Here is a 141,983-nt window from a genome sequence, read left to right on the forward strand (position 1 = left end):
AGAGCATATGGAAGGAAAGGAAAATTTTAATTAGGGAGATAATTTGAGTGAAGTTGGGAGAATATAAATTATGTATTTTAATGAGACCAGGGAGATGCGCCTGCCTGGAGCAAGATATTCAAATATAAATAAAATATGAGAGAGTAGGATACAAGAACATCTTAAATACTAGTCCTCTTGGAGCAGATCACTGTAAAATATGTTTGTACAGCTAAATAATGCAACAAATATTCTAGTTATGAAGATCTGTTGGCTTAACCTGTATTCTGCAGAAAAAGTCTGCCCTGACGGCGCAAAGGAAATCGTGTTTCCAGATGGGACGGTGCAGCGTCTGAATGATGGGCGCGAGGAGACTGTATTCCCAGATGGGACCATTGTGAGTGTGGAAAGGTTGGTACCAGGAGAGGTGGTGTCAGTCTGAAGTCTCCAGAATTTGTGGTTTGTGCACTTGTCAATTCTCTGGATTAATTTAATTTTTGTAAAAGTTTCAGTATTTGTATAATAGAAAACTCGTTGACCCTAGAGGTTTGATCTTATGACCTTGATCTGATTGATTTCATAGCGAACATGAATCTAAATGCTCATTTTTTAAAATATGATTGTTTAATTGGAGGATGGTCTCTTTATAGCATTGTGTCAGCTTCTGCCATGTTTTAGCATGAATCAGCCATGGGTATACTATTCCCCTGCCCCTTGAAGCTCCCTCCCACCTCCCACTCCACAGACACTCATTTTCAAGTGTTTCCTTCACTGACATTGGTCATGACTGAATTGCAGCCATGAAAATAACCTCTGGTGTTTGGCGTGTGCCCACTGAGACGTGCTGTGTAGCAGCCCGAGCCTGCAGCAGCACTCACATGGACAACTGTCTAAGATGCACCTGGAAGTGCCGTCCTGACGGGGGACGAGCAGGGAGACCCTGCACCCTGCCCCGTGCCTACCCTCAGACCCTCGAGCTCCCCCCTCCCCACAGCCCAGGGGCCCCGGCTTCAGTGGGCTGCTGTCTCCGTGTGTCCCCTCTCCTGTCACAGAAGCCACAAGAGTAGCCATCACCGCTAGAGTCACTGTGATCAAGTGACTCTATCCCAGGTTCCTGCTCCTCCCCGGGTGATTCTACCTCAGATCCCTGCTGCTCCCCGAGTGATTCTACCTCAGGTCCCTGCTCCTCCCCGGGTGATTCTACCTCAGGCTCCTGCTCCCCGGGTGATTCTACCTCAGATCCCTGCTCCTCCCCGGGTGATTCTACCTCAGATCCCTGCTCCTCCCCGGGTGATTCTACCTCAGATCCCTGCTCCTCCCCGGGTGATTCTACCTCAGATCCCTGCTCCTCCCCGGGTGATTCTACCTCAGATCCCTGCTCCTCCCCGGGTGATTCTACCTCAGATCCCTGCTCCTCCCCGGGTGATTCTACCTCAGATCCCTGCTCCTCCCCGGGTGATTCTACCTCAGATCCCTGCTCCTCCCCGGGTGATTCTACCTCAGGCTCCTGCTCCCCGAGTGATTCTACCTCAGGCTCCTGCCACTTCCCGGGTGATTCTCCACCAGGTCCCTGCTTCCCGGGTAGAGCCCTGCGGCCTCTCCTTCCTCCCTCGAGCTGCCTTCTGGCCCCCTGAGAGCGACTGTGCCCGAGCAGGCCTGTGGCCCTGGCCTCCCTCCTGGGCGCTCCCCAGGCCGCCCTCAGCCCCGCTCGGCTCCTGTCTATTCCCTGACTCCGCAGGTGCCTGAGCTGCTCTTGGCCTGGTGGGATCTGTACCGCCCTCTACGAAGATCTGGGGGTGAGGTGTGCAGACCAGGGTGGTCACATCCCTTGGCCCCATAGGTTCCCCACAGGAAGCCTTGGCCACTGACAAAGCTGTTCTCTCCACCAGGAACGGTGACAAGACCATCATGCTCAGTAACGGTCAGCGGGAGATCCACACGGCCCAGTTCAAGAGGAGGGAGTACCCCGACGGCACCACCAGGACCGTGTACCATGATGGCCACCAGGAGACCAAGGACGCCTCCGGGAGGGTCAAGGTCAGGGATGAGGCTGGAAACATCATCCTGGACAGGAAGTAGCTTCTCCTTCAAAACTAGCCTTGCCTGTGACCTTCCAACTTTTGTTTAACCTTCCAACTACATTATTTGCTAAAAAAAAAAAAGAAATAACTAATACTTGTGGCCCTAAATGATGAAAAATCATGGAAAACTTGAGGACTACCCAAGTCATCCAGAAATTATAAAGGAAGAGACAGCCTGGTCCCCAGGGCTCCTGGTCAGGAGAGGTGGCTGCATCAACAGGAAGCTCCCAGACAACGACGCCAGGGCCCCCGGCCAGACCGCTTCCTCTCTGCCCCTCACAAGAACCAGCTCTCCACGTGATGGGCAGCCTCCCTGGGCCCCGGGGGCCTCTACCTCTGCCTGCAGCTGGCCCCTGGTCCTCTCCTCCTGAATTACACCAGTTTAGCCTGACCATCCCATCCATTTTCCTCAGGGCACCAGTGCCCGTGACCTTGCTGGGTCAGAGAAGAAGCCAGTTCATGCCATGACAGGAGCACCCACAGGGAGCCCGACCCAGGGTCTGAGTGACCTGACCTCATGCCCACCGCTGAGTGGGTGGTAAGCCACCTCCTGAAACTCGACGTTTTTAAATCTCACAGTCAAGGCAATGACAGCTGCCTCTTTTATTGTTTTGTAGGCAGCTTAGAAAATAAGACACAAACTGGCATTTAACTGATTTTTATACTAAAATAGAGTCCCAAAATATAAGAAAGGAATAATTTCCTGAGAAATCCTATGACGAGATGTCTGTATGTGCCCATGTCTTCACGCGACAGAAGTGAAGTGTCATCTGTTAGTGATCATTTCAGTCCTAAAGTCTGTGGTGCACACACCACAGTGGTCTCAGGGGTTGGGCGAGGATTTTTGAAGTAACTCAAGAGTAATGTATGGTCTTGGCTTTGCCTTGAAAATTGAAGCATTCTATTGCAATCACACTGGATGGGGCCTTTTCTGCCCAGGAGGCAGCTACCATGGGGTGAGGTCATTTGTCAGATGTAACAGACCAAACCAACCCACTGCTGAAAAGCCAGAAATAGAAAACGTGAAAGGTGAAAGGGTTAGTTGTTCAACCGTGTCCTACTCTTTGTGGCCCCATGGACTGGCCCACCAGGTTCCTCTGTCCATGGGATTCTCCAGGCAAGAGTACTGAAGTAAGTTGCTATTCCCAGGAGATCTTCCCAGCCCAGGGATTGAACCCAGGTCTGGTGCACTGCAGGCAGAGTTTACCTTCTGACCACCAGGGAAAAGCCAGAAATGGACTCGCTCATTGCTTTGACTATTTTGAGTTGGCTTATCCTGGAAATTTTCATTAAAACAAACAAAACAAAGCACCACTCTACCAAGTTAAAGGACTTCTAGCTGTTTGTGGAGATCAGGGGAAGAAAGTAACATAAAATTTTGTGGGTAAACTGTGTTCAAACACCAGATAATCTTCCTGACGGGCAGAATGCTCCCCAACAGCCACGCACGTGAGATCGTGGGTCAGAATAAGACAGGTCACCTGGAAGACCTGTGTGTGCTGTGTGTTCTGGTATGCTACATATCAGAACAAGCTTATAAAAACGTTTCCTTCTGATTCCCAAAATCTAGAACATACTTTTAAATCTGGGCTTCCCTAGTGGCTCAGTGTCTGCCCGTCGAGGCAGGAAAATCGGGTTCCGTTCCTGGGTCAGGAAGATCCCCTGGAGAAGGAAATGACTACTCACTCCAGTATTCTTGCCAGAGAATTCCATGCATAGAGGAATCCGGTGGGTCATAGCGTCGCGAAGAGTCGGACAAGACTGAAGCGACTTAGCATGCATGCATGCATAGATCCATATGCCTGCAGCAGTCTGGAGCACGCTGAGTTGGTTGGAAGGGCATCAACAGCCTCACAGGGCAGGGATGACGGGCATGTGGGGAAAACAGGAGGAGCCAGCCATGGGCTCCCGAGTGGGGCCTTGAAGGAGGAGCCAGGCTTCCCTGCCCAGGGTGGTCCTCTGTGGTCCTGGGAAAGGCAACCCACTAGTCTCCAGCTCGTCCTGCCTGAACGTGTGGCCTGCACCTCGCAGGAGTGTGGTGAGGGTGGGTACAAGGGTCAGCAGCAGACCCGTCCCCTCCATGGCTAGCCTGGGAGGGGGCTGCCTCAGGAATGCACGCTTCCCTAAGGCCCCTCTTCCATGTGGGGCCCTCAGAGGCTCCACGTGTCCCTCAAGGAAAAGGTGTGTGTTCAGAGCAAGGCTCTGGGCTTCCCGAGACCCTGGACCAGCTGCTTCTCCTGGCTCCTCCCTCCTTGTTCACCACAGTCTACCCTGAGCACCACCCCTAGGGACAGTCCCCTCCCTTGGAACCTGCCGCATCTTCACCCCGGTCACCACTGCTGTCCTTCCAAGCCCAGTGTGGCCGCCCTCGGTCTGGAAGGACTCCTGGGTCCAGCCTCCAAGTCCGAGGAGGGCGGAGCCCTGCAGGGAGCACAGGAGCCCCGCCCCTCTGCCCGAGGCCCACTCCCCGCACTAATACACTGTCCTGCTGCGGTCCCCTGATGGATTCCAGGGAAGGGTGGAGGGCTGACGGTGGGCACTTCAACTGCTTCTTGTTCCTGCAGGACATCAGCTTCTCCGCATCTCAGGAGCAGGGGGACAGGGCCGGGTGGCTCAGCTAACACCTCCCGGGCTGGTTCTCCTGGCGGGGAGCTGAGAAGCCCAGCCCAGCATCCCTCCCCGCCTCCACGGCCACTGTGTCAGCAGCCAGCCTGCAGGTGGACGGTGGCTGGGAACAGCAAGAGGGCGAGGTGTGAAGAGATGGGCAGACAGAGGACCCTGCGCAGCCACAAGGGCAGCAGTAGTCAACTGTCCGTGCCCCGGGCCTGGGGCTCTGACCCCTGGGCCCCCGCGGCCTCCCCACCTGTGGTCCAGAGGCGGTGGGAGCTTGCCCGCAGAGGTGGTGCCCATCTGCCACTCTGCTCAGGGGAGTCTGGCAGGTGGGCATCCCACGCGGCCCAGAGTGACCTTGGTGTCACGGGAACAAACCCCTTCGTTCCTCATTCCTTCTAGAAGATTCTGATCCTGATTTCCTGTTCCCTCTCTGCTGGTTCCCACTAAGCCCAAGTCAATCCAGTTTTGAAACGAAAGAAGAACCTTGCCTTTCAATTGTAAGACTCCAGGCCCCGGAGGGCTCTCAGAACCAAAGATCGCAGTCTGTGTCTCGGACTCTGTGGCTGACACTTTGAGCAGTTGCTCGGTTACTGCTCCCCGGGTTGGAGAGCAGGCCCGGGCCTCCTCGGTCTGCGTCCACTTCCCTCTCTGGGTGCCCACTCCTTTGGTGAGTTGTTCTGGGCTGTGAGGCCAAAAAGGACCCCCGACACCCCCCCTCTCCGGGTTTCCTGGGTGCTCGGTGGGCTGCGTGCTTCCCATTCAGGGGCTCCCCTGCCCGACACACACGCTTTGCTCAAGGTTTGCAGGTGTCCGTCGTGGAGGAACAGGGAAACGCACGCCTCCTCCCTCCTCGGGGAGTGGAGGCCCATGTATTTCTAGAGAATGCCTCAGTTTCCCGACTTGGGGCTCTGCTGTTCGACTTCAGCAAGAAGCTGTCTCTGTTCTTTCCTCCACAGACTCCACCCCGTGTCGGCGCTCCTGATGCTAATTCTAGGAAATGAGCCAAAACATTTCCTATCTCTTTTGAAATTATTAGTCCGTTATTATTTCAGTTTAATTGGCCTACCCTAAGACACGTCGGACACGACTGAGCGACTGAACTGAACTGAACTGAAGACACGTACAGCCCAGGTTTTGGATTTTTGAATGTCCCAAGGCGATTCTAGCCTGAAAAACTCCGAGTGCACAAACAAGAGCATCTTTCCTCAATAACATATGCTCTGCTCACCTGTGTAAGATTCGTGTTCACGCCTAAAGAGTCATTAAAGCCTGGCTTGTAATAAAGAAGCCAGCATTTCAAATACTCAGGGAGACTGAGCGCTCACCTCTGGTGTTTGAGTGATGGATGTTGCATGCTTTGGTCTCATCAGATGACCTGGACATTTGCGGAAAGGCTCCTGTCCTTACTTGCCAGGTGTAATATAGGAGCCTGGCCGAGGACTGCTAAGTCACTTCAGTTCTGTCTGACTCTGTGACCCTATGGACTGTAGCCCGCCAGGCTCCTCTGTCCATGGGCTTCTCTAGGCAAGAACCCTGGAGTGGGTAGCCATTCCCTTCTCCAGGGCATCTTCTTGACTCAGGGACTGAACCCGTGTCTCTCGTATCTCCTGCATTGGCAGGGGAGGTTCGTTACCACTAGTGCCACCTGGGAAGCCTGGCTGACAGGTAAGCTCAAAACCACCTTGATGCTCTTATCTTCTTGACTCCTTCCAATCTTTCCTGGAATAAGATGGGGTGCAATAAAGGTACAGATGCCTGAAAACAGGCAACGAACAGAGATGCATTGCAGTGTCAGGACTACACCTGCTGTAACTTTTCCCTTCCTTTAGCTTTTCCCTCTGAACCATCTGGGTCAAGTAATAAAATGTTATTGGTCGTTTCAAAACCCCTCTGTGTGCACCCAAGACAGGAAGTCGTCATTATCTTGAAATGGATGCTACTCACTTCCTTTTTATTTAAACCCAGCTGCGAGGCATGTGGAATCTTAGTTCCCTGACCAGATAGCAAATCTGTGTCCCCTGCGCCGGAAGTGTGGAGTCTTACTGCTGGACCTCCAGGAAAGTCCCAAGTCCTTATGTCCTTGCATTTGGCTTTTTATACTTCCCTCACATGCTGTGCATCCCAACTCCCAATAATTTAATCTTGTCTCTCTTTTTTCTGCTTTAACTTTTTTATTGGGGTAAAACAAGCATAAGATGAAATTTGCCATGACTGACACGTAGTGCATTCATCTGCTCCGAAACATTTAACCGTGTTGTGCAACCCTCACCGCTCGATTTCCAGAAACTTTCGTCCCAGAAGGAAACCCTGTCATTTAGCTGTCATCCCCCACCCCCACCAACTTCTGGAAACCACCAACCTACTTTCTGTTTCTGTGGATTTACCAACTCTGGGCATTTCATGTAAATGGAATCATACAGCACAGGATCTTTGTGTCTGGCTTCTCAGCAAGGCATTTACAATAAATACTGGAGCTTTATGTCTCTCCTATCTGGCAGGAATGGTAACTTGCCTAATCTGGAAATTTCGGACTTTGCAGGGCTGCTGCTAAGTCACTTCAGTCGTGTCCGACTCTGCGTGACCCCATAGAAGGAAGCCCACCAGGCTCCCCCTTCCCTGGGATTCTCCAGGCAAGAACACTGGAGTGGGTTGCCATTTGGGGGGTAATCTAACAGTGACAAAGCCAGCAGAGAGGTGACACTTTTCAAATGTGGCTGATGGACGTCCCTGGTGGGAAGACATTTGGTGCAATGTCTGATTTAGAGCCCAGGATCCATAAAGAAGAGACTCATTTGACTGTTTGCAGGGAAGCTTCCAGTAACTCACTCTAGATGAATGTCTGATCATTAACAAGATTAATTGTGAACAAAATATGGTCTATTAAAAAAGAAAGAGCTAACCCTTGGCCTTTCTTGTACTGTTTTCACCTAAGAATCTTTTAAATATAATCTTTTTTCATGTTAAAAATGCACAGTATACTGTAATAAAGCATTTCTAAGTACAGGTAAGGGTCGTGTGGTTCTTCTGAGAGACTTGAGCAGAGAGACTTGTGGTGTGAAGGAGTGGAACCACACCTGAGCATGCTCTACTGTGAGTTTTTGTACTTACGTACAAATCGACGGCTCTAGGCCCAGGGAAGCAACTGAGGTGGGGACAGAACCACTTGCCTTCCCCAGCAGAGGAATTCCTGGTTTTCAAGAAGTCATGTTATTTTATTTTTATTTTCTGCCACTTGAGAACATTGCTTATGCGTTAGTTTCTGGAGCTCTTGAATTATCCTCCTGACATTGAGTCCATTCCTAGATGCTCCAAAAGTAGCTTCGTTGAAAGGAAAAATCAGAACAAAGTTGCCTGCCTGGGGCCCAGGCACCCAGCTGCTGTCCGGCTGGACGTGCAGGGAGAGGCCCTTCTCCCGGCCACAGGACTGGATGAGCGACATGCGGGGGATGAGCGTCTTGAGGACCGGGTGCCTGGCCCTGGCCTTCGGCGTGGCTTTGGGAGGCTCCCTCGTCGACGGGTGTACCTCCCTCTGCCTGCTCAGCGCTTCTCGGGGCTGGCAGGTGTGCCAGTTTTCAGGGCACGTTGTGACCGCTTTCTTCGCAGGAGTTCCATCCTGACTGAACGCTCTTCTGCTCCCGAGTTGTGAGAAGGACTCGTAAGGAAGGTTGCTGCCCCAACCTCTGTCTTTCCAAGCAAGGGAGACGCTGGGACTTCCATTTGCAGCCCTGCAGCCCTCCTTCGTCTCGTTTCTGAGACCGTGTAAGTGAAGCAACTCGATGGTGTCGTGAATGAGCCTCCTCTTCACAGACACGTCTGCCGAACAGTCGAGGGACAGGCCCGGGCTGTAGTTGACCTCCAACAGCCACGGCTTCAAGTTGTCATCGATGAGGACGTCGAATCCGAAGAGCTCAAAGCAGTTGGCCGCAAAGGGGACAGAGGGCGCGATGGCCAGCACAGTGAGGATCACCACGCGGTTGATTTTCTGCCAGAGGAGCAGGTCGTCCACGTCCCAGCTCCTCAGGTACGAGAAGAAGCGGCTGAGGGTCCACTTGCAGCCGCTGCCCACTACCTCTTTGATCTTCTCATATGAGGCCCCGGACCTGTTGATGCTGCTGTTGGTCAGGTGGGCGTAGCTGTTCTGCAGATTGCCGAGGTCAAACTTTTCTGTGGCAAAGCGCACCAGCCCTTCCTGATAAATGTAGATGGTTAAAGGCTTGAAGCCGGTGACACACACGTAGACGCGGAGGTCACATTTGTATCTCCCAACAAGCAGAGGGTTGCAGATGTATTTCTGTATGATGCATGTGTCGGCAATGATCAGGTTTTTAATGTCACTGAAAATGATGATTCCTCGTCCTCGAGAGAGCTCTGCAGGCTTGCAAATCCAGTAGCTGAGCTTGGTGTCCAGTGCCTGCTTCTCCTTGAAGTACTCGGCCACAAACTTGCTGTAGTCGCTGGGCATGACGAATGTGGCGGGGAGGAACTCATACAGTGGGGTGCCGTACAGCCGCTCCATGTGCCTCAGGTGTTTGGCCAGGAGGTCCTTCCTGGTGAGCCTGGTGGTGCCCGGGTGGTGGTTCAGGCACTGCCAGGGCTTGACGTTGATGTGCTCGGCCATCCGGAAGGAGGAGGTCCTCCAGTAGAGGTTCCAGTCCTCCATGTTCTGCTCTTGCTGGTCAAACTTGCTCCAGCCGCGCTCCAGGAGGACACTCTGCACCACGTCAGGGGTGGTCTCATCCACCCGGAACACCAGGGGCTTCAGACTGGCCCCTGGAGGCTCATCTTCAGCCATCAGATAAGGTTTTCTTTTCTAGAAATGGATGATCAGGAAAGTGTTAGAGGAAGGGAACAATGGAAGGGATGGAGAGGGAGTCTGGGATTAACAAACATGCATAAATGGCAGCCCACTCCAGTACTCTTGCCTGGAGAATCCCATGGACAGAGGAGCCTGGCGGGCTATAGTCCATGGACTTGCAAAGAGCTGGACGTGACTGAACTGACTCGCATACACACACATATAACTGAGTCACTTTGCTGTGCAGCAGAAACTAACTCAACATTGTAAAGCAATTATGAAGTGAAGTGAAAGTCACTCAGTCGTGTCCGACTCTTTGTGACCCCTTGGACTATACCGTTCATGGAATTTTCCAGGCCAGAATACTGGAGTGGGTATAGCCTTTCCCTTCTCCAGGGGATCTTCCCAACCCAGGGATCAAACCCAGGTCTCCCACATTGCAGGCGGATTCTTTACCAGCTGAGCCACCAGGGAAGCCCAAGAATCCTGGAGTGGGTAGCCTATCCCTTCTCCAATGGATCTTCCCAACCCAGAAATTGAACTGGGGTCTCCTGCATGGCAGGTGGGTTCTTTACCAACTGAGCTACGAGGGAAGCCCCAAATTCAGGGAAGGAAGTAAAGCAACTATACAATAAAAAAATATTAAAAATATTGTTAGAAAAGAGGTAGGGCGGACTGATGGCAACCTGGTGGAGATTCTACCTAGGAGTCCAGGTCCTGAGGTCACCTGTAGTCTGCACCCTCCCAGACGTTATCCCGTCTTGCTGATGCTCACCTCTGCACAAACAGGTCCATCTCTGCTGCCTACAGACCCAGCCCCACCTATCCCCGTGCTCTTCTCCTCAGAGCTCACCGGCACACCTCCTCCTGTGAGAATGAGTTAAATGTGCTTTCAGGGACACTGCCACACTTCCACAGCCACAGTGGACCCTGCTGGTTACAAAGTGAGCACTCTTCAGAGCAAAAACGGCCAAGTTTCTACAGCTAAAAGAATCCGAGCATGTGTAAAAAGCTGGGAACAGTGGTGTTACGAGATTAGCCAGGGTCTTGTTGGCCTGAGAAATTTCAGGAACTCGGGCCAGGCCCCTGTGGCTGTCCCCTAGGGCCCACCTCATAGTCCCAGGGCCTGGCAGTGTTTCAGAGGCCCCCAGTTTGTTCAAATATCAACTCATTTGCAAGAAAGAGTTGAGAAAGAAAATTGGAGTTTTTAAAAACTCATTCTGTGATAGCAATGATTGTCTGAGGATTGCACCTCACATTTCACAAGAGAGACAGAAAGTGCAGATTCAACATTTTTCTAAACTTTCAAAGAAAGAAAACAGGATCATTTGTGAGAACACCAAAAGTGACAATGCAGCGTGAGGCTCTGGTGTGGCCTAGAAAGAAGGTGAAATCGTCACAGCCTCTGGGGGAAAGCGTCAGCGTTCCGAAGTCCTATGTACTCGTCAAAAATCTCAGGTTCAGGCCACTGTGGCTGCTTCTTTGACCCCTTGTGTCACTCATGCACAACTGACTGTGTAAAGAGACATAAATAGTTTATTTGCCGGAAATTCTGTGGTGTTTGGGAGATTCCAATTGATGGAGCAGGAGTACGTGTGACATGCACTGTATTTTCAGGGCAGCCAGTCTGGACAAGAAAGGGAGGAAGGGAAGAAGGGAAGAAGAAAGGAAGTGATAAGGTAAGATTTATTATTTTAAGGCAGGACAAGAAAAAAATTAAACATAAAATTCCGTGTGTGTGTGTGTTTGGGCCATGTACTACTCATTACATGTTAACCAGAGCTCCTCAAAGACGGGAGGGCCTGGGCAACCATAAAGGTCGTTTCTTCTTTCTTCTGACATTAGCAATGAAACTTCATAAAAGCAGAGTGCTTTTTCCCAGCTCTGGCGAGGGTCATGGAGACTCGCTGTTTGCTCTGTATGTGTTTACTTGGACATGGATCCTTGGTGAACTTCATGTAAAGTAGCAGTGTGTTATCTTGATGCACATTTCTTGTCTCAAATATGCATGAATGTGCCTTTGATTCTAACAGATGGGACGGTTCTCCGAGCTTTCTCAGCCTCTACTTCCTGGGTTATAATCCTCAGTTTGGCTCCAATAAGATTCCCTTTTGTCTTCTTCCTAAGTTGATGGTTAATTGAATTTTCATCAACAAAAGAAGGAAAAAGAGAAGGATGGGAGAAAGGGAGAGAGGGAAGGAAGGAAGGATGAAGGGGAGGGGCGGGGAGACTCGACGTGCTCACCCACCTTCTCCTCTGCATTTGAAGCTGCGAGAAGCTGTCGAGGAGGAAACGAGATACTTATTGCCAAGTGACCTTGTTTCTGAACTGAAGCCACCACAGGCTAGGAAGGGGCTTCCAAACGAGGGCCCACAAGAGTTGTGAACAGAGCAGAATCAGTAAAACGAGTGTTCATGCCTTTAGCATCGTTGCTGCTTTGACCTGGAACGTGTAGAATTTATAGATCTGTGGTGGCTGGTACAGAATTCAGTCTTTGCAACTGATTGTGATGTTCTCAAACTGTGTTCAATGGTATTAATATGTATTTCAAGCTGTGTGTGTGTGAGTGTGTGTACATTTGTCAGTGTGTATGTTTGTGTGTGCAGGGCAGGGGTGTGGGTGGGGATAGAGGTGGGGGAGGCTGGCTCAAATAAAGATGGAAGCTGGACTAAGCAAAGTTAAAAATGCTTCTTTTCTATCTCCAAGAAAGTTGCCATGATTGAACGGGATACCCTCCTCAGCTGTGTGTGACATACTAATGGTAGCATTTCACAAAAGCGGGGTAAGAAATGCCGAGTCAGACAAACCAGCTGGTCTGCCTCCTCCCACCTTCGGAGTAAACCTCTCAGAGGCTCGAGAGAAGAAGGTATGTTCTGACCAGAGCCCGTTTCATCTGGAATCAGGGCTCAGAGGCTGGAGCCGGCCTTCCCCAGACTGTGCAGGGGGTGGTCAGAGAAGCCGGAGGAGAACAGAAATGGGAAACGCTTCTCCCAGCTCTGCCGGCCTGGGTCTGCTCCCACCGCGGAGCCCAGGAGGCCATGGCTCATTATGGGGTGGGGTGGTTGAGGGAACATCGTCTAAGGAGGCCGAGTCCTGGCAGGCTGACCGGGGGTGCACACGCTGTCCTCGGGCCCCATTTCAATTAACCATCCACTTTCCTATTAAAATTTCACTGAGAAACCAAATGCATTATTTGAACTTTTTCTCCTGAAAAGTCCTTCTGGAGCTACTTGAAATGTGTTTATCCTGCCTTGTTCTGACTCACAGGTGCTGACAGCAGCAAATAGTTCAATAAAAAAAAAAATATGTGTAGGGTATATGCGTAGGGATTAAAAATAGGTTGGACCATCATCAAAGAATCTACAAACAATAAATGCCGGAGAGAGTGTGTTTGGAGAAAAGGACACTGTTGGTGGGAATGCAAATTGGTATAAGCATTGTGGAGAACAGTATCGAGGTTCCTTAAAAACTAAATACAGAGTGACCATATGATCTCGCAATCCCACTCGGGCAGAGTTCCAGAGAAAACCTTAACTTGAAAAGGTACATGCACCCCCAGTGTTCATCGCAGCACTGTTGATAATAGCCAAGACATGGAAGCAACCTAGATGCCCGTCAAAAGACAAAGGTGTGACACATACGTACACTGGAGCATTAATCATCTGCGCAAAGGAACCGAACAATGCTGTTTTCAGTAACACAGGTAGACCTAGAGGCTGTCACACCCAGGAAATATGCCAGAAAAAGAAGACAAATACCATACAGTGTCATTTATATGTGGACTCTAAAGAAGACAGTGCAAAGGAACTTATTTACAAAACAGAAGTTGTCACAGATGGAGTCAGACTCACGGTCACAGCGGGCGGTAAACTGGAGGCCGAGACTGACACACACGCTGCTACACATAAAACAGGCAACTGATAAGAACAGACTGTTCAGCTCAGGGAACTCTACTCAATATTCTGCAATGACCTATATGGGAAGAGAATCTGAAAATGAACGGATATATATGTGTGTGTATATAACTGAATCACTTCGCTCTTCACCTGAAACTAACACAGCACTGTAAATCAACTAGACTCAATTTACAAAAGAAAAACAGGTTGGAGACAAACGCTGAAGCCCTTCCGTGGGAGGAGGGACATGGGTCATAGAGAGTCCCTTGGAAACTAGTACATCCTGGAAAGCTCCCAAGCCAGCAACCCCAAGGAGAGGGGTCCCAGCCCCAAGGATGGAAGCCAGGGACAGGTCTCTGTCCCTGGAGGAGGAGGCAGGCAGGAGCCCCCTCAGCTCTGGGGAGCTGTGAGCTCTGCAGACCCTGAAGCAGCCAAGGCCAGCGTCCTCTCTGTGTCTGCCCCACGTCACTGCCATGAACGAACCCAGAGCCCAGTTCCTGAGATGAAAGCCGTCATCGGGATGGATGATCCAGCACCCAGGGCCAGAACCAGCCGTGAACTCAGCTGTGTAAACTAGAGTGGGTCAAAGCCTAGGGAACCTCGGAATGGGCTACCCGAGACTGACGTTCCAGACACGCCGAGTCCCGTGTCTTCCACGGGAGGTAACACGCTGTCTTCGTCAGAGCATGAGCTGGTCCAGAAGCAAGACAATTCCAGACACAGAGGCGGTCGTGAGCATAATTACAGTCTCATGATGTCACAGCTCAGCTGATAAAGAGTCTGCCTGCAATGCAGGAGACCCTGGTCTGACTCCTGGGTCGGGGAGATCTGCTGGAGAAGCAATAGGCTTCCCACTCCAGTATTCTTGGGCTTCCTTTGTGGCTCAGCTGGTAAAGAATCTGCCTGCAATGTGGGAGATCTGGGTTCAGTCCCTGGGTTGGGAAGATCCCCTGGAGAAGGGAAAGGCTGCCCACTCCAGTACTGTGGCCTGGAGAATTCCATGGACTGTATAGTCCATGCGGTCGCAAAGAGTCTGACACGACTGAGCAACTTTCACTTTCAGCCCTGGTCACACACAGTCCTGGCCATAAAGGAAGCTTCTCTTTCCCAGACCTTGATGATACACCAGAGCACACGGGTTCTGGGGATGGGAATCAGCCAGACAGCACTTCTGTCATCACGGGGATCACGGCTCCTGGGATGCCCCTGTGGGCCCACTGCTTGGAGGGGCTGGCCCCCAGGGCCCGTCAGACTGCCAGTTCTCATGCTTCCTTATTCCCAAAGCAGACCCTCAGAGAAGAACTGGGAGTTAGTTTTGTTCCCCCCCTCCACACACAGTTTTTTAGCACTTTCACTGCTTAAAGGACAAACTGCCCTGGGGCAGCTTCCATGGGAATAGTATCCCACTAAAGTGTTAAACCATCTAATTAACACCATGCTCTTCATTCACCAATGAACTGAGGGGGAAGGTGTGGGGGCAGGGAGAGGGACCTTCTTGGTGACCCTGATTCGGACACAGCACACAGATTCCACCCAAGTGGAGAGTCCGGTTCCATCAGAAGCATCGGTCAGGGGATGTGACCAACAAGCCTGTTTACAGCGTGTCTGTGCACAAGATTCAAGCCTTAAGACTGCGTATTTCCACAGAAAGGCCTTGATATTTCCATTCGAAAGTTAAATCCAAAAGTATTTTCCCCGCCTTTTTTGGGAATCACTGGAGATTTCCTTTACAAAGCCTTTATTTTCATTTGTCCCTTATGAGAATGTGATTCCTTTTCTTTCTTATTATTAATAGCACTGCCTTCAGTCACACTGTGTGTATTTAAAATGCCATCTTGGTGTGAATGTCGAATTTATACCCACAGATGATATTCCACATGGCTAGCACAGCAATTTTCAAATTGAGAAGTTAGTTGTTTAAACTTTAAAAAAATATTTCCATTTTTAAGTAGCTGGAGGTTCCAGCATAATCTTTCTAGATGGTGAAGCCCGTTTATGGGGACAAATCAACCTCAACCGTTTGTCTTAGAGATGTCACCATCCTGATGCTCGGTCTATAGATTTCAGTCATGGTTTATAGTTATAGAAACACAGAGTGCCTCTCACATTAAAAAATTTACCTATATGTTACTTGCCCTGCTTTTTTAAGTCTATTGAATTTGTTACAATATCGCTTCTCTTTCATGTTTTGGTTTTCTGGCCATGAGGCATGCAGGATTTTAACTCCCCAACCAGGGATTGAACCCCAACCTCTGTGTTGGAAGGTGAAGGCTTAACCATTGCACCACCAGGAAAGTCCCTGATTTGTCCTAATTTTTAAGTCAGCCAACTTAAGAGTTCCTTGTTACACTTGAAACTGATATTGTAAATCAACTACACCTCAATAATAACTTTTTAAAGAGTTCCTATGTACTACATTGGAGAAGGAAATGGCAACCCACTCCAGTGTTCTTGCCTGGAGAATCCCAGGGACAGCGGAGCCTGGTGGACTGCCGTCTATGGGGTCGCACAGAGTCGGACGACTGAAGCGACTCAGCAGCAGCATGTACTACATACACACATGTTCTTTTCAGGAAAAGCTGGCATTGTTTAAACCCAGAATAATTTTTCATTATTCTCAACAGAACCCAGGTGCCATTTTTGGTGTTAATTGTAAGGAAGTCTATTTTATCATTAAATCCTTCAGTTTCCTGAAGGCCAGTTCTAAACACCTCTTGGACCCAGCCTCCCTAGAACGTGTTCATGGTTCATAAACACCAGTGGAAGGGGACAGACTGGAAATGAAAATTCTATCATGTCCCAGGCTTCCCTGGTGGCTCAGACAGTAAAGAATCCTCCTTCTATGCCAATAGGACAGGACGTCTGCTCACCGATCCTAGTGGCCCTGGACCCAGCGCCTGGTGGAGAATGGGTGCTGGGTGCCGGCGCGCTCAGGGGCCACCCTCCAGGCGTGGCTTCGATGTCTAGGTGTGGGTGTAATGTCCTCCAGGCGTGGCTGTGATGTCCTCTAGGTGTGGCTGCAATTTCCTCCAGGCGTGGCTGCGATGGTCCCTGAGCCAGCTGGGTGTAAACCCAGGGCTCCAAGTGGGAATGGAACGCTGTGTCGTTAGGCCCTGATCCAGGGGTGGGCTTGGGGGTCTTCCCTTGGCAGCTGCAGAGCCCAGCTGAGAGGGGCAGGACCAGACGCTGGTGTGTGGGTCAGCCGGTGATGCGGCCTGCTCTCCTCACAAACCCTGGGGGCCTGGTCAGGGTGTGGGCCCCAGGCTTCTCTCCCCCCAGGAGACCACGTAGGCCGAGGGCTCAGCGCCTGGTCAGCATGTGGGCCCCAGGCCTCCTTCACCCGCACTCTGGGGGGCTTCCCTCCCTCTAGGAGACCACGCAGGCGGAGGCTGAGTGGTCCCGTCAATGACACTTCTGAGGACTCGGAGACGAGGGGGTAGGCTCCTCTGGTGGGCCCCTGGGGATCTCCTGGACATTACTCTAGTGGGACCACAACAAATATTATTTCTACATAAAACATCTGCATTTCTGAAGGGAACCTTTTTTATCCACTGAAGCCGCAGCAGACGCCGGGTGGACGCACCCTCCAGGAAGACTGAAGGCTGCCTCAGAGTCTCACCCCATCTTCTGGGGCCTGTGCGCCAGGCCTGTGGACTCTAGCCCTCAACCCAAGAGAGCCGCCTTGAAGCCGGGGCCTTGCACAGAAACTTTGTTCTCGGCCCCTTCAGGCTCCAGCCTGTCATCACCTCGCTGATTAAAGTGTAATGTTTCCCCACCACCTGCTGCAACACATGCCCGGCTATAACCACTCGGGACCAGTAAGCTGCTTCGCACACCTGTATAAAAGCTGCACAGCCCAGCAGCTGAAGATATCGGCTGAGTGGTGTCAAGCAAAAGGGAATCTCTGCAGATTTTCTGGTTAGCAAATCAAGAATAAAATCATCATCATATGGAGCCTAGACGGCATCTTTGTTTTTCGGTTTGTCCTCCTCACTTGTTAATTATGCGTTGCTATCCTCCAGCCACCCACCTGGTAGACTTTCTAAAAACCAAGAGTAATTAAGTCCTTCGCTGACTGTCTTGAGGCACGGCAGACGGAGGGCAGGTCTGGGAGGATGTCAGGGGCTGCACGCCGGGGGAGGCCTCCAGGCCGCCGGGGAGGCCCCTGGACCCGAACTGTCTGAGTTGGATCAGCAGTTGTAGATGTTCCGTTCAGTTTGAGATGGTCGCTTGAGCTTCCAGAGTTCCAGGCTCGGTGCCCCGCTGAGTGTCAGGGCTGGGAAAGGAGGTGACGGTTCAGATGAGAGGTGGTTGCTAAGGGCCCGTGAACAGCAAGGAAAATTCAGGGGGCACTTATCTGATGACAGTGATTGGCCTTTTCCAAGTGAGAAAACACGTTTCTCCAAACTCTTTTCCATGTTCAGCCTCCTTTCGAACATTTCTCACTGGGCTCAGTTTTCTCCGTGGCTTGAATTCTCCAGGGGACCCTGGGCCTCCTCAGACTTGGGAAGGTGTCAGGGTGCTCAGTGAGTGCCTCCTGGTCACTGCCCACATGCAAAACCGACTCAAAGGGGCGTCCATGCTCCAGGGCTGGGCCGATCCAGGACTGCCTTCTGCCCAGCTCCATCTCTTATCAGTTATGTGGACCTCACCAGCGTCCACCATTTACAGCATCTGCTAACCTCACCCTCAAGCTCGCAAGTCTGTTCTCTGCGACTGGACAGTCTTATTGTACATATTCCCCTCTGAGAGGATCAGGAGGAAGCTGAATGCATTATGATGTTTAAAATCTAGAATTTTCACGGAGTCCAGGGAAACTCTCAATCCGTAATAGAATTGTCACTATTTTGTTGCCCCCCAGTTCCACCCCCAGGACCCTTGCCCCAGGTGGTCGATAGAAACGCCACCCTGTCTACCAAGCCTGAGGGAGGCAGGCAGGGGAGCACCATGATCATGGGAATGTGGAGGTCTTTCCTGGACCCCAGAGAACACCCCAACTAGTAACCACGCCACTGGCCCCTTGCCAGTTAAAATGCATGGAAAATCGAAGCTTGCATACTGCCTGGTTCTTTGGAAGGATGGTAAGCTTTTATTGAGAATGCACTGTTATTAATTACCACCATCACTTAAGTACTGTTGAAGAACTTACATGAACAAGATACTTTTGCAAGAAGAACTTCAGAGAATCACCTGTAAGTAGGCACATACACTCAACCTATGGGTTTGGGAGCTGCCGCCCTAGGAGGAAGTGACTGCAGTGGCAGCCATGTGTTCCCTGGGGGTCCTGGTGGTCTGTTTCTTGGCCTGGGTATTGTGAAAATTCACCAAACTGTACACATATAATTGTACCTTTTCTGTCTTTACGTTGCAGTTCAATAAAAAGTTCTAAAAACTTAGCATCTATCTCAGTTGAAGAGCATTGGGAATTATTTATCACTCTCTTTCCTTTTAGTAGAAAAATATCCTCAACCATAAGTTATGAAACCAGGTTCTAGTACCATTTCTTCAATTAACCAGCTGTGTGATCCAGGACTAATCACTAACCTTGATGTCTAGTCTTGCTTTTCTCATCAATTTCACAGGAGGAATTTGATCTAGAATCATCTAAAGTCCTGTCCTTCCCAACCCCCAAATATTTCAACCTTACGGTCCTCCCCACCCCCAAGCCCTCCACTGCCTTTTGTCAGTGGAAAAACTTTAGCCAAGAATAAGATTAATCAGAGAAGTGAGAAAATGCAGAAACAAAGAAAAGCAGTCTAACGAGACTAAATTGTAGTAGTTTAATCATTGTTGTTTAGTCAATAACTTGTGTCTAACTCTGTCTGCCAGGCTCCTCTGTCCATGGAATTCCCCAGGCAAGAATACTGGAGTAGGCTGTTATTTCCTTCTCCAGGGGATCTTCCCAACCCAGGGATTGAATCCACGTCTTATGCTTGGCAGGGAGATTCTTTACCACTGAGCAGTTAGGGAAGCCCTGAACTGAAGATTAATTGTTCTTAAAAGAGTCAAGATGCTGCTGCTCAGGCCAACAGCGACTGCCAGAGCCGACTGTGCTGCTCTGCATGTAGCCCCATCCTTCCATCTAGACACCCCTGAAACTCCGCCTTAGACGCTCTTGCCCACTGATCGTCAGTGGCAAGACGGTCGGGGGTAGGGGGGGTTAGGGGTGGGAGCTGGCCTTTGGTCGGGAGTCACACTCCCCCCAGGTTTCCAGCATCCAGGATAAAGCAAGCTTTCCTTTTCGCCAACCTTGCCTGTTTTTTGACTTTTGACCTACGAGCAGCTGGACCCCAATTTTGGTGACATAATGGCCCTTGTGCCCAAGGCCATGCTGGAGCCGTGGCCTCTTCTCTGGAGAAAGCTTCTGGGCGAGGCTGGAGACCCCACCATCTACACTTCTTTTTGAGCCACTGGGCTCCCATCTTCATCTCCAAAGGCGCCCCAGTCTCTGCGATCACCGACACCAGCAGCCACATCACCGCCAAGTCAGCGCCCGCCCGCCCTCACCCCACCCCGCCCGGTGTCCATCTGGACCCTGCAGCCCCGCTCGGCTCGGCCAGCCTCCCCGGTCACTCCCCCCGTTCCTCATCCTCACCCTGACGTTTAAACCTTGGAAAATGCCAGTGTCGAGGCCTCAGATCTTTGCTTTCCTCCAGCCGCTCACTCGAGAGCCAGATAGAATCTGGGTCTCCAGCACTGCAGGCAGATTCTTTACTGTCTGAGTCACCGGGGAAGCCTGCCTGCGGCTGTTTTGTTTTATTTTTTGTAAGGAAATGAGGGAGCAGAGGTGAAGGAACGCTGCATGAGAGTTGGACGGATGTTCTGACAGAAATAACAAGTGGATCCTGGAGCCAGAGGGAGGTGCGGGTCACCCGCGGCCTGAGCATCCCTCGGGGAGCTCAGGTGCGGGTCGGCGCCAGCCCCGCCCGCCAGGGGGCGCCGCGCAGCCGCTCGGCCTCCGCGGTCCAGGTGATGCTGGCGCGCTGGTCCCCGGGCCTGGACGGATGGACAGACCGGACAGACAGGCGCCTCCCTCCTCCCCGCCTCCCCGGGCCCCGCGGGGGAGAGGGGAAGAGGCAAACTGCCGACTGCAGCTGCAGACCCAGGCTTCCCCCGCTGTGGAATCTGCCCCTGTCCGCACCGTCCCCGCTGGAGAGGGGACAGACAGACTGGTGTCACCAGAGGCGTGTCAAGTGCCTGTGTGGGAGGAGGCACTGAGCCCTCTGGGGAAGGGTCTCTGCCTGGGGGGAGCAGGGCAGCTTTAAAGCGTGCCCCTGAGAAAAGGCATCTGAGATGAATTTTGATAAAGCCAGCAATCACCCCTGAGACGAGGACATTATGACACTTATATGCAGTATGTTTATAAATTTCGGTTGCACTGGGGGAACTTTATATGGTATTTTGGGGAGAGGAGTGAGGGCAAGGATGAGTCTGCACTGACTCACCGAGGGTCCAGCGTGCCCGGCTAAGCTGTTGAAAAAAAAAGGCCAGTGCTGGCTGGTGGCGAGCAGAGTCAAGCAGCATGGGAGTCTGACTCTTGGAAGGACGGTCGTCAGGTCAGGAGCCACCAGAGGCCACAGAGAGCGCGGGGCTGGAAGACTTCCCAGAAGCGAGGACAACAGGGCCGGTGCCTGGCGGAGGCTGTGGCCGGGTGTGGGTTAGGCCGGGGCAGCCGGCGGGTGTGTGGAGGCAGGGGTTGCTCCCCATGGGAGGTGATGCTGGAGACAGAGGACTCTCCAGGGGCGGGTGAGTGACAGCTGAGAGCTGGGCCCAGAGTCCTGGGCGGCCACAGGCGCTGTCTGCAGGTGTTGGGGGGCAGAAGCCCGCAGGGGTGGCCGGGACCCTGGAGGGGGTGCTGGAGGCTGAGGTGTGGGGGGCGGGTATGGGACAGGGAAAGGGTCAGTGGACCCGCAGAGGGCTTGGCTGAGCCGCCACCAGGAAATGTGAGGACAGTGAAGTCCAAGGCATTTTCCCCTGGGAGCTCTGGGCCGACAGTGGTTGGCCGGCTGTTCGGCTAAGCGTCAGTGGAGCTGCTACTATTTTCATGCTGTTTCATGGCATCCGGGGGGCAGTGGGATTCCATGATGTCCCTTGTCATGAGCTGCAATCACAACAACAATCAGTGATGCTTACTCCCCACAATTCTTTTTAAAAATGTACTTTATATGCTGCTAACCAGCTAAGTCAGCGAGCTGCTGCAAGAGCAGAGACATGACATGACTTTAAAACCAGTGTTCGACTCCCGCCAGCTACTCAAACACTGGGGAGCTTCCCAAAATGCGGGTGCCCAGGCTCCGCTCCAGGCAGAGCCCCTGGGTCAGAGGTCAGGAAAGAAACCCAGTGCCCCCCAGCCATGAAGACGGGATAAGGAAGCCTTGTAACTAGTCATGGACCCAGCGCAGTAGTGGTGATGGCCCTGTGGAGGGCCCACTGTGTCCCCGGGACTAGGGGCTGCCCTGCGGCCCACAAGGCTCTCCCCCAACAGCTGGGTCCCCCCGATGCTTGGCCAGGCGTCTGGAGGTGGTGGATGCAGCACCACCCGAGAACGTGTGCTGCCTGTTCTGTCTGCAAACCTCGCCTCCCTGCAGACGGACGGACGGATGGAGACCTGCCCATGAGCTGAGAGGAAGCCATGGAGACAGACTTTGCAGGCAGATGAATGTGTTGGACTTTTAGTCCTGTATTTGAAAGAGAAAACCTGGAAGCCTGGGCCCCAGGAGCTGGAAGGGAGGCGATTAAAGGAGCAGGGAGATGGGAGATGAACACAGACTATGGGGAGCGGGAGGCCTGGAAAGGGTGGTGCGGCTGGGGATGGGGGTTCCGAGAGCCTGTTTGGAGGAGGCTGAGGGGAGCTCAGAGATGTGCAGAAGCATGCCCTGGGCCTGGAAGGGGGTTCAGGAAGAAGAAATAGTCTCCGTTTCTGATTTGGATGTGAGACTAGAGAAGCCTGCCACACTGCCGCGTGCTTTTTAACCCTTGTGACTTATTTTGTCGCCCTCTCTGATTAGTAAACTAGTTAGCGTGCCCAACTCACTCACTGCATAAACCTGGTTGGAGCCAGGGCGAGGGCGAGGGTCTCCCAAGGCCCAACGCTTCGACTCGAGTAGGAGTTTCCAGGCTCCTGGAGGGTGTGGTGTGACGTGACGGGCCTTTCTCACTGAAGGCCGCCCTCCCGGCTTCCTGGGGCCCCCGGCCCGTCCACCGAACGACCGTCCGGCGGGATCCCTGAGCCATCGCTGTCACCACAACCCGCCCGCAGAGAACACCTGCCGTCTGTCGGGGCAGTGTCTGGGCTTGTCTGTGCGTCTCACCTGTAACCCGGCGGGTGCTCGTTTACATCTCAGGACCTGGAGAGTTATCCTCCTTTAAAGTGCCGGCAAACCCCCTTCTACCAAATAGTGACCGTTAGGCTGTCTGTGTCCTTCTTAGCTGGGCCGCGGTAAACTCAGGGCTTGTTTTACTCAATGACGGTGACTCCTGCAGCCGTGAGCCTGGATGAGTGCCACACACACTTTCTCTTTATTATTACGTGCTTTTAACTTCATTTCTACACTTAACATTTTGTTTTAGATACACATTTAATTCTTAGGAAATGTTTAACAATACATTGTGACAAGCATCATACATTTTATTTTTGGAAATCTTTTCCTAGTGAGTAACTCTGAGCAAGTAGTAAAATTGCGCCTTTGTTCCTGAGCCCAGGGAGGTGGACAGGAGACTTACAATTGTTGGATCCAGTCTAATCAAGGCTCATAATAGCCCTGCTGGGGGTGAGAGGCGGACAAAACCACTGCATCTAACCCTAGTCTGAGGTGTTCCTTCTTATTTCACTGTGTCCAGTACCTTGTGTGTGTGCTCAGGTCACTCAGATTGTGTCCATTCTTTGTGATCCCATGGACTGCAGCCCGCCAGGCTGTCCATGGGACTCTCCAGGCAAGAACACTGGAGTGGGTTACCATTCCCTTCTCTAGGGGATCTTCCTGACCCAGGGACTGAAGCAGTGTCTCCTGCATCTTCTACATTGGCAGGCAGGTTCTTTACCGCTGAGCCACTTGGGAAGTCCGTACAGTGCTTGATAGTGTTTTATAACCCACAGTGTTTTTTAAAAAAAATTCTAAGCATTATATATATAATTTTTTCTTTTTCAGATTCTTTTCCTTATAGGTTATTGTGAAATACTGAGTATATTTCCCTGTGCTATATAAAAGGGCCTTGCTGTTCATCTACTTTATATGTAACCATGTGTATGTGCTGTTCTCAACCTCTTAATTTGTCTCTCCTCTGCTTTTCCCCTTTGAATAATGTCTTGTCTCAATGATTCTTTATGGAGGAGGAACTTTCCCATTTAGCAAATGAAGTACTACGCTCAATATTAAGTCCCTCACTTTCTGCTACAATGCAGCCTTCCCAGAGCAGTACTGACGTGACCCAGGGACTCACCGCTCACCCCCCGCCCCAGCCCGGGGCCCAGGAGGAAGCCAGAGCCCTGATAGTTCTATCCCCGTGCCCCCATCAAGGTGCCCAAGCATACACCCAGGTTAAAGGGCGCTGGCCAAGTTCAGAGGACGAGCAGGAAAGAAAAGGCCTGAGTGCCACGGGCCACCTTCCAGGAGCAGCCAGCTGGCAGGCAGGAGTGTGCTGTCCAGTGGGAGCCTTTGGCAGCCCGTGGCCGCTCTCCAGACGGCTGCCTGGCCCGGGCCCTCATCCCCTGGACCCAAAGCCCTCCTGTTGCCCGAGGGGCTGGGACTCCTGCACATTTCCCATCGAGCAGCAATAGCTGCAAACAGCAAGGAGCTCAGCCTTCTGCCAGAGCCTGTGATGCCTTGGCCTCTGACCCCGGACCTCGCAGAGATGCAGGGCCCTCCTGTGCCTTCTCAGCCTGGAGTCGGGAGAAGGGGCGGCTGTGGGCCTGATGTTCCCGGCCGGGCCCCTCTGCCCACGTTTGTGCGTTTCTGCCAGTCCACTGGGTCTCTGCGGGCAGAGTGTCCCCAGCTCCAGCACCCAAGCTCAGGAGGACCGAGCACTGCCAGCCGCAGTACTGAGCAGGGGGCACACACAAAAACCAGCATTGGGAAGTGCGCATCCCGTGGCAGGAGCACGGCCTGGACAAGCCCAAGGGGTCTGTGTTGAGGGCAGGAGGGTGCTCAAGGTCGAGGAGGCCCGTGAGCAAAGCTCTAGAGGCCACAGTGCCCTTGAGAGGGGCTGGGCGGCCCCCTGGAAGGTGGAAGGCCCGGGGCTGGGCTGCAGGACACACCTCGGAAACTCGGCTTTGGAAGGGTCACAGGGTCTGGCAGACAGGTTGGCTTCAGGGCTGGAGGAGGGCAGGAGGGTGCGCTGCCACAGGACGCGTGGCAAGAAGCCTGGAGAAGAGCAGGGACCGAGGCGGGTAGGAGGAGGCGAGCTGGCTGAACGGAGGAAAGCTGAGACACGGGGAGCCCTGTCCGAGAGGTTCCAGGGTGGGGTGTCTCGGAAAGACAGCTGTGCTCAGAGAAAGGCTGTGCCTGCATGACCAGGCATCAGACGAGGAGGAAGGAGCAGGATGATGGACGTACCTGCCGGGGAGGTGGGCAGAGGGCGGGAGACAGGTGGCCCGCGTCCGGGTTCATGTGTCGTCAGCCCCACGTGTCAAATCCCGCTGGAAGTAACTTGCATCTCGTCGTCAACGGCCTCCAAGAAGCTAACGTGATGGCGTTTGTGTGCGTGATCCAGGTGAGTGGCGTAAAGTATCTGGACCAGAGTCAGGTCCGTAATGTAACTGCATTTATTAAGAAACTCATACCCCACAAGCTGCAAGACCCAGAGAGCCTAGCCTGACTTTGTCCCTCAGTGACTCTGGGAGGCAGCCACTGACTTGCCGGGACGTCAGTTTGCGCATCTGCAAAGTGCTGGCGTTGGGCCGCGTCTTTTCAGCAACTTTCTAGTTCTTAACAACAACCCCCGAAACAAGCCTAGGCTATTGACCCATGACTCTAGGCAAGCCCCCAGTGGCTGGTGGTGCCCTGAGTTCATTTCTTTTGTTTCTGAAACGAACTGACTCCTCCACCTACACTCTGCGTCTCCGCTGATGAAATGGCGGACTGAAGAATCTGACAAAATAGAGAAAACGTCACACAGAAGTGAAGCCTCACTGAAGTGGCCGTGAAGAACCAACTGTCGGCTCCGAGGCGTCCTCGGGTAGCGCTCCCCTGCTCCGGGTCCGCTCTCGGCCACCCACCGCGGGGCTCGTCGCGTCACAGTTTTGTCTGTGTCACCCCCTCCTCGGCGGGTTTTGTCTGCTCTGTGGCCAGCGGCCCGTCCGCCCTCCTGGACTCCATGCACTCAACGGCCCCGTAGGCGGCCATGGCGGCACTCAGGACGCCCAGTAGGACGTACAGCTTGACGCGGACGCACAGGACCGTGCTGTACCCGAAGGCGATGACGAAGCCCAGGGCCTCCCAGAGGCGGTAGTTGGCGAAGGCGGCCTCCTTGTTCTTCTCAAACAGAACCCCGAACAGAGCTGCAGGGAGAGGCAGAAACGCGGCTGTGAGACAGCAGACAGCCCTCCTGTTCCTGCAGAAAACGCTGCCGCTTCCCTGAGGCCCAGGTAACCGCCCCAGGACCTTCCTGTCTGGAATCAGAAGGGTTTCATGCAGTGGATGATAACCAGCCTGGTGAGCAGGCCTCTCGCAGCGAAGCGCCATCGCGTAGACGAGAAGCAGAGCGGATGAGAGTGACCGACCGCCGGAGGGGCCGTGACCCAGCCCCATACCCCGCGGGTCAGGGAAGCAAGGCTGGGAGACGGGACCTGAGTGGATGAGGGCGAGGGGCCCTCTGCAGGGTCCACAGGTGGGCCTGCCGTGTGCCGTCCCCCTGGTCAACGTGACGACAAAGGCCCTGCTCTCTGGGGTCTTCCTCCCCGAAACCATAGCTCCAGCCCAGTTATGAGAAGACATCAGATGAACCTGAATTAAGGGACGGTCTACACAACCCCTGACCAGTATTCTCCAAAAGGGCCATGGTCATCAAAGCAGAGCAGACAGAGGGATTGGCACAGACCAACAAAGCAGACGCGGTGGCTGCATGTAACGTGGCTGTCTGCCTGGGGTCTCGGCACACGCAGAGAAAGGGGACAAAGCTGGAAAAACGGAATAAACTCTGAAGTTCCGTTATTTGCCAATGCTAATTCCTTGATTTTGACAAATGTACCACAGTTTTGTAAGATGTTCGAATTAAGGAAACAGAGTGGACGGGATGTGGGAATTCTGCACTCTATTGGCAACTTTTCCATCAATCTAAGATTGTTATAAAACAAAAAGAAGAAAAGCCTGCTCGCAGTCCGACCTGGCCACAGCCCCAGGTGAAAGTGACCAGATGCGGACTCTGTGCTCAGATGAGGACAAGTCTTGTTTGGTTGGAAACGACAGGATACATGAACCGGGCATGTAAGAGAGGACAGATTCTCTGAATTTATCAGCCTGGAAACAGCCCCTTTGGTGGCTGATGAGGCAAAAGGGTATTTCAAGGCCAGACATTCCAACACATCTCAGATTCAGGCACTGGCGTGCAAGTGTTGCCACGGCAACAGTACCGTCAGGGCGGATAAGCAGAGAGCAGCCAAGATGAATGGCTCCAGAGGCGCCGGAGCCCAGCGGGAACCTGCAGCAGGGGGAGGCAGCATTCTGCCCCAGGAGGGAGGGGCTGGGATGGTCCCGCCCAGGTGTAGCAATCAGCTTTCCCATTGAGAAGTGGTGCCTGCAAAGGAGGGTAACGCTGTACTCAATTCTATTCCGTCTCATTAACTAGGAATGTACGCGACTCACGTCTTTTCTTAACAGAGAGACACGTTCAGGGAGAACAGCATTAGAAATCCAACTTGCTATTGAAACAGCAGAAGTGAGGGGGCTGGTCTTGGTAGGTGGCAAAAGCTACACAAAATGTGCAGTTTTAGAAAACACAGAGACAGTATGGCTGGACCGCACTGCAGGGAGGGGAGCCGCAGGGAGCTCTGTTATTGAAACAGCCTTCCTGGTCAAGGTGGCTGAGAAAGTCACAGATCATAGATGGGAAGAACAGTTTCCCCACAAGAACTGACTTTTACTCAAAAAACTTAATTTGAACAAAAAGACAGAAATAATTCGTTTTAAATTGGTATTCTTATTCAAGAAGAACTTAACCCAAGTCATTCACTGGACTTCGTGTAGCTGCTCAACTTGACAAAGGCTCAGCCTGACGGTCTCTCATGTCCATGGAAAGGAAGGAAGAGTTGGAGCAATTATTCCCGATCTCAGGAAGAGAGAAAAGCCAAACAGGCTTCCTGCAAGCCTTCTGAACACCTGGGAACTGTTGTATGCACATGGCTGTGCATCCCAGGCCCTGACCTGACTTCTAAGTATTCAGTTCAGTCACCCAGTTGTGTCCGACTCTTTGCAACCCCATGAACCGCAGCACGCCAGGCCTCCCTGTCCATCACCAACTCCCGGAGCTCACTCAAACTCATGTCCATCGAGTCGGTGATGCCATCCAATCATCTCATCCTCTGTTGTCCCCTTCTCCTCCCACCCTCAATCTTTGCCAGCATCAGGGTCTTTTCCAATGAGTCAGCTCTTTGCATCAGGTGGCCAAAGTATTGGAGCTTCAGCTTCAACATCAGTCCTTCCAATGAATATTCGGGATTGATTTTCTTTAGGATGGACTGGTTGGATCACCTTGCAGTCCAAGGGACTCTCAAGAGTCTTCTCCAACACCACAGTTCAAAAGCATCAATTCTTCGTGTAAACACTTCAAAAAGTTCAACTGAGCTCAGGGAAGTCAGTTAACTAGAGAGCAAGTCAGCGTCAGCACTGGGGTGTAAACATTGGGGGTCCCTCTCCCCTCCACAGGGACGTGGAGGCACTCTCTCCTGACGATCACTAAGAGTCCTTGGGGGCTGTTGGGACCTCTCATTGGCTTGCAGTCTGGACGGCCAAGAAAAGCGAGCGTCGTTTCTGTTTGTCTCTTCTACCGAGTCAGGCATTTCCTCTGTTGAGCAACAGACCCACCTGCGGCTAATCTGTCACCACTTCCACAAGCTGCCCTTTGTCCAAACACAGCGGTCTGTGGCGCTGAGCCGATCACACCTCTGTCCCCTGGCTCAGAACCCTAGGAGCGCCTCCTGCATCGCGGAGGCGGGAGAAAGGCTGTGAAAGCCAAACCCCCTGATTCCAACGGTGTCAGGTGTGCCCGGGCTATTTCCTCAGCTGTTTCACAGGCTGGCACCAACTCATATGCTAAGGAGGGGCCGTCCTGGAACGCCGAGGCCCCGTGTGTGACGTCCCTGGGTGCAGGGACAGCAGCCAGGCCCCTGTCCCTGGAAACGGCGGCTGCTGGCTTGTTTGTGGCTGCGCCTGACCCAGTTTCCAGTCCCAGGTGCTTCCCTGATGAGGGCTGGACAGTGGGTGGCGTTTCCAAGGGAAGAAGCTCCCTTCTGAGCTGGATCTACTCCTGGGGCCCCGGCTCATCCATCGGCGGCTTGTTGGCTGCAGAGATGGCTCACCTCCTGGGGCCTCAACACCTCCGCCGCCGAGCCAGGGCCATCAATGGGTCCTGGGAGACCCTGCCCTCCCGAGTCCCTCGCTGCTCCAGCCCAGACCTCTGCAGGTGCCACACTTGTGCTGGGTGAGGTGCCACGGGGGTGACGCCACCCGCTGGGCTACACCATGAGCGAATCCTCGCGGGATTTACCGGCCGGCCCACAGTCAATGCCCTCTGTCACGTTAGGGCGTCCTGGCTGTGGCTCCTCCAGGAAGCCAGGACTCTCAGGCCTGAACTCAACGCCTTTCCCCAGAGTGACAGTCTTCATGTCCTTCAGGCCAACTGCCTTCCCACACTTTCCAAAGAAAGGGGACCCCTCCCCTCCCGGCCTAGAGGCCCCTCAGCTCCCCTGTCCCCACACGCCCCCGCTGGCACCCTCCCCGCCTCTCAGCTGTCCTCTGCCCCCCACACCCCTTCTTTCCTCACAGCCCTTCACTCTGCATCGAAAAGTAATAATCAGATTTTCTTTTGCTGCAAAATCTCTGTGAATGGTGACTGTAGCCATGAAATTAGAAGATGCTTGCTTCTTGGGAGAAAAGCTGTGACAAACCCAGACAGCATATTAAAAAGCAGAGACATCACTTTGCCCACAAAGGTCCGTCTAGTCAAGGCTATGGTTTTTCCAGGGGTCATGTATGGATGTGAGAGTTGGACCATAAAGAAAGCTGAGTGCTGAAGAATTGATGCTTTTGAACTGTGGTGTTGGAGAAGACTCCTGAGAGTCCCTTGGACTGCAAGGAGATCCAACCAGTCCATCCTAAAGGAGATCAGTCCTGAATATGCATTGGAAGGACTGATGCTGAAGCTGAAACTCCAATAGTTTGGCCACCTGATGGGAAGAGCTGACTCACTGGAAAAGACCCTGATGCTGGGAAAGATTGAGGGCAGGAGGAGAAGGGGCCGACAGGATGAGATGGTTGGATGGCATCACTGATTCAGTGGACATGAACTTGGGCAAACTTTGGGAGCTGGTGATGGACGGGGAGGCTTGGTGTGCTGTGGTTCACGGTGTCCCAAAGAGTCGAACATTACTGAGCAGCTGAACAGGAACAGCAACAACAACATTACCACTACACTCGCCCAAGACAACCCCTTTCAGGGCTGGGTCCCCCTGATCGGGGCCCTCTGTCCTGTTCAAGCCCAAGCCAAGCCCTTCAGTGGACGCCTCCAACCCTGCCACCTGTGGGCTTGCCGGCCGCCTGCAGCCCGGGAGTCCCGATGTCCAGCCCAGCCTTGGGACCACCAGGTCCTGGTCTGTCCTGGCCTCCTTTCCTCCCTGCATCCAGCAGCTCCACCGCTCAGCCCCTTCTCACCATGTCCGTCTGTGCGGCAAACCCCTGCACATCCCCACGTTACCCCATGTTGCGGCAGCAGCTTCCCAGCTGTAAACCCCTGCTGCTGCTTCCGCGGGTGCTGAGTGAACCCGGCCCCTTCACCAGGCAGGTCGGCCTGGATCAGGCCAGCCCCCACCCTCGCCTTCAGCACTGCAGCCAGCCTGTCCTCACAGTTCCCCCTAAACACAGAGGCTGAAACCCCCAGGGGACGGTGTTGGGAGGTGGTCTCTGGGAGCAATGAGGTGGTGGGGGGAGCCCTCGGGGTTAGAGTGCCCTTGCGAAGGGGACTCCCGATTGCCCCCTCACCCCTGCGTCCACCAAGGACTCAGTGAGGTGTTTATGAGCCAGGAGGCAGGTCCTCCAGGCCCCGAATCTGCGGTGCCTTCATCCTGGACACCCAGCCCCAGGACACTGGGCAGTTCACATCTCCTGTTTACAAGCCCCAGCCCCGTCTGCAGGGTGCTGTTATGGAGACAGCTCCCTTCCGGCCTCCCCCAGGCTCCCTGCTGCCCAGAAGACAATCAGACGGGACACGACTCGGGTGTGACCCCAGGATGAAGATGCAAATGACCCTTCCCACCCCCTAACTCAGTTCTTCCCATCCACCAAAGGACGTTGTCATGGTAACCTGTAAGCTTTAGCTCCTCCCCCTGCCTCCACTGAGAGCAGACAGAAACCCTTCTGCCCAGACACACGGGCAGGACATTGCTCTGCCCAGAGGAGCTCGTCTGGGGGGAGCCACGATGGGACGGACATGTTAGCAAGGACAGCTGCGCCCTCCGTTGCCTTTTCTCCCAGGCATCGTGGATCCAAGCCCACGGGAGGAACTGGGGCCTGCCGTCCGGCCCCTGCTCCTTGACGCGCATCTCCCCGTCTCCCTCGGGGGCCCTGCGCCCTCCGCGGTCGGCCAAGTTAGGGCCCCCTGAGTGGGCTGGCCATGCGCCAGGCACTCACCGTTGTTCTGTGTCTGCCAGACCGCGTCGGCCATGCCCCAGAGGCCAGGGAACACGAAGAACACGGGCAGCTGGCTGGGGTGTGGCTTCCACAGCAGGAGGGCGATGATGCAGGCCAGCTGAGTCACGGCCCCTGGGGGCAGGGGCGGGGGGCTACTCTCAGACCCTCGGAGCTGTGGGCCGAGCCTCCGACCCCTGCTCCCTGGACTACTGCCGCCTGCTTCCTCTGGGGCCTTTGACCCGACCCGTGCAGGCTGCAGGCTGCCGGGGGGCACCCCTGGCAGGTGCACGAGTCTGCTCACCTCTGGCCTCCACAGGGGCAAGGGCGGGGGTGCCTTGGGGTGACACACCTCTGCGTCTTAGAGCAAAGTGTCATCTTGCTGGGCAGAGGCGGCCCCAGATGGTGGGGGCTCAGGGTGGGAGACACTGGGCTTCATTAGGGGGGAACCCCTGCTTCTCACGGAGTGGGGGGCGTGGGGAGGGGAGGGGAAGAGGGCCCCCCAGCCTGGGAGCGGGGCATTCCAAGCAGGACGGGGAGGCAGGGGCTGGGCGCAGGGCCTCCTCACGGCCTGAGCTCTCAGCTTCGTGAGTCTGCAGGCCCTGTGATGCCCCCGATGGGGGGACAGAGCAGCCTGGGACCCTCCAGGGCGGCCGAGGAGCACATAAGCAGGTGCCTCTGGGGTCTCCCGGGGCTGCGTGACCTTGGGGAGTTACTAGGCGTCTCTGTTCCTCGGTAGGAAGAGAAGGACTCGGGCCCCGGCCGGCACTGTGAGCGGCTCCCCCCTCTCTCTGCGTCACCACAGACCCTCGGGACTGTCGCTGCTGGCGAGCCCTCTCCTGGAAAACCCTCATTTCTCACCTTGTCTCTGCTGCTTCTTGGTCCCCCAGGGGAAGCAGAAGGGGATGCGTGTTTAGACAACCAGCTTCATCCAGCGCGTGAACCAAGATCTCCTCCTGCTGGGAGGCCCCTCCCTCCCGCCTGACCTCCGTCCCCCCACTTTGTGTGCCTCCAGCGACTCCCGTCCTTCACACAGGCTCCAGCCGCCCACAGTGCAGCGGGACCCGCCCCGGGCAGCGCCCAGCACCCGCCTACCGAGCTCGAAGAGCGCGGTCCTGCCAGTGTGCCGGGCCAGCCTCCCGAAGAGCACGGAGCACAGCGCATCGACGCCCCCGAAGCAGATCATCACGTAGCCCACGAACTGGATCCCCAGGGCGCAGGTGGTATAGGACTGCGGGAGAGGGCAGACAGTCACCCGCCGGCCTCGCCCCACTCGGGAGCCCGGCGCAGAAGCCGCAGCACTCTGGAGGCTCATCCGAGTCAGGGAATCCAGGCTGTGCTAAAACGCCGTCTGCAGTGTGATTGCTGGCCTGCTGAGCTGGCCTGAAATCTTGTCCGGGCCTTCCATTCCCAGGGGGAGGACAGTGCTGGTGCCCCTTTTGAGTGAGAGCTAACGGGACCGTCTGGACAGACCTTCTCCCCGCGTCCCTACACCGCAGGCGTGGTGCGCTGCCATTCAGAGTCTGAAGTCTTCTCGCTGGGGCGGGCTGCGCCCCTCCTGCCTGTAGGACGCTGGCTGAGGACAGAGCTGGGGACGAGCAGGCGGGGCTCGGGGGCTTTAGGGCCTTGAAGCTGCTCTGAACAACACCGTCATGATGCATTCATGTCATCACGGCTCCGTCTAAACCCCGAGAACACCCACCCGAGAGCGAGCCCCCAGGGAGATGCGGGACGCGGGGTGATGAGAACGTGTTGTGACAAACGGACAAATGGACTGCAGACAGTGGGGGAGGCCGTGGCCACGTGGGGTCGGGGGTGGGTACAGGAAATCTCTGTAATTTCTGCTCAGTTTTGCCGTGAAACTAAAGCTGCTCTAAAATATAAGGCCTTGATGAAAAAGAAGAAGGAAGGAGCAGGGAGGGAATCTCCTTAGAGATGAGAAGAACAGAAAGGCCTCCTGCCCCAGGCCCCAGAGGTGGGGGGTGGAGGGACCCCGGGGCACCAGGGTTTGAGGGCTGCGACTCAGTCCCCGCAGAATCAGGACAGACACATCAGGAGGCCCCTGGCTCCTGGATGGTGCGGGCCGTGCCTGAGCTCACAGGCGGTGGTCCATGACAAGTCCAAGGGGAGTGGCCGTGTCGAGACCCAGGGACTCTGCGTCATCCCCCTTGTTCTTGGGAACTCCAGGTCTCCAAAGGGACAGTCCTCAGAGCAGGGGCCACAGGCAGCCCCGGGTTCCCTAACATGCAGGGCCATACACCAAGGGGAGTTTGCGGTTTGTCTGGAACTCAAATCCGTACCTTGCCTTTTCTCCTGCCAGTCTGGCAGCCCGTCCTGGGAAGGAGCTGTGGGGGGGCTGGAGTGGAAGTTCCCTGGAGGAAGAGTGGTGGTCCTGGGGGGTGGGCCTCTCAACGCAGGCCAGAGGGCCAGCCTTGGCCCTGGCTGTCTCCAGCCCTCCAGTGCCCAGCTCCTCTACCACACTTTCTGGGCAAAAACCTTCTGTGTACTGTCCCTGTCTGTGACATCCCTTCCACAGCATCCCACTGGGGTCTCCAGGACAGAACCCTACCTGGGCAGGGGCTCTGGAGACAGGGGCTCGGGGAGACACCCTCGATAAAGGTGGCCAGCCAGACACGGGGCTCCGCTCCAGCCACACCTAAAGAAGGACCCCTCTAGGCACAAAGTGGGCAGGTCAGGTGGGCATCCAGGGAAAGGGCATCTGAGTAGCCAGGGCAACCAGGCTGAACCACCTCCGTTTCTAGATTGTAACTTGTTATTCAAAAACTAGGTAAGGGCCCAAATAGACATTTCTCCAAAAAGGACATACAGAGGAGCAAGAGGCACGTGAAAAGATGCTCCACATGGCTAATTACTAGCGAAACACAAATCAAAACTGCCGTGAGGGACCTCCTCACACCAGTCAGAATGGCCGTCATCAGAAAGTCCACAAACAATAAATGCTGGAGTGAGTGTGGAGAGAAGGGAATCCTACACTCTAAGAGGGAGTAGAAATCAGTACAGCTCCTAGGAGGAACAGTCCGGAGATTTCTTAAGAAACTAAAATAGAGCTACCTTATGATCCTGCAATCCCACTCCTGGGCAAACATTCAGAGAAAAACATGGCCGCAAAGTATACCTGCACCCCAGTGTTCACTGCAGCACTGTTTACAGAGGCCAAGACTTGGAGGCAACCTAGATGTCCATCCCAGATGGACGGATACAGAAGCGGTGGTGCGTGTGTACAAGGGAGTATTACTGAGCCATAAAAAGAATGAGACGACGTCACTGGTGGCAACATGGATGTGAACAGAGATTATCACACTGTGTGAAGCTGGCCAGGGAAAGACGCGGATCACGAGACAAAGGACACAAACGAACTCATTTACAGAACAGAAACGGACCCAGAGCTTGGCACACTGACTTACGGTGATCAGCAGGGGCAGAATGGAGGGAAGGGACAGTTAGGGAGCTTGGGGTGGACATGCACTCTCTGCTGTATCTAAAGTGGACGGCCAGCAAGGACCCACTGCCCAGCACAGGGACCCCTGCTCGATATTCTGCAGTAACCTAAGTGGGAAAAGCGTCTGAGAGAGAATGTACACATGTAGATGTGTGACTGAACCACTCTGCTCCACACCTCAGAGTAACACAACACTGCAAATCAACTAGACTTCAGTGTAGAATAAAAATTGTTTAAAAGCTAGGTAATGAGGAATTTCAGTGCTTTCTCTATTTTCCACTAAGACAAGGGCGCAGGGTGAGATGCCGGCAAATAAGGGTCACTGTGAAGACTCCCGAGCGGCTTGGGTCCTTCACCTGGAGACACGTCTCAAGCGAGAGGTCCCAGGCCAGGTGAGCTCACGTCCAGCCCCATGGGCAGCTCCCCCGAGGCAGGAAGGGCAGAGTGCAGCCCAGGGAGCCCCGAGCCGCCCGCCAGCCAGCCCCTCTCTTACCCGCGTGTAGTCACCCGACAGGAAGGCTTGCTCGAACCCGCTGAGCATCGGCAGCAGGATCAGGAGACGCATACGCTTGTCTCTGAGCAGCTTAAACGTTGACAGCAAAGTGGACCAGAAAGGGGGCGCCTGCTTCTCGCCCTCACCTTCCAGCTGAGCATCTTTTACGGGTTCCAGAAACACGGCCATGAGCAGGACCGCCAGGAAGCCGCACCCTGAAAAGACAGGGAGGGGACAGGCTGCCGTGTGGGGCTCCAGGGGCCCCACACATGCACACGGGCTCCCCGCCTTGCCGTCTGGCCTCCAGCCCCGCTGGCTCCCCTGGGGCTTCTCTGCCTTCAGTGTCCGCTCATCTCTCCTTCTCTGCCTGGTTAACTCCTACTCATCCTTCAATAGCCGGCTTGGGTACCACCTCCCCATCAGAGCTACCCTAGCACCCAATTTCCCAAGGAGATGTAACTGCTCGTCAACTGAGAGCTTTGTTCAAAACACTCATCCTGTTCAACTAATTTGGATTAGTTGAATGCACATCTGGCCTCTAAGGTCACCAACGTCAGGATCTCGTCTGCCTGGTTTCTGGTCCCCGCCTCTAGTCCTCACTCTGGTTTGCCAGCGTAAAGGGCCCCCTTGGCGCCTCTGATGTGGAAGTGACTTTGAAGGAGACCAGAGTGTTGGTGGCAGCTGATCTCACCATGGAGACAAGCCAGCTGTGCACATGACCTCCCGACCTTTGATTCCCAGTGGCGTCTGCACTCAGTCCCATCAAATCTGACTCTTATCAGACTCATGGTCATTAAGAAGGATACAATCCAAGACCTTCACAGATTCCAGAATTCAAGAATAATAAAGAATATCCTTAAATTTTCTTCAAATGGACACCAAAAAAAAAACAAACCCAAACCACCTAATCTAAAGGTATGCCCAAAGTAGTGGAGTCAGTTAGAAATTTTTCATTCAAATACGCATCTAAGGATAAGAAATCAAACCAGTCAATCCTAAAGGAAATCAACCCTGAAAATTCATTGGAAGGACTGATGCTGAAGCTGAAGCTACAATACTTTGGCCCCTGATGCGAAGAGCTGACTCATTTGAAAAGACCCTGATGCTGGGAAAGATTGAAGGCAAGAGGAGAAGGGGACGACAGAGGGTGAGATGGTTGGAGGGCATCACTGACTCGATGGACATGAGTGTGAGCGAGCTCTGGAAATGAAGGAGGACAGGGAAGCCTGGCGTGCTGCGGTCTGTGGGGTTGCAGAGTCGGACACGACTGAGCGACTGAACAAGGATAAGAGCCATCATAGGAACTCGCTCCCCTTGGGCAGCCGTCTCTTCACAAATTTCCAGTGTCCAACACCTTCTGCTGCCCTGTGACCAGCAGTGGGAGCCACAAGGCTTCACAGATACTCAAGGGTGGGCAGTGGGAGACGCCCGCCCAGCCCCAGCCTCTCAGAAGTTATTTAAGTATATGCTTCAGAAAAAGATGATAAGCCCAAGATTTGGGACTTCCAAATCCAACCAGATGTAGTCGAAGTGTGAAGTGTGACATTAACTCAGTCGTGTCCGACTCTTTGCGACCCCATGGACTATAGCCCACCATGCTCCTCTGTCCATGAGATTCTCCAGGCAAGAACACTGGAGTGGGTTGCCATGCCTTCCTTCAGGGGATCTTCCTGGCCCAGAGATTGAACCTGGGTCTCCCACATTACAGGCAGATTCATTGCCGTCTGAGCCACCAGGGAAGCCGTCAGTTCAGTTCAGTTCAGTTCAGTCGCTCAGTTGTGTCCGACTCTCCGCAACCCCATGAATCACAGCATGCCAGGCCTCCCTGTCCATCACCAACTCCCGGAGTTCACTCAAACTCATGTCCACAGAGTCGGTGATTCACCAAGGCCATGGGCCACCTCGGTGCCACCCAACAGGGTGGTCACAGCCCCGAGTGGCCATGGAGCACTTGGAACGTGGCTTCTGTGTGACCTTGGAAGAGTCATCTTACTTTCGTTAATTGGAATTTCAGTAAGCACACGTGATGACCGAGGGCCTGGATGGTCCAGACATGGGGCTGGTTCCCTCATCATGAGAGACCTCCGACAGCAGAGGCTGTGCACTGTGTTTCATGTGGGAAAGCCCCGGGCACCACCCGGCTGAACGCATTCTGAGGGGCGGTGTGCAGATAAGCTCAGATCATCCATGCTCTGGGAAGGCGATCCTTTTGACCTGGAAAGGTGTTTGTCTTGCTTTGCCCGGGTTCCCGGGGCCGGCATGTACCTGTGTAGATGCCCATGAGCGTGTAGATGAGGTCCTGGGAGGGCCGCTTTGTGCTGTTGGTGGACGCCACGGCCATCAGGCAGTCGCTGGCCCCGCAGGCCTGCAGCTGCTGCTCCGGGATGGTCCCTGTGGAAGCAGAGAGGCAGACTGAGGACACGGGGGCCTCGCGACAGGAAACGGGACACGCAGGAGGCACCGGGGAGAGCGTGGCCACAGGGAGCGTGACGCCCACCACGCAGGCGGCGGCGCCGGGGAGAGTGTGGCCACGGGGAGCGTGATGCCCACCACGGGTCAGAGCCAACCACGGGGCTGTTCCATCCAGTGTCTCAGACACGTCTCTCCTCGGAAATGTCTATATGCTTGGTTTTAAGACACTCCAGACCCGTGTGGAATAAATGCCGGCAACTGGCTATATTGTGCTGCAAACTTCATTGTAAGTTTCCACTTTTCAGAATTATAAATAGGGTACATTACACTGGGTGTCAGGCCCACTGGGTTCTGAGACGCCTCTGTAAAGAGACCCATCACAGTGGGCAAGTTCGTTCATACTTTCTCTGAATGTTGCTTTCTTAGCCGTAAAAAGAGTGACATGTGAGTGATCAGTGACTCTCAGCAGACCCACATCGAATCTCTGAAGAAAGGGGACACTTGTCACAGACAAGCGTCCTCAGAGTCTCATCGTTCCCATAATGTTGAGCTCAGCGCACAGGATGCCACAGCACCCCTGTGGCTGGGGAGGTGTGCAGCCGGGGACAAGGTGGCAGCGTGGAGGCTGGAGAAGCCTCGAAAGGCTCCCAGCATGCCCACCAGCCCCCAAGTTCTGTGTCCGGTGACCAGGGAGAGATTAAGCTTACTTGTCTCCATGTCTTTAAAGGTGAACCTGTTCATGCCTCCACACCAGTCCTGTCAGAGCCTGAACTTTCACCCCAGCTTCTGTTGGTCGATGGCCGACGGTTCTGACAATACTGAGTAATGATTGGTGTCTATCAACCCTGCGATTTCCCTCTGTGGATGTACTCAGCAAGGATGACATCATACGAGCAAAAAGGGAGGAAAGATTCTTATTTCCGAAAGCTGGGACTTGAGTGGGTGAGCAGTACAGAGGACCAAGGCAGAGAGAGAGAGATTCCCTGTAACAGGAGAGTTAGCACTTCTTCCCCATTAACAAAGCTTCCTGGGAGAACTGAAGACATGCATTTCCTCTGCCCTTGGTTGAAGTCTTCAGACAGCAAAGTGTGCAGGCGTAAAACAGACGCACATTCTGTAACCCTGTCTGAGCAAGGCCGGGCAGAGAGATAAGTTAAGACACTGGTCATCAAGTGTTAAAATCTGTTGGGGATAGTGGCCTTTTGTGTAATATTGAAAATGCTGGGGAATGGATCGATTCAGTGGGAAAATAAATTTGCAGAACCCATTCTTATTCTAGAAGGATAGTAAGGACTCCACGGATATGTACGGGTATGAGAGCTGGACTCTAAAGAAAGCTGAGCGCCGAAGAATTGATGCTTTTGAACTGTGATATTGGAGGAGACTCTTGAGAGTCCCTTGGACTGCAAGGAGATCCAACCAGTCCATTCTAAAGGAAATCAGTCCTGAATATTCATTGGAAGGACTGATGCTGGAGCTGAAACTCCAATACTTTGGCCACCTGATGTGAAGAACTGATTCACTTGAAAAGATCCTGATGCTGGGAAAGATTGAGGGCAGGAGGAGAAGGGGACAACAGAGAATGAGATGGGTGGATGGCGTCACCGACTCGATGGAGATGACTTTGAGTGAACTCTGGGAGTTGGTGATGGACAGGGAGGCCTGGCGTGCTGCAGTCCATGGGGTTGCAAAGGGTCAGACACAGCTGAGCCACTGAACTGAACTGAACTGAAGGACCCCATGAACCCGCATTCCACAGGTAGTTACCCTCAGTTTCCCCAGGGCACCCCTCCCTAAGGAGCATCGGCCAAGGCACCTGGGGACCAGATGGGCCCTCAGACCCGCCCAGACTGTCCAGGGAGGAGCCGGGGTCCAGGTGGTCTGAGAACCAGGTCTTGGGGCCCCACGTGACCACCGCTCATGTCCTGAATGCAGACGTGAGGGGAGGGGCCGGGGGCCCTGGGTGGTCCCCACTTCCTGTTACCTTGAGTGGGCATCTGGCCGAACACGAGAGACGAGATCAGGTTGCCCCACACGCCGGACGACTGGAATATGAGAAAGAAGATGCCGAAGTACTGGCTGACAACGTCTTTGCCGACTTGTCCCGTCTTCCGCGCCTGCGCGTTCCCCACGATGGTGAGGTAGGTGCCCTGCGCAGACCACAGCGCGGCGGCTCCGAGCCCCACCAGGATGGAGGTGGGGATCAAAGTGTACCTGAGAGACGAGAGTGGACGTGGGCTGCCTTGGCCCCTTCCTCCCTCCCTCTGTCTGAGGAGCAGGAAGCTCCTGGCCTGGCCCAGTGAAGTGCCACTGTGTTGTTGGATTGGTCAGCTTGACCGAGTCACCCGCAGGCTCAGATGAATGAGAAAATCAGACACTTTGCTGGCTCAGGATCATTTGCAAGAGTGAAATTTGGTGCCAGTGCTATTTCTGTGCTTGGATGCAGCTGCAGTGAGCTGGGACAACAGATAAGAGTGGGCGGGTTCTAGATATTTCTAACGGCAGAAGATTAAAGGTGACTTATTATTTATCTATCCACCCATCTCCCTGTCTGTTGCTCTCTGCCGCAAGGATCCCATCTGAGAACTCTGGTGACAAGAGAAGGAATAGTGTGAAGCTATCATATCAGTGTGCTTCCCGATGGCTCAGCGGTAAAGACTCTGCCTGCAGTGCAGGAAAAGTGGGTTTGATCCCTGGGTCGGGAAGACCCCCTGGAGTAGGCAATGACAGCCCACTCCAGTATTCTTGCCTGGAGAATCCCATGGACAAGGGAGCCTGGTGGGGTACAGTCCACAGGGTCTCAAAGAGTCAAATATGACTTAGCAGCACATCAGTACATCCTGGATGACAAAGGGTGTCCCTCTAGGAGATGCTTGAGCAGCGTGTCCCTGGGAACAAGGGTCCCTTGAGGGCCCCTGTCCATCCTGGAGCAGGCAGAGCTGAGGTGCAGTCCGGAACACCAGCTCCAGCCCTGCTGCATGCACTCTCTGCGATGCGGTGAGCGTGTGAGGTCTGGCCCAGGTCACATTCTGCTCAGTCTCCCTGAAATTCACCCTCCACAGCTTAGGCAGCTTCTCCCCACGTTGCTGGGGCTGTGAAAGTGCCCTCCCTGGCCCGAGAGGGAAGCTGGGGGCCCGAGGAGAGGTCAGGCTGGGGGTCAGGGGAGCAGGGCCCAGCAGAGGGGACAGGGCAGGCCATGACCCAGGAGTGGGGTGGGGTGAGGGCGTACCAGCTGGCGTAGAAGTTGCCCAGGGAGAAGGCCACGTAGCAGCACATGGCGAGCACGAGCGTCCACTTGCAGCCGAGCTTCCTGATGAGGATGGGCGGCAGGAACATGGAGGACAGCAGCATGCCGCCATAGAGTGTGCTGAGCGCCGCCACGCCCAGGCCCTCCTCGCTGTACAGGCTGCTCTGCGGGGACACGACTGGCCGTCAGAGGCCGGGGCCAGGCGCTCGGGTCTGCCTCCCGCCCCGAGGCCCAGCAGCAGGCTTCCTCTCCCCCAGCCAAGGGATGGGAGCAGAGGAGAGGGCAGTGGATCCAGGGATGCGCAGCCCGGGGCCCCCGGCAGCTCAGAGACCGCGGGGCAGCCGGGGTGTGGGGGCGCAAGCTTCCGCAGCACCTGCCCCAGCCCCCCGGTGAGAGGGGAGAGGGCGTCCAGGCGGCCGGGAGCCCTGGCGGCCCCAGACTCCTCGGGAGATGAGCACTGCGGCTGAGCAAGGCGCTCCAGTCTGAAGCTGTGTAAACACGCTTCTCCCAGTGCTGTCATTTTTCACTCGAGTGCTTAGCGAGCTCAGTGTGAAGGGGTCAGATAGGGACCAGGCCTGCTTGGCAAGGGCCATGGCAGGGGTGACATTTGGTTTTTGCTGTGAAAGAAGAACCAGCCTGATTGCTGCTTCTATTTATTTCACTTCTAAAAGGAAAGGCGGGGGAGGAGGGAGAGGGGTGAGGAGGAGGGAGAGGAGAGGGAAGGATGAGGAGGCGGGAAGAGAGTGGGGAGGAGGGGGAAGAAGACAAGTGGAAGGATGAGGAGGCGGGAAGAGAGTGGGGAGGAGGGGGAAGAAGACAAGTGCTCCCCGACAGCCAGACCCTCCCTCTCGAGGGTCCTCCTGGCCCTGTTTCCACCTCCCCATCCTGCTCAGCCCGACCCTGTGGTCATTCGTGGAGGGACGCCTGCTGGGCTCCAGGCCACTGACCAGACAGCAGAGGAGAAACGTGACCCCGACAGGTTCGCTCCCTTCAGAAGCCAGAGCCCCAGACTCAGGAAACCACCACGGCTTGAGTGTCGGCGGCGGGCAGACACTGAACTGAGAGCTCCCGCGTTCCTTCTCCTTCCGGCTGAGACGGGGACCCTGCCGCCTCAGGAAAGATGCGCACCGAGGGGGTCGCACACCCGACTAACTAGTCCAGACGACCCCAAACCCGGATGTCAACAGTGGCACCGTTCACCTTCCTTCCTACCAGGTCCCCCCACGAGACAGACAGCAGAGGACCCCACCCACCCGCCGGGCGCTCTGAAGCCCCCTGCAGACTGCAGGCCCGCAGGCCGCGCTCTCACTCCAGGACTGGCTCTTTTCCTCGGGGTAGCTGCCCTGCCCTCTGACCATCCGCCTCTGTCCAGATGGTGCCCTTTCTTCAAGCGCAGGTCAAGGGTCTCCGAGGGTCTTGAGTTCAGGGGGGTAAGCTTTTTCTGAATCTCCCCGAGTGCCTTGACCCCACTAGGTACTTAATCGTGTTGGCCAATTAATTGACACTGAAAATAAGAACTGGACCCGTGAAAATTCTAAAATCTGGTTGGAAGTCAGAAGTCGAATAGTCTGCTGTGAAGTGAGGGTTACCTGGAAATTTCTGCTCGTAACTAGTCTCCTGGAGCATGGAGCGAGAGAACAGGCTTGGCCGGGGCCCCTTACTTGCTTAATACTCGAGCCTGACGCCTCCTGAGTGGTGAGCTTTCCCCTTCGTGTGCTAATGAGAAGCTGGCATCGCGGCTCTGCATTAGAATGTCCTTCCCCCCAACAGCCCCACGGCCAATCAGCAAATATGTCTGTTACTGACCATAGCGCTCCACTGCCCACCTCTGGGAAGGAAGCTGGATCTCAACCTTCAACATGAGAAACGACTTTCAAAAGCAAGTGTCTCTTTCTTACACGAGCAACTGAGCGACCGTATTCAAAGGCCTGTCTTTGCAAAAGCGAGGAGAACCAACTTGCAAAACACAAGCCCAAGAAAAAGCCCGTGGGAGGGGTCTGTACTCAACAACGAGGACGGGCACTCAACTCGACCTGCAAGTCGGTCAGTTGATTGATCGGTCACAAGCGTGGACCAGCAGCTGATGTGAGGCTCCAGGGATGCTCAAGGAAAAGACAACGCCTGCAGGGATATCAGGTGTCAGAGATGCCCCCAACAGGCCCCGCAGGGGACAGTGAGCCCTGCGGGGGAGACTCGGGGGCCAAGCTCCTAGGAGGACGCGAAGGCCAGGCCTTCTTGTGTCAGAAGACTTTCTGGAAGGCGTGAGGCCTGCAGGACGTGGCGGTGACCAGGTGAGGTGGGGGATGTTTAGGGGGTGGGTTACAGAGGCCCCGTCCTGAGAGGAGAGACCCCAGAAGAGTCAGATGCTTCAATCAGGGCTGCTAAGCTCTCTTCCAGGGAGATGTGGCTAGATGACTAGACCCGCGGGAGACCCAGACCCCGTCCTGGGGACCTGGAGTGGATCTGTAAGCCCGTGGAGTGTCCCAGCGGGGGCTTAAGCAGGAGATGAGCACATCAACGACTTCACTCACCACACGGCCATCAAGCGTGCTGAGCGCTGTCTGAGGCAGGGACACAGTGGTGCGGTGGTGGGGGTGGGCCCGGCCTTGCGGAATTCACACACAGGGCCCCGAGTGCACACACAAGGCCCCGAGTGCACACACAGGGCCCCGAGTGCACACACAGGGCCGCCTCTCCCGGATGTGGGGCCCCGGGCACGGGGAAGGAGGAGGAGAAATGTGACACACACACTGCGATCTGAACGATAGACAGGAGACTGACTTTCACGTGGGAGGCAGTGTAGACGTGTGTCGGGGTCCCTGGCAAGTACATGACCACATCCAGACCAGGGCTGGGATGCTGGGCATGCTTGTGGCCGCCTCTGCTACCTCTCTGGGGCCCGAGAATGATGCCAAACAGATGAAAGCAGAAGGAAGTGACGGAGGCAGGCAGGTCCCTCCAATGTGGGATTCAGCCACCCTGAAGGCCATATCCGTGCTGTCCTTCCATGCTGCTCCTTAAGACAGTCCCGGCTGCAAGCGTTCAGACACGACATGCTCTGGATCAGTGGGCGAGGAGACATGGCCCGATTAGCAGGGACAGAGCTAGGTGAGGGGGTAGGTGCGCTCCTCCCATGACAGGTCGGAGGTCTGGTTCTCCAACATCTCTGGTCTTCTGAGGAGGAGGAGGCCACGCCAATGACAGCGGGCCCCAGCAGGCACCCTGGGGAAGACAAGGAGGCCAGCGTGGCCTTCCCTCAACTGCACGCTCTCCCCACACAGAGGCCACTCCGACAGGCTCCTGGGGAGGCCCTCAGAGTCCTGCGGTCCCAGCCCGGAGCTGTGAGTCCTGGCACATCCTAAGGCATGCCCCCCTCTCTGCCCCGGCTGCTAGGTCCAGGGGCCAATCGGCTGTCATTGAGATCACAACTGCTCCCTGAGAATTCTGACCCCATCAGCCCATGCCAGGGCCCAAGGAGAGTGGCCTGGCTGACTTCCTCCTGTGCGAACGGTGCACCGACGGGCCCACGCTTTCGCCAAGCTCTCCTTCCAGACAGCACGCACCACATCCAACGTGGGCTCAGCGCAGCACAGAAACGCAGGGGCTTCACCCATGCCAGCACTGGACAACGTGCCAGAGCTCAGAGCAATGTCTACAAAGTCACGGATGATCCTGGCAAGAAAGGGACTGTGCTTCCCCTTCAACTTGACTCGGGGCATCACCCTGGGCTGAAATCTCACTCTCTGTAAGCTTAATCAGAATAGAGACCAGATAAGGAAGCATGAACTTGGGGCGGGGGGCTGAATTTGAGCTTCCTCATCAACCACAAGTCCAGAGTTTGCCCCGTGACAATGAGGACAGAGGTATGAATCTCTGCTCCTGTCTTGACCCTCCGATATTCTGAGCTCCTTCCGTGTGCTATTCTGGTTCAATACCGTGCACGCAGTAGGTGCCTACTCCTTGTCCCTGACCGACAGACCTTGCAGTGCCACACTACATGTCATCAGAAACCTTACAAATGCTCCACTGAGGGGCAGCACCCAAGGCACAGAGCTGGTGAAGGCGGCACCCGGGGCACGATGACCGGCTCCTTCCTGCCCAGCCCTGGGGATTCCTCGAGGCTTCATTCACAGTGAAAAGTCGGACTTAAAGTGGAACTACCCGGGGCAGATCAAGCAGGAATCCATGTGGACCTCTGATGAATCCGCATTACTGCCCTGACCACAGGTTCACAGTGATCAGTCTCGTCTCCTTTCACCCACAAAAGGCAAGGCGGACCTTATCAAGCTCCTAACCCAAGTCTGGCTCTCCTCGTCCAAGGGTCAGACACCAGCAATTGTGAAATCCTGCTGAACTGGGAGCAGGGGCCACGTGTAGAGCCACCATCTGCGTACAAGACTGGGGACGGTGGCCTGGACAGACACCCGCGTTCCTCGTTGTCTGCGGCACGGGTCATCTTGGTGTCCCAGAGGCGTCCCGAAGGGGAGGTCAGATGGCCGTCGCACACCTACCTGCAGGCTCTGCAGCCCTCCGTAGGCAGTGAAGAGCAGGAGAAACCCAAAGGAGAGCACGAGGACATTCTTCAGGTTCCCTTCCATGGCGCTGGCCGAGAGTTTCACGCCCAAGCAGCTCTGCAGTTCCCTGAGAGACACCAGCCCGGCTCAGGGAGGGCAGCCGGTACCCAGAAGTCACGTTCTGTCCTAGAGTCCGAGTGAGACGTGCGTTAGTCACCGAGGCTGCTGAGAGTTAATGAACTTGATAACCACTGACACGCTGAGGCACCCCAGCCCTGTTATCCATTCCCCTTTTCTGCAGCCCACAGTCCTCACTTTCTAGCCACACAGCACTCAGGACTCTCATTGGCTTGTAAGGACTGGAACTTTTTTCTGTTAATTTCCAGTAGATATGGTCCATGTGGGAAAGTGGTGATTTCCACATCACATGGTATAATTGCCTACATTACATAATTAGATATACGTGTGTATCTTAAAGAACAAAGTATACATGTCACCTTCAAGATCCATAATTCAACTTCTGAAAAAGAGCTGACATGACTGTAAGCCCCAAGGGCCAAAGTATTAGTATGTCGAAGACTAAATGATTTTATAACACTGCAATAAGGGGGCAGAATTTACAGAGCACTTTATAGTTTGCGGAGCCTTTTACACACTGTCTTTTTACACCACTGTCTTGTGGTGATAATTATCATTAGGTCTTAGACCCATTACCAGACAGGAAAGAGCATCAGAAGACTTTGAGGGGTTTGCATTTCAGATTTAGAGCAGTGCTGTCTAAGAGGACTTTCTGCACCATCCAATATAGCAGCTGTTTAAATTTCTATTTTAATCAGTTAACATTAAATGCAACTGTGAATGCCCTTCCTCAGTGGACCGGCTGTGTTTTACATGCTTGAAAACCACACAGTTATTGCAACTGAGGAGGTGAACCCATTGTTGCATTTCATTTTAATTGATTAAAATAGAAATTTAAATGGCGACATGTCGCCAGTGTGATCATACGGGACAGGGCCAGTCTAGAGTTTAAAGAGCTTATCTCATATCTCACAGCCAACAAGCAAGCAAAATCGCTTGCCTCTCCGATTGTGGGTCGTTCTATTCAATTATTAGTAAAACTTGGGAGTTTGAAGACTGTTTCAAAAGCTCTGTGCAGCCAGTTATTTTTATCTAGTTTGGATTAATAAGGCAAACGTTACACTGTAGGTAACTGTTACCCAGGGTGGTGACACAGGCCATACTGTATGAATAGCGTGATGAAGTTCTCCTTGCAGCTTAACTTTTTCCTACAGAAATAACATTTTGTGGAAAATGACAGTTCTGGGGATGGACTGAACACAAATTATCACAGTTACAAAGACATGAGAGCAGCATGGAGTAGGAAAAGGGATGGCAACCACGGAAGTGGACGAGACCTGAGGACCTAACCTTAATCCTGTAACTCCTTAGCCGGACCATCTCAGATGGATCACTGACTCTTCAACCCTCAGTTTCCTCTTGAAAAAGGAGGGTTGCAAAAGTTCAAGAGGCTAATTGCTGGGAAAGCCCTTGGAGCAGCCTTGACACAGATCACCAGTGAACGTTAACTGGCTAAGATGACATGTCAACTTTCAGTGAAGATATCAGCGGGGACAATATTCCAAGAAATGTCGCCTGTATGTGACTCCATGTATGAAATGGGTAACTGATGAGAGCCTGCCGTACGGCTCAGGGACCCCACACAGCGCTCCGCGGGGACCTAAATCAGAAGGAAATTCCCAAAAGAGGGGCTACATGCAATAGCTGATTTTCCAATAGTCATGTACAGATGTGAGATTTGGACCATAAAAAGCCGGAGCACCAAAGAATTGATGCTTTTGAATTGTGGCGCTGGCAAGGACTCTTGAGGGTCCCTCGGTCTGCAAGGAGATCAAACCATAAATCCTAAAGGAGATCAGTCCTGGATATTCATTGGAAGGACTGATGCTGAAGCTGAAGCGCCAATACTTGGCCACCTGAGGCGAAGAGCTGACTCACTTGAAAAGACCCTGATGCTGGGAGAGACTGAAGACAGGAGGAGAAGCAGGCGGGAGAGGCTGAGATGGTTGGACGGCATCAGCGGCTCAGTGAGCGCGATTTACCCGAACGTCGGCGCATAGTGAAGGACAGGGAAGCCTGGCGTGCTGCAGTCCATGAGGTTGCAGAGTCAGACACGACTTGGCAACTGAACAACAGCATAGCTGCTTCACTTCACTGTATGGTAGAAACTAACGTAGCACCATAAGCAACTATACTCCAATAAAAACCTTTTAAAATGTCATACCTAGCACAACACGGACTTTTCACGCCAATCTTACTGTCAGTTATCTGACATCCTCTTTATTCTTCAGCAACACTCTAGCTTGCTTCAATTCCCATCTGTCTTTACTGAAAAAATATAAGTCTGAAAGACATATTTTGTTACTGGACCTTCCTAGGGTTTTCTTCTGCTACTCGCTGTTCAAAGTCACCAGAATGACCTCCTGGACTTTCTAACTGGCTCCGTGCGCACCTCCCGGTAGCTGCCGATCCAGCCGTTTCGCTGTCAGCCAGGGTCTCCCAAGGAGCTGTGAGTCTGTGCAGAGGCGGGTCTGGGGTCTGCTTCTGGTCACTTCCACCCTGCCCCTCTAACTATCCTCTTGTAATCAGGGGTCAGCCACTGAGATCACCGCTTCACCAGGCTTGCTTTTCCAGCCTCCCTCTTGGTGTTTCCCCTTTGTCTGAAGAGGGATTTTTAAGATGAAACAGATGGTTTGCAATCAACTTGTTCTCTAGCAAGACAAAATTATTTCTTCTTCCCCTCCAGTTTTATCGATAAATAATTGACATACATCACTGTGTAAGCTTATGGCGTACAGTTTGATTTACATCTATTGCGACATTATGGTCACAATAGGTTCATCTAACACCCAACTTTTCATATGGATACAATAAGAAGAAAAGAGAAAGGAAAAAATAAAAGGTTTCCTCATGACGAGATCTCAAAGATTCATTCTCTTAATAACACTCCTTTGTAGCAAAGAGCAAGGCAAACTAGATTCATCGTGTGTGCTACATCACCAGTACTTACTTATCTTGTAAACGGAAGCTTGAACTTTGAGACCACCTTTCTCCACTCCTCCCCCCTCCACCTTCTGCCTCTGGTAATCATATGTCTGATCTCTGTTTCATGAGTTTGTTTCTAAAATGTTTAAAAAAGATTCCCAATATAAGCGAGTTCATACAGCATTTCCTCTCTCTGTGTAACTTCAGTGAGTATAATTGAGGGCAAGGTCCATCCACGTTGTCGCAAATCATAGGGTCTCCTTGGTTTTCATGTTGTGTATGATATTATATCATATCAACTGTATATATAACTATATATAGTATTAATAATTGTATATAATTAATTATATATAATATAAAGTTATATTCATATATATAGCGTGTGTGTGTGTTTATGTTAGTCACTCAGTCGTGTCCGACTCTTGTGACCCCATGGACTCTAGCCCGCCAGGCTCCTCTGTCCACGGAATTGTCCAGGCAAGCATACTGGCGTGGGGTGCCATTTCCTTCTCCATATATATATATGGAGATATATATATATGGAGATATATATATATATATGTATACATGGAATATACATATATTAAAAACATGTATATATACCACAACTTCATTCATTTATCTGTTGATAAAAACTTATGCTGTTTCCACATCTTGGCTATTGTAAATAATGCTGCTATGAACCTGAGGGTGCAGATATCTTTCTAAGTTCGTGTTTTCATTTTCTTTGTATAAATGCCCAGAAGTGGACCCTCTGGACCAAATGGTGGCTCTGTTCATGATTTTCTGAGGAGCCTGCTCTGCTGTCCATGGTGGCTGCACCGGTTTACCAGTGACTGTGTGTGAAGGTTCCCTTTTTCTCGTGTTCTTGCCACTGTTTGACATCTCTTTTCTTCATGGCGATGGTGGTTCTAACAGGTGTGAGCTGAGATTGCTTTGTGGTGAGATAGTCAATTCCTAGGCAGGTTGATAAGAAGTCCAGGGGTCCCCAAGGAGAGAGGGGTCTGGAATTATCAAAGGACAAACTTTTTCTCCCCCTCTACATTCCTTAGGATTATATAACAATAATGTATCCTGCTTGAGGACAGTTCCTGGAAAAAACCTTCTGGCTAATCCCGTTATCTTAAAATGTAAATTATGGGGTGGGTCCAGTAAGATCTTCACAGTCTCCAGACAAGGATGCAATCTTAAAAACAACAGAATGATTTCTGTTCGTTTCCAAGGCAAACCATTCAATATTACAGTAATCCAAGTCTATGCCCCAACCAGTAATGCTGAAGAAGCCGAAGTTGAACAATTCTATGAAGACCTACAAGACCTTTTAGAACTAACACCCAAAAAAGATGTCCTTTCATTATAGGGGACTGGAATGCAAAAGTAGGAAGTCAAGAAACACCTGTAGTAACAGGCAAAATTTCGTGCCTTGGAGCACGAAATGAAGCAGGGCAAAGGCTAGTAGAGTTTTGCCAAGAGAACGCCCTGGTCATAGCAAACACCCTCTTCCAACAACACAAGAGAAGACTCTACACATGGACATCACCAGATGGCCAACACCGAAATCAGATTGATTATATTCTTTGCAGCCAAAGATGGAGAAGCTGTATACAGTTAGCAAAAACAAGACCAGGAGCTGACTGTGGCTCAGATCATGAACTCCTTATTGCCAAATTCAGACTTAAATTGAAGAAAGTAGGGAAAACCACTAGACCATTCAGATATGACCTCAATCAAATCCCTTATGATTATACAGTGGAAGTGAGAAATAGATTTAAGGGACTAGATCTGATAGAGTGCCTGATGAACTCTGGACGGAGGTTCGTGACATTGTACAGGAGACAGGGACCAAGACCATCCCCATGAAAAAGAAATGCAAAAAAGCAAAATGGCTGTCTGAGGAGGCCTTACAAATAGCTGTGAAAAGAAGAGAAGCGAAAAGCAAAGGAGAAAGGGAAAGATATAAGCATCTGAATGCAGAGTTCCAAAGAATAGCAAGGAGAGATAAGAAAGCCTTCCTCAGCGATCAATGCAAAGAAATAGAGGAAAACAACAGAATAGGAAAAACAAGAGATCTTTTCAAGAAAATTAGAGATATCAAGGGAACATTTCATGCAAAGATGGGCTCAATAAAGGACAGAAATGGTATGGACCTAACAGAAGCAGAAGATATTAAGAAGAGGTGGCAAGAATACACAGAAGAACTGTACAAAAAAGATCTTCACGACGAAGATAATCACGATGGTGTGATCACTCACCTAGAGCCAGACATCTTGGAATGTGAAGTCAATTGGGCCTTAGAGAGCATCACGACGAACAAAGCTAGTGGAGGTGATGGAATTCCAGTTGAGCTATTTCAAATCCTGAAAGATGATGCTGTGAAAGTGCTGCCCTCAATATGCCAGCAAATTTGGAAAACTCAGCAATGGCCACAGGACTGGAAAAGGTCAGTCTTCATTCCAATCCCAAAGAAAGGCAATGCCAAAGAATGCTCAAACTACCACACAATTGCACTCATCTCACACGCTAGTAAAGTCATGCTCAAAATTCTCCAAGCTGGGCTTCAGCAATATGTGAATCATGAACTTCCAGATGTTCAAGCAGGTTTTAGAAAAGGCAGAGGCACCAGAGATCAAATTGCCAACATCCACTGGATCATGGAGAAAGCAAGAGAGTTCCAGAAAAACATTTATTTCTGCTTCATTGACTATGCCAAGGCCTTTGACTGTGTGGATCACAATAAACTGTGGAAAATTCTGAAAGAGATGGGAATCCCAGACCACCTGACCTGCCTCTTGAGAAACCTGTATGCAGGTCAGGAAGCAACAGTTAGAACTGGACATGGAACAACAGACTGGTTCCAAATAGGAAAGGGAGTACGTCAAGGCTGTATATTGTCACCCTGCTTATTTAACTTATATGCAGAGTACATCATGAGGAACGCTGGGCTGGAAGAAGCACAGGCTGGAATCAAGATTGCTGGGAGTAATATCAATAACCTCAGATATGCAGATGACACCACCCTTATGGCAGAAAATGAAGAGGAACTCAAAGGCCTCTTGATGAAAGTGAAAGAGGAGAGTGAAAAGGTTGGCTTGAAGCTCAACATTCAGAAAACAAAGATCATGGCATCTGGTCCCATCACTTCATGGGAAATAGATGGGGAAACAGTGGAAACCGTGTCAGACTTTATTTTTTTGGGTTCCAAAATCACTGCAGATGCTGATTGCAGCCAGGAAATTAAAAGACGCTTGCTCCTTGGAAGGAATGTTATGACCAGCCTAGATAGCATATTAAAGAGCAGGGACATTACTTTGCCAACCAAGGTCCGTCTAGTCAAGGCTATGGTTTTTCCTGTGGTCATGTATGGATGTGAGAGTTGGACTGTGAAGAAAGCTGATCGCCGAAGAATTGATGCTTTTGAACTGTGGTGTTGGAGAAGACTCTTGAGAGTCCCTTGTACTGCAAGGAGATCCAACCAGTCCATTCTAAGGGAGATCAATCCTGGGTGTTCATTGGAAGGACTGATGCTAAAGCTGAAGCTCCAATACTTTGGCCACCTCATGAGACGAGTTGACTCACTGGAAAAGACTCTGATGCTGGGAAAGGTTGGGGGTAGGAGGAGAAGGGGACGACAGAGAATGAGATGGCTGGATGGCATCACCGACTCTGTGGACATGAGTTTGAGTGAACTCCGGGAGTTGGTGATGGACAGGGAGGCCTGGCGTGCTGTGGTTCATGGGGTCACGGAGAGTCGGACACGACTGAGCGGCTGAACTGCACTGAGCTGATAACTGACTGAAGAGCATATAACCCCCTTGCTAACACTAGCAGGGGGCACTCTCCATCCCCGTCTGATGTCTGCGTCAGAAGCCTTCTCTGTCTCCTTTATACTTTAATAAAACTCTATTACACAAAAGCTCTGAGCGATCAAGCCTCTTCTCTGGCCCTGGATTGAATTCTTCTCCTCCGGAGGGCAAGAATCCCGGCGTCTTTCGTGGTTCAGCAGCAACCTTTCAGTGGTTTTAATTTGACTTTCCTTAACAGCTAGTGATGATGAGCACCTCTCATGCATCGTCTCTGGAGGGATGCTCAGGTCCTTTGCCCGTATTTTTATTTTTTACTGTTGAGTTTATATGTGTTCTTGAGTTATTTTGAATATTAGCCTTTTATCAGATATGTGGTTTGCAAATAGACGTTTCCCATCAGGGAGGTTGCTGTTTCACTTTGTTGATGATTTCTTTTGCTGTGCAGAAGCTTATTAGATTAATGTCCTTCCACTTGCTTAATTTTTATTTTGTTGCTTGTGCCTTCCTTGGCATATCCAAAAACTCATTGCCAAGATCCACATCTGGGAGAATTTCCCCATGTTTTCTTCTAGGAGTTCTGTAGTTTCAGAACTTCTGTTAGTTTTTAATCTATCTTGAGTTAATTTGGGGGAATGGTATAAAGCATAGATCCGATTTCATTCTTTTACCTGTGACTATCTAGTGATTCCAGCATCATCTGTGAGTATTCTTGGTTCCCTTGTCAAATATTGACCGCATATGATTTGGTTTATTTCTGGGCTGTCTGTTCTATTGGTCTAACTGTCTGTTATTATGTTGGCTCCACCCTATTTTGATGACTATAGCTTTATAGTATAGCCTGAAATCAGGACGTGTGATTCCCCTCGCTTTCTTCTTCTTTCTCAGGGTTTCTTACACTATTCAGGGCCTTTTGTAGTTACACATAAATTTTAGAGGTGTTTTTTCTACTTCTATAAAAAAATGTCATTGGAATCTTGACAGGGATTGTATTGAATCTATAGATTTTGATAATATTGCTATTTTAACAAAATTAATTCTAATCAATGAATACAGAACACCTTTCCATTTATTGGTGTCTTTAATTTCTTTTGCTGATGTCTTGTAGATTTCAGAGTAGAGATCCTTTGCTTTCTTAGTAAAATTTGTTTCCAGTGATTTTGTTTTTGATGCTATTCTGAAATCAATTTCTTTATTTCTCTTTCAGAAAATTTGTTGTCAGTGTATAGAAACAGCACTGATTTTTATACGTTATTTGTTCATATCCTGCAATTTTACTGAAATCTTAGATTTTTTTTTGTTGAGTCTTTAGAATTTTCTTTATATACCATCAAATATAAATAAGGACAGTTTTACTTTCCCCTTTACAATTCGGATGCCCTTTGCTTCTTTTTCTTGCCTGACTGATCTGCTAGGACTCCCAACACTATGGAATGGGAATGGGAAGAGTAGGCTTGCCTTATCTCTCATCTTAGAGGCACTCTCAGCCTTGCACCATTGAGTGTGATGCTCGCTGTGAGCCTGGGGACACAAGTCAGGTCTGAGCGTGCACTGACCTCTCTGGTCTGCTGACAGGGGAAGCCACAGGCTGTGCTCTGTGTCCAAGACCCCTGCACGTGGGGCTGTTGAATGGGCTGTGGCTTAGGTGCTCTGGGTGGATTTCTGGTTTCAGGCTGAAGCCTGTGTTCAGTGATGAGCAGGGCTCTGAGTCCCTGCCCTGGATCAGCTGGAAAAGCAGCTCCAAGGCCAGGAAAGGTCTGGACTTTCTTAATTGAAGCCAACGTGCACCCCAAGCTCTCTGATCAGACAGAGTCACTGGCAAACCATCAGGCCCACCCACCTCTCAGCTCAAGTCCTGCTGGGCCACACAACTTCCAGGAGCCCTTGCCAGTCCTCTGGTCAGATGGGGCTGGGCGGCACCCTGCACATGGGTGGGGGTGTGCCCCGGCCCCCTTGCCCAGGCAGGAGAGGAGGGGCTGCTCCTGGCCACCCTCAGTTTCCCAGTCGGCTCTCCAGCCTGGAGATGCAAGGAGCTGCCATCAACCTTGGCACTGAGTTTGTCCCCTGCCTGTGGGCAGCAGAGAGCAGGCCACACTGGTCCCCAGCTTTGCTCTGGGGGCAACCTGCTCTGCCTGCCTCCCTCCCGGCTTGAGCGCAGCTGGGTGCACAGCTTGCAGGAGTCCTTGCCAGCCTCCTGGTCAGACGGGGCTGGCCAGCTGCCTGCTAGCGGGCGGGGCCGTGACTCAGCTCCTGCCTGGACCTGGGCAAACAGCTCTTAGGTCAGCAAAACTCCAGTCTGAGGATCTAAATCAGACGAATCCGCACCCAGCAAAGCAGCGCACAGTGCTGGGGGCTGTTTGGGGGAGGCTGCCCCCACCCTGGGTCTTGTCCCACTCGGGGGTCTGGAGGCTCGAGGGGGCCCCTCCACGTGGTGTGGTGCCAGTGGGGGAGGGGCAGCACGCTGAGCCTGTGGCCACCCTCTTACCCGGCACGGAGTCTCCTGGTCCCTGGGGTCAGGGCGCTGTGGCCTCCGCCCAGACTTCCAGGGTTTGCTCAGTGCTGTTCTGCTCTCCAAAGTGGTCAGTTGCCCTTCTTGTGAGGGGAGCGAAGTCAGGAAGGACCCGTGTCACCATCTTGGTGACATCACTCTCCCAAAATACTTCTTGGAAGAAACGTCCACCAGGAGGGCTTCCAAAGTGTTACTGCAAGGAGGACAGTGATGTGTGCTTTCCTCGCGACCCGGGGGACCCATGCTCAGAGGTGTACCCCGACTAACCCACGCCTACCTGCAGACGTGTGGTGGGACGGGCAGGGCAGGGGAATTTCCAGGAACCGAAAGGAAAGCTGTCTCGACCTTTCAGCAGCGACGGCGGTGTGTTGGCAGACCGTGAACCTGAAGCCCAGGACAGGGCAGATCTCAAGTGGCTAAAGAGATGCGGCACGAGTGACTCGAAGACATCAGCAATCATTTCACTCCTCAATGTTAACATCAATACCGGACCACTTGATTAGCGTCCCCAGTGGCTCAGGGGTGAAGCATCTGCCGGCAATGCAGGAGATGCAGGGTCGATCCTTGGGTTGGGAAGATCCCCTGGAGGAGGGCATGGCAGCCCAACTCCAGTATTCTTGTCTGGAGAATCTCCATCAACAGAGGAGCCTGGCGGGCTACAGTCCATGGGGTCGCAGAGAGTCCGACGTGACTGATCAATACCACTTTGCAGAAAAAGGATGATTTTGCAGACTTTCTTAAAGGTTCGTGATCACTTGCTGGATATAAAAGTGATGGAATGTTCTAGAGAATCGGGGAACGGCCGATACTGGCGTGATTCTACCAGTCACTAGGTGTCACTGTTTGGCTGCCAGTGTGGGCGTGCTCGGTCATGTCCAACTCTGTGTGACCCTAAAGACTGAAGCCTCCATGGTCCTCTGCTCATGGAATTCCCTGGGCAAGAATACCAGAGTGGGTTGCCATTGTCTCCTCCAGGGGATCGAACCCCAGTCTCCCGTGTCTCTTGCTTGGCAGGCAAGTTCTTTACCACTGAGCCACGGAAACATTCCGCTGCCCAAGTTCACCGAAAGCAATTTGGGGCTGAGAGCTAAAGAGCCCGTTTTAAATTGTGTTTATTTTTGGCTGTGCTGGGTCTTTGCTGCCACATTCTCTAATTGTGGAGAGCGGGGGCTGCTCTCTAGTTGAGTCTGAGCGTCTTGGTGCGGTGGCTTCTCCTGTCTGACTCTAGAGCACTCGGGCTTCCTAGTTGCAGCATCCAGCCTCAGGAGTTTCGGCTCTTGGGCTTAGCTGCTCCAAGGCATAAGGGTTACTCCCAGATCAGGGAAAGAACCTGTGTCCCCTGCAGTGGCAGGCAGATTCTTATCCATTGCATCACCCAGGAAGTCCAAGAATCGCATTTTAAATCAGCAGACTTCCTGCTAAGAAGCTAAACATTGCTCTGAGTTCAAGGGAAGTCCAATCAAATATTTGCTCTTTTAAAGGAATTGCTTATGTAAGAAAATTTATATCAACTTTCTTGACATTTAAATCTGACATCTTTATTAATAAAAACAGCACCAAATAAATGCAATTGTCCTATTCGTTAATTATACTTTAATCTACATAAAGAATTAAAATGTATATGTAGGGCCTGAAACAAATTATTGCCTAAGTTAATTCTTACACTTTGGAAATAAATGAACTTAATGCTTTGTTTTTAAGAAAAAAGAAAAGCAATTTATATTAGCATAACTCTAGCTTTAGAAAGTGTTTTTGAAACAGGAGGGAAGGGGGTGGGGTACAACCTTTGAAATAATGACAGGGCCCAGGGACACAACATGAACTGATTAGACTCAAATGAGTCCAAGGCGGCAAAGTCGACTTAGCCTAGACCTTGACCCTCAATATTACGCTCATTGTACTCAAGGCCACACTCGCCTGTTACTCCAGGGACCTCTTGACTTGCTTCTTCTGCATTCCAGTCCCTGACAATGAAAAGGGCTTTTTTTGTTCTTTTGGTATTAGCTCTAGAAGGTCTTATAGGTTGCCATAGAACCGTTCGACTTCAGCTTCTTTGGCATTACTGGTCGGGGCATAGACTTGGATTACTGTGATACTGAGTGGTTTGCCTCGGAAAGGAACCTAGATCGTTCTGTCATTTTGAGGTTGCACCCAAGTGCTGCATTTCGGACTCTTCTGTTGACCATGAGGGCGTCTCCATTTCTTCTAAGGGATTCCTGCCCACAGTATAGATACGATGGTTGTCTGAGTTATTCACCCATTCCCGTCCATTTCAGTTCACTGATTCCCAAGCGGTCGATGTTCAGTCTCGCCATCTCCTGCTGGACCACGTCTGGTTTACCTTGTCATGGACCTAACGTTCCAGGTGATATTGCTCTTTACACCATTGGGCTATACTTTCACCACCAGACACATCTTCAACAGAGTGTTTTTTCCCCATTGGCCCAGCCACTTCATTCTTTCTGGAGTTATTAGTAATTGCCCTCAGCTCTTCCCCAGCAGCATATTGGATGCCTGCCGACCTGGGGGGCTCATCTTCCGGTCTCATACCTTTTTGACTTTTCTTACTGTTCGTGGGGTTTTTTCAGCACCTCAGCAAGCGAAATGACCCTCAGAAGTGCCATGACAGTTGCAAGGTGGGCCATCAAAACCACAAAATGAGCAGTGGCCCAATGCCTAGAAATTTCCACCCCTTCCCCAAAATAATTGGAATAATCCTCCCACCCATCAGCCTACGAATTTACCCAGCTCGTAAAAGCCAATCACACCTCATTTCGAGGTGGCCCTCGCCCTCTGAGGCAGCCCACACTCTGATCTGTGGGGTGTGCTCCTCTCTGAAAAAATCCACTTCTCACCTCTCACTTCGTCTCCCACGGAATTCTTTCTGAGATGAGACATCAGGAACCTGAGCTTCATCAAGTCCTGAAACCAGGCGTGTGCTCTCTCGGTTGGAAGACCGTGGGTTTGGGCCAGGTTCAAGCCCCAGTCTGAGGGGAATGGTTTCTTCTTCTCAGAGCACGTCTTCCAAAGCAGCTAAATCCTTAGAGCAGCTGGCTCACCTGCTGGCCCCGAGTTGAGATGGTCCAGGCCGCGGGGACGATGTCACTGGAGCTGGTGGGGGTCTCTCCTGGGTCCAGTTCCCCCTCTGCCAAGCCGTCACTTAGACAGCAGAGACCCTCCTCAGGGCCTCTGCTGACATGGGGCCAGAAAAAGACGAGAAACAGTCCAAATGCTTTCACCCTCACAGCACTTGTGACAGTATCAGTGCCCAGACCTTGTGAGATTCCAGGTCTCCTCTGCCCTCTGGATTCTTAGCATCCACTTGCACCGGGTCCATCTGGGCTGCCTGACTGTACACCCAGAACCTTCCAGGGGGATTGCAGAGGCCCTGGCCTGCACACACCCTCATGCTGAACGGAGGCAGGAGGGACGGGGCAGGGCACAGCCTCAGAAGACCTGCCCGGCCATCAAGGACCCCACGTGAACAGGTTGGAACGACTGGGCCCAAGATGGAGGAAGATTCAACTTCCCCTGGTCCTTGAGCCTCTCTCTGACACATCAGCTAAATGACACTCCCACGGGCAGCATCCCAGTCCCCAGGCTGATCATGAGAGGTCAGAAAGTGGGCAGTGGGGCGGGGAGAGCACCCCCAGTCATTAGCCCATGAAATCGCCCAGCTCGTAGACTCGAACCACCCCACACCTCGGGCGCTCCTGCTGTATCAGAGGAACCACACTCTGTCTGTGGACTGAGCACCTCCCTCGCTGACCTGCTTGCCCGTTACTGTGGCCCGCTCTTGAATTCTTCCCGGCTGGGAGCCGAGGACCCTCATGGCAGCCGTCCCGGGACTCAGTCGAGACCTGGGGTGTGAGCATCCTCTCAGGCCCCACTGTTCTGCAACATCTTTGCGAAGGAAGAGGAAGAGGGCGATCTTTCCCTTCTCTCCCATTTTCCCTTTCATTACAAAAGTGTAGCCCACTTATCTCTCCAAACAGAGCCCCTCACCTGCCTGCCTGTGCCCCTCAGAGTGTCCTATATTAATACATCTGCTTCTCACGCACCACTCTGCCTCGCGCTGAATTCCTTCTGGGCTGAGACATACAGAACCTGGGCTTCAGGTCCTGAAACAAGGTGTATGACTTCAGTTCGAAGATTGTGGGTTCGAGTCCCAGCTGAGGAGTTGAGTTTAAGTCCCCCCCGAAGCCAGACACTGCGGGTTGGAGGTCATCCAGAGGAGGGCGGTTTCGGAACCATAGTGGAGGAGGCTGGCAGGGCACGGCCAGCACTTCTGACATGCCTCACACTTGCTGCGACAGCTGTGCGACAGCATGGGTCGGGGGCACCGTGATGGGGGCTGCTGGAGAAGGACAGACTCACGCACACACAGACAAGTACGCACGGGCACGCACGCACACACACGCCATGCCCACACGCATGCACACCTTTCCTTTCCCAAAGGTATAACCTTGCTCCCTGCTCAAGGTGCCCTCTGCTGCCTTAGGCAGAGAACTGCTTTCACAACCTTCCACGCACCTGTTGGGTGCCTGCCCCACACCAGGTACCCCCCAGGAGCCGGGGCCCCGCACTGCCAGCGTGGTGAGAGCCCCCATCCTAGAGGAGGAACAGGAAATAGACAACTTAGCAAAGAGAGAAATCAGACAAAGGCAGGGGAGATGTGCGTGTCATCCCCCAAACAGAGCAGGGAACCTGACCGAAAACTTGGAGACGAGTCCTACCGGGATCCCACCCCCACGTCTCCATGAAGCTGGCCGAGTAACCGCAAGCCCCGATACAGCCACTCAGCTCCCTGGATGCAAACCCAGGCAGATTTCTCTGGGTTGGAAACCCACAGCCCCGGGTCTGCCGTTCACAGACCAGCTCGGCGAGCCCCGCGGAGGAGAGCAGGTGGCCCTGGCAAGGCAGGCGGACTGCCGAGGAGCCGGACACCACAGATGGACAGCGAGGGCCCAGCCCCCACGGGCTCCCGAAGCCCAGATGCAGGCAAGGGGGACGATGCTGATGGTATGTTTTCTCCACAGGCCAGGCCACAGCGGGGTAAGAGTACGCAGGTAAACCTCTGAAGATGATTTTGTGCCTCTGCTCCCCCAACACGCAAACATCCATACAATTTGAATTTTGTCCCCAAACTAAACAACGCCACCCTCCGCCGATTTTACCTAGTTCCGTGGCCTCCTTAGTTCCATTGTAGCACACAGCTTCTTACCCTTGGAGAGTGTCTGAACCCTGAGATACTTCCCTGGTTGGCTTTTGGTTGCAAAAGAAATTGCTCTTTTCAATGGTACCGTGGGCAAGTGTGTCGTAATACTAGTTTTCGCTCCAGCAAGTGGCAGGACCTGTTTGTAAATTGCAGAGCCCCTGGCAGCTGCTGACCTGGGAACTTCTGAACTCTTTGGGAAAAAAAATTTGCTGGCGAGATGTAGAGAGACTACAGAGAGACTGGGGGTGATTAAATGAGAACATTGTGTAAAGATCGCTACTGGAAACGATTGTGTGGGTTCTAAATAAAAATGGTAGGAAATCATTGGCTGCTCATATCCTCCTGCGCTCCCTGATGAGCTCTGCCTTCCCTGAGCCCCACCAATGCATGGGCCGGCCTTCGGGGGTGAAGTGGTCCCACTGCCCCACCCTGGTCATCCGTCCTCCCGCTACCTGCCCACTGGACCGACAGTTCCCTGAGGCCTGGCCTGTCTAAAGGCAGCTGGAGGCTGGCAGACAGCGGTGCAGATGGCCTCCCCGTGTCCAGCAAGCTTCCCAGGGGCTGCAGGGGCCTGAGGCCTGGACGCAGAGAAGAAGCAGGGCTGCCTCCCAGCTGGGAATCATGTGGCTAAGGGCCCGGCCAGCAGGATGGACAGCCCTTTCTCTGCCCCAGAGAGAGCTGCCTGTCTCTAGGGCATCACCATGTACCCGCTCATCTCAAGCAGTCTGGTCACTTCCTGTCTTCCGTGCCAGGGACCTGGGAGTGGCAGCGGGGAGGGGAAGGGCACTCCTGCTCAGGCCAGGCGAGGGCAGGTTGATGACAAGCTCTGAGGACTGGACTAGACGGGAGTCACAAGGGGGAGAGTTCTATGCAGACAGTGAGCCTCCCGCAGGTCTGGCCTCTGTGGTCTGAGTGAGCCGAGTGTACAGTGCCCCCGAAGAGGGACAGCCAGCTGGGGGGCAGGCAGAGCCTCTGTGACTGGCATCTTTCCTGAACCATCTTCCACGGCCGAGAGGCAGCGACACGCCCACCACAGCAATGGCCGTCCGAGCCAGGATGGGACTCTGCACCAGGACCCGGGCTCGTCCTGGGGAAGGGTCCGGACGTGGGCGCCACAGTCAAAGGAAGGGTTCTCAAGGAATCCCAAACATCCTGCTTCTTAAACCCTGGGCGCAGCCGAGTAACAGTGTGACGTCTCACTGTGTCTGACCCGTGGCTCGGGAAGCGCCTCTCCCCTGGACGGCTCGAATGAGGACGGGCTGGGGTGACGGGCGCCTCCTGTCTCCACCTCCCCTCGCCCCCTCCCCAGCCTGGGTGCGCCAGGCCTGCTCTCAATAGCTTTCCTTCACGGTGCTCACACTGCAGTTCCTTTATTTCCCAGGAGCTGAGAACTCTGTGTCTTAAGAGCTGGTCATGAGCTCTGCCGAGCATCTCACTGTGTCTGGGAGGCGGGGGGCCGTGGTCCAGGGGCCGCAGCAGAAAACTACACAGATGGGGGCTCCCTGGGCTGCAGTAGAAGGGGTATGCGGGTTTGCAGAGCTCAGGGCATGCCCCCCGAGTCTCACCCCCACCTTGGGGTTAGGAGAGCCTGAGGTGTGCTGCTGGGGTCCTCCCCAGGCTGGGGACTGCAGCTGTCCATCCGTCCAACTGTAGCCCTGTCCCTAGGACTGACAGGCATTTCTCTCCATGCTTTGCACTTGGCCTTCACTACCTATTTTTTGGATTTAGTAAACAGACAGACTCTACCAAACAAGATGATGCCTGACTTGTGGGTATTACACTCCCAGGACACTCTGGGAGATTCTGACTCTACAGAATCATTTCCTGAAGTGCCCTGGGTTCCAGAAGAGACCGCAATGGTTGAAAGATTTGCAAATGACTGTATTTTTGGCCTCCTAAGTGATGTTGACATTGCTCGTTGGAAGTTCCTTCCCGCGACCACCATACTCTCAAAACTTCAGCAGTTGTAACGTCTCTCGCCCTGTGATGGGTCTCTGGTCCTGCAGGCCCAGTGCTGAGCAATGAGGACTTGAGCCTCGTGGTGCCGAGACCGGAGGTGGTTTGTGTCCCCTCTCTCATAGGAGCCCCTGGAGGGCTTGCTGAAGGACGCTTGTGGGACCAGCCTTGCCTGGACAGCTCGCCTGGTTCAACCACTGCTCCGTCTCCTTCACAACGAAGACATACTTTTAGATGTCTTCTTTCAGTCCCACTCCAAGGAAAAGATGGCCCCAACTCCGAAAGTGCCAAAGCAAAGTTCTTGGGCAGGAAGGCAGAAGGTTGGGGCCCACTCCAGAGGGCCACGCACCACCCTTGCTGGTTCAGTTTACCCATGCACGGGGGTAGGGCAGGAGTCCAGAGGACACTGGCGGGCATGAGGCCATCCCTGGGACGGGGCAGGGAGGAGCGGGGCAGGTGTGGTCCCCGGGCCTGGTGACCCTCCCCCGCCTCTGGCACCACTGTCTGGATTCACCCGCAATCTTGGGTGAGATGGGGTGCTCATCACACCAGCTCTTTCTTCATGTCACCTGCCAGGGACAGACAATGCTCAGTAACCTTGGCTTCATATGTTCAAACTCTGAACACAAAATATCAGCTTACTGGCAAGAAGAACTTCACGAGGAAACTGTAATGTTAAAAAAATCATATTTTTCTTGTAATTGACTAAGTTCTCAATGACAGGTGCATATTCAATGTCCCATCAAAGTCCCCGTGCTCACAGAACCATCAAAGTCTGCATGGTCACACAGAGCCACCAGTTAAGTTCAGGAGCGATTTTCCCTGGAATCCCCAGTCGCTCATCTGAAGCCAGCTTTATGCAGGCTCAGCCGGAGGCCTGCTTCAACCACTGCTGTTCCCGCAAACACAAGATGCGGAGCAATCCTGTCCTGTTCTGCTTCCTCCAGTGATGGGGGCCTGGATTCACTGCTTCCCCCTCCTCCTCCCAGTGGGGCTCCTCCTGGGGGGTCTCACGGTAGCTGTTCACACTGGCTTCCCTGAATATTAGCTATTCATCTGTGGAGCACGTTTACCATGGGCCAGGGATGAGCAGGAACTGAGACGAGAACCCAACAAAGGGGTGAGCAGTCTGGGTCCTTGAGCCCCTGGCCCTCCCACCCGGGGGTCCAGACAAATCCACGGGCCGTATGTGATGAACGAGAAGGCCTGTGACATACAGGTGATCCTGTGACAACGAGAGCAGGGGGCTTCAGGGAGTGGCGTCTACGCGGAAACCCAGGGATGAACTCTCCAGCAGAAACAGGCGCGGGTTGTTCACAAAGCAAAGGCACTCAGCGGCCGGCAGGCAGGCGGGGGAAGGAACTGGGGAGCAGGCGGGGGTCCTTCAGGACTGGAGAGTAACGGGATACAAGCCGCTTGGACTCCCTCAGCACGGCTGCACGGAGACAGCGTCTTCCCCTCGCCTTGTTTTTAAATGTCTCCTACTCTGACACCCAGCCACCGCCTCTGTTCCTCGCCCAGCCTCACTACTGTCACCACTGCAGGCCCCAGCAACACCATCCTCATCCCCTGTCCCCGCCCTTCTGAAACAAGCTCCATCTCCAGCCACAGTGATGGATCCAAAATAGAAACTGGATCGTGTTCCTTAAAAACTTTAACTCTATCTTTTTTTAATGAAAAAATTCCAGCTCCTTGACAGGGCGAACAAACCTCTGAGTCCGCCCGCACCGTGTTGCCCCATCCTTGTTCCTACTGCTGGACAAGGTGCCCGTGCTGGGTCTGGGGAACGTCCCGCTCTGCCTTCTCAGCTTGGCTAACTTCACCTCTTCTTGGAAGATTCCACATCCGAGTCAGTTCCTTCAGAAATCCTCCCTTGGAGGCTGTCCGTCTTGGTGAATCCCTCCTTGAATTGCTGGTTCCGAAACAGCATCCCCCTAGTGTCTGAGTCTGTCTGTTCCACCGAGTTCCTGTAAGTGACTTTTCTCTCTTTATATTCACGGGTCAGTGAGTGTGCGCGTGAATGCCACATTTCCTCAGTCGCGTCCGACTCTTTGAGACCCCGTGGACTATAGCCAGCCAGGCTCCTCTGTCCATGGGATTTCCCAGGCAAGAAGACTGGAGTGGGTTGCCATCTCCTCCTCCAGGGGATGTTCCTGACTCAGGGATCAAACCCTGCTTTGCAGGCAGATTCTTTACAAATGCAGCACCTGGGAAGCCAGCACAGTGCCTCAAAATAGAAAACCATGGAGTCTGCAAAAGATCTGGTGAATTCATTCAAATAATTACAAAGGGAGTTTGTCTGAGCTGCTCATATCACCTCCTTACAAATCACACGTGAACAAGTATCTTCAACAGCTTGCCACTGTTTTCTGACTTCTGTACCTACAAGATATCGCCAGATGTTTTGTAAACCAAACAAACCAAACCAGACTATAAACTGATGGAATGGAAGAAGGCTGAGGTAGAGCCAGGGAGGGTTTAAGCCACCAAAATGATTTTTTAAATTTAATTTAAGTCAGGACTCAACTTGGAGCAACCAAATGAGCAGGGTCTGAGTTGTTTTCTAATCCTCCATCTTCACATACTACGTGCACTGGGTTTAATTTAGAATCCAGAGCAGAGAATAGCAATTTTCAAGAGAGCTAATTCCCCTTTACTCTTTTGCTAGTCACTCACTGGTGTCTGACTTTGTGACCCCATGGACTGTAGCCCGCCAGGCTCCTCTGACCAAGGGATTCTCTAGGCAAGAATACTGGAATGGGCAGCCTATCCCTTCTCTTCCCAACCCAGGAATCCGACCAGGGTCTCCTGCATTACAGGCGGATTCTTTACCATCTGAGACACAAGGGAAGCTCCCCTTTGCTTTTATTTCACAGCCCAAGACTTGTGGTGAAAGTTCCAGAGGGCCTCTTTGGGCAGAGGCTCGGTGAAGGACCCACATGGAAACAGGCCAGGCCAGGCCAGCCTCCGGGGCAGGAGAAACTCCAACAGGCGCAGGAGAAGGCCGAGAAGCTTCGTCACCCCTCGCCCCAGCCCGCCCACACCCTTGCCTAGGCTCCGCCCCCAGCCGGCCCTGACCCCGCCCCAGCCAGCCCCGGCCACGCCCCTACCAGCTCGGCCACGCCCAGTCCAGGCCCCACCCAATCCCTTCTTGCCTGGATCCAGCACAGATGCCTGGTTCTGCAAGGGGAAGGGCACAGTCAGAGACACTGGCACGTGTGGGCCACGGACACCAGACCGCCTCCTGGGAGTTCAGGAGTCCTGGCGCAGGTCTGTGTTCACAAGTGGTTTTCAGAGAATGGATAGGCACCACCTCATACTTTCAACTTGTTCATATTCTTATAACTTAGGCACATCTCAAGATATAGAAGAATTAAAAAACAAATCTTATCTGAGAAATTCACTTATTCACTTGAAATTTAGTTCAAAAATATTGTAACTACTGAAATAAACTTATTTTGTCAGTATTGTGCTTTTTTTATCCTAATTTTGTTGTTCTTTGCAGCTTCTTTTTATTTTGTTGAATTTATACTGGGTTGGAGGAAGCACAAGCTGGAATCAAGATTGCCAGGAGAAACATCAATAATCTCAGACACACAGATGACACCCCTCTTATGGCAGAAAGTGAAGAAGAACTAAAGAGCCTCTTGATGAAAGTGAAAGAGGAGAGTGAAACAGTTGGCTTAAAGCTCAACATTCAGAAAACTAAGATCATGGCATCCGGTCCCATCACTTCATGGGAAATAGATGGGGAAACAATGGAAACAGTGGCTGACTTTATTTTTCTGGGCTCCAAAATCACTGCAGGTGGTGATTGCAGCCATGAAATTAAAAGACGCTTACTCCTTGGAAGGAAAGTTATGACCAACCTAGATAGCATATTAAAAAGCAGACATTATTTTGCCAACAAAGGTCCCTCTAGTCAAGGCTATGGCTTTTCTAGTGGTCATGCATGGATGTGAGAGTTGGACTATAAAGAAAGCTGAGCGCCGAAGAATTGATGCTTTTGAACTGTGGTGTTGCAGAAGACTTTTGAGAGTCCCTTGGACTGCAAGGAGATCCAACCAGTCCATTCTAAAGGAGATCAATCCTGGGTGTTCATTGGAAGGACTGATGTTGAAGCTGAAACTCCAATACTTTGGCCACGTGATGCGAAGAACCGACTCATTGGAAAAGACCCTGATGCTGGGAGGGATTGGGGGCAGGAGGAGAAGGGGACGACAGAGGATGAGATGGTTGGATGTCATCACTAACTTGATGGCCATGGGTTTGGGTGGACTCCAGGAGTTGGTGATGGACGGGGAGGCCTGGCGTGGGGTCTCAAAGAGCCGGACACGAATGAGTGACACTGAATTGAACTGAATATTTGTTTTCATACTCCATTTTCTATTTTATATGTTACGCATTCTTTTTCTACTCCTTTAATCGTGATCCCTGACTTTCAGCTTACCTTAAGTTAATGAATGTCTTAACTTTCCATTTGAATAATAAGAATTTAAGAACATCCTTCCCAGTTTTTTTGTTGCTGTTTTCTATTAACTGTTTTCAATTTAACCTCCCAAATTAAGCTTCTTCTTTTCCATGGACGATGTTAGTTTGCATTTCCCTGTATGCTCAATGGTGTCTTTGCTCATCATTCCGTCTTAACTATCAGCCCTTCCTACAGGATGACTTCCCTTTTCTGGAAGTTTGTTCTATAGAATTTGCTTTAGTGAGTTCTTGGATTGTAAAACCTCCCAGTTTTTTGTTTGTTTGTTCTAATCTTAAGCTGTATTTATGGCACTGGGCATATAATTCTAGATGAACATCTATTTTCCGCCAGAACTTAGATTCGAAATGAAAGTTTGCCAGGCAGAGAGAGGTGGGCAGAAGCAGGCTCCTGTTCCTCCTCTCAGAGCGTCTCCAGTTCTTGCAGCCCGAGCAGGCGTTGTGTGTCCTGTTCTGCCAGCGACTGTCGTAACGGTGAGTCTGTTGTGTCGTCACTGAACAGTGATGGGGTTTGTCGCTGAGCAAGGTGCCCTCCCCTCACTGCACGTTAGCACATGCCGGTCTCTGCGACGAAAGCTCTGCGCCCGTGAGTGCGGCTCACTCTCACAATCCGCCCCTCACTCTTGTTTGGGTTTTGCCAAGCACCGCACAGTGTCCACTTTGCAAGGATGAGACCGAAGGACACAGGTGGTGTTGCGCCCTGGAACACAAGATGGGGGACGGACTCTGCCCCTGACACCGAAGCCCGGCGCTTCCAGCACATACCGTCGGACAGTCTCTGAGCTGCCTTCATCGTCCTTCGGATGAAGGACGTTCCAACTTTCAAGTCACAGAGCAGCTTCCAATAACTGTACAAGTGCAATCTGGTGCAAAATCAGAGTTTAGTTTTCTCTTTGTTAAAAAGAACAAGATTTTCTTCGACTATTGTTCTGCTCTTGATAAGAGATTGTGAAAAGTTCTTCTTCACCTTTTGGGTTATCTGCCTGGAAAGCAAAGATTTTGCACCCTATCAAAATCTCCTATGCTTTGTGTCCTTCTCAGGTCTTTGATTACTTGGGAGAATTGAGTCTTCGCAATATTAAAACAGCTAAGTTTTATTCATAATTATATACACTTTTGTGCATGCTAAGTCATTTTAGTCCTGTCTGACTCTGTGACCCTATGGACTGTAGTCCACCAGGCTCCTCTGTCCATGGAATTCTCGAGGCAAGAATATTGGAATGGGTTGCTCCCCTTCTCCAGGGGATCTTCCTGACCCAGAGATCTAACCCTTGTCTCCTGCATTGCAGGCAGATTCTTTTCCTTCTGAGTAACCAGGGAAACTCCCAAAACTTCTGTATTTGCCTTTAAAATCTCACATTGTCACCTTGTTCCAACAGATAATTAAACATTTTTTATCAATGATTTATGATCCTATTTGATCAAATGTTCAAAACTGTTGACATTTTGGACAACTTCCCCAAATCAAATTCTAAATGGAATCTTTTGACCTCAAATTGACGTTGAAATTTCCCGGAGAGAAATATCTCAATTTGATGAATTCTTGTTTTCTTTTTAAAATTTTATTGAAATATAGTTGATGCATAATGCCTTGTTAATTTCTGCTGTACAGTGAAGTGTTTCAGATACATACATACATTATTCTCTTTAAAATATTCTTTCCCATTATGGTTTATCACAGAATATTGAATATATTTCCTGTGCTAAGCAGTTGTTGTTTAGTTGCTAAATGACTCTATGCAACGGCTAACTACAAATTGGCACTTATCAAGAGCATCATCAAAGACAGAACAACAAAGGCATCTGCCTCTGTGGAGGTTGAACACCCTGTGCTATAGCTGTTGACCTTCAACATGCCCTGAGGAAGTTCAGGATGGCGTGAGGCACTCACTGCTCTAGGGAATCTGGTGGGACAGGTCTTTCGATAGTTGGATGTTTTTAGGAATAGATTTTATGGTCTCAATCCTTGCATCTCCTCATATCTAGAGAAGCACTGAATCCCTTCGTGGTGACATCAGATCCTCATGACTGAGGATCAAAAAGCATTTTGTAAAATGAGTGCTCCATGGTAGTGAGCTCCCCCTCCACCAAAGCCTGATATATTGGCCCCCCACCGCCGCTTCAGCGCAGACTCAGACACGACCCCATAGACTGAAGCCCACTCGGTGCCTCTGTCCACAAGTCATCCTGACAAGAACACTGGCGTGGGTTGCTATTTCCTTCTCCTTCCTTTTTCTTTTAATATTTGTTTCTATTTATTTGTTTGGCTGTGCTGGGTCTTACTTGCAGCATGCAGGGTCTTTGGTTGAGGCATGCAAGATTTTCTTTTTTCCGGTTGCAGCATACAGGATCTAGTTTCTAAGAGAAGCTGAGCACAGACAGTCAGCAAGTCTTTCAGCTGAAGCCCAGCGTGGCAGTCCTGCCCCTGCCCTGCCTTTTCTCCGTCCCATCTCTCCCAGTTCTGGGCAGTGAGCACTCTCCCCACTTCTGCTCTGTGCTCCCCTAAGCTCTTAAGACTCAGAACAACACATGAGGAAGACCAACCAGACCAAAATTGTTCTTCCTTATGAAAAATGGATAAAAGACAAACAACCGCTGCCTCTGGGAGGAAAGAATCTCAAACCAAGAGAAATTTGCCAAATGTCCCCCAAGTCATGAGCCAAGAAATTAGCCCCATGCTTTCTCCTGCTAATGTAATTTTAGAAAAGAGATAAAGGACTCTTACCACTCAGTTTCCACCAGATCCTGCAGGCAGAGCTCCAAGAGGCTAGTTCAGTTCAGTTCAGTTCAGTTGCTCAGTCGTGTCCGACTCTCTGCGACCCCATGAATCACAGCACGCCAGGCCTCCCTGTCCATCACCAACTCCCGGAGTTCACTCAAACTCATGTCCACAGAGTCGGTGATGCCATCCAGTCATCTCATTCTCGGTTGTCCCCATCTCCTCCCACCCCCAATCCCTCCCAGCATCAGAGTCTTTTCCAGTGAGTCAACTCGCCAAGAGGCTAACTGACCATAAAAATGCTTACCTTCTTTTATCAGGAGTTTCAGGCTCTCTGAGCCTCAGCAGCCTTGGGGCAAGGAGTGTTCCATCAGTAAGTTGAATCCAGCCATCTACACCGCCAACCACTGTGAAGGAAGAAACTGTCCTCCACCCTTTTAGGTTCATTTGGCCAATCTAAGAATTAACACGAGACAGATCAATTGGAGAAAACCACACAAAATTTAAAAAATGTGTATACATCAGTCAGTTCAGCTCAGTAGCTCGGTCGTATCCGACTCTTTGTAACCCCATGGACTGCAGCACGCCAGGCTTCCCTGTCCATCACCAACTCCCAGAGCTTGCTCAAACTCATGTCCATTGAGTCAGTGATGCCATCCAATCATCTCATCCTCTGTCGTCCCCTTCTCCTCCTGCCCTCAATCTTTCCCAGCATCATGGGCTTTTCCAATGAGCTAGCTCTTCACATGAGGTGACCAAAGTATTGGAGTTTCAGCTTTAGCATCAGTCCTTCCAATGAACACCCAGGATTGATCTCCTTTAGAATGGACTGGTTGGATCTCCTTGCAGTCCAAGGGACTCTCAAGAGTCTTCTCCAACACCACAGTTCAAAAGCATCAATTCTTCAGTGCTCAGCTTTCTTTATAGTCCAACTCTCTCATCCATACATGACCACGGGAAAAACCATAGCTTTGACTAACTGACCTTTGTTGGCAAAGTAATGTCTCTGCTTTTTAATATGCTTTCTAGGTTGATCATAACTTTTCTTCCAAGGGGCAAGTGTCTTTTAATTTCAAGGCTGCAGTCACCATTTGCAGTGATTTTGGCGTCCAAGAAAATAAAGTCCACCACTGTTTCCATTGTTACCCCGTCTATTTGCCATGAAGTGATGGGACCATGGATGCCTTGGTCTTAATTTTTTGAATGTTTAGTTTAAAGTCAGCTTTTTCGCTCTCCTCTTTCACTTTGGTGTCTGATTAGTTGCTCAGGCATGGTTGACTCTTTGTGACCCCACAGACTGTAGCCCGCCAGGTTCCTCTGCCCAGGGAATTATCCAGGCAAGAATATTGGAGCGGGTTGCCATTTCCTACTCCAGGGGGTCTTCCCAACCCAGGGATCAAACCGAAGTCTCCTGCTGCTCCTGCATTGACAGGCAAATTCTTTACCACTGAGCCAGCTGGGAGAAACACAAGAAAACTGAGTAATTTACCAAAATCGCCAGAGCCCTCACCTCAAATACCATGTTCAGCGAAATACAAAAGATGTTGGGGGTCTGAGACTTCAAAGGCAATTCGCATGGATATAGTGTCAACTAGAAGTTGGCACTTGCCAAGAGCATCTGCCAGTAACTGAACAGCAAGGGCATTTGCCATCTGGCCCCGCAGAGACTGAACTTTGCGTTGCTAGAGCTTCCAGCCTACAGCACTCTCTGAGGGAGTTCAGGGTGGAGGAGGAGGCACTCGATGCTGCAAGGAAACTGGTGGAACAGGCCTTTAGGAAGAGATTTTCAGGAACTGATTTCATGATCCCAGTCGTCGCATCTCATCATATCTACAAGAGCCCTGAATCCCCCAGCTCCTGGTGACTAGAGGAACACCTCTCGTAAAGTAAGCGCTTGACTGCACTGAACTCCCCCTTCACGAAAATCTTGTGTATCGACCTCCCCGCACTGCCGCCTGAGAGCAGACTCGGAGCTATCTGAGGTGCTGTCTCCCGGGCTGCAGTCCTCATTTGCTGCAAATAAAACTTGGTTCAAAACTCTCACAGTGTGCAGTTTTTAGCTGACAATAGAAAAACAAATATTGGGTAAATTAACGTTCGTTTGACCAGCAGAAACAATGGGACATGGAGGGGAATTTCAGCAAAGTCGTCCTGAGGATAACCGTAGATATGACCGGCTGAGGGTGACCGCAGATATAACCGAGTATGACACCCTGTAAACAGCTGCAGGGAGGAGAAGGGCACAGCCCCTCTGGAGGCTGCCCACAGCGAGGAAACGTTTGACTTCATTTCCTCCTGTTTTAGTATGAAAGAAGCTGAGCTCTAACTCAGGCAAGATGCTTCTTTGGGACATGAGTCCACTGCTCTCTTGGTTTGCTGGCTTTCTGAATAAAGTTGCTATTCTTTGCCCAAATAATAATAGCAGCAACACAAAATCCTGTAGACAGATTTCCCCTGTTTACACACCTGTCAACTTACACACACACACACACACACACACACGAGTGTGAGAGCTTCAAGGTAAGTTTTATTTGGGACAAAATGAGGACAGCAGCCGATAGCTCCGAGAAACTTCTCCAAAGAGGTAGGGGGCAAGGTCAGTATAGGTGTCTCTTGAACAGGAAGTTCATGCACTCAAGCACTTCTCTTTAGCAAAGGTTTTCTGCTAGTCACGAGGAGCTGATGTCACCATGAAGCAATTTAGTGCTTATCTAGATATGAGGAGATGCCAGGATTGGACTCATAAAGTCAGTTCCTGAAAATCTGTAACTATCTAAAGGCCTGTTTCACCAGTTTTCTGAGGCACAAGATAGCTCATTCCTGTATTCCACCTAGCACTCCCTTCAGGGCAGGTCGAAGGTCAACAGCTGCAGCAGCTCAGGACTCAGTCCCCACAGAGGCAGATGGCAAATGCCCCTGTTGTTCAGTCGCTCAGTTATGTCCTTCTCTTTGTGACCCCATGGACGGCAGCACCCCAGGCTCCTCTGTCCTCCACCATCTCTGAGAGTTTGTTCAAATTCATGTCCATTGAGTCAGCGATGCTACTTAATCTCTCATCCTCTGCCACCCCCTTCTTCATTGCCTTCAATCTTTCTCACCATCATGGTTTTTTCCAATGAATGGTTTTTCACATCAGGTGATCAAAGTATTGGAGCTTCAGCTTCAACAACAGTCCTTCCAATGATTTTTCAAGATTAATTTCCTTTAGGATTGACATGTTTGATATCTGTCAGTCCAAGGGACTCTCAAGAGTCTTCTCCAGCATCACAATTCAAAAGCATCGATTTTTAACACTCAGCCTTCTTTATGGTCCAACTCTCACATCCGTGCATGACTACTGCAAAAACCATAGCTTTAACTAAACAGACCTTTGTCAGGAAAATGATGTCTCTGATTTTTAACATGCTGTCTAGATTTGTCATAGCTTTTCTTCCAAGAAGGAAGCATTTTTAATTTCACGGCTGCAGTCACCATCCCCAGTGATATTGAAGCCCAAGAAAATCTGTCACTGTTTCCATTGTTTCCCCGTCTATTTGCTGCTGTAGTGGCTGATGGCTCCAGGGCCTCAGCATCCTTTGTTTATGACATGGCAACAATGTTTTTCTTTTCTTTCTTTCTTTTTCCCTGGCCATACTGCTCTGCTTGTGGGATCTTTGTTCCCTGGCCGGAGACTGAACCTGGGCCCTCGGCAGTGAAAGTCTGGAGTCCTAACCATTCTTCATCCCCAGCACATTCTGGGCAGCTGTCTGCATGTTCTATCTGAGAGGCTGTTTGCAGAGATAGGGAAACCATGATGTGTCAGGGAGAAAGAAAGTGTTCACCATCCTTTCAGAGAAAGCTAAAGGAGAGGCCGCCAGGAGCTCACTTTCTTCAGAAGTCCCCACTAGAGCCAGAGCAAGTAGGAACTGCAAGGAGCTGAATTTTTAAAAATCAAACAAACCAGTACATACAAAAAACAAACAAAAATTACATTGTTTCCCAGCATTGGCTGTATTGATAAATCCAACTTTTTTTCAGAGTTCAATATCCACTTGAGAGGGGAATAAATGTTGGGTCACAAAACCCCAAGCATCTCACCTCAAGGCTAATTGGTAGAGAATAGCTGTCGAAAGTCCTGAAGTTTTTATCTTCCCTACAACTGATATTATTCTTACATTCTAATCCCAACACCAGAGCCTATACTGGTTGCTTTCGCTAATTCTGGAGAATTCAGCTCAAATCAGAATCCAAGGAATGACTCACTCTGAGGACCCCAGAGCACATCCTCCAGGAGAGGCAGAGTGTCGCTCAGAGGGATTGACCCGGACAAGATGTCCCAGCTGGGCCCAGGCTCTGCTAGGGAAGGAGCGGTGGAGGAAACCACTAGCCTGGCGGGCTTGCCCCTCCGGGGACCGACATGGGGCCGAGCCTGAGACTGACCACACATGCACAGAAGCACCTGAAAGCCACCTCTCCAGACGGTGAACAACCAGGCCCTGGAAGCCCTGGGCTACAGGCCCCTAGGTCTGGCTTCTAGAGGGGCTAGAAAATGCCACCCCAAATACACCGCTCTGCACAGGGAGGCTCCTGAGCTGAAACAGTAAGAAAAAGGAAATATAACATAAACTCTGCCCCACACCCCCCATTAGTAAGGACTGGATGATTCTTAATTATTTTATCAATTCTAGAGTGTTCTCAGACCACAGACGGCACCTAGGACTCTGTGTAGCAAACCCTCCTGAAGCATCACTGTCAGGCATGTGTAGCAAATTCTCCTGAAACACTTTTGCCTCCATCAGCCTGTGCCACCCCGTCTTCGCTATCTCTGGGGGCTTGAGTCCCAGTCCTCTGTCCTGTCCCTTCTCTCTGAGCCCTTTGTTCTTCTGCTGGGATGCTGTGGAAGCTGTGGCACCCAGCACCCCAGTTCTGCATCACTGAGATCTCGTGTAAATGCGCCAAGCACGCCTGAGAAGCTCCTGGTTGTTTTTCTCCCATCCATCTGTCTCAAGTTAGCCCCATTTGCTGCCCCATCTGTGTCACTGAGACAGGAGAGAATTGAGATGCCCTGGAGACGAGTGGCCACCAGGTGTCAGGAAAGTCCACGTCTGGAGCTTGTCCTTGGAGACTGACCTGCGTTTTCTGGGCGACCGTGAGAATCACCTGGAAAATGGAGGGATGTGAGGAAGCCAAACTCCGTCACACAGACAGACACACAGACAGACAGAAAACTAGCTGGCCGAAATGAGCCAGACACAGAAAGACAAACACTTGTCTGACCTCAAAGCCAGCCAGACTCCCAGAACCAGAGCAGAGTGGTGGTCTCCAGGGGCGGGGGCTGAAGTGGAGTGGGGGACGGGGAGATGTTCGTCAGAGGATACAGACCTCTGGTTAGAAGGTGAAGATGCTCTGGATCGATGCCCAGCCTGGCGACTGCAGTTAATAATGCTCTTGCATCTGTTTGAAACGTGCTCAGAGAGGAGATGCAAGTGTTCTCATCATGGGGAACGAAAGGTGTCTGGGGGCTGCTGGATGCGTCAATGGACCTGGCAAGGGAGACATGTCACGTGTGCGCAAAACACCACACCACACACCTTCAGAAACAATTTCCATTTGTCACTTTTACCTCAAATAAGCAGGGCAGAATAAACCAGCTTCTTAAAAGGAGGGCCACCCCCCAGGGCCAGGACATGAGGAGACGCTGGTGTCTGGCCCCAGACCCAGGCTGAGGGCCAGGCTGAGGACCAGGACCCCTGGCGGGCCCCCACTTCCTCCCCGGGCCACACCGGTGCATTTCTGCCTGGCCGTGCAGTCGGCAGATGTATAATTACGAGCTATCAGAGAGCCATTACACTTTGTTCCAACCCAGAGGGCCTCCATCGCCCCAGCTGAGGGAGCCAAGCCCTCCTGACGTGAGGTGGCCGTTTGACCGACAGACCTGCTCGTGCCGGTCTCTGATTTTGACCCACTCACTGCAGCTGGGAAACGGGGTTGGAGGGGGGGGTTGTTACTTGGCAGGAATGCCGACCCCGATGGCAGAAGACTGCCAAGTGAGGGCGCCCCCCTCACTGACCGTCACGGGCAGTTTGAGGACCCCTGTGTCACCGGTGGACGAAGGATGGAGCTTCAGAGACGGGCAGCGGGGAGACTCAGGGGAGAGAGAGCCGGTCTGAAAAGCAGGAGCGCAGGTATTGATCAAGGACCTGCTGAGACCAAACCGTGGTCAAGTCGCCCCCAGATTTCCTGTCCTGCGATCTTGGCTTGAACACAGAGAGGTGGGGAGTATCATTCCTTAGTGGGTGGATGAGAAATCCAGGGCTGGGCGTGAGTGGGGGCCACTGGTCCGTGTTTCTCAGGGCAGTCGTGATTCACCAGACACCCCAGTTCTGTAGCTTAATTTCAGAAAGCTAATTTTTGCTTAGAAAACATTCATCACCGAGTTCCTGCTTTGTGAGTGACCTTCTCCGTGGTCATGCGGGCCCCTGTTCCCGGCACCATTGTGCCCCTGAAGGCCATGAAGTGTCCCCATTCAGCCAGAGAAAGAGGACGGAGGAGGCTTCCAGAGCCAGGCTGCCAGGGACCCCGGGCTCATCCGTGCCCTCCCCGGGCAGAATCGGTCACATGGACACGCCCTGCGGGGGCGGTTGGGGGCAGGGGGTGGTGGGTGGCAGAGTCCTGGGTCCAGCAAACCTGGACAGGCCGTCAGGGCCCCCACCAACCTCTGTCTGACAGACTCCAAGCCGTGCTTTCTCTCGGACTTAAGGTTTCTGAAAACCAGGGGCCTCCCCCACAGAGTGGGGACAATTCCAGAATGAAAAAGAAGACCATTGTGGACGGGGTATGACGAGAAAGGGCTGTGGCTGCTCCATCCTTCACCCTTAGCTGGGGACCAGGATCCTCACCAGACAAGAGCCGCCTCCTTCCTGCTGCCCCCACCCCGCCCCCCGCAGGAGCAGGCGTCTGACCTCACGCCAGCCAGGCCGTTTGGTGAGGTGTCATCTGAAATCCAGGGCAGAACAGGAGGTGGCAGCAAGTGAAAACAGAGTTTTACTAACTGAGCAGGAAAACCTGGAACAGAGAAAAGAATATAATGTTCCCTTCTGCAGCGAGCAGTAAACAACCGTAAAGCAACTTCAAGGCTGCAGCTTTCAGAAACCAAACCCTCGGTGGCCGGGAATGCCTTCCTTTGATGCTGGAGTCCCCAGAAATGCGGGGGTCCCTTCACACCCACATGCAAGGGCTCGGGAGCGTCCAGCTCCTCAAGAGGGTCCTGGAAGCAGCCGTTGTAGGTTTGAGTATCTCTGTTTTTCTCCCTTTCTTCGGTTTACACCGAAAAGAAAAGCAAAGAGTGGGAGCGGTAGCAGGGTAAGTGGCTGCTCTGGGCTGTTATTCATATCCCAGTGAGCTTGGAGAGAACGGGTCATTTCCCGGAGCCCCGGGGATGGTCTCTGTTCCCCGACTTCGTGGGCTGCAGGGGAAGCCACGCTCGCCTCCCTCCTGGCTGGGCCCCAGGAAGCTGTGGAGGAGGAGCCGGGTGGGGTGAGCAGCTTCAAGACGCCCAGGTCAGACTTCAGTGTCTCCACGAGGCTCGAATCCAGCACGAGGCTCTTGGGCGCAGAGTCAGTGTTGAGACGTCGGCGGTGGGACGTAAAGGAAGAGTCTGCAGGCCACGGGCCACGTTCTGGCCTCTGAGTTCACCCATTCGGCAGTGAGGACCCAGAGAAAAGAGACTCTGAAGGCAGAGCCTGTGTGGCTTGAGGCCGGCCAGGGACAGCCAGGAAGCCTCTGGCCTGGGGTCAGGGACACACAGTTCCCTGCCAGGCCAAGGGCCTGAGCTTGGGGCAGTTCCCTCAGGACCAGTGATCATGGCTTTAATCCCGTGCTTGGCTCAAAAATCATTATTATTTCAGACTCATCATTATTTAAGCCTGGACTCAGCTTCTTAACACGGCATTTTGGTTGCGAAAGGCAGAATCCAGAAGCCATTTGTAAGCTATGATTTCAGGGCCACCAGAAAATTCCCCACTCATCCCTGACTCTTCCTCTGTCACGGTTTATGAAATCTCCCCACTAGACACAGATTAGCTTAAGACCTTTAGCTGACTTCCCAGATGGCATAGTTGGTGGAGAATCCACGTGCCAGTGCAGGAGACTCAACAGACTTGGGTTTGATCCCTGGGTCAGGAAGATCCGCTGGAGAAGGAACTGGCAACCCACTCCTGTATTCTTGGTGGAGAATTTCATGGACAGAGAAACCTGGTGGGCTATAGTCCGTGGGGCTGCCAAACAGTTGGACCCAACTGAGCATGCATGCATTAATCAAGACCTTTAAGCATTTCAGTCTTTAAGAAAGCTTAATAAAACCTTTCACACTCTTGCAAATAGTGGTTCAGTGAACCATTATTCATAAAAGCAGCTTCAGTTTCATCAGACCCCACACCTCCTCCACTATAACAAATATTTTGTGATGCTCTGTTATGGTCTTCAAATGGATTTCACAGACAGCACAGCCTCTGTAAAGGCAATGGTGGTGCTTGGTTGTTTAGTCGCTAAGTCATGTCTATCTCCATGGACTGTGGCCCACCAGGCTCCTCTGTCCATGGAATCCTCCAGGCAAGAATACTGGTGTGGGTTGCCATTTCCTTCTGCAGGGGATCTTCCCGACTCAGGGATTAAACCTGTCTCTTCTGCATTGCAGGTGGATTCTTTACCGCTGAGCCACCAGGGAAGCCCTGAATAAGCAAATTAAGGCCCTCATTTTTATTTGAAGAAGTAAACAGAGTAATCAAGATGGTAAATTTTGTGTCACTCCGACTGGCACAGGGCACCCAGGGGCTTCCCTGATAACTCAGTGGTAAAGAACCCACCGCCAATGCAGAAGACACAAATTCGATCCCTGGGTACAGAAGATCCCCTGGAGAAGGAAATGGCAACCCACCGCAGTGTTCTTGCCTGGAGAATCCCATGGGCAGAGGAGCCTGGCAGGCTACCTACCGTCCCCGGGATTGCTAAGAGTTGGACATGACTGAACAATTTAGCACACACTCTCCCAGATTAGATAGGGCTCTGAGTGTGTGTGAGAGTGTTTCCGGATGAGATCAGCATTTGAATAGGTGAACTCAGTAAAGCCCTGGGCCCCGCCCATTGTGAGTGGACAGCGTCCAGTCAGCTGGGGTCCCAGTAGGACAAAAAGTGTGGGGAGGAGGATCCCGCATTTCCTGCTCACTGGGCTGGCTCATTCAGCCTCTCCTGCTCCCGGGTGGGGTTTACACCTTCTGCTCTGCTGGTTCTCAGGCTTTCAGACCAAACTGCCTTGCACCACCCTCTGGTCTCATCTTGCAGACAGCATGTGGTGGGGCTTCTCAGCCTCTGTAACCATGTGAACCATTTCTTTTCATTGTGTATGAGTGTGCATATTATACACACACATACATAAATAAGTATATCTCAGTGTGCATCTCAGAGTCGGTGGGTGAGAAATCTGGAAGCCATCTGAAGGCTGGGCTTCCGAGGTGGCACCCACCATGGCATCCACCCCTCACGCACGGCCTCCTACAGGGGTGCTGTGTGCCTTCATGGCACAGCGCTGGCTTGTCCCAGTGAGGGCTCCCAGGGAGCGTGAGGAGGAGCCCACCTGCCTTGGTGACCCTCAGGGGAGTGACAGGAGTCATGTCCACCACACTCCACCCGTGGATAGCGAGTCACAACGTCCAGCTCACACCAAGAGGAGCGAACGTGCTTTAAAATAGCAGCTTTCTTGAAAACCCTGCTATAGCACGTTTTTTTTCATTCTTAGTATAATTACCTTTCAGGAAGAAGGTGAGTGAGACCTGGTTATACCATGTGAATTCAAGCATTAGGCTTCTTTCTATTTCATGAATACACTAGGTTAGGGGGTTAGGAACTACACCTTGAGAGCACACATCCTTGGTTTAAACTACAAAGTAAGATTTTCCTAGCCCTTGAAATATTCAGGAAACGGATATCCCCAGAGACCTTACTGATCAATTTTGGTATTTGGGAGTCTTTGTTTCATTGCATTCTAAATCCTTAAATAAAGATTTGTTTGGTTATTTCAGAATAGAGGCAGGTTCATTTTCCAAGTGTCTACAATTCCTAATTGTATCTGAGTATCAAAGCTTCTGCAGCCCACACCTATAAATTGTGGTTTGTTTTAGGAAATGGGCCTGAGAAATAATATAGCTTGGTTTCTAATCTTAAAACAATTCGCATAACTATCAAAATGACATGATTGATTCTAGAAAGAGAAAAAACTGTACTGGAGCCTCTGCCATTTTGGGGGGTAAGGTGGCATTCTTGGAGTCAAAATTGATCTGGGTTTTTAATCATGCCCTATAACTTAACCAAGCATTTGATAAGGCATGTAATCGTGCAAATGTTCTGCGTGGCTTTGGCAAAGAATGTGCTCTCATCAATGCCCTGTCTATTTACATTTCCCACAGTCCTATTCATACAGATGAATGCATGTCTTCCAGCAAAAAACAGAATTATAACTCAGCTCACTTGCTAACCTACCAAAGACAACATTGTTGTTTAGTCACTCAGTCGTGTCCCACTTATTGTGACCCCACGGACTGTAGCCCTCCAGGCTCCTCTGCCCATGGAATGCTCCAGGCAAGAATACTGGAGGGGGGTTGCCATTTCCTCCTCTAGAGGATCTTCCCAACCCAGGGATTAAACCTACATCTCCTGTAAGTGTCCTGAATTGTAGGATGATTCTTTGCTGCTGAGCCATCAGGGAAGCCAGAAGACAACATATGAGTCTTAAAATGATCGGACCAAGGCAAGGTCACATTTGAGAGGCAAATGTTGAAATTCGAATAATTAAAGCTTTCTGGTTTATGTAGACAGCATTAAATTATAAGAAGCTAATTATGTCAAGTAATTAGCACATCTTCGGAAATCAAGTGCAAGGGCAGTCTGCTTGGAGACCAGAAGAAACCGTACAATCAGAGAACTGCGAAAATGCCTCCGTGTTCTATGTGGGGCCATGAGCTCCACACAGGAAGGGGCAGCGCACCAGCTCGCTGCCTTTAAAGAAGCCTGGTCCCCGCGTGCTGGAAGGGCTGGTTTCAGTGTTTAAAGCTGCATTCTTGGCTTCCTGGCTGAAGCTGAAAATTGGCCTGGAGCATGGATGGGTCAGATCTTACTCAGGAATGGATTTATATTTAATGGCATTTTAAAGGTTGTTTATAGTTAGCAGTACAACAGAAAACATCCTTGGCACCCATGAGGAGTGCAGCCTGAGAGGTCTGGGACAGAAAGGAGCAGGAGTGGGAGACAGGCCTGCAGGGCAGCTGGGTAATCATGCAGGCGGGGACCTTGTTCTCCGACCAGAGACATGTGACCCAGCCTCTCCGTCAATAGCAAGAAGAGAGGTGGAGTTCAGGGCCGAAACAGAGCATCAGCATCAGCAGAACTGCCTCCTCCCAGTGGGCCTGGGCAGCCAGGGTACCAGCAAGCCTGCTGAGAGAGAATCATTTTAACAACTTCCTCGAGGCTGCTGTGTTTCAAGGTTAATGTCTCTTGAGAGATACCCTGGTCTTTTCTAAAAGATTACAGCATAAAGGAGAGTATTTTGGGTTTTTAGCACCTCTGCCAACAAAGGTCCCTCTAGTCAAGGCTATGGTTTTTCCAGTGGTCATGTATGGATGTGAAAGTTGGACTATAAAGAAAGCTGAGCACAGAAGAATTGATGCTTTTGAACTGTGGTGTTGAAGAAGACTTGAGAGTCCCTTGAACTGCAAGGAGATCCAACCAGTCCATCCTAAAGGAGATCAGTCCTGGGTGTTCATTGGAAGGACTGATGCTGAAGCTGAAGCTCCAGTACTTTGGCCACATGATGTGAAGAACTGACTCATTGGAAAAGACCCTGATGCTGGGAGGGATTGGGGGCAGGAGGAGAAGGGGACGACAGAGGATGAGATGGCTGGATGGCATCACTGACTGGTTGGACATGAGTCTGGGTGGACTCCGGGAGTTGGTGATGGACAGGGAGGCCTGGCGCGCTGCAGTCCATGGGGTCGCGGAGAGTCGGACATGCCTGAGGGACTGAACTGATAAGACCAGGGACAGACAAACAGTCAAGAGCAGCCTGGGGCAACGTTCTGCTTCCCCACCACTGACTACACACACAGTGCCTTTCAGCTGTTTTGCAGATACCGAAACCCCCTCCAGGTGGGAGAAGTTATCAAGTTACAAGGCATGCTTCCCACAGGCATGTGGGCCCCAGAGCAGCTGACCTGCAGCTTGCTGACGCTGACTCCGACTCACCTCAGGACCACCCATCAGAAGAGTGTCCACCAACGGACCACGCCCTCTCCGAACAATTGCCATAAGGCTTCTCACTGTCCTTCCCAGGTGTGGACACTTGGTTTTGAGGGCATTAGCCCGCTGTGGGTCCCTTTGCCTGGCAAAGCAATAAAGCATCCTTTTCTACTTCTCCCAAAGCTCTGTGTCTGAGATTTTATTTAGCCCCAGTACACAGAGAAGCTGAGCTTTCAGCATCACAGGTAAGCTAGCCTAATCGGTGTGTAAGAAAGATGCAGAGGTCATGCAGCTGGAACAGTGCAATAACCAGAGGGCATGGACCCGGGGGCCAAGAGGCCTGGCTGTCCCATGAGTGGTGATGTGAGCTTGAACAAGCCCCTCACCCTGGGAGACCCAGTCCGCTCCTCTGTGGAATGCAGGCCTCATTACTTTCGCAGGTGTGGCAGGTTGGATAATTGGTCCCCATTCTTCCATTACCTATGAGAGAGTGTTTACCTGCCTTTACCGTGTGACTTTGCAAGGCCTCCCGGAAGGATCTGACCATGTGACTTGGCCCATTGGCATCAGGCGTGGTCACGGAGCTTGCCTGGCAGGGGTGTGGGCAGAGACATCAGTGTGGAGGCTCTGGAGGGAGGACCTCGGGGTCCTTGCTAATTCTCATACTCCACCATGGAAGGAACAGCTGGTCAGCTGCTGTCCTTCACCTATGGCCCCAGAATAGCATTCGGGTCAGACAGAAATTCAACCCCCAGCTTGGAGCCAAGCCACCTACACAGCCAGCCCAGCCCTGTGTGGACCAACTGAACCGCCGGTGACCTCGACACTCAGGAGGATGAAATACAGCGTTTGTTCTTGGAAGCCCCTGAGCTTTGGGGTGGCTTGTTACTCAGCGTTGCTGTGGTTGCTGTGGACGAAAACACTCACAGATTCCTGGGAGCTTCTCCTAAGGCAATGAGCGTGAGAATGCTTTGTAGTCTGCTTTAAAAAAGACACTCATCTGGAACGAATCCTCTATAAAGGCAGAAACTTTCATTACGTTACCGAGAAGAGCTCCTGGTACAAAACAGTAACTCAATACAGCCAGTAGTGATTGAATTGAAGAATGGATGGGTGGAATCTTTGATAGAAAATATTTGTGTATGGGTTCAATCCCTGGGTCGGGAAGATCCCCTGGAGGAGGGCATGGCAACCCACTCCAGTATCCGTGCCTAGAAAATTCCATGGACTGTAGCCTGGTGGGCTACAGTCCAAGGGGTCTCAAAGAGTGGGCCCGTCTAAAACGACTCTGCACACACACAAACATGTGTATGAACCCTGGACTTTCTACTATAGGCATTGTTTTTCCTGGATGTAAGCAATTCATTTCAGTTAATATAAATATCCCTGAGAAAGGTGAATTTTTTTTTTTTGGTAACACTATGATTTGAGGATGTTTGAAGCCAGATACTTGGAATGATTATAGGATCTGTAGAAAACCAAAGGGGTCTAAGAAATGAATTTCCCACTTTGACCCATGGATAATTTATACCCTTGAACAAAACTTTAGGAGTTTTACTGAAACTAGTGTTCTGTCTCCCCCCAGAAATTTCTTTCATAAAATAAAGGCACACAGATACACACCCAAACACTTGTACTAATATAGCCTTGAGCACATTTGCAGAGGCTGCATTTGTGTGGGTGTGTCTGTCTAGCCACCATCTATCTTCTGTTTATGCAGAGAGACAGATCTGTTGCAACCACAAGGGAACTCACAAGCTCTGGGAGACTAGAAAGAGAGCTTTGAGAGAATTATTCCTTTTGTGCTGAGTCTGTACACAAAATGTGTGCTTCATGGAGCTGTGGCTCAAGAATATGGGCTGGAAGCCTTGCTTCTGTTGTTGGTGATGGGACTTGGGACAAAGCATAAAGTAAGAGAGTTTGGGTTAGATAAGCTCCAGGTTCTTTGAAATGCATTCTCTGTATCTTATGAAGGGATAAGATACTGAGTTTACCTGACCCATTTGGTGACCGCACTGGGTTAGGGCACAACTCCTTGGAAGCGGTGTCTGTGACTCCAGGGGTCAAAGTGGGAAGTCCATTCCTGAAACCCCTGCTCTTCACCTCTGCTCTGAAAGCTTTCTTCCCGGTCTGCTGGCGTGTTGGCTGTGACGTCCTCGTCACTCCCTGGTCCCACAGCCCTGGTGCCCCGGGCAGTGTTAACGTGGTGTGTTCCAACATCTTTGCTGGGACACCTGCGGTTCTCAAAGGACGGAGTGCATGCAGCACACCATCTAACTGATGAAGGGAGGCTTTGCACCTTGGCCTAAGGACTTGAGCAACCCACATGCTGACCCAGCACACAGCTGCTGGGTGTTTGCTTTGTTTCTTCTGCTATTTTTTACGACCTTTGAAAGCATTCCTAAACCTGGACTGGATGTTCCTGGGGCCACATGCTGTCCTCTGGTTCCTTTTTGCCTCGTGACCAGTGGCGTCTGTGCTGGTCCAGCCTTGAGCCACAGGGGACGGGCAGGAGGCCCAGCTCCCTCGGGGGGTCACCGGGGCCCAGGGGCTGACAGTGGCCGGTTTAGAGACCACGCAGCGTCCAGGGTGGGCTTCCGCCCTGCCTCAGTCCCAGCGCCTTGCAGACCCGTGTCGTGTTCAGCGTGGAGACCCGGGCCACGCGCTCTGACGGTCCTCCATGGAGCCTCCCTGGTCCCTATCGCTGGGCGAAGAGGACAGCACGGCCGCAGCGCGGGCCCTGGGCGCCCGAGGCGGGCGGGCTGCGGGGCGCCCTCTCTGCGCCCGAGCTTGGCCCCCGCGGCTGGCAGAGCCCAGCGCGGCCCGGCTGACCCCGCTCCATCCGCCTGCCGCCCTTTCTGAATTCCAGGGACGCCTGTTGTTGGTGTCACTGGTCGGGGACAGGGTTCCACACCCGGACCCTGTGTTTCGGGGGCACAAGGGCCCAGAGCTCGGGTTCACTCCGCTGACTCAGGGCCACAGGAGCAATGGCTGCAGTCTGGGTCTTGTTCTGGGAGTCTTCACACACTCACAGCCCCCAGGCGCTGCCTCTCTCTGCAGGTGGGGAAGTAGAGGCTGCAAGCTCAGGGGACTGCCTGGAGGCACAGGGGACGTCAGCACCCACCTGGGAAGGGCCGAGCGCACCCCTGGGCTGGCGCTGCATCCCGGCTGCTCCGTGAAGCGCGCTCTGTCCAAGCGCCGCCCGGAAGGGCCTCCCCGGAGCTGCTCTGCCCGCTCGTCTTCTGGTTTGGTGGAAGGACTGCTGGGAGCTGCGCGGGGTGAGACCCGGCATTTCTTCCAGGAAAGACGGTCAGCGCTCCACCCCATCGCAGTTTCTGCCCGACAGTCGCCGCTGCTTGCGAACAGGCGAGGCAGCCCGTGGCCACGTTTCCGTCCAGGACTGCTCCCGGGACGTCGGCGGCCTCAGGGGACGGCCCTGGCCTGAGCGTGTGCCCCGTGACACTCAGCACAGCGCGCGTCGCCCCTCTCCCCGAGAGACACCCCGCGGGGACACCGGCCCCAGCTGCCCGCCCGAGGGCACGGGGGTGCCGTGGGGAGAGGCCGACCGGCGCCAGCAGTCCAGGGCAGGTGCGTCCTCTGTCCAGCAAGGTGCACAGACTGCTTCAGCGGTGGCCAAGCCCGCCTGCCTTGATTTTCTGGGCAGCTTGCTGGGATGTCTGCAGGGGTGGAGGGGGCCCTGATCCCTCCTCTAGCCTGGACCCCCCCCCCCCCGCCGAGCTGTCAGGGTTCAGGGAGCCAGGAGCGGGGGGATGGAGACTGCAGCAGGCTGGGGGGGGCCCCCGGAAGATGGAGTGGGCGGAGCGTGTGTGGGGTGGGGGCCGCTTCGGACTCCCCCATCCCTGCTCCCCTGAGTCCACACACAGCAGGCCCTGCAACGACACCCCCGACACACGGCGCCCTTTTGCATCTTGTTTTTCCCGTTTAAAATGTCAGGATAGTCATTATCCAGCGGGATCCCATGCCTTCCCCCACTGACTGCTTGTTGTCTTGCGAAGTGAGTTATTCCGATTCAAGCATATGTCACAGAACCAGCAAGTCACCTCATTGCCTCGCAGGGGCCTTGGGGAACACGGCCACCCAGAGACGGGGCCTTAAAATGAGGATCCGCCAGCCCAGGGCTTCACACCCGGGTGGAATCTGATGAACGTTTCGGGATCGGTTGGGACAGGGATAGGGCTTCCCTGGTGGCTCAGACGGTAAAGAATTTGCCCAAAATACGGGAGACCTGGGTTAGATCCCTGGGTGGGGAAGATCCCCTGGAGAAGGGAAAGGCAACCCACTCCAGTATTCTGGCCTGGGACATTCTGTGGACAGAGGAGCTTGCTGGACTACAAAGAGTCGGACATGACTAAAGCGACTTAGCACCCAAGGCTCTGCCCAGGGCATCCTTTCTGTTCCAGCGGAGCTGAGGCCAGGCCCCTGCCTCCTGGCCCCATGGCTGTCCCGGCTCCAGAGTCTCTCCTGTGGCTGCGGCAGAGTGCCGAGGGCGCTGGCCAGACACAGGCCTGGGGCTCAGGTCCAGCTCAGCGAACCGCTCTGCAGGAAGCTCCCAGCGGTGCCTCAGCTCCTGGCACTGCAAGTGGGCAATGGCAGCGATGTCTGCTCAGTGTTTGGGGGATGAAGCGAGTTAAACCACGTGAGGCTGTCAGAGCCATGCCTGGGTGGTGGGACAGGCGCCGAGGTCTGGGGGTCTGCCTCTGCAGCCCCGCACAGACCTCTGAGACGCGGACTCCGTCACTCTCTGGCCCTGCTGGCCCCTCTGGTCCTAGAAAAGGCCTCATGAACACCATGCCCGCCCCGGCCTGGCAGCTGGCCCATCGCACCTGAGCCCTGTGAGCGACCCTGGATCACGGGGCAGCGTGGCCCAGCCAGGCGGAAGTCCCGTGGACGCAGACATCGTCCTCTGGGATGCAGGCCCCACGCCAGCGAGGCTGTGTGCTTCCCAGGGGCCCCGTGGTGCTGCCTCTCCATGTGCAGAAGAAGCCCAGCATCCAGAGGGCCACACGCAGAGGGACTTGACACCCCAGAGCCAGTGATGGCCCCCGGCACCGTGACCAGGGCCCCAGCCGGGGCGGGGTCCCCAGGGCTCCTAGGGGCGAGATCCCATCTGCCAGGCTGATGCTCCTTGTGATTCTAAACACTTCCCTTCCCTCCAGGTTCCTGCCGGCCCCCCGGGCTCAGGGTCTCAGGAATGAACGTGGGTGCGGCCTGAGCAGGGACCGCTGAGGGCATCCAGATGTGCCTAGAAGTAAACATCGCCCTGTTTTTCTTCCCACTGGCCCATCAGAGCTTTTACACTCAGATTTTCTCCTCACTAGCTTCCCAGTAGCTCACAGTAAAGAATCTGCCTGCAATGAAAGAGACCCAGGTTCAGTCCCTGGGTTGGGAAGATCCCCTGGAGGAAGGCCTGGCAACCCACTCCAGTATCCTTGCCTGAGAATCCCATGGACGGAGGAGCCTGGCGGGCTACAGCCCACGGGGTCGCAGAAAGGGTGACACAGCTGAGCAACACGTCCTCCTCTCTGGAAGAAACCCCCGAATCTGCACTGTGAGAGCTCTTACAGACGATGACGGCCTCCTGGCCCGGCTCCCGTGTCTGCAGGGGGCATCCCGTGGGACAGAGCTCTGTGAGGAGGAGATTGGGCTTAGGTGGACGGCACTCGGCTCGTGGCAGGGGGCGGTGTGAGCCCACACCTGATGGGCATGACAAGCCGGGGCTGCTGCTCCCTGCACGGACCTCTGAAGCCCCTGGTGTTTAGTGCTGACTCCCCCTCACCCCCTGCCCCGCACTGAGAGGCCAGCACACTCTGCACCTGCCATGTCTCTCCTGCAGCCTCGCTGAGCCTGCAGCTGCCCCCTGGCCACTCTCTCAGACTCGGGGGAGGAGGGCAGAGCTGCCCAGGAGGGTCACGAGGGGCCTGCAAGCAGCGGCTCCCACACGGCACGGCGGGTGGCTTGCTTTGGACCCTGAGCTTGTTCACGTTCAGACCTGACAGCTGAGGGGGGCTTGTGGCGATGGCGGTGAGGGGCCTGTGTCCTTGTGGCAACCGCCCCGGATGCTCCTCTTCTGCCTTCGCCCCGTGAGATGGAGCCCTGTGTGCAGACGGGACCTGGAGGCCAGCAGTGACCCCCGGCCCAGCTGCCTGGCCCTCAGCTGGACTGGACTCCCTGGCAGGACTCTCTCAGCAGTGCATTTGGAGCCTCTGACCGCAGAGTCCCCAGCGGAACTGCCTGCGACTTGGACATCCACACTGACCACCAGCACGTCTGGGCGAACCTCTGCAACTGCATCTTCCAGACCCGGAGGGACCCTCTCTGCGGCTGCAGACTGGCCTCTGCCCTGGGCAGCATCTCAGCCCCACGCTGGGGGCCTTCCAGGAAGGGAAGCCCAGGGCCCAGGTGGTCCTCAGGAGGTCTCCTGATCAGTATGATTTGAGATAACTTGGACAGTGCTTCTCTTTTAAAAACCCGCCCTGATAATCCCATCCCCCTCTGTTCAAATGTGAGTGTTAACTCTCCAGGGGACAGTCTGAGCTGTCAGCAGGGACCTCCCCAACCACATGGGTTCATCAGATTACTGAGCGTCACACAGGAGGACCTGGAGCAGAGGGATATGGGAATGGCGGCGAGGGCTCTGGGCCCCCCAGTGGCGTGTGTTTAAAGGGGAAGCCCAAGAACACTGGAGTGGGTAGCCTATCCCTTCTCCAGCAGATCTTCCCAACCCACAAATCCAACCGGGGTCTCCTGCATTGCAGGTGGATTCTTTACCAACTAGGGAAGCCCCAAAGGGGAAGTCAGGGAGAAAATAAAATTTGCCTACTTTATATTTTTCCCATACTGTGCAGAAGTCTGGATGGACTATTTCATGCCCTCGGTTCACAGGACACTGTAGGCTGTAGCTCTGCTCCTCTGCAGAAGGAGCAGACAGATTTCAGTAAAGTCGTGGACGTGTGGTGCGTGTGACGTGTGCTGTGCTGGTGGCATGTGTGTGCCGTGTGTGGTGCATGTGAAGAGCATTTCCGTCGGGGGAAGCAGGGAAATGACCGCGCTGGGGGCTTGGGGCCCAGGGCAACGCTGCATGCACACCTGGAGGGTGAGTGGAGCCAGCTGGAGAGCAGCTGGGGAGACGCTCCGTATCGGGGCGTGGGGAGCGTTCCGGGCAGTGAGCAGGGCCGTGTGCCTTCCCGCCCGCAGAGCAGACAGCCGGGGGGCAGAGAAGAGCTGCCAGCATCGGCACCATCTGGGATCCACGACAACCCCCTTCCACTCATTGTGACAACTTTCCGACGTGTGATCGGAAACGACCTGCAACCTGAGGCTCAAACCTGTCTTCAGAAACGGGTGGCATTTGGATTTTCTGCTCGCGAAGATGACTGATCACAAACCCAAACCATTTCTGGCCCGGTTCCTTGCGGCCTTAAAATCCGCTAGACTGGAAATGCCGCAGGGACGGTCTTCCTGTGGAGCGTGCTGGTCGACAGCTGGCTGGCCCGAGAGTGCTGTGGTCCTTTGTCAGCAAAGACAGACCCGCTTCTCAGGGAAAAAAATCATTCCAAACCTTTCCCTCGTTGGATAGGAGAGAACCCTTTGCCTTAAAGATGTGATTTGTCACAGATATTACCTTTTTTCTGTACCTCCATGCCTACCACCCCCTCTCCATACAGCCTATATGAAAACAATAATACTAGTCATAGCAAGAGTGGTCACGGTTGTTAAAATTTCAGGATTGGGCAAGCCTATTGTTTAAACTCACCATTATTAAAAATGAAATTATATAAACTTTCAATTATGCAAATTGCATTTTAGAAAGGCAGCTAATACCCAGAAATCATCGCTTCCTACAGGTTTTTCTACACTTCACGATTTCTCTGCTTTTGAGTTACTCACTGCCTTGAGTCCAGCTCGGATGGGAGGATGTGGAGATTCACAGGGTCCCCTCCCGTGATGGACAGCAGGGGGCGGCCCCTCACCGGGCACACACTGCAGGGCTTCAGGTGTTCTGAGCTCCATCTGCAGAGACCCGTGCCCAGCCCTGCCAGCCTTTCTGGGCTTCCCTGGTGACTCAGGGGTAAAGAGTCCTCCTGCAATGCAGCAGATGCAGGTTCGATCCTTGGGTTAGGAAGACCCCCTGGAGGAGGAAATGGCCGCCTGCTCCAGTCCTCTTGCTCTTCTTGCCTGGAGAGTCCCAGTCCGTGGGGTCCCACAGAGTCGGACGCGACTAGGTGACTCAACTACAACAACAACAAAAATAACTGCTGCCAGAGTGGTGCGGCTTCTCACGCCGTAACCGCCGATGACCGGACTACACACACCTGTTCTGAACGGCATCTGTCAGCCGACCTGGCGGTAGGCGACGGCTCCAGATGATGCCCCTCGGAGGTCCCACCCCACACCCAGCACCTCCGCCAACTTTCAGAGTCCCTTCTGTGGACTGAGTCTACCTCCCCCAGATCTGTGGTTGAAACCGTAACCACCCCTCCCCCCACCGTGATGGGGTCAGAAGGTGGGTCTTTGGGAGGTGATGAGATCCGTAGGGTGGAGCCCTCCTGATGGGATTAGTGCCCTAAGGAGAGACCCAGAGAGCCTCCCACCCCCCACCCATGCGAAGATACAGTGAGAAGACCTGTCTATGAAGCAGCAAGTGGGCCCACCAGACAGTGAAAGTCCCAGGGCCCTCACCCGGGACCTGAAGCTGTGTATTTTCATTATCGCTGCCCAAGTGGACTGAGACAGCTCCACTGGAGGGCGAAAGGCCAAGCTCACGCCCAGGGGTGTCCGACTCATCACTGCTCCTATGGCGTGTCTGACTGTGACTCCATGCACTGCAGCCCGCCAGGCTCCTCTGCTGATGGGATTTCCCAGGCATATGAGTGAGTTTCTCCTTCAGGGGATCTTCCTGGAGAATGAAAAGCTCTTTCCAAAACCCCTACATAGTTTCAAAAGATGTGTCTGCCCCTTACTTTTGCCAACATTATTAATATCAATAACTTGAAACAAATTACCAATGCACATAACTGATTTAGCATATTAGCAATTGTTTTATTTTACAAGGGAATTATTATTACATCATTCTATGATTAATTACATCATTTAAATCGTAGATCTTGTTTAGCTGATCTCAGAATAAAACAAGCATACTTGTTCCGAGCTTCTTAAAATTAATTGTCAGTGTGGAGGCTTATGTATTAATTATTTAAACTTACATTTAAAATAATCGGCGAGGTTACTTAAAGTCATATAGACTCACCACATTCTTTAGCTTTTGTTTTATCTTCACAAAGAATGAACACATTACTTGAAATGTTTTAACATATAAACTGTCACCATTTCCTTTAGGCTTTATTTCCTGACATGATTTTAAAGTAGGAAACATTTCCTTATAATGATTCATATTTATACAGAATCCATAACTCAGCTTCAGCTCTGAATTGTTATTAATTTTAAGCCTTCATTAAAATGCCCCATTTGCAAAGAGCAAGGAAGTTTACTGCTAAAGCACACATTTATTGTATTAATAGTCCCTATCAGCCAGCTAGCACCGTGCTCAAAGGAAAGAGACCAGGTGACTAAAGACACAAAGGCTTCTCCCCAAAGCACGAAGCTGTGACGTGTCATTCCGGGGTGTTTGCTCTAGTCTTCCCTGACGCTCCTTGGCGCTCAGGCTCTAGGATACTTCCGTGGGCTGGAGACTTCGCTGTGCTCTCCTGTGCGTCTTCTTTTCCCCTGTTTTCAGGGCGGCTCCTCCGGCTGCTGGAAAGAGTTGAATTAAGATCGGCAGACCTTCCCTCCCACACTCTACCGCTGGCGCCTCTGCTCTCACTTTTCCTAAAGAAGGGCCAAAATTCTCTTGTTTTAAAGGCCATCATACTCCTCCTTTCAAGCCCTTTGCCGGCGTCTTTCCCGGTGCGTTTTGGGATGGAACACATGCTGGACTAAAGAGGGAGCGCTTGGGGTGGGTGCTGGGGGGCCTGGGGGTGCGGTGGGGACCCCGCTCTCCCGCGGGTGGGAGCAGCCTGGGTGCGGAGCTCGGCCGGCGATGGGCTGGGGCTTCCGCACAGGGCCTGGGCCCGCCGCGCCCTGCAGCCGGGGGTGAGGTGGGGCTCGGGGCCAGAGGGGGCCAGCAGGGGCAGTGACGGGGTCCCCCGGGAGGCCTGTAAGGGGCGAGGCCTCTCGTTCCAGTGCAGCAGAGCCATGGCCCCTCCATGGGGGTCAGAGCCTGGGGTCCCTCCATCACGGCAGCCTCAGGGTGGCCCCTGTCTCCAGGCCGTGGGCCCTCACCATGCCCCAGGACCGCAGCATCGAGGGTTCGGGGGTCGGCAGAGGCAGTCGGGTCTCCTGCTTTCCAGGGCAGAGCTGACGGGGAGGGGAACGCCGCCCTTGATGTCCTCACCAGGGCCTCTGCAGACGCCCCCCTGGCGAGACAGCCTGCCCCACCCAGGAGCTGGCTCCAGCACCCCCCAAGTCCCCCAAATCCTGGCCCCTCGGAAGGGCTCTTCCCAGAGCCTGAGTCCCTCCAGCCCAGGCAGATGTGGCTTTCAGTGAGGAACGGGTTCCAGTGGAGAATGTCGTTCCCTCCCTCCTTAATTTTTACTTAGGGGTGGACATTTTCTCGAAGCAAATATGTCAGGCTCCTAGCAGGGCTTGCAGGAGGACATCAGCGGCTGCTTCCATTCACGTTTTATTTTCCCAGTATTGTCCCGGCTTCTTACTGTTGTGCTAACTTTACAGTGAAAAAGAAAAAAAAAGTGAAAGTCGCTCAGTCATCTCTGACTCTTTGAGACCCCATTCAGTCCATGGAATTCTCCAGGCCAGAACACTGGAGTAGCCGGTAGCCTTTCCCTTCTCCAGGGATCTTCCTGACCCAGGGATCAAACCGGGTTCTGCACTGCAGGCGATTCTTTACCAGCTGAGCCACCAGGGAAGCCCAAGAAGACTGGAGTGGGTAGCCTTTCCTGGCTCCAGCCGATCTTCCGAACCCAGGAATTGAACCGGGCTCTCCTGCATTGCCGGAGAAGGCAATGGCAAGCCACTCCAGTACTCTTGCCTGGAAAATCCCATGGATGGAGGAGCCTGGTGGGCTGCAGTCCATGGGGTCGCTAAGAGTCGGACACGGCTGAGCGACTTCACTTTCACTTTTCACTTTCACACATTGGAGAAGGAAATGGCAACCCACTCCAGTGTTCTTGCCTGGAGAATCCCAGGGACGGGGGAGCCTGGTGGGCTTCCGTCTATGGGGTCACACAGAGTCGGACATGACTGAAGTGACTTAGCAGCAGCAGCAGCTCCTGCATTGCAGGCGGATTCTTTACCAACTGAGCTATGAGGGAAGCCCAAACAAAGCAAAACAAAAGCAAAAACAAAAAAACAGGTGAAAGGAGGCTTTCCTCCTGCCAATTAAGGGATCCACGTGACCACTTGACCCCATCCCTAAGCTCTTGAACTGTCTCCACTTCAGTGTTCCCAATCCACTGGCTCCCGGTGGCCTCCTGTCTCGTGGGAGCAGGGCAGAACTGGCCGCAGCTCCCAGGTCCCCACGGCCCAGGTGGCTGCACTCCCACGAGAGTTTTTCAGTCAAAGGAGAACGTCCAAAAACGTCTTCAAACCCGCCGTGACCTACATTTTAATCAAGCTTACCAAGCATGGGCGGATTTTTTATGTCCTCCTCTGATGAACCTAAGATTTTTATTTAAATAAGTTCTTCAGTTTCCTACCGGAAAGCACATTTTCTCACTGAACTCTGTATCTGTTCCCATTTCCATAATTCCTGCTAAGTAAAAGCTCTAGGAATTCAATGTAATACCCACGAAGCTCTCAGGAGCATCCTGACGTGCTGTGAGCAGTGTTGTTCTGTTATTTTCCTCCACACACTGCCCTTGCTCTCACCCCCTTCCCTGTCTTGGGCCCCAACTACTCTGCTTTATACCTTCAGACACGTGTGGGCCCCTGAAAGTGTAATACACTCATCTTGTCTTCAGGTCTTTTAATTTACGTAAATTATACTGTACTTTAAGGATCAATCAGCGTCTTGCTTTTTCCCACTCACACTGTGCTTTGAAATCTCTCGAGGAAAGGATTGGGCGTCTGGGGTTGGCAGATACAAGCTGTTCTATACAGGATGGGTAAGCAACAGGGCCCTACGACAGCACAGGGAGCTATATTCAGTGTCCTGGGATGAGCTGTAACAGGAAAGACTATAAAGAAGCATGTATAACTGAAACACTATAAAGAAGCATGTATAACTGAAACACTGTTGTACAGCAGAAATTAACACGTCATAAATCAACTTCAATGAAATGCATTTTAAAAGATCTCTCCGTGCTGTTTTCTGTTAGTGTAACCCATTCCTGAAACCCTGTAACATGCCCGTCATTCACAGACGCCGTGACTTCCCCTCTGCCCCCCGAGCTCCCTGCTAATGAGGGCATCCTTACAGAGGTGGGCAAGGCTCCCTGGAGTCTGTGCTGGAGGGGTTGCCGGTCTCGGGTCAGTGTCTTGACCCGCCGCTGTGACCCCATCAACGAGCTGCATCTGCGCCAATCCCGGTGCTTACGGGTCATCCATATGCTTTTTTCTTAATGTGGGAGGGACTGGACATCTCACCTGCTGGTGGCTGCTGATGCTGCGTCCTCTTTGTTAGAATTTTGCAAAACTTGCCTATTTTTCTCTCAAGGTGATGGTCTTATTGCTGATTGGCAAGTGTTCCCAGTCTCCTGGGCATGTTAGTTCTCAGCTGTTTTAGTTCTTCTGCCGTCCACGTGCCGACTCTGTCCCTGCCTCCTGTGTAACTATGATGCCATCAAGCCTTCGGTGTTCCTGCCTGTGCTTTGAAACCTGGGGATCTTATGTAAAATCTCTTTTCTCTCCAAGATCCCTGGGTCGGGAAGATCCTCTGGAGAAGGGAATGGCAACCCACTCCAGTACTCTTGCATGGAAAATCCCATGGACGGAGGAGCGGGGTAGGCTACAGTCCATGGGGTGGAAAGGAGTCAAGACGTGACTGAGTGACTTCACTTTCACTTTTCTTTCCAGCAAGTGTTCTCGCTGCTCTTCCGTCTGCGGGACTCGGAGCATTTCCCTTCTTGTTGGTGTCTGGGTCGTCTGATGTTCCCTTCTGTGTTTGGGTTGAGGAAGGCGAAGCTGGTTCCTTCTCCACCTCTGCGACTCTTTCCCTGACCCCATGCGCTGAATGACTGCTCCTTCCCCGCTGACCTGTGCCGGAGCCGTGTCAATCAGCACTAGGTCCCCTCGTGTGCTCACGCCTGACTGCACACGCCTCCTCAGGAGGCTGCTGTCCTTCCTGTCCCCCAGCGGTGGGCAGGCTACTGTCCCTGGGGCCAGTGCCTTGCCCCTCTTTTCTCAAAAGACAGCCTCCCCATGCAGTTTCCTTCCCGTCTAGGACTGGGGAGTGTGCGCTCTTGTAAATCAGAAGGAAACATATGGACTTGCATCCTTAGTGTACATTTAACAGGGGGACCCAGTTGCGTCCTGTTCCATCGTGGTTGTTCTGCTGGCTTTGTGTGTTCAGGGCTGTGGAGCCTGGGTTGTGAATGAATGGAAATCTCGCCAGTTCCTGGGCCCTGCGTCCCCCCACCCCGGAGCCCCCTGGCCTTTTCTCAAGCTCCTGGTGACAAGGGCGCCATCCCGCCCAAGGTACAGGAGATGGCAGACCACAGACCCTCCGCCAGAGGTGCTTTCGAAGACAAGCGGAGGCTGGGATGACGCCAGGGGCTCGGACTTGCCCAAGGAGGGATTCATGGTCCCAAAGGATGTGTGTCTGAATATTTCTGGGCTCAGAGACAGGGAAGCTGAAGTTGGCTTTGCTCCCAGTGACCCTGTACCCTCTAGAGCACCTGGCTTGTGCCAGATCCACGTGTCCTTCCAAGGCTGCTGAGAAGGAGCCCAGGGGAGCGGGGCCTTCCCGCCCTGCATGGCTCCCCTTCTGTTCTGGAGCCGGAGGCCGGGTGGGGGCCCAGCCCACACGGGCAGGTCGGCCAGGGGTCTGAGAACGGAGTCATTGCCGGCCACCCACGGTGGTCAGTGAGCCAGGAGGGGGCCTCTGCGGGGGGCAGGGTGGTAAGATGCGAGTGACGGAGGTAGGCCTGGAGAAGTAGGTTCCTGCTCTGGCGTGGCCTTGGCCAGCCCCCAGGGCTCCCCAGATGTCCCCGCCATCGAGGGCAGTGGTTCAGCCCCAGGAGCTCCTACACGGAGGCTCAGGTGAGCAGTCAGGACTCAGTCTAGGTTTCCCGGGAGTCACAGGAGTCGGGTCCCCAGTTGGGCCTGCGAAGTCCTCCTGTGAGACAGGCAGATGGAGGGCTTGCTGGGGTGCTGAGACCCTGAGGCTGAACACGGACGGGGGTTGTCATCATGGGAGGAGATGCAGCCCCTCTGCGCTGGAAAGTCTTTGGTGGAAATGAGAGGAATTTTTAAAAAGTACTAGCGACCCTTTTTGAACACCAACAGTCTCTCTCTGAGGTGTAATTTCCTCTTTTCCATTTAAAATAAACCAGAAGTAAAAGATAAATACATCATTGTAAAAAAGACTAAGAATTATAAAATACAACAGAAGGTCAAGTAAACTACAATAAAAGGCTAAGTGGATAAGCATAATATAGTTATTTTTGTTTTCTAAGAACAATAAAACTCAGGGCACAGCCTCTGTCTAAACCTAAATGACTTGAGGCAGTTGCTAAGTGTTTTAAGGCAGTAACGTCCAGCAGAGTATTGACATGGTGCCAATAGAATCCAATGTCAGGTATAACACAGCGACCTGTAGAAACATAAGGTCCAGTAGAAATTTAATGCAAGCCACATACATGATAGTATACTTCCTAGGAGTCACATTCAAAAAAATAAAAATAAATAGCTGGAATGAATTTTCATGGCATGTTTTATGTAACTCAAATACCCAAAGCTCATCGTTTCGATGTGTAACTGCTGTGACTCTAACGACGGGATGTTTTTTGTTGTTGTTGTATCTTCTAACTGGTGTGTATTTCACTCTTTCGATTTGTCACGGTTTGGATGAGCCGCTTTCAGGTGCCTGACAAGTGGCCGGCCCACTGGACAGCTCAGTCTCAGCATAAAAGGTGAAAGCTCGGTCCACACAGCGCATTGGAAGTTCTGCAGCACCAACCCAGGGCTTGGCTGGGGTCAGGGTGGGGCCTCTGGCATTGGGAGCCATCAGGGATGTGGGTCCTATATTCCTGACTCAGCCACAGCCTGAGGGCCCGACAGCTCCACCGGCAGCGTGGGAGGCTGCTCAAGCCCCCCCAGCACCTCGGATCCAGTGGACAGTCCGATTCTGTGGGCTGCCATTTGCATTTCTTTATCAGTGAAGCTGAATGATTCTCCCTGGTTTATACATTATTTTTACTGCAGCTTTTACGCTTAAAACCAGATTACTGAATTAGAAGACTCTCATATATAAGTTGCCTGGAGAAGGCTATGGCAAGCCACTCCAGTACTCATGCCTAGAAAATCCCATGGATGGAGGAGCCTGGTAGGCTACAGTCCGTGGGGTCGCTAAGGGTCAGACACGACTGAGTGACTTCACTTTCACTTTTCACTTTCACACGTTGGAGAAGGAAATGGTAACCCACTCCAGTGTTCTTGCCTGGAGAATCCCAGGGACGGGGGAGCCTGGTGGGCTTTCGTCTATGGGGTCACACAGAGTCGGACACGACTGAAGTGACTTAGCAGCAGCAGCAGCAGCATATATAAATTGCCTAGCGTTAAGATGAGAGAGGCAGGAGAGAGAGATTAGGAAGAAAGAAGGATTTTACGAAATCCAGAGCGAGGGGCCCAGTGGCTTTAACCAGGCATGTGTTCCAGTCACTGCCCCGGTGCCTGGCCCTGCCGCCCACACCCTCAGGCGGACTCTGGACCCGCCCTGCTAGAGGAAGAGCATGCGTCCCATCCTGTTAGTGAGTTTTGCTCAGAAGACTCACGTTGCTCCGAACATCTTCCGTAGCACGCGGCCCAGAGTGGGCCACAGGAGAGGATGTGAGCAGAGGCCCGCCTGACCTCAGCCCTGCAGCTGGCGTCCGCGCTGACCGCTGAGTGGGGAACAGAGGGCCTGGCTGTAGCCGTGGAGGTCTGGGCTGCTTGTTACAAAGCCTTCCGTTCCGTCGCTCAGTCGTGTCCGACTCTTTGCGACCCCGTGGACTGTAGCCTACCAGGCTTCTCCGTCCATGGGATTCTCCAGGCAAGAATACTGGAGTGGGTTACCATTTCCTTCTCCAGGGGATCTTCCCGACCCAGGGATCGAACCCGGGTCTCCCGCATTGGAGGCAGATGCTTTAAACTCTGAGCCACCAGGAAAGCCTTAGCATGAAAATAACTGACTCAGAAAGGTGTGCCAGGCCTGGGGAGCCATAACCAATTGTGTAACAGGAAAATTCCTGAACCCCACCACTAGGTGCGGGCAGAACACACATATAAATGCAAACTGGTCAATTCTCTTGACTCTATGTAGAAGGAAATGCTACGATTCCTGTGTGGCGGAAAGTGATTTACGAAGAAGAATCATACTGAGGAAGAATCTGGCCTCTCCAGACCAAGGCCCTTATTGTGACACTAAATTTAAAAAGTGGTTAGTACAGGAAATTTGTCTCTTGAGAGTCCCTTGGACAACAAGGAAATCAAACCAGTCAATCGTAAAAGGAAATCAACCCTGAATATTCATTGGAAGGACTAATGCTGACGCTGAAGCTCCAATACTTTGGCCACCTGATGGGAAGAACCGACTCATTGGAAAAGACCCTGATGCTGGGAAAGATTGAAGGCAGGAGAAGTGGACGGCAGAGAATGAGATGGTTGGATGGCATCACCGACTCAAAGGACATGAGTCTGAGTAAATTCCAGGAGTTGGTGATGGGCAGGGAGGCCTGGCGTGCTGTGGTCCATGGGGTCACAAAGAGTTGGACACAACTCAGCAACTGAACAAACAAGTTTAAAAAGCAGTTAGGATATGGAATTTGAGAGAAAAAGTATTGGCATGCCCTCCTCCAGGGGATCTTCCTGACCTGGGATCGAACATATGTCTCTCACGTCTCCTGTATTGGCAGGCAGATTCTTTACCACTATAGCTCCACCTGAAAAGTCCAAGGGAAAGAGTATGGGAACCTGACAGTCAGCCAAATTGCTGTTTAACTTTGAGAGGAAAAGAAAGATATTTTACCTCCCATGCACTCTGTTCGAAAACAAAGAAATTACTCAGTGAAATATACCACCCACACCAAAAATGAAATAAAATTCCCCATAGATTTAGAGTCTAAGTCCAAAATCCATTGTTTTTCCACTGCACAGATTTTTCAAAAATACATTCCAAGAAACATTAGTCTCAGAAGACATTCATAAAAATAGGCTTTATTGGTCTAATGAGTTTGGGAAACATATGCTTTCACTGCAGGAGCAGCTAACATGTGTGCACACTCCTAGGCGTGTCCCCGCAGGAGTTTACTCAGTCCTCACGACTGCTGGGGGTGCTGTCCTGGCTGGGCCACAGGCAAGGGAAGGGATCCCTCAAGGTGCCGGGAGAGTCGGCCAGCTGCACGCAGGTGAGGGGGTCTGGACCTCCCCCAAACAGCCACAATGCCCAGGCGTCCCACGGCCCTGCTCGGCCACCTCACCGTGGCTGTGTCCGCAGGAGGGAAGCTCAGGTGGACGCAACCGAGATAGAGCCTGCTCCTGTCGTCTCCAGCTCCACCCGAGTGGGGGTCCTGCAGCTGTGGGCACGGTGCAGTGTTCACAGCCCCAGGCCCTGCTCATGGGCCCAGACGAGGGTGTGGCATTACACCGGGCCTGGAAGGGGCAGTGTCACAGGCCGGTGAGTGACCTTCCCTGAGGGTCACCGTGAAGACCCTTTTCTCCCTAAGAGTGAACCAGGCTGGGATGTGTGTCCCTGCCACTTCTGTTCAAGGCTGCACGAGCCAGTGTGCTAAGCCAAGAATGAAAATACAACTTCCACATACTGGTAAGGCAGCCTAAAATCTGCCTTTATTTGCCAATGACACGACTAAGTACGTAGAACGTTCTAAGGAATCACCACAGAAACTTTCCAGAGGCACAGAGTAATTGAACACAATTGTAGGATACCGACAATACCAACAGAAGCCCATTATGTCTACATACATTAGCAATTCAAAAATTAGAAAATAATTTTTAAAAATCTTGCATAAAAGCACAAAAAACATGCTTAAGGAGAACTTTAACAAAATAAGTGCAAGACCTAAAAAAAAAAATTGAAAATACAGCACATCGCTGCAAGAGATGCTAGATGATTTCAACAAACGGAGAAACAGAGACAGACAGTGTTCATGGACCGAATGAGCTAATATTCCTGAAACGTTAATTCCTCCCAACTGATCCACAGATTTGATGCAATCCACTCCACACATGCCACACAAACAAGCACATGGGTGTGTATCTGTGTGTAGGTATTTATGTGTATATTTGTTTGCATGTATGTATTTGTGTGTATTTCTCTGTGTGTGTGCTTGTGTCTGTGTGTGCAAGCGTGCACATGTCCCTGACCTCCAGCAACCCCTCGGGCCCCATCGGAGGACGATACCCCCCCACACAGTCAGAAGTCACAGGTGACTCTGAGGGTCAAGGGTTTTAGACGACTAGAACAATCAGAAATGGGGACACCTTGTTCCAGGAGCAAGATCACCTTCTACTGAACCCTTTTTCTCTGGATGGAATGTGGCTTGTACAATTTCATGTGTCTGTCTGGCGGCCTTGGGTCTTGGCTGCAGCCCTCGGGACCTCCCTTGCCACATGCCAGATCTTTTGCTGCTGAGGGCGTGCTCTTCGCTGTGGCAGGCAGGCTTCTTTCTCCAGCTGTGGGTCCGGAGCTCAGCATTTGCAGTGCACTGGCTCCAGAGTGCACAGGCTCAGGAGTTGGGGCACTTGGGCTTAGATGCACCTGGCCATGTGGGGTCCTAGTTCCCCGACCAGGAATCGAACCCAAATCCCCTGCGTTGCAAGGTGGATTCTTACCCACAGGCCCAGCAGAGAAGTCCCACCTTCCACTGAATTCTTCAGATGGAAAACATGAACAGCCTTGCCGTTGCATGACACTAAAATTACCACAGAATTTCGGAACAGATCTCTTTTATTTCCCTTTTCCTGAACAGTTCTTTGAATTATGGAGGTTGAAGGTGATGAGCAGGAAACTGGTAACAAGGCCAGCCAGGCCTCTGCCTTACTCTAGTGGGCACACCCAGAGCCCGCTGACGGGCGAACGGCTTGAAGCAGGACCAAGGGGCATGCCTGCCTGGGTTCCTGGCAGGGTCTGTAGGATCAAGAGGCCGTGAGCACAGCTCCATCAGCCTGGTCTGCTCGCAAGAAAACGGGGACGAAACGGTCCTGTGAATCCCATGAGATAACACGACCCGACTGGGTCCTGGGAAAAAGCACTGATGATTTCAGAAATCTTTCTAAGAGAGGCAGCCTTAGCCCACATGGGCGTCAAAGCCTGCGTTCTGACCATATACCCTCCAAAGACTGTTTCAGAGGCGAAATGCCGTGAAAATTAAAAAGCGCTTCACTTCCACTTATCTTGCTGCTCTGAGAGGTTAAATTCTTACTGTCTCCCTTTCTCGAGAATCTGAGAAATTTTTAGCTCTGCCTTATGTAAATATTAAGCCCAACCGGGTCTTCCTAATTAAACGAGCTTCTGTCTCTCGACCCCTCCTCCCCAGGGCCACCCTTTCTTTAAAGGGAGCACCAGGCACTGAACCAGCTGCTCTGAATTATGCATGCCTCAGCCGGGAGGTCCAGCCAGGCCTGGACAAAGGGATACAGCGGGCTAGCATCTCATTTTTGTCTGCGCTTGCGATCCTTTGTGAGGCGGCATGGGAAAACCCTAATGAGGCTGCCCAGTGGCTGCAGAAATTCTTGTCGGATAAAGAGGCGGCCCCCCCTTCCACCTGGAGAGCTCCAGAGAACACGCAGCCCCCCGCCCTCGCTCAGCCCCTGCCACAGCCCTGGTTGGTATCCTAGGCAACAGAAAGCCAGAGGAAAACAAGGTACCACGGGAGATGAATCTGATGTAAGAAAAGGCAGATTACACAGCAGCATCCGGAGGCACTCCTGTCTGGGAGGGGATGGAGGGAAGCGCCTCCATCCTCCCAGGAGGGCGGGGCCGCAGCTGATGGGCCTTCAAGGTCAAGGATGCTGCACCCCTCCCTGTTTCTAAACGCTCCCTGAATGATGAGCTCAGTTTTAACCCCTGAGTCATTGCAGATTCGCCAGCTACGGTGGATTGAAGCAATAACATCGTTAAGACTGACAGGGAGGCAGAGTCCTTCAAAAACATGAAATCTGCCTGTGAGATAAATGGAAAAAAAAAAACATGACATGCAGTCAAGGGGTCCCACCAGCAGCTGAGCATATACGCTGTACAAACACAAACTGGAAATGCGTGTTGAGCAAGGTGAGAAGCTGGGCATTCACCAGGGCCTCGTGGAGGGTTTAAGAGCTGCCACTCAGACAGAAACCTCTGTGCCGCTGTGTCTGCCAGCCCTGCCTCCCCACCCCCGGGGGCAGAAGGCCCCTCGCCCGTTTCCCGCGTCGTCACTTTTCCTCTGACGCAGGATCCCGCCCGCGTCGGCCGCCTTCCCTCCCGACAGCCTCTGCTTCCCGGTGCAGAGACTCCTGACTGGCAAGGAGTCGGCATTGAAAAACAAGTCCTGTTTTGGATTACTGTGGCTTTGAGGGACCAGACAATGGATTATTTCCTGCCTGGCCTGGAACCCTCGGCGCCTGGGGTGGGAGTGTTTTCAGGACCGGGAAACAATGGCAGACTGAGCCCCGGGGGAGGAGAAGACCAGGCTGTCTGCTCCACGAAGTGAGTCAGAGAAAAGGGCTGGGGTGGTCGTTCTGCACCCCTCTAAGGCAGGGGCCTGGCGGAGGAAGTGGCAGCCCACTCCAGGATTCCTGCCTGGGAACTCCCACGGACAGAGGAGCCTGGCGGGCTGCAGTCCACAGGGTCGCAGAGAGTTGGACACGACGCAGCGACTAAACAACAACAAAAGCAACAGCTCAGGAAACACGTTACGTGTTTAAGGCACGTGGACATTTTCGTTCCCCGGGCAGATAATCGCTATAATCTGAAAGATAGCTTTTCACTGCGGGGAAAGGGTTTGCATTCTGTCAACAATCCCTGCACCTCATGTCGACAGAAGGAGCAAAGAAATAATGTCCCACATGCACACCAGCTCAAGCCTGTGGGAGGTCTCCACCCTTCTTGTGCTAAGTCCCTTCAGTCGTGTCTCTTTGCGGCACTTTGGACTGTAGCCCCCCAGGCTCCTCTATCCATGGGGTTTTCCAGGCAATGGTACTGGAGTGGGTTGCCATTTCCTTCTCCAGGGGATCGTCCTGACCCAGCGATTGAACCTGTGTCTCCTGCATGTCCTGCATTGAAGTCAGATTCTTTATCACTGAACCATCAGGGAACACTCAACAGATGCTGTCTATAAGCTTAACTTTTACATAATGGCCCATCTCTGGGAACCGTGCTTCCAATACCTGGGCGTTGAACTAAAATACCTTTATTTAGTTACAGGAAATTTCCTGACCAGCCCACCAGTGAATAGCTGGAGGAAGGAAGAAATTATTAATAACAGATCCCCTCCAGAGGCTCCCCAGAACCAGGACTTAGTTAGTTCCCTCCTCTGTCAGTATAAGATAAGTCTGAACGCTGAGGCAGATCTTCCTGACACACGTCTGCCACCGTCTCGGTCTGCTCTGCCAGTTTTCTGAATGAAGTCGCTATTTCTCGCCTCAGCTACTTGTGTCTTTGTTGATTGGCCTGTTGTGTGATCAGCAGGAGGATGGTCTTGGGCTGGGAAACAATTACACACCCAGTCTAGCACGGAGTAAACTCTGTTAGTACCTGTCCTGCAAACGGTGACAGCATCGCGGGGATTCTTCTTCCAGACTCTCACCTCTGGCCACTCAAAGGACACCGGATCCTGAAACCAGCCCCACACTCTTGCCCGAGGCAGCATGATGTTTGTGGAGTGATGGGCGATCTTGACCAGACGGTGAGGCAGAGGGCAGTGATGGATCTCACCAGGCGGGAGGGGCAGTCATGTCCCGTCCTACAGAGCCGCGGGCAGACCCAGCTCCACAGAGAGGCAAGTCCTCCTCCAGGGCCAAGAGCTCTGCTCTTAAGGCCCCACAAGTGAGGACAAGCTTGGGGTCCGTGACACTGACCTCAGGAGCTGGGGCACCTGCCAGGCTCTTTCCAGCATCTTCGGTAGGTCCTCATAAACCTATTGCTAATGAGTTCTTCTTAGTTCTTCCTGACCCTGTTCAAGGATTCATCTCTTCAACTTCATGGGGCGTCTCCCGAGGGCCAGGAGCCGTGTGGCTGTCCTACCCTGCCTACTTCAGCCGTGCTCTGATAGCACATCATGAATGTAAATCCTCGCATTCTGTCTGTATCCAGAAAACCAGCTTCTCTCCCACTTTGGACTCACCCCAAGCTCAGGAATCCTGCTCACTCTGGCGCTCCCCCCCTCCACGGCCGCCATCCGCAGCGACCCTCTTTTCCAGGTCTCAGCAGTGTGCCGCCTCTTCCAGTGTGGATCCCTCTCCACATGTGTTTCTGGCGAATCTTCTCCTTGGGATCCAGGACTCGCAGGTGCAGAGACCATGGCTGATTCCGAGGATGGACTTAATGCTGGCAGCCTGCTCAGAGCCTGGAACGTGAGAAGTGCTGGCACGTGCTTGAAGAAAAAAGCACTGCGAATTTTCCTCCTGCACACCCGGAGGATAGATTTTTGTTTGGCTTCCTTCTTTGTGACACATAACTATAAAAAAATTAGCTGGACCTTCATGTGGTATTTAGATGTATTGTGTTGCTTCCACTGGCTTTTAACAAAGTGTCTTAGATGATCACAGGCCCCCCAGGGACTTTTGGTTTTAAATATTTTACCACGATTTCTCCAGCTACTAGCTGTGATTCACTGCTCCGCACATGCTGTCTTATAAATTTTCCTTCAGCTTCCATTCGACGTCATCTTTGAAGATCACAGCTCGGACCATAATTATTGGTGGTTCTCTTTTTCCTCGTGCAGCTTTCATCATTCTGTAGAATTACTAATTGCATCTCATGGGCAACTCCCGCGTTTTCCTGCAGTCTCCACAATCCAGGAGTGCACTCCAACCCTGCTCTGTTGATGATCCCTGAGCCGGTGCAGGAGAGGCCGGCGTGGTGATCATCAGGCACGAAAAAAACAGATTGGCCTTAAAAGAAGAGTTTCCAAGTCAACACCCTCCTGAGGCATCCAGATCTCTGCAGAAGGTTCTGGTGGTTCCAGGCCAAGCACACCTGCCCTGAGACACCGACGGGGATGGCACACAGGTCCTCGTGTGGAGCAGCACTTTGCCGAGAAAGAGGTGGGTGGGGGTGGGGGATCGTGGGCTGTGGAAAAAGGTAGGAGGTCTCCGGGGAAAAGTGAATCTCTGGATCAGCGTGATACCCAGGCGAGGTCACAGCACACGGCGGGCGTATCACTCCTTGGAAAGCAGGGCTGTGAAGAACGAAAGCTAGCCCTGCGAGGCCAACGAAAGGAGTCCCTGGCTGGTCATTCGACTGCCTGAGCTTTATCACCTCGGGAAATTTTGCGATGTTCTCGGGCAGCCTGCAACCCCAGCATTTGATCAGCGGAGTCACGCGTAAAAGAAATGAATGGCTCTGACGGCGTGCATGAAAAGCGCCCAGCACGTAGGACAGATCGCATAGTGAAAGGGCTCGTTATCAGTAAGTGGTTACAACTTTCATAAGAAAAAAGCGACAAGTCGTGGAGCTGAGGAAAGCAAATGTGTGTGTTCACGTAGATACACACGCGTGCGCGCACACACACATATGTGTTAACATATATTCACAGGAGAAGAGAGCATAGTGTAACATAAGGCTGCAAGAGCTGCCAACTTCGCAGCACAGATGGGAACACAAGTCCCCTCTCTCCCCGAGTTCTATTAGAGGTGCAGTCTAATAGAACCGGGGCTGATAACACCACACAGCCTGCGTGGCTCACAGCCCTGCTGCAGGGGCAGGAAATGCTCCCCACACCAGCCCGCACACGGGAGGAACCACTTCCGCTGGGGTTACATCATGTGACCACGGGCCATCGTGTCTTCCCTCCTACGACTGACAGTAAGGAAATGAAACGTACCAAGGTCTCATGTTACAGGAATTCACCGTTTTTCAGAAATAAATCCACCCAGCTTCTGGGACCAACACTATGACTTCTATGGAAATCTAGGGAAATTTAAGCAAGTCTCTAACATCTGTGCAAAGTTGCATCAATCGTGTCTAACTCTTCATGACCCCATGGACCGTACGCTGCCAGGCTCCTCTGTCCATGGGCTCCCCCAGGCAAGAACACTGGACTGGGTTGCCATTTCCTACTCCAGGGGATCCTCCCAGGGATGGAACTTTAATATCTATATAAGGAAGTAAACACACTACGAGCTCCACCGCACTCACAGGGCAGTTGAGGATTGTTTGAGAAACTCTTAGGGAAAGCACTTTGGGGAAAGCACTTTGGGTAAAGCACAGCCCCCACCCCAGAGATGGGTCACTGCCATCTCTAGACAGCGGCAGTGGGGACAGAGAGCCCTGGCGTCTGCAGCAAAAGGAGACTGCACTCTGTGAGACCCGAAGCCAGCAAGACCTGGGCAGACCCTGAGACTCTCCCGTGACTGAACCTGCTGGAACTCCGGTCCACTGAGGACTGGTGTCTCGTCATCCGATCTGGATAAGGGGGATCAGAGCAGAAGCAAGCACTTGGCCAAGCACCTGTCCGGTGCTGTGAGTGCCCGGTCGGGCCAGCTGAGTGCCTTCTACCCTAGGCGTGGGTGCTCACCCTCCACGCCGCCAGTGCCCCGGCAGCCGGCAGAGACGCGGCGTGTGTTGAATCCAGTCGTGTCTTGCTCTGAGAATGACCGAAGGAGAAGACGTGCACAAGCACATGGCCAAGGGCAGTGGCCCGGACTCTTCTCTGGAGAACGGCCCTCCACTCCCTGCGTGGTGGCAGCAGAAAGCACACGGTCCCAGGGCAGGGCCCCTGACCGCATCTCTGCAGCACCTGGGTGTCCTGGGTGAGTCCAGCTGCTGCTGAGGTTTAGAACACAAAGTACATCTTCCCCTGAAAGCTGGGTGACTTCCTCAGGCCGGAATGCCCAGCGGGTGGAGATGCGGGCAGTCAGGGAGAACAGGGGACACCGCCACGCAAGGCACAGCACAGTGCCCGGGACTCCAGCTGCAGCTGGAGCGGCCGCGTCCCAAGGGTCCCAGGTTTGGTCCTCCCCCACCTGCCGCCAGTAGGCCCCTCACCCCCAGGTCCTGGGGGCCCACTGCAAGCCCACTGACGGCATTCGCTGTCAGAGACCTGAGCACACGCACTGGAACACACAGACTCCAGCCGTTCCCCACCCTGAGTCACCGGGGACCTCGTCCACCCCTCCCGCTCAGCCCCAGGCCTTTGCAGCAGGTCGGCTCGTGCTCCCCCAGAGATGTGCCCAGGTCCTAACTCCCAGTCCCCGTGGCTCTGGCCTCAGTTGGAGACGGGGTCCTCACCAAGGTCACTAAGTTAGGGATGTCATGATGAAGTCCTCCTGGATTTGGGTGGGCTCTTAATCCAGCAGCTGGTGGCTGTTAAAAATAAAAAAGGGAGAGGAGAATTCAAGCCACAGGGACACAGGGAAGACAGCCACGTGGAGATGCAGACAGGGATGGGCGGGGTGCGTCCCAGATCGGGGACTGCGGCTCCTGCCAGGGCCTGCGAGAGGCAGAGGGCTCCTCCACAGGGCCTCTGGAGGGAGCTCGGCCCTGCTTACACCCTGGCTTCAGACTTCTGGCCTCCAGAGATGTGGCGGGTGTGACTTTGTGGCAAGACGCCAAGGTGGTCACTTCTGTGGCGGCCCTGGGGCCCCTGCAGCGGTCATCCTGAATGGGAGCTGGGAAGGCCCGCAGTCACACGGCCATGTCCCATCCACAAGCTTATCTCCCAAACCTGTGCTCTCCTCACTAACAAGCGTGAGCGTGCCCTCGCACGCGGGCGTGTACGACATGCATACACACCAGGTGTCCAGGAGTCTGCACCTCAGAACCTCAGCTGGCCCCAATAAGGCCGCTGTCCAGCAGAACCGTGCCTTTACCCCGCATTCAGGCTTGCTGCCCTGCCTGGCCTTGTCCTGTAAGTTCCCAGCTGGGATCAGACACAAGGCCCCTGTGACCTGTCAAGGAACACGTGGTCCTACCTAAGGCTGTTCTTGGATGAAGCTGGAGGGGATGCACCCTCCCCCTAAGGAGGAAGGAGCCCCAATCCTGACCCCTGGCCGCCTTTCTTGTTCGTCCTTCTCTGTGCCATGTCATCTCACTTCGGAATGCACCATCTGTTCAATGTTAGCAAAGGTCAAAAATTCCTATTTTAATGCCGTGTATCGGACTCTTTGTGACCCCATGGACCATAACCCTCCAAGCTCCTCTGTCCGTGGGATTCTCCAGACGAGAATACGGGAGTGGGTGGCCATTCCCTTCTACAGGGGATCTTCCCAACCCAGGGGTCGAGCCCAGGTCTCTGGCACTGCAGGCAGATTCTTTACCACCTGACCCACCGGGGAAGCATCTCTTTGCTCATTAAATAGGAGAAGGCTGGTTTCTCACAGCAAACTGCTTGCCATTCTAAGTATGCGGGACTCGAGACCCAGCAAAGCCCAAAGATATGGCTCGGGCATGGAGCCGAGGCTCTCAGAGCTCTTTGTGTTTGAAACCAGAATTGCAGTAAATACCCGCAGGGCGTGGCCCTGCACTTCCCTGACCGGAAGCCCAGGCTTAGCCGGGAGGCCAGGCCACAGATGGACATCTGGAGTTCAAAGGCAGAGGGTGAGGCCAGGGAGGAGGCGGCCCAGCAGGCAGAAAGGAATGGAGGTGGCGTATCCTTGCCCCACGGAGCCTGCTCTGCTGGAGTGTGAAGCCAAGTCCAGGCTCCTCCTGCTGCGAAAATAGCACTTCTTACAGGTATCAGAGAAAATCTGTTCAGAGCTATGATGCGTGTTTTAAAGCCCCAAAAGGAGGAAAAATGCAGTTTTGGGAGGAGGGCCAGGGTTTGGGGAATTTAGTTAAGACAAGAATTCCATGAGCAAACACGGCTAAGTTACAAAGTCCACAGAAAGGTGGTTGGAGCCAATTCAAAGATATTCCAGAACAAGATATGCAAGTCACTGAAAAACGTAGATCTTTCACGTCTAAAGTTTTATTCAGAGTCTGGACTACATAAACAAAGCTAGTACAAATGAAAACCTTTTTTCAGATATATTTTCAACACAGGCTTGGATGACAATGAACAAATCATTGGCAGTGATACAGGGTCTTCGAAACAATGAAGGAAGCAATGGATTTTTAGCACAATTCACAGGAAAGCGGTTAAGCTCCTGACTAATTGCTGGCTTTTGCTGGGTTTGATTCGCCCGATGACCTCTGAAGCAGTGACCTAGTTGAAAAAGTCAGCCAACCAAAGAAGGAAGGTAAAAACGGAGCGTCAAGCTCAATTAACTCACCCTCCAGGAGATGGGGATTGTAGTCTGGGAACTCGAGCTTGAGAGAGGAGGTATGAAGCACTATAAACTTCCACTGCGGAAAACAAGGAGGGCCTCCTGGTGTGGGAGGAAGCTCCTACAGTCACAGGTCACAGGCTCACCCACCCAAAGGAACACTCGGAGGTCCGGCTGGCCCTGACCATCCCTGGAGGTTTGGGTTCGTCTGAACAGGGCTCCCAGGATGAGCTGTGGGGGAGAGGGGCAGAGACTACCAGCAGCGGACTCTGAATTGGGATCCAGAGGGTCTAGAAGCCATGGCTGGGCTGAGAGAGCCCATCAGGGCCTGAAGGAGAACCTCAGCCTTGCCTCTGGGTCCCTCCCCCACTGCCCTCCCCCTGCTCCCACAGGCACCAGAACTCTCCCGAGGGTCTCAGAAAACAACCCCAGACTGTCGGGGTGAAGTCAGCTGGGACCTGGGGTGCAGACCCGGCTCGGATCCCCACGTGACACTTAGCCCCTGTGCTGCCTGGGGGAAGCCTGCGAACCACAGGGGTGTCATCTCTGAAAAGAGGTAACGTCCACCTTCAGTCACCAGGGGGGCGCTGGCAGGGAGCCCACAACACCAGCCCTAAAGCCCCGCACGTGTGGTGATGCAGGCGATGTGAATGTATCAGTCAGCTCAGGCTGCTGCTGCTGGGTAACAAAATGCCACGGATGGGAGCGGGGCTCAAACACTGAAATGTCTGTTCTCCCAGCCTGAAGGCCAGGGATCAAGATCCCAGCGTCTTCTCACCGTCCTCCCCCTGAGTCCAGACATCCGCTTTCCTAGGGGCATCAGCCTTATCAGATCCGGGCATGACTCCCTTTGGATGGCTGGCAGGCAGGGCTCATACAAAACCCCTTCCTCCTCTGCTTCTCCCAGCATCTCCCGGCAGGGTTCCCGGACGCCTCAAGCTTGGAGCTGGCTCCCCAAGGCCCTACCAAGAGCCAGCAGACTTCTGTCAATTCTGGCATCAATGTGTTTTGGTTTCTTTGGTGTGTTTTTAAGTAGAATTCAAGTTCATATAATGGAATGTCACCCTGACTCGTGACATTTTCTCATCTTCTGTTCATACTTGTCTCTCCAGCCGTCTTATACTTTATTTATTCATTTATTTGGTGTCAGTTATTTGATAAACGCTCAAGACGTCTAACTGGAGCAGAGGACTGCCCCGCCGCGCTCCCATCCGTGTTCCCCCATCCGCACCCCTCTGCTCTCCACCCGCAGCTGCCCAGCAACAGGTAACGCGGTCCTGACTCTCGTCTGCCTGTGGCTCTCCTGCTGCGTTCATTCCACAGAGTTAGCAGGGTGTGTGTGTGTGCCCCTGAGGAGGAATGTTTGGTTCTGATTTTATTGCCTGTGTTCTTTATGTTTCAAGAGCTGTTCTCTAAGTCAGCACTTACTAGAGTTTGGTCTCTAGACCACAGCAGCTGGGAACCTGGAACTCATGCAACTCATGACAATCCTCGCGCGGCCCCGCCCCCGCCCCTCCACCACCTGTGAATCAGACACTGGGACTTGTGGTTCTGTGATTGCTAATGAGGGCAGCAACCTCTCGGTGTCCTTGCAGAACGTTATTGCTTTCTCTGCTGTGAAATGCTTGGCAGAGTTTTGCTGTTGTTTTTTTTTTTTTCCTACTGGGTTGTTTATCGTTTTACTATTGATTTAGTTCTTTATCCATTCTTGACACTGATTCTCAGTTCAAGTGCGGAGAGACTGTCTTCTTCCTCTGTGGTCTGTGTGTTGTTTCTTACCGCTGCTTTAAGAGGAGCAGAACTTCTAGTTTTCATATAATCAAATGCATCTTGCTGCTGTTGTGTGTAACCCTGTTAGAGTCTTATATAAGAACTTCTTCCTTACCCCCAGGATAGGAAGAAAGAAACACGCCTGTATGTTCCACAAAGCTTTAAAGGATTTGCTCTAGACGTGTCCTAAAGCCACCTGGAACTGCCTTATAGGCGCTGCAAACTAGGGATCCAAGGTCATTATGACCTTGAATAATCTGTTTGGGACTCTCTCCTTCCTCTGAACCATGAAGACCGTAAGCTCCTATAGGTGTGGATTTCCAGTTTCCACACTGTCTTCCCCTCAATGTCGGTCAGTCTCTAAGCTGTGTCCTTTCAGCAGCTTCAGAATAAATATTGGTGTCTGGTGGTCGGGTCCCCTCTCCCTGCGCGTGTTCACTATTCCTGGACCTTTAATATTTCATAATTCTTTTTTCTTAGAAATAGCTTGTAAAGATCCACAAAATACCCTGGTGGGAGTTTGCTTGGGTTTTCATTAACACGATAGGTGAATTTTAGGAGCATCACCATTTCCAGTGTTACATTGCAAACTTCCTCCAGAAACCTTCCTTTCCAGGTCGTGGGCCACCCTGGTTCTCAGCCTCTGCCCAGGCTACGCCTCTCCCATCTCGTATTTCTCAGCCCTCCGCCTTCCTCGTCTCTCCCTTGCAGCCCAGCTCAGCCTCCTTCCTGTACCCTCCCTCGGGGCTCCGGCCCGAGGACGTTTCTGTCTGCTAAGATGGAGCAGAGCTGCTGGAGGAAGTTCTCTTAGGTGTTAGCTGCTGTGATGGTTTGAAAATTGGTTCCTGATTCACTGTGAGATTCTTTTTTTAGAAAGGCAATTTATTTCCTTTTACCTTAAACATTTTCCCCAAATCACTATAATTCTTAAAATAGGCTCTTATTTTCTGTAACCGCAGCAAAGAGGAGGCTTAGCAGTGACTTCGGAGCTTTCTCAGCGTCCACGCCCCCAGGGGTCCAGTGGCCTCCAGCTGAATCTTTGTCAGATTCTGAGTCTGAGATGAGACTCCTGATCATAAACAGTCAGTCTCCTTTTACTGTGTCTTCTATACCACGAGCTGAGCTGTGCTAAGTCACTTCAGTCGTGTCCAGCTCTTTGTGACCCCATGGACTGTAGCCCACCAGGCTCCTGTGTCCATGGGATTCTCCAGGCAATAATACTGGAGGGATTTGCCATGCCCTCCCCCAGAGAATGTTTCCGGCCCAGGGATCAAACCCGTGTCTTTTTACGTCTCCTGCATTGGCAGGTGAGTTCTTTACCACCAGCACCACCTGGGAAGCCCCTTCTACAGTACGCATAAAGTAATTTGAACAAATAATCTCATGGGTCAATTTCACTGCAATAAAAATACCCTAAAGGTGACCCATAATTTTTGTTTCTGTTTGAGACAGTCAAAATTAGTAAATGTTGTATCTGGAGTCACTGATTTTGTTTCCAAAATAAACACACCTACTTTCTGGGTTTCATTATAACTGATCTGTCTAGGATCATCCCAAGTCATAAATGTGAAAGCATGCAGCCACACTTAAGGCATCAGAGGGCTCAGCGGGCATCTTGTTTTTGAGACATAGTTAGTGGACCATGATTAAAGTGCAAAAATGTCACTCAGCTTTCTTCAATTCAGAATAAATTATTTTGGTGGGGGAGAGTTGTGGATTAAAGACAACTCTTGAGTTTCTTAAGACTTGAATGTTCATGTAATTCCTATAGTGAAAAAAAATCTCAAACTTGAATCCTGGTTAAATTTTGCATCAACAAGGATGGTGTTTAGTAAAAAGTCATCCTCAGTGCTGCACAGGTCACTAACTATTAAGCTGTAAGGATTTGTTAAATACTCCTATAAGAAACTAAAAATTGTTTAGTCTCTTAGAATTTGATGATTCGGAAACTTCATCACAATCTCAAAAATGTAACTCAGTGCAGTGTATATGCCGGAGGCGTCTGTCTGGCCAGCTCCGTGAAGACCCACAGGTGGACGTGGCCAAGCCCTCCCTGCCAGCTTCACGGCGAGATGGCTCTGGGGCCTCCTCACTGACACCATCACTGTACTGCAGTTAGCCATGCCCCCTCTCTTTCTTTCTGATGGTCCGGATTCTGCATCAACAAGAGTATTGATTGGCAACGAGCCTTGATTTATGGAGCAGGTTGCTTACCTGTCGTGCCTCAGTTATTCATCTTCGAGAACACAAGGAGAGTCAGTCTGACCTTGGCAGATCAGATAAGAATACTGGGCACTTTTCCAATGTCTTAAAGTCCATGTGGCCCCTGAGCTTGTATAGGGATGGACTGTCAGTCCTGCAGTTTTGTGGAGCAGTCAGCAATCACACCCTCGCTTCCCCAGAGATGATGGCTGGAGCAGGACAAGGAACCCAGATGGAAATGAAGGCAGGAAAGTTGCTGCTGTACCAGAGAATAAAAAAGATGGACTGCAGAAATGTCTGTCCAAAAGCCACGTTCGCCTACTGTTTGACAATGAGAACCCTCTAGTCTGTTCCAGAAATCACAGAATACAGGAGAAGTTTGGTGGGACACTCAGAGGATGCAGTCTCAGGGGCAATATGCTCACAGCATCGAAACTGCAACTTAACCTTAGACTTGATGCTTCACCCCAAGTGAGCAACAACTGTGGCTGCATTTGTGGAGATTCACATCCCACTCCGCTGGATTTTAAATATTTGGTTTATTTTCAGACCAATCCTCGAACACAAGTCTGGAGTTTGGGGTTTGGACGCTATACTCCTGGAAAATCACCTGTAAAAGATACAGCTGCCCGGTGGCAGCATTTGATGGAAACGGAGGAGGACAAGTCCAGCACGGGGATGCCTCCTTTCCAAGAGCGCACGAGAAACATCACAGGAGGGCACGCACAGGTGAATGAAGAGCTGACTTTACTGGGTCATAAGGAAAGCTGAGCGCTCAAGACTGACGCTTTCGGACTGTGGTGCTGGAGAAGACTCCTGAGAGTCCCTCGGACTGCAAGGGGATCCAACCAGTCCATTCTAAAGGAGATCAGTCCTGGGTGTTCATTGGAAGGACTGATGCTGAAGCTGAAGTTCCAAAATTGTGGCCACCTGATTCGAAGAACTGACTCCTTGGAAAAGACCCCAATGCTGGGAAAGACTGGGAGCGGGAGGAGAAGAAGGCGACAGGCTGAGATGGTTGGATGGCGTCAGTGACTCTAAGGACGTGAATCTGAGCAAACTCTGGGAGATAGAGAAGGACAGGGGAGCCTGGCGTGCTGCAGGCCAAGGGGTCAAAAGAGTTGGACATGACTTAGCAACTGAACAACAACAGCAGCAACATTAAATCCACATTAAAAAAAAAAAAAAAGAGTATTTGCCCTTCCAAAGAATGCTTTACAGGTTTTTACCGTAAGATACCTCTTTACATGCAAAATATCATTTGATTTACAAAGAAAAGAGGGAAATCTGGGGAGCTTGTCAGTATAGAACCAGAGCCTCCTGCAATGAGGTCGACCTGCATGCATGGAAGGGCTTCTTCTTTCTGCTGATTTCCTGGAATTCTGGGTCTATTTTTCAGAATGGCAAAAACATAGCAACAACTGTTGGAACATGTGAAATAAAGGTTGCTACTAACAATGGAAATGTTTAAACAAGAAGCTTGTTTCTATGAGAGGAAGTGAAGACATACAAGTAAAATAACCAAAGGACTAAAAACATTTGGAGGAGGGGCAAGTGAGTCCATTTAAATTCGTTTTATAAAAAAGGACAAGTAATTTTTAAAAGTGTTCTAGGAATGATGATCATTACTTTTTAGTTGACTTATTAAATAGCAATCCCAGAAGAAACTGGGATTTAATTATATAGCCTCTATCAGTGATCATCGCTAAGGTTTTTTACGATTTTGCCACTCAAAGTCTACATGTGATCTGGTCTCCCGTGTGAGAAGTTGGATCGTCTGTTTCATTATTGTCTTATGAATGTCTTCAAGAAATAGCAGATAGGGAAAATGGTGATGTAACTACTGTTTTGAATAAAGGACCATAAAGATTCAAGTTGCTTTTTAAAAAGTTGTAACCGCAATTCCGTCTTTAAAAAGTGGGCCGTGTGACCCATAGCGTATTAGGTTGTTGTTTGTTTAAGATTTCACTGCTGAGTTTGGCTGGTGATCGTAAAGCCACCACTTGTTTTGGTAAGACTGATCTACCTCCAAAGGAAATGAAATACATTTCCTGAGCTTTGAGAATCAGAAACCACTGTTGCTCACCATCTTTGATTAAATTACGGTGCTGTGAACAGACAGAGCTGAGAAGAAAGACGCTAAAACAAGGGACTTCAAACAACCAAACCCCATGGACCCCTTCCCTTGAGGGAATCAGTCATCACAAGGAACTGAACACTTGTCCAGCAAGCTAGCCGTTTTTATTGAATTCTCTCCGAGTCGAAAAATAAAAACACGGACGTATGATAGTTGGTTGGATACAAGGAACTGAACATTTCCGCGTGCACACGGAGGAGCAGCATAAGACATTAAATCATCTGACGTGGCGGTTTTCCCCAGCTTGTTCAAGAATTTCCTTAAATATGTGAATGTATTAAATACACAGTGGTGCGGAGAAGGAGAAAGCTGGGGGCAAAGGCAGCTCTGGCCCCAAGGGGGAAGTCAGACAGAAGCAGAGCCTGAGCTCTGGTCCCTGGGGTGGGAGGTTAGGGCATAGCCGCTCTCCCAGGGCTGCGTGGTTGCAGTGGCGGCTGAAAATGCCAACAAACTCTCCAGGGACACGGGCGTCTGCAGGCATTCCTATGACGGACACCTTTGATTACAAGATGCAATTTCCCTGAGCGCTCAGAGAATTGCCACCTACCTTGTTTCTGTTCATCCTCGTGATGGATTTAGGAGCTTCTTAGAGGCACGTGTTTTTGTGCCTCCATTTTCCATTTATTGAAAAATCAAAGCTCACAGAAATTAAATACAGCCCCACGCAATATGATGAATCATCTCCGAGGAAAATCCCCCCGTTTGATTTCTATTCTTCTAGTGCCTGCATTTCTCACTTGTAGAATAAATGTGAAACCAAGGGTAGGGTCGCCAGACTTAATGAATGAAAAACACAGGACGCTCAGTTAAATGTGAATTTCAGACAAGCAACAGATGCATGTTTGGTATAAACATGTCCTTGGCACTGTTTGGTGCGTACTGACATCTTGTCCATCTGAAACCCACACTTGGCTGGGTGTCATATTTTCTCTGGAAACCCTGACCAGAGGAAGAATCTCCGAACCTGAGAGAAAGCGCAGATGTTCTGTGTCCTTGACACAAAGAACTGATCCTTCAAGCCCCGATCCTTCCTCAAACTCCTTCCACTCCAGCCCTGCCTTGGAGCTCCCGGCACGTTCCGGGACTGCGGCTTTTCTCCTCGGATGTCTCCTGGGTGGTGGGTGCTGGCTCTCAGTGGCCCCCTGTCTCCCGGGCAGAGGCAGACAATGGCGTGGCACCAGCAGTGACCCCTCCCCAGCCTCCCCAGGGGACCTGTCCGTCCTTCTGTCCCCCGAGCCATGCACAGGGCAGCCGATGGTTCCAGGAGGACCTCCGGTTGCCTAGGGCTGCTGTAATAAGCCAGCCAAACCAGGTCCTTCCACCAAACACCGATGAGCTCGGCACACAGGGCCTTTCTCTTCTGCTCAGGGAGCTGCTATCGGCTATTTTTAAACTAACGTATTGCTACTAGCCTTGGCATTTTCAGCAAGTAAACTCACAGTGTTGTGCACTTAGCCAACGTTTGTGGGATGAATGAACGGGGGAATGAGTGAGCCAATCAAAAAGTCAAAGCAGGGAAGAGCACAGCTCCCACTGGACCAGAACGGGGCCCTTCCCCAGGGCGGCTGGGAGCCCTTTCCGCAACACTGGCGCCCGTGGCTCCAGCAGCAGCAGCAGAAGGGACTCCTTCGGGGGCATCCTTTCCTTTTGCCTGGCTGCCAGTGCTCTCTGCTGCCGTGATGCTGGGGGAGGTGGGCTGCACCCTGTGTCAGGGTCAGGCTGAGTTAAAGTCAGCTCAGCTGAGCGTGACAAAGCCCCAAACGAAGGCACCTGCCCGTCCTTCCTGATAGGCGCTGTATGCCTACTGGATGAATCAATGGATGGAGAATGGATGGACGGATGGATGGACAGATGGATGAATCAGTGGATGGGTGGATGGTTGAATGGATGGACGCCTTCGAAGGGCAGTGACCATCAGTGTCTCCACTGAGTAAACGTCTGCTCTCACTTTCCAGTGCCACCCACCATCACAGATCCTCCCAGTAACACAAGAAAAGTCAAGCATTATCACGGTTATTTTATTAAGAAGTGTTTCTCATTCTTGTCACCCATCTGAGTTCTAAAACGACGTGTATCCATTTCCCAGCGTCTTTGGACAAAGCACCCCAGCAAACACTTCTGGGCCTCCCCTTATTGGCATTGAACACCCCACTCTCTCTCCAGAGACTAGAGATTATCCCAGGTCTGATAATCTGCTGATAATCTGATAATAAATTGGTGAGCTTTTATTTTCAAATGTTTTGACTTCCCTGGTGGCTCAGAGGTTAAAGCGTCTGCCTCCAATGCTGGAGACCCGGGTTCGATCCCTGGGTCGGGAAGATCCCCTGGAGAAGGAAACGGTAACCCACTCCAGTATTCTTGCCTGGAGAATCCCATGGACGGAGAAGCCTGGTAGGCTACAGTCCACGGGGTCGCAAAGAGTCGGACACGACTGAGCGACGGAACAGAACGGAATAGAACATTTCATGTAAACATCTTTTGGTGACAAAGTCAAATGAATCTTTTCTTTCCCCCTTGACTCTTATTAATGCTAAATAAAGGGAAACTTCCGAAAGCCCAGGTCGTGGTTCCTGCCCTGCCTGGGACCAGGGAGTGAGGGAGTCGTGGATTCTCCTCCAGTGTGCTCCCTCTTGTCCGTGGACTCGTCTCCACTGCAGCTCCGTTTCTAATGCTTCCCACGTGTGCTCATCCTCGATCTGCAGCTAGCAGCCAGCCCACGGGCAGCGGGTCCTTTCTTACTGGTTCATTACTCTGGTTCACTCAGAAGACCCGTGAGGTTTTAGTCAGCTAATATTTCTTTCTCAATGATATTCAACAACCACAGTCTAAATGTAAGATTCCATTTAGGGAAAATGTCTTATCCACCAGAAATTCAAAATTACTTTGCTTTGCATTTTTAACACTTGGTGTAAAAATAAGCACTTACTGACCACTACCATTAGCTGTGGGGGCTCCCCAGGGGGGCCCAGTGCTAAAGAACCCGCCTGCCAACGCAGAGACAAAAGAGTCCTGGGTTCGGTCACTGAGTCAGGAAGATCCCCTGGAGGAGGGCACGGCAACCCACTCCAGGGTTCTTGCCTGGAGAGGCCCTTGGACAGAGGAGCCTGGGGGGCTGCGGTCTGTGGGGTCACAGAGACGGGCATGCCAGTAGCTGTGACGTGGTGGATGACCGTGACCCAAACCGTGTCCTTCTCCATCAGCAGTCAGACCCTGCGTCACACAGGTCCCCTGGCTCCTCCCCGGTGGTGTGATAAGCATCGAGTCTTCTCTACAGTAGGACTGACTGCCTCTGGTCTTGGATCGGTAGCGAGTCGGTCACTGCCTTGTCAAAGCCCTGCCCTTGCGCTCTGGGCTCCGCCTTCCGCTTGCTGACATTTCTGGTCTGCTCCTCTCTGGAGCGGTTCATTCATTCCTGAAGCTATTGAAGGTCAACTGCATAGATTCTAGGAGAACAAAGGTAAGTAAGAAGTGACCCCAAGACAAACCCAGAAGCCTTTCCAGTTTCCATTCCCCCTGAGTGCCCCTCCTGGTTGTAAAGGAAAGAAAGCAGATCACGCGGCTCAAGCCCTTTCCATGCTTCCCTGTGATAATCGTGCAGATTGCAAACTTCCCTTTAATACTACTTTGCATTTAAAACTAAAGTAAATATTATTATTTAAAAGCGAGAGAGGGGTACAGTAGGAGTTTGGGATTAACAGGTGCTCACTATATATATGAAGCAGATAATCAAGGACCTACAGTACAGCGCAGGGAACTCCACTCAGTATTCTGTCATAACCTATACAGGAAAATAATTTGAAGGAGAGTGGATATTCGCATCCATGTAGCTGAATCACTTTGCTGTAACCCTGGAAGCAACACAGCGCTGGAAATCAACTACACTCTGAAATAAAAATTAAATAAAAATTAATGAAAGTGGAGCTATTTCTAGAATTTTCTTTGGAAAGCTGTGTATGACTCAGTTCCAACGTGAATTAACGTGAGGACGGATCTCACTCGATTGGCACTGATTTCCCGCAGCTCCACCAAAGAGGAAACGGAGGTGACAAGTAGTCAGAATGCCCGCTGATGATTAATTACTGCGCATGGGAGAAAGGATTCGGAACTCAAAGGAAGAGTGTGATCAGCTCGGAAATATTCCATTCGTGAATGTCAGTCGACAACTTTACAAAGCTCTGTGCTGTGATTTTGAAGCTGTCAGTTCTGAAAATTGGATGTAAGAGAATCGGACACTTTAGGAAAGAATTCACTCTTTTAACAGATCAGAACTAGATTTATTTTTAACCTTGGGGAATCTATTACACAAAACAGAGCATCCTGTAGCCAGATTTGAGAGGACCACCAAAAGAAACGCTTTTGGGTGCACAGAAATTGCCTCCGTAAATTTTAGTACAAAGAGGGTTTCTCTTGGCCGGAAGCTTTGGTTGTTCTGGGCCCCTGATCCTCGGCAGGTGCCTTTGAAGATGCAGCTGTGTTCAAAGGCTTAAAGGTGTTTTAATACATGCCCTCTAGTCCCCCTACCCTGACCTCACCACCCCAGAAAGCCCTCAGACGTGTCCCCCAGAGCCTCTAGCTGTTGGCACAGAAAATAAGGAAGTTGTGTTCCCCAAGAGCTCAGAGCAGAGGTGTGATGGGGCAGTTGCCTGCCCAGGGTTGTAACTGGACGCTTCTCCATTGTTGGCCCCTCCTGATAGGTGAAGAGCTTCGGTTAACAGCTGAGAGAAATAAAAATCACCTTCTCTGGACTCAGAGGCATTCCACAGGGGCACTGGCTGGTCCCAGCCGACTCACTGGGCTGCAGACACCAAGTGTCACCCTATGATTGTGCGGGCGGCTTCCCCCAGGCGTGATTCCCCACACCCCGAGATGCTGAGATTCAGAAAACCGGGCCCAGAACCTCAGAGTCTTCAGAATCCAGCTTCTTCACCCCCGTGTGGTCGGACGCTTCGTGTCGAGAGTCCCGCCGGAGGAGCCTGGTTTAGCAGGACGTCCCGGATGGCCCGGCTCCACGGTCTGCCCTGGCACCACTGCCTTCCCACCTGTGCCCCGTCGCCCATCACTTCATCCTGCAGCTACATCTGTTATGTCCAGCCCCACCCCACCCCCACCCCACCCCCCCGCCCTCCTTTCTGCTAAGCCGCTATCCCCTTGCAGGCAGAGACAGTGGCAATATCTTCACTGGAATCCAAGGGCCTAGCATAATGCCTGGCACATTGAAAAATGCTCTGAAAATGTTGGTGCTATATTTCAAAAAGTTTGAGAAGATTCCAAGAAGACATTTTTCAGAGACTTTAGACAGCCTATTGAATAAAAGGGAAGTGAAAAATAGGATTTCCATTATTTATTAAATTAATGTTTCATTGCTGCTTAAATCACTGTGACTAAGATAAGGTATATATAATTCCTGATATCTTGCTTCCAAAAATAAAACCGTCTCTCCCGTTCTGGAGGGCAGTTAGTCCTACCATCGATCATTGGCTTAAGAGCACTCTGGAAACATTATTTCTGGGGAGGTGGAATTTTCTAGGCTGTCAAACAGTTAAGACTTCCAGAGCTACGATATGAGACATGCTTACTTGTGGGTTTGTGAATTTTTTTAACCTCTGACATTTTTACCTTAAGTGGCTGGAACTATGCTTGGCTACAAAATAGCAGGAGTCCCTTAGGCACCTAATGAGACTATCCCACAAGCAGGTGCCTCTGGGGTTGGCGAGCCCTGCTGGTGATGTGCGGTCGGGCTCCTGTCCCAGGACCCTTCTCTAGATGCGTGGGCACCTCTGGATTTGACCTCAGAGGCTTGCTTCAGAGCAGTGGGGGACAAGGAAGCCGCCCTCCTCTGCAGCCCCCCCCCCACTGATAAGGGATGCCCTCAGACAAAGGCAAGGGAGCCCCTTTGCTGTTTGAACCAACCAGGACTGCCGGCTGTTGAGAGCCTGCTTAGCTGACATCAGCAAAGGGAGCTGGAGACCTCAGCTCCATAGCTGAGGGTCTGGATGTATTTGGGTCCAGGAGCTCCAATGACGTCTTTAGGACCCAGCAGTCTGTTTTTCTTTCTTCTTGAGTAACTTACCTCCTCAGGATGCCCTCCTGGACTCCAGGCTCCTTCCTCGTCTCCTTCCTGGCGGCTGCAGACAAAGGCCCAGGGCAAAAGCGGATTGCACCGCTCGGTCACGTGACCGTTTGCCACCCGAGCATGTGGCTGGGGTGGAGGGGATGCAGAGCAGGCCTGGGCAGTGTGTGTACCCCCAGAGCTGGGGGGCCACGGCCCTGCCCTCCCACACGATGGCTCCCCAGACAGGCCCGGGCGGTTAGAGAGGCTGGGGCTGCAACAGAGGCTCCACCCAGCACACCAGCTGGGGCCTTGTGAGCAGACGCAACGCGCACCACCTCTGCCAGTGGTCTTTACAGGTCCGCACTGGTGCTTGCCACTTCAGACTCACCACGGTCGCCTGCTGTGTTATCTCGGGGAAGCTGAGGCTTAGATTGTTCCCTGCTGACTCAGTGGTAAAGAATCCACCTGCCAACGCAGGAGACGTGGGTTCAATCCCTGGGTCGGGAAGATTCCCTGGAGAAGGAAATGGCAACCCACTGCAGTATTCTTGCCTGGGAAATCCCACGGACAGAGGAGCCTGGCGGGCTACAGTCCATGGGGTCACAAAGTGTCGGACCTGACTTAGCGATTAAACAACAAGCGAAACAAGCTTAGATTTACTTCACAAGTATGGAGAACTGCCTTCTGGACCGTGTGATCTTTGCTCATTGATTTTTACTGCTATGCTGTGCATCATAATAAAATTTCGAATAAAACAACTGGAGTAAATGCATTTATCTTTTCTTTCTTTCTTCTTCCTTCCCTGTTTTGTTATCTTCTTTCTCTGCCTCCCTCCAAGTGACTGAACAGTTCTAGCAATACTGTAGGCTGGCGTGAGTTTTCACTGGAATAATGGGGAGGATGGATGGACGGACGGATGGATGGATGGACAGACCGAAGGATGGAGGGAGGGGTGATGGAAGAACAGAGCGGGGTGGGGAGGGGGAGAAAGGTGGAGAGGGAGGGAGGGATGGATGGGAAAATGGGTGAGGCACTGGCTGGATGGACGCAGTGGGGAGGGGATAGACGGCCAGCCCGCCACAGAGAAGGACGCGCTGTCTAACAGCTCAGTCAGCGACGCACTGTTTGTTCCATGAGGGGACAGGCCTGACAAGTCTGAGGGGCTGGGAGGCCCAGCTTGCTTGTGCTGGACGAGAGGGTCACGGCTGAGTCTGCTCGTTGTTGGCGATGGGCCTCAGATAAGGAAGGTTCCCCTTTTGGGCCACGGCTGAACTCTTGAAGCCTGTTTTCCGAAACCATCTTGAGTACTTTCTATGGCAAGAGAGAAGGTTTCTTTCAAGAGCAAAAGCTGGCTTGAGAAGCACTTGTCTGTCTGTGCTCTTTGTCCCAACATCGTGTTTGGCAGCTGAGGCCAGCTTTAGGGCAAGGCGTCTTCTGCAGTTCCTTCTCGATGAAGGGAGGTGAGCGGCACAGGAAACTGAAGCACACTAACTTCAGACGCCGGCCTTCTCCCGACACAGCCTCCCCGTGGCAGCCTGGGCCCTCGCAGGCGAACAGCGGACGCTGACAGGGCTGTTGGAATCTAGAAGCAAGGTCGCCGTCTACGTGAGAAGCCCCTGAGAGGCTGCGGTCAGTGCGTGCCAGCGGCCGACAGCACGGAACAGCCCACCCGTGCCCCGTCCCCCTGACGGCAGAGGACGGCCGGCTGCCTGCTGCCCTGTGGATCTGGGCTGTGGATCTGGGCTGAGGGTGAGTGGACTCCAGGAGGCCTGCTGCTCTGCGGATCTGAGCAGAGGGTGAGCCGGCTCTAGGAGGCCTGATCCATGGTGGATCTGGGCTGAGGGTGTTCCACTGTGGATCTGAAATGAGGGTGAGCGGGTTCCAGGAGGCCTGTTCCACTGTAGGTCCGTGGAGGGTCGCAGGCCTCCTCCACTGTGGATCTGGGCTGAGGGTGAGCGAGCTCCAGGAGGCTTGCTCTGCTGTGGATCTGAGCTGAGGGTCTGAGCTGAGGGTGCGAGGGCTCCTGGAGGCCTGTTCTGCTGTGGATCTGGGCTGAGGGTGAGTGGGTTCCAGGAGGGAGTCTCTGGGAGGCGGGGTGTTGTCCGGACAGCCTCATGACTGATTCTTTCCTGCTGCTTTTTGTTAAAAGAACAAAGCCTGTTTTCTGCAGAGCCTCCTTCTCCCCTGGGTGCTGAAGGAGTGGATCTTAGCAACTCGCCCAGATGGCTGGGTGACCCTACTCACGCATCTATCTGGGGCAGACAAGGACGCGGGAGGCGGGGGTGCGGACTAAGGAAGAGAAAGGGTGAGGCTCTTTCCGCTCCAGCCCACCCGCCAGACGGCAGGGAAAACAGCGATTTGGCGGGAGGGGCTCTCTGGCCTTGTTTCCACCAGGCAGGCTTCAGGATTCCCAAACCTGTTAATGAAATCCTCGTTATACAGCAGAGCACACAGTCGAGCGTGTTTTCCCACCGGGATCCGATTATAATTGGGGTTGGCTCTCCTCTCTATGCCTTCACCATCAAAACGTGACCAGGACGAATAATAGAACAAACGGGCAAAGTGGTAAAAGCTGTGAAGTCTTTGCCACCATTTAAAATCCCAGGGCTCTAAGTCCTGTAAAAAAAATAAAAATAAAAAAGCCATTTACGAACTGAACACATTCTTTACAAATTGGGCACCAAGATGTGAATCGACCAAACACATATTTAACCTAAACTAATGAGCTGGCAAGAATAAATTTCAACTATGCACTGACTCAACCACAGGCTTTCATTTTTTGCTAGCCTTTAGGTGGATAACTTTGGATGGCTGCAGAACATTAATCTTTTCTCTCGATAATTCTCTTATGGGGCAGATCCACTTGAAATAAATTCTTTGTGTTTGAGTTCCAAGGTAGAATTCTCAAAGCCCGTCACGGCGGTGCGGAGATATCAGAAGCCTTGCAGAAGGACCCAGCTCTGGTTTATCTTTTCTTGGTCCCACTGCAAAAGCCTCTGAGAGCCACAAGCTCCGTCTGGAAGGAGCTGAGCTTAGCTGCTCTGTAGACTCAGAGAGCCGCAAAGCCTTGAAAGTCGGCCTCGGAGCGAGGCTTAGCTTCCTGTAAATTCCACTGGAGTTTCACCCTCTCAGTAAGCCTGAGCTTGTGCTAAGTCAGTCAGTCAATCACGTCCGACTCTCTGTGATCCGATGACTGTGGCCCGCCAGGCTCCTCTGTCCGCAGGACTCTCCAGGCATGAACACTGCAATGGATCCCCGTGCCCTTCTCCAGGGGATCTTCCCGACCCAGGGATCAAACTAGGTCTGCATTGCAGGCGGACTCTTTACCAGCTGAGCTCCCAGGGAAGGCCCTCAGTAATCCTGCGAAGCATGGAATAGAATGATGTCCGTTTTCCAAGTGAGGAAACGGAGGCTCAGAGAAGTTCAGCGCTTTGCTCGTGGTCACACAGCTCGAAGCCCGGGCAGACCTGAGTCCAGGACCCCACGTTAATGTGCGGAACAGGGAGAGGGAACTGTCCACAGCTGGACAAGGACTCACGGAGAGGCCACCCTGCGTCTGCTGCGTGCCCGGCCTGGCCAGAAAGGCACCGGGGGCTGGACGGGAGGCAGGGGGTGCTGGGGGGGATCGGGGGAAGAAGACGGCCCCTCCTTCGCGTCTCCTCCTCCCTGGCAGGCTTCCGAGCTGGCTCTCGCTACTTTTGCAAAAGCGGTGTTTCCTTTTGGAGTTCGCCTCTGGGGCACTCATCTGCAGAGTTCTAGAAGTTTCTTAATTAAAGAAAGGAGGTGTGTGAATTTCACTGGACTTCAGGCAAGGAGCGGAGGCTGAGAAGTCCTGCCTGCGGACACAGTGTATTAACTCTGGAGACGACATCTCCCTAGCGGTTTCAGCTCCTCAGGTTGACTCCTAAGAGCAGCGAGGCTCACGCAGGGCGTGGGGTGCGGGGGGAGGGCAGCCAGGGCTGGGGAGGCAGGATCTCAAGCAATTTGGAGGCTTGGGAGCTGCGCTGAGGAGGGGCCCTGTGTCACCTTCAGGGGCTTCCAGCAACCGGGGCTTCCAACGGGAGAGGCAGGAAGCGCGGGTCTCATCTTTGGTGGTCCTGGTGGCTTAGTGTCATGGCTGAAGTTCCTGCTGCTTCAGTGTCTTGTCGACACATGGAGCAGGCTGCCGCGATGGGCTGGCCGCTATCTGGGGTCACAGACCAGCCGCCTTGGCCTCGAGATGCTGTTGGAGACAGGATCTCCAGGCCAACTGGATTCTACCTAGATCTCTGGTGATCCATGGGCACGTGAGCCTCTGAAAGGTGTCGCCCTAGGCTCCTGGGTGCTCTCGAGTCAGCAGGCACCAGCCTCGATTGTGTCTGGAAGCCAGAGAAACAGAGCATCCTTTCCTATGAGCCCAGGGCTGCCCGCGTGGACTCCCTGAAAGCTGCCCTCGGCTGGGTCCTCCAGCCCTTCCCCCCCAGCGTGACCTCTGCTGTGACCCTTGTGCCCCTGTCGGGCTCCCTCTGTCCGCACGGCTCTCCCCCGGCTCTGCACTGCGGGGCCTCTCTCGACGCTTGGCTGAGTCCTCACCCCACCCGCTCTGCCTCTCAGCTGGTCGATCAGACGCTGAGGGCAGGACACGCTTCTTCCTTTTCCAGACCTCCACCTCTGTCCAGAGCTGGGCTCGCAGGTGGCACTCCACGGAGACAAAGGATGAGACGTCCTTGCAAACCGTGGAGTGACGGGCATCTGGGCCAGAGCTCGTTAAGCGCTGACTCGGGGACGCGATTGGATTATTCCCTAGCTTCCTCCGGTTACTGTTTCCAAATGAGAAGGTGAAAGCGTATCTGGGAGGCGTGGCAACAGCAGCAGTGACTGGCAGGGCGGGCGGGGGTGGGGGTGCGGGTCTTGTGGGCACTGAGATCCTGATGTTCATGTCCTCTCCCGTGTTCATCTCTGGGGCAGCGTGTGCGACGCTGACCACTCCTGTTGGGAATGAGCCTCCCGCGTGGAGTCGCACTTGTTATCGCCAGGCCTTGATTTTCCAGCTTCTGAAAGTCAGCTGCACTCCTTAGCTCACAGACCCCGATGCCCTTTTCTCGTGTCCATCATTGGACCCTTTCCTTTCGCTCTAACCCTCCCACTGCTTATAAGGACCTTTTTGATTGCAACGGGCCCTTCTAGATAACCCAGGACGACGTCTCCACCTCAGGGGCCTTGACCTAATTACATCTGCAAACCCCACCTTGCCAGGTGAGGTCCCAGAGCCACAGGTTCAGGGTTGGAGTGTTGATCTCTTTGGGGCCATCATTCTGCCCACAACTCATGGCCCACAGACGTTCCATTCAGCAAACCCTCGGCCGTCCAGGATCCAGCCGTGACTGACAGGGACGGATAGGGAACGCTCTCTGGGCACTGCCTTCCCCTGCGGGGCCAGCTTCGTGCGGCACCTGCTCCGCGTTGTCACAGGTCAGCCGGCCACCGTCTGCTTTTTAAACTGCAGTGCGGCTGATTTCTAAGCTGTGTCGGTCCCAGCCGTGCAGCAAAGTCCCTCAGCTACACGTGCACCCGCGTCTCTTTCCCGATTCTCCCTCTTACAGACTGTCACGACGCTGACTGCAGCTTCCTGTGACATTCAGTAGGTCCTTGCTTGTGGACGATCTTATATCCAGCCGTGTACCTGTGCTAATCCCAAGCTTCTGAGTTACCCCTCCCCCCTTCCCTTTTGGCAATCCTGTTTGTTTTGTGCATCTGCAGATCTACTTCTGTTTCGTAAATAACTTCATCTGTGTGTGTTTTAGATTCCACATATAAGTGGCATCCTGTGATAGGTCTCCCGCTCCGTCTGAGCTCTTCGCTTCGTATGATGGTCCCGGGGTCCGCCCACGTTGCTGCAAACGGCATCCTTTCGTTCCTTTTTACGCCCGGTTCCCTCGTCTTCTCTACAGGTTGCCCACCTCCGCCTGTCTCCCTGCGCTTCCTCCCGTCCCTCTGAGCGCCTGCTGCGCAGGCTCCTCGGGACCGTCCACCTTGTCACGGGAGGAGCTTGGTTTCGAGGGCTGCAGCACTCGACCCCGTCCCTAACTCAGCTGCAGTCTTGGCAGGGGGGAGCAGGTAGAAATGGAGTCTCCCCGGCTCTTCGGGGACAGCTCATCTCCAGCTATGTCCCCGCAGCTGTCACTGGTAGCCGTGGCCGGGGTTTCACGTCCTGGGTGAAAGTGGCCGCACCGTGGAGCTGTCATGAGGCTTCCACCAGGAAGGGCGGAGAAGCGGAGATCAAGCCCCAGGGCCCCAGAGAGGACAGCGGCCTTGCCCGCCGCGAGCGCTCTTGTGCTGAGAAAGGCGGCAGCTTCACCCTCGCTTGCTTTTGTTGCTGTTGTTGTTCTGCCTCCCTGCCTTTCTCATGAAATGCTGGTGTTTCCATCAGGAGCTCCACGGGCGTTTGGCAGGCCTGCCCCTCCCTCTGCAGCATGCCCCTCTCTGCAGGAGATCCAGGGTCCCCAGGGCTGCCTTACCCCCATTATTGTGGAAACACCCCCAGATGTCTCCAGATATCTGAAAACCTGACCGTGGGTTCCTTGAGAGTCTGCCTGCTCTGGGCTATCAGTAGAACTTAATATTTTCTAAAACTTTCCTTTCCCTAATAAGGGAGTAGGAAGGAAGATTTTAGTTCAACAGATGGTTAACCAGCATGAATCGTATCCCTCCTGCAGTGGTGACCTTTTGCAGAAGGCAGTTCTGGGTGTTTCCTGCCCTTTGGGCTGCCCAGGTAAAAGAACCTGCCTGCCAATGCAGGAGATGTAAGAGACACAGGTTCAATCCCTGGGTCAGGGCATGCAAACCACTCCAGTATTCTTGCCTGGAGAATCCCATGGGCAGAGGAGCCTGGTGAGCTAAAATCCACGGGATTGCAAAGAGTCCGACACTGCGCAACTGAGCACGTACGCCTGCCCTTTGAGGCCAAGTTCACAGACACTCGTCTCTGAGCTGCAGCCATGTTCAGGAATCAGGGGCCAGAAGTGACCGCAGGCTGGTCCAGTGCTTACTTTTTGGAAAAAAGAATTACTCACTTTTTGTGTTTTTAATAAGAAATACACACACACATACTTTTAAAAACATACCCAATTCTTTAGAAGTTCTCTGAAATGGCAGCAGGAAGGTCGAGATGAGCCAGGCTGCTTAAATCAGTGCCATTCTGCGAGCAAAGCTTAATGATGGACAAAGCATACCACTCACTCCCGGTCCCCAAGCCATGTGCTCTGCCAGCTGCTCTGCTTCCAGGTAGGCCAGGGTGTGAGGACACTCACACACACACACACACTCACACACACACACACTCACTCACACACACTCACACACACACACTCACACACACTCACTCACACTCACTCACACACACTCACACACACACACTCACACACACACACTCTCACACACACTCACACACACACACTCACACACACACTCTCACACACACACGCACACACACACTCACACACACTCACACACACACACACTCATACACACTCACTCACACACACTCACACACACTCACTCACACACACTCACACACACACACTCACACACACACACACTCACTCACACACACTCACACACACTCACACACACACACTCTCACACACACACGCACACACACACTCACACACACACACTCACACACACACACTCTCACACACACACGCACACACACACTCACACACACACACTCATACACACTCACTCACACACACTCACACACACTCACTCACACACACTCACACACTCACACACACACACTCTCACACACACACGCACACACACACTCACACACACACTCACACACACTCACACACACACACACTCATACACACTCACACACACACACACTCACACACACACACACTCTCACACACTCACACACACACACTCTCACACACACACTCACACACACACTCACACACACACACACTCATACACACTCACACACACACACACTCACACACACACACACTCTCACACACACACACACACCTTTCCATTGTGGAAAGCGGCCGCGATTCCACAGGGGCCCCTTGAGCCCATTTTCTGCGATTCAGCTCAGTGGCTCAAGGTCCACACCGATGGCCTGGCCTGCTGCCACGCCCACTCCCACGTGGCGCAGATGTCGCCCTCCCAGCCAGGGTGTGTGTCCCTTCTTTGGGCTGACGGGACCTGAACATCTTTGTTTCTGTAGCTGGGGGACAAAGGCGGGAAGGGCAGGGAGGATGAGTCCCCCTCCTCCCACTTCCGGGTGGGTGCTCGCTCAGTGCTCTCTGGAGACGGGACGGCTGCAGACCCAGCGGGCACAGAATTGTCCAGAAGGCTGCAGGGGCCTGTGCAGCTCCTCTCGTCACACCTGCCAACGGGGCCCGGACAACCTAGCTGCTCCCTCTGAACGCTCTCTTGCACCGGGGCCCAGACTCCGGGGAGCCCACAGTGCTCGCCCCGCGGGGCTCAGCCGCGCGGCCTGACTCTGGGTGTCTGTGCAGGAGGCCTTACCTCTCGGGCCTGCATCGGATGGGCTATCACTGCAGACAGCGCTGTGTCAGGGAGGACGGGGGTCTGCCATGCACCCGCAGTGGGACGTGGGATCCATACCCTGGCACGTGTCTGAAGTGGCCCTGTGATGTCATGCTTAGGAGAGTTCGTCATGCATGACCAGTTTTCCCAGCCTTGAGCCAAAAATAGTTATTTGCACTCACCAATGTTTCTAGAGCTTGACACACTTTTACACTCCAGGGTGATGGGGTCAGCGGACCAGAAGTCAGGAACCCACGTTCTTACCTGTGCAACTGTATACCCGCCGGCCAGATGAGGCTGGGCCGGGGCGGGCTGAGGGAGCGGGAGACAGCGGTGCTCCATGTCTGGCATGACTGGACCCCCCGTGGGAGAGAGGGGTGCCCTGTGCCTGGCACTGCTTGAACCCCGCACACGCACCTACAGGAGCACACTGCGGGTGGGGGCAGGGGCGGGGCCCAGCAGCAACTGCTGAGACCTGTGTTTACTGGTCCAGGTAGGTGTGGTAACTGTTGGGGGATTTCCCACAAGTCTTTTCCTCTAATCTTTGCATCCTTCCAGCTCTCTGCAAGTATCCCACAGGTAAGGGGGTGGGGGTCCCTGGGTGGAGCTCCCAGGAGCTAGCCTGTCACCCCATTCCCCTCCACCCCGGCCCTACCTAGCTCTCACGGGGTTTAGTCCTGCCTGAAATCCCTGCAAATCCAAGAGACTGTTTCCGGCAGCCAGTTCAGCATGTATGCAGACACTCTCTGAGAATACGGGAGACCCGCCTGTGTCCAGGCCCTCGTCACTCAGCGCCCTGCGGTCTCCTCGGGGTGCTGTTTCTGGAGATTATCAGATCTCTGCACCATCTAGGAAGCCTCAGGAGCCGCTGGATCTGAAAGGTGGATTTACCCCTTGCAATGTCCAGGGCGGGACTCAACCTCTAGCCCTCCCTCTCCGGCATTCAGCCCACGCTGTCAGAGCCGGAGCTGGAAGACCTGGGCTGAGCGGCCTCATCACCCAGGATGCAGGCATTCTGAAACTGCAGAAACGGCACAGGCTGGAGTCGGGGCCGCGTCCTGGACACCTGCTCGTCCCGTCTGCCTCCTTTCTCACCTACGGAGGCAGGTGGTCTCACTGGGAAGGCTCAGTGTGTTGGTGCTTCTTACATTTTTGTCCTGACGCAGCTTTACGAACGAGGGCCACCAACCCAGCCCTGGCCTGCTGCGTCTATTTAATTAAGCGTCCGCTCAAGAGAGTGGCAACTTCCACCCGAGCGACACTTCGGCCAGCTTTGCTCCCAGTCCTTATTCTGGTGGGGCTTCCCCCCCTTTTTTTTATAACCCACAGATTTTCCCAAACCGGTTATTTCTGAAGGACAATGTGCTGGTCATTAGATCCATCCCTGAGGAAAGATCACGTTTTTGCTGGAAGCTCCGTCTCCAGGGGTGCTGCCCGTGCAGTTTGCAAACTGGCCCCTGCGAAGGTTCCGCAGGCTCTGGGTTTGGGACTCAGTAAAGGAAAAGGAGAACATGTCCTACACTTTTTTGAGGTCAAGAATGTCAACTTAGGCTAAATGGTTTAGTGGTGAAGTGGGTATAATGCTGGCCAGGGGTCCCTCAGGGGTCCCTGGGGGCTTGGTTTCAAGAACAGGAGTCAGGGGCTGGGGTCCCACGGGAAGCCTCAGAGCCCAGGGCTGCCTGCCTGAGAACCTGGGGGCCCTCCCTCCCCTTGAGCAGGCCCTGGATGCTCTTCCTGAGAAAGGCTGCTTCTCGGGTCTGGACCACCCGCGACATGCGGGCTGGATATGGGAGAATCTGGGTGGCAGCTGCCACGCCCAGGGCAGCTGATGGGGTGGGGAGAGCAGGGTGAGCTCAGCGTGGCCGTCAGGGGCCCAGAGCCCAGAAGGCGCTTCAGAAACTCGGGTCAGGCAGGTGCGGCTGCCGGACCCAGGCCTGGGAGGACACAAGCCACAGCCATGGGCTCCGGTGCCGAAGGGTCAGACGGGCCTCCGGGGCGGGCGGGGCGCTGAAGGCAGGAGGCCACCCACCCCGGATTGCCAGGCGGGCGGGCGGCTGGCCTGTGGTTTCTCATGATGGTGGGTTCCTGGTTTACGTTTGGTTTTGACTCTGCCAATCAGCCCAAGCCGTTCCGCGGTGACAGGGAGCCCTCTGCATGGTGCCCGCGTTAGATGGACGGCTCTCTCGGGGCCCCGCTGCCCCTGTGGCAGGAAGAGCGTCTGGGCCTGAGGGGGACTTCGGGCCTCAGGGGGTCCAGGCTCTGCCCTCAGAGGGCCATGGGAGAGGGCTCCGGCCGCGGGAAGCCGGCGGGAAGCACCCTGGCCCCACAGAGCTGCAGGAGCCTGGCACTTCATTGGTCCGTGTCTCACCGAGTTCCCCACTCTGCATCAGCGGCAATTTCCCCAGGATTTATAAGAGGACCCTCCGTCCCGGAGACAAGGCTCTCGACCTCAGCCTGAACCGAGCAGAGGTTTCACCAGCCTGGGTAAAGACGGCACGTGCCAGCCGTCGGGAATCCTTCAGGGCCCTGTCCTGGCCCTCGCTGGCCTGGCTATGATGTGGGCTCTGAAGAGCCCTGAGCTCAGGATCACCGCTATTCCCAGCCCGTGGGTGGGTGGGTTCTGGCAGGAGGGGGAGCCGGGAGGAGCCCCCTCATAGGCACGGACCTGCATAGACAGCCTGGACCCCAAGACAAAGGCCAGGGGTCTGCCCCCCAGACTCTCCTTGTAGCAGAGCCTGAGGCGCAGGGCAGTGGAGGTCCGGGGCACAGGGCAAGGCCTCCACACCCCGTCTGGTGTAGAAACCCCGCGCTTTTCTAGTCTGACGGTGGACAAAGACAAACTACGGCCTGGAGACTTGAGACCTGAGTTTAACAAATGTGGTCGGGAAGCCTGAACCCCTGGCCTGCATCCCTCCTTGCCCCTCCTGCCTGGGAAGTGGACTAGGTGCTGCTCTAACCACACAGGCCAGCCTGCGGCTTCTTTAACACCACACTCTTGCTCAGGTCTCCGTGATGAGACAGAGCCACCAGGGCACGACCCAGGGAGGGGCAGGGTGCCCAGCCCAGTGGGGTGTCCACCGCCCCGGGACAGCCCTCCCTCTGGAGGCCCTCTTCCGACCCGGACCCTCCAGGCTCCAAAGTTCACAGCAGAGGGGTCCGCAGGCAAGGTGGGTCCGGGAAGCCTGCACCATGTTCTCCGGGAGCAGCCGGCCCCAAGCTTGTCTCCAACAGCCAGAGGCCCCGCCTGACCCGCAGCCAAAGACAACAGAGGCCCTGACGTCACTGGGCACTTACCTGGCATGGAAGGCCGCTGCTTTTTTTTTTTTTCCTGTTTTTATTTTTAATGATGACTAATATGTCACATGATGTGCTCACAAATGAGGAGGAAATGATCAGATCCCAGGTTGCACTTCTTTTAATGGAAAAATAATCCCTGGGACCACAGTCTTTTTAAGGCAGGTTTTTCCATTTTATTTATTCATTCACTGGCTGACCCTTCATTGTGGCTGGCAAGCTTTCTCTAGCTGCTGTGCGAGGGTTTCTCAGCACCCATGGCGTTTCCTGCTGCGGCCCGCAGGCTCCAGAGTGGGTGGGACTCAGTACTTGCCGGGTGGGGACTCGGTACTTGCTGGGTACGGGCTTAGTTGCCCTGCAGCATGTGGGATCTTAGTTCCCAGACCAGGGATAGAACCCGAGTCCCCTGCAGGCAGATTCTTAACCACTGGACCACCGGGGACGTCCCTGAAACAGATTTTTACAATGACTTTATTAAGGCGTGTCCTACATATCATAAAATCCACTTGTTTCCAGTGTATGAGTCAGTAATTTTTGAGTCACTTTGCTAAGTTATGCAGCTGCTGCCATAAATTAGTTTTAGAACCTGCCCATCACCCAATGGGACCCTCACGTACATTTCTAGTTAGCCCCATCCACCTCCCTGCCTTTTCAGGATGACCCACCTAAATGCAGCCGCAGTACATGGGGCCTTGTGTCTGGCCTCTTTCACTTGGCCTCACGTTTGAGGTTTGTTCGTGTGATAACATGTGTCAGATACTCAATCCTTTTTATTGCTGAGCAGTAGTCATCACATCTTGTCTCTCGTCACTCTGGACGGATAACACCGGGGTTTTCCTTTCTCTTGGGTTGACACCTGAGCGTGGAGACACTCAGTCAGGTGGTAAATTTATGTTTAACTGTTAAACTGCCAGACTGGTTCCCAAAGTGGCTGCATCACTTACATTTCTGCCTTCAGGGAGGGAGGTTTCCTGTTTCTCCTCATCTTCAGTCGCATTTGTTTTTGTTTTTTTTTTAAGCCATTCTGGTGGTTCGTGAAAGACCATCTCACTAAAGTTTTGATTTGCATTTCTCTAGGGACAAATGAAAAGACTCTTGAGAGTCCCCTGGACAACAAGATCAAACCAGTCCATCCTAAAGGAAATCAGTCCTGAATATTCATTGGAAGGACTGATGCTGAAGCTGAAACTCCAATACTCTGGCCACCTGATGCAATGAACTGACTCATTGGAAAAGACCCTGATGCTGAGAAAGATTGAAGGCTGGAGGAGAAGGGAACGACAGAGGATGAGATGTTTGGATGGCATCACCGACTTGATGGACATGACTTTGAGCAAACTCTGGAAGTTGGTGATGGGCAGGGAGGCCTGGCGTGCTGCAGTCCATGGGGCCGCAAAGAGTCAGATAGAACTGAGCGACAAAACTGAACTGAAATGAACACCATCTCTCTAGATTTTTTGAGTCAGAAGTCCAGCAGCAGCAGCTTGGCCCCGTACTGGGGGCTCTCATCTCAGGCTTGTGGGGCCGTAGTTATTTGGGGCTGGGAGCCCGTCTCCCAGGATGGGTTCTGTGACCAGTTCTCGTGCGTGTGTTTCTGTGAGTGTGTGTTGTGTGCACGTGCAGGGTTTCCCCCCACAGCAGTAAGGAGCCAGTCTCCAGCACCAGCTGGGTGTCCCAAGTTTAACTCGATTCTGTCACTGCCTGGAGTGCAGCAGACCCTGAGGGGAAGGTCCCCATCCTGCAGACTGCCCCCCTGCCACACACCCCCCCACTTCAGACACCCGTTGCCTGTGATTCTGACTGACCCCCTCTAGTCTGGAGGGTGCAGCGCCCCCCACCTTGGGTCTGATTGATTTCTAAAGCAGCTCACAGAACCCAGAAAGAGTGCTTACTCTCCGAGTTTATTACAGAGAAGCGTCTGGATGGAAGAGATGTGTGGGGCAGGTGTGGGAGGGCCCGGAGCCCCACACCGTCCCCGGGGGCCGCTATCCACATCTCCTTGTGCTCACCAGCCTGGGGGCTCTCTGGCCCCTCTGCTTCTTGGATTTTGGGAGGCTTCATCACGCAGCCATGATGGACCATGAGCTCTGTTTTCAACCCTTCTCTAGGGAAGGAGTTGGGGGAGCTGAAAATTCCCAGCTTCTCATCCGGGCTGGGTCTTTCTGGTGACCAGCCCCCACCCACATGCCCACCTGGAGCCACCTCCCTAGACCAGAGGACACGCCCATCACCCAGGAAATTCCAATGGGCTTAGAAGGTCTGTGAAGGGGCTGGGGTCAAAGATCAAGTATGAGAACGGAAGAGGTCCCCTCTGTTCTTATCACTCGGGAAGTCCGGAGAGTTTCCGGAGCCTTGTATCGGGGTCAGGGAGGGAGACGGGCACACATTTCCTCTCCTCTCATTGCTGGCGAGCGGGGCCGTTTGTCCACCTCAGCAGCTTCCCGGGGGCTCTTCTCAGTACTGTGTGTGGTGTCTGCATTCCCTGGACACCTGATCCAGGAGGCCAAGGTGGGGGCTCCTCCGCATTCAGGCACACCTGTCCCCCTGCTGCCCTTGACCACGCAGACCAGCCCCAACACAGTGGCAGGAGGGCTTGGATTTCCAGAAAGCAGAGCCCTTGGGACCCCCTTGGGGCTGCCATCCACACGGGCTTGTTGCCCGCAGATGTGACTCGTGGATAAAAGACGGTCTGTAAACAGCCCTCACTGCCTGCTTTCCACACACAGATCTTGCGTTTTTGCTGCATTCATGTCCCACCTGCCGAGGGTAAGAACAAAAAGCAGCATCTCTTCCCAGTTAAACTAAACCATCATCTGGGAGTTGAAACTCTCAGAGTGGGACCTGGACCTGACATTAACACCAAACCATACTGTGTCATGGATTTATCTTAACCCACAGAGTCCACTGCGATCAGGAAAATGCCCACCCCCACCCCCGGCAGTGACGGGTGGTTGTAGGGGTGAGGGAGGAGGTTGAGGGGGAGACAGAGATGACCCAATAACCAGCAAGGAATTTCAGGATTTCAGGGACGGGCTTGGCACAGTGTTGGTCCCGGTTTGAGAGGCAGCAGGAACCACAGTTCAAGCTGGGTGGTGATGATCATGGCCATGAAGACATTGTTAGGCCAGGACCAGTCAAGGATGGTGGGTGTATTTACCACCGAATTCTCGCCACGACCTTGAGGAAGACATCACGGTCACTCCCACTATACAGACCCAGAGACCCAGGCACAGAGAGAGAGGCCCAACATCCCTTCAGAAGCGTGTGGGAAGAGACAGCAGATTTGGGGTTTGGATCCAGGCTGCCTGAGTCCGGGCACTGACCCACCATGTGGCCCTGGGTCTCCCGGCTTGTCCCCCAGGAGCCTGCAAACACGGTCACCACATCATGACATCCGCGGCCGCTACATCACATGGGGTGAGGCTCCCCGAGGCCCCTCAGACCTCACACTTCCTGCATGCAGGAATCTGAACCTTCCTCCTGCAAGCTGGACACACCTGGCTTCCAGGGCGGCTCCCTGCCAGCTCCGCGGGGCTTCTGTCTCACCTTAGGAAGAGCCCAAGGCATGCTGTACCGTCTCAACATCTGACTTGGATCTCATGAAGTTTTCTGAGCACAATCACACAATCCAGCTACACACTTGCAGAATATCTCGCTGCATCCGAGTTGCAACTGCATGTTTTTCTCACTGCACCATCGAACCTGGGCAACAATGCAGTGTGATGCGTGAGGCTATGGGTACAACAAAGTCCTGGGAAAAACCCCGGTGAAGTGGCTTTCATTAAAACCACTACTTACGGTCTGGTACCTGATGGGTCAGGTTCAAATCTCGGCCCTGACATGTCCCAGCTTGGGGACCTGTGAAGACAGGCAGTTCCTTCTCCCCTCCCTGCCTGGGACTGTCTACAGGGCCAGCATAGGAACCAAATGTGGGATGCAGGTTTGCTGGGAGGAGTCCAGTGGTTAGGACACGCAGACCCATGGCCAGTGCGTGATAGACACTCAGCAAGCATGAGTAACAGTTTTTCCGGATCTCAGGCAGCTGTCAGCTCCATGACTCACCATAATTTGGGGCACCACTAAGAAAGGACAAAATAAGGGGCCGTTAAATAATGCCTCTCCATCGACTGTAAGGCACAGCCAATTTTGGAGACAGTAGAGTTGGGGGAAATGTATGTCTTCGACTCGGTGAGACGTGGTGTTACCACTGCGCCCAGCAGTCCGCCAGGAAAACGGGAGCAGTGGACTGTGACCCACGGCCGTGGTGGCAGAACAAGAATGAGACATTCCGGGCACATCTCTGAGCACAAGGGGAAGGGGACCTGGACGTGGGACGATGGGGAAACGGAGCCTGGGTCTGAATCACGCCTGCCTTCATGGGGTCACACCTGCTCACCCAGTGTGGAAAGAAGCCCATTGCGGAGAGCAGAAGCTAGAACCGCTGTCAGGTGTCGGGAGGGTGGTTTTCATCCCGTCTGCTCTCATAGACTCTACTGACCAGGGCCCACGCGCCGGGTGTGCTGTCAGGCTCTGGGTGACAGTAAGGCACGACTTCGGCCCTCAGGGAAACTTCTCTCCAGCAAAGAGGCAAACGGCGGTGACTCACCTGCCCGCCGAGAAAGGAGACCCACGCTCACCGCAGGCCGTTGTTCCAGAGCGATCCCATCGGCAGTGGGAATGCCCACAAAACCCACAGACGAGGCAGGTTTACTGTGATGGAAACACTAATGCGGGCCAGCAATCCCGCCTCCAGCCTTGGCTTATTTCTCTGTTTTTATGCATCCTTTTCCTTCAATTATTCACTTCTGTCCTATGGTAATCTGTTTGTAAGTGACTTCCCAAGTGGCTCAGCGGTAAAGAATCTGCCTACAGTACAAGAGATGCAGGAAAAGTGGGTTTGATCCCTGGGTCGGGAAGATCCCCTAGAGGAGGGCATACAACCCACTCCAGTATTCTTGCCTGGAGAATCCCATGGACAGAGGAGCCTGGTGGGCTGCGGCCCACAGGTTGCAAGAGTCAGACACGACTGAAGCGACTAAGCACACACACAGTCTTTTGTGTGAGCCTCTAACTCTTCCCTGGGACGATGAGCAGGAATAACAGCTAAGCAAAGCAAAATGACATGTGTCACGATAGAGTCTCCCCAAGGCTAGCGGAGTTCTCCCTGGATCCCTGGCATTTCTGTCTGTAGATGGTGGTGAAGCGGGGGAGCGCGGCACCAGTGAGCTGGGCACGCAGAAACAGAAGGAGGGCAGCGTCTCCGTGTCCGTGCGCTGCCCGAGCCGTGTGCTCCACTCGGCGGCTCTCCTGCCCCGAGTTCAGGGTTGGTGGGGGTGGCGGTGTCTGCAGAGCTGAGAAGGCTGCTCCTCCCCACCCGGGCTTCTTCCCAAAGCGGTCGCTGAGAGACCCCTGGGTGGGGGACAGCTGGGAGCCACGGTCACTCTTCTCTACCTCGGGAGACGGGGTGTAGGCTGAGAGTGAAAACAGACTTTTTAACAGCCATTGTCTCCTCTTCATACGCCTTTTAATATTATCGATAAATTATTTTCTTTGAAAAGGAAGAAGAACGTGTTTTCCCCCAGGCTGTGATCGATCAAGCACTGTGATCCCAGCAGCCTCTGAATAGCAGAGGCTCTGGCTTCTGGCAAAGGACACAGGACGTGGTGAGCAGACAGCAGGGGTCGGGCTGGGGCGGGTGGCAAGCACCCGGAGAGATGGAGGAGGGCCCCGGCTGCTCTGTGGGCTCGAGGTGCGCTTGGCCCAGCACAGCGCAAAACCAGCGTGGCCGCCACAGTGGACAGTTCAAACCTCCCTGCAGTGACGCAGCTGACTTCAGAGGGTCTCCATCAACCCACCGACCGTGAGAAGAAGCCGCTCAGACCGGGCGCCACGGACACCAAAGGGGCCGCGGCTCTTTCCCCGTCAGACAGGAGAGGGCCAGCTTCAGAAAGTGGCGAGCCAGACACCGGCCAAGCAGCCTCCCCCAAAGGAACCCCCCCTTCCGCCTCCCACTGGGGGTCCCTCGATATGTGTTCAGTTCAGTTCAGTTCAGTCGCGTCCGACTCTTTGCGACCCCATGAATCACAGCATGCCAGGCCTCCCTGTCCATCACCAACTCCCGGAGCTCACTCACACATATGTATTAAACTCCCCCAAAAGGGCCCATGCTCGGGGTGATCTTTAGAGGCTCTGGCATGGTAGGATTCGGGAAAATGAGGAAAATCAAGGGGCCTAGTGAAATAGGACAACAGCGTGAGTGCTGCCGTCTTCAACAGATGACAGACACTATGTAACGTGGATGCCGTCTATGGCAGGAAGTACAAAAATGTACTGTAAAAGGTGATCTATCCTTAAGCCACTAGTGCAAAGGTAAAAACTTATACTGACAAAACAGAAATAGATGGCTGCAGATGGCTTAATTCAAGGTCTTGCAAAGATGCTAAATCTGTCAGAATCATCACCCCACCAATACTACCAAGATCGTCACCATCACCACCGCCATCACCGGGGCCCCACTGTGGCAGAAGCACCCCCGTTGCCAGGCTTGGTGCTCCGTGCTTTACGTGCACTGCGTTACCTGGTTTTCACAAAGACCCTCCACGTTGACCTAGCCTTTTAAAAATAAGGTAATAAAGACTTGGGAAATTCATGACTGGACCACAGTCATCATTTGGTCAATGTTAGTTCCAGGCCTTGAGCCAGGGCTGGACTGATTTCAAAGACTGTATCCTAACCGTTCTGCTTCCCTGAACCCCAGTCCCCCCAGCAGAGCCCACTGTTCAGGTTGGCAAAAAGAAAGTAATAGTAGAAAGAACATCTCCTCCAAATACATAAACAGTGTATGTCTGCAGTGCTTTTTTTCCCCCTTCCAATTATTTAATTTTTGGAAAAACTCCATTTGCATCTAAGCAATTTACTTTTAAAAATTCTTCTGATTTCTTAAGTGGCACGCACAAAAATGAAGCTAAAATCCTTGTGAAATGATTCACTGAATACTTGAGAAAGATGAAAACGATCAGTTCCGACAAGCCTGGAATTCAAGGCGCACTTGCATGGGTTGTCTTTGTAATTCCTCCCCATATAAATCATCCCTGTTTTCTGCCATCGTGGCTTTATCAGAGACATTCTTGCCCTGTAATTCATCCTGAACACACCAGGCTTTACCTTTGGAAAAGTAATTAAGCACTGCCTGGCTGAAAGAGATAAAGATTTAGCACGCCTTATACATGGAGATTAGAATGTAAACACAGAAATCTCAATCAACCTTCTAACCTGTAGGTCAGAAGGAGCGGCCCCCCAGTTATAAGGAGAAGGCAATGCTGTTTCCTGCAGACCTGTCCAGCTGGTGATAGAGTTCAGGGCACAGTGATTAGTTACCAGGACAGGAAAAACTGAGGTGGGGAGGTTCATTCCTGAAGAAACCTGTGCCTCCAGCTAACCCAGAGGCTAAGCATGAGATGGGGTCAGAGACAGCCCTCTGGACAGCTGCAAAGCAAACTCCAGTCTCCAATAAATCCCTGCTTGATGAAAGGATGCCCAGCAGGGAGCAAGGGGGTGACGGAGCAGAGCGGGCATCCCCAGCCTGGACGCTCATGGGGCCATCCGCATTCAGACCGGCTTCCAGGCGCTCCACCTGGCCTCAGAAGAGCAGCCCTGGGACGACGCTGGGGAGCCAGGAGGGAGAGAGGGCGCTGGGCCAGCCTCAGTCTGTCTGCCCTGGGCCCTGAGACCCCAGGAGGGCCACCCTGCCCCCTGCTCTGGTCCTTGGGGCTCTTGATACCCCGTCTCCATCAGCCACGATGGCCCGGGACTGCCTATTTTTCACCAAGCCTCCCTCTCCCCTCAACCATGCCAATGTTCTGTGTAAAATGTAGAAATTACAGGGGGCTTCCCTGGTGGTCCTGCGGTGAAGACCTTGCCTTCCAGTGCAGGGGGTGTGGGTTGAATCCACGGTCAGGGAACAAAGATCCCACATGCCTTGTGGCCAATCCTTTTAGATTGCAAAACAAAACAGAAGCAATATTATAACAAATTCAACAAAGACATTAAAAATCAGACGAACAGGGAAGCCTGGCATGCTGCAGTCCATGTGGTTGCAAAGGGTCAGACCCAACTAAGCGACTGAACGACATCAAAAAAAATTGTTTTTAAAAAAGCAAAAATTGTAGTCAAGCTTCTGGATGGGTTGGAAAACTTAGAATCAAAAAGCTTCCATCTCCAGGTGTTTTTAATGGAACCACAGCACCTGTTTGCTCCTGGAGGTGAGTCCCTGCGAGCCGCTGAGTGGACGGCAGCCTGTGTCCATCGGTCAGTCTCTCCCGGGCCCTCAGCCCAGCGGGTGGCGGGCTTCCTGCTCTGGGACCAAGTCCCTGACTTTCTGCCCCTCCCCCACATAGTCATTTTCAGCACAAGGAGCAGAAACGAATCTCCTGGCATCTCCATAAGCCTCAGAGAAGCTGCTGACACAGGTGCCAGCCAAAGTGTTCCCAGAACCCAACTCCCACTCGGGACCTCAGCTGCGGACTCAGTTAGAACTAAGGTCATTCCAGCTGTCACTGGTTGAGTCACAGTGAGCTGCACCCCCATAAGAGGAGCCTCTGGCCTGTGTGACTGGAGTTCTCCAAAGAAGGAGACACAGAGGTAGGGAGGGAGCCCGAGAGACGGGGCAGAGATTGGAGTGGCGTGTCTGCAGGCAGGGAGCATCAAGGAGGGATGAGTGATGCCCCGCCGGGGGCAGGAGGCAGAGCAGAGGGGGCTCGGCCTGCCTAGACCTTGATACGGGACGTCCGGCCTCCGAAACCGGGGACGAAGCCACGTCTGCTGTTTGAGGCTGCCTGGTGAATAGCACTCAGCAGTGGCCGTCCTGGGGGTCCACCACGACCCCTGGCAGCGGAATTTCAGAGCTCACCCCACCGGAGCTGTTGTTGTTTAGTCACTCAGTCGTGTCCAGCTCTTGTGACCCCATGGACTGCAGCCCACCAGGCTCCTCTGTCCGTGGGATTTCCCAGGCAAGAACACTGGAGTGGGTTGTCATTTCCTTCTCCAGGAGATC

General features: G+C 52.8%; 2 protein-coding genes across 5 annotated transcripts; both read right to left on the reverse strand.

Annotated features, from left to right (window-relative positions):
* Positions 1-7,875: 7,875 nt before the first annotated feature.
* Positions 7,876-17,213, reverse strand: TTLL2 (tubulin tyrosine ligase like 2). Its single transcript, XM_055433023.2, has 3 exons — positions 17,154-17,213; positions 17,073-17,078; positions 7,876-9,483 (listed from the first exon to the last, which is right to left on the reverse strand). Exon 3 carries the CDS (start codon positions 9,463-9,465, stop codon positions 7,876-7,878), a length of 1,590 nt encoding a protein of 529 aa, XP_055288998.2. The 5' UTR covers positions 9,466-9,483; positions 17,073-17,078; positions 17,154-17,213.
* A 5,637-nt stretch (positions 17,214-22,850) lies between these two features.
* On the reverse strand, positions 22,851-59,981 carry UNC93A (unc-93 homolog A). 4 transcript variants are annotated; one of them, XM_055433501.2, is made up of 9 exons: positions 59,874-59,981; positions 45,322-45,510; positions 40,793-40,974; positions 39,548-39,777; positions 37,417-37,542; positions 35,152-35,366; positions 32,294-32,429; positions 31,202-31,333; positions 22,851-25,860 (listed from the first exon to the last, which is right to left on the reverse strand). In XM_055433501.2, the coding sequence occupies exons 2-9, from the start codon at positions 45,406-45,408 to the stop codon at positions 25,595-25,597; spliced, it is 1,374 nt and encodes a 457-aa protein (XP_055289476.2). In that variant the 5' UTR covers positions 45,409-45,510; positions 59,874-59,981; the 3' UTR covers positions 22,851-25,594. The 4 variants fall into 4 exon arrangements, with proteins under 4 accessions (XP_055289476.2, XP_088697025.1, XP_088697024.1 ...); XM_088840899.1 differs by lacking the exon at positions 59,874-59,981 and adding an exon at positions 54,673-55,322 and having other exon boundaries at positions 39,548-39,608; positions 40,793-40,969; XM_088840898.1 differs by lacking the exon at positions 59,874-59,981 and adding an exon at positions 54,673-55,320 and having other exon boundaries at positions 40,793-40,969.
* Positions 59,982-141,983: the final 82,002 nt, after the last annotated feature.

This window comes from Moschus berezovskii, chromosome 10 (assembly GCF_049115385.1).
Source record: "Moschus berezovskii isolate FMDL1 chromosome 10, NW_MosBer_1.0, whole genome shotgun sequence".
In the NCBI taxonomy this organism is placed as follows: domain Eukaryota; kingdom Metazoa; phylum Chordata; class Mammalia; order Artiodactyla; family Moschidae; genus Moschus; species Moschus berezovskii.

Coding starts and splice junctions, on each gene's coding strand:
- TTLL2 (XM_055433023.2), bottom strand. CDS start 9,465: ATGGCTGAAGATGAGCCTCCAGGGGCCAGTCTGAAGCCCCTGGTGTTC.
- UNC93A (XM_055433501.2), bottom strand. CDS start 45,408: ATGGAAGGGAACCTGAAGAATGTCCTCGTGCTCTCCTTTGGGTTTCTC. Junction 31,334..32,293: donor GACCGCGCTCTTCGAGCTCG/GTAGGCGGGTGC, acceptor CCCTGCCCCCAG/GGGCCGTGACTCAGCTGGCC. Junction 25,861..31,201: donor CTGGCAGACACAGAACAACG/GTGAGTGCCTGG, acceptor CTCTCCCTGCAG/CTCTGTTCGGGGTTCTGTTT.